General features: G+C 43.1%; 1 protein-coding gene across 2 annotated transcripts; it reads left to right on the top strand.

Moving 5' to 3' along the window:
* The first annotated feature begins 53,274 nt into the window (after positions 1-53,274).
* Positions 53,275-121,297, top strand: Cep120 (centrosomal protein 120). 2 transcript variants are annotated; one of them, XM_036204701.1, is made up of 21 exons: positions 53,275-53,433; positions 53,586-53,651; positions 57,862-58,018; positions 59,869-59,983; positions 63,605-63,746; positions 69,695-69,843; positions 73,819-74,016; positions 76,231-76,458; positions 77,367-77,583; positions 78,812-78,989; positions 81,563-81,712; positions 82,290-82,472; positions 85,301-85,397; positions 85,478-85,630; positions 86,391-86,480; positions 91,083-91,175; positions 92,525-92,686; positions 95,831-95,953; positions 103,680-103,778; positions 113,798-113,943; positions 119,531-121,297. In XM_036204701.1, the coding sequence occupies exons 2-21, from the start codon at positions 53,603-53,605 to the stop codon at positions 119,763-119,765; spliced, it is 2,964 nt and encodes a 987-aa protein (XP_036060594.1). In that variant the 5' UTR covers positions 53,275-53,433; positions 53,586-53,602; the 3' UTR covers positions 119,766-121,297. The 2 variants fall into 2 exon arrangements, with proteins under 2 accessions (XP_036060594.1, XP_036060595.1); XM_036204702.1 differs by lacking the exon at positions 53,275-53,433 and having other exon boundaries at positions 53,440-53,651.
* Positions 121,298-144,179: the final 22,882 nt, after the last annotated feature.

Raw genomic sequence — 144,179 nt, 5'->3', positions numbered from 1 at the left:
AAATGACCCCCTTATTCCCTTGTCTAGATTCCCTCCAAGAATGAGATGCCCTGCAAGATGTTCCTGTGGAATCCTGAGAAGTCCCATGACCCAAGGGTGAGCATCACTTATGATGGGAGAGGAATAGCAAAAGCTAAGAACAAGCCGTGAATGATGTCATATACTCAGAAAGTGGGGTTAAATAAGTAAGTGCAAGTTCTGGAGACAAGCTTTTTTAGCCTAGAATCTAGAAAGGATGCCAACGTGCAACAGTCTAGAAAATGATGTGTAGCACGAATCTCTAAAGGACCTTATTAATAAAATCAAACCTGGAGCCAGGTACTGGGGGGAATGCTGGAAGATCAGAGAAACAGAATAAGCCAGTTTCCTCACCTCGTCAATTCCTCAGCTGATCCTGTGTCCTCAGACTGGAAGCCTCTGAGTCCTCATCCAGAATGAATATCAGCTGAACTGCTGCTAGAAGCCTAAAAGCTTCACCAGCATCTAGTTCCTCATCCTCATGCCTAAATGCCTTTCTGCTTTCTGCCATCAGTTAGTTCCTGGGATTAAAGGCTCTTGTTGCCATGCCTGGCTGTTTCCAGTATAGCCTTGAACTCACAGAGATCCAGGCGGATCTCTGCCTCTGGAATGTTAGGATTAAAAGCGTGTGTGCCACCATTTTCTGGCCTCTATATCTAGTGACTGTATTGATGAAATTATTAAGGCCACTCCATGTAGTTAAAAGGGAGGTTTATTTTGTGGGGTAACTTACAAATGAAGGGATAGGTTGCAGGGTCTGGGAAAGGTATGGCACAGTCCGGCGGTGTTCTCTGGAGAACTCTGCTCGGTCTACCTCCAGCGTCCAGGGTCCCAGAACCAAGAGAGATCTCTCCTCTCGATCCTGGGTCTTCTGCTTCCTCCCTCAGCCCTGCCTTGTGGGCGTGACCATTACTGAAGCCTCAATGGGGGTTGGAACTTCCAGGTCAAAGCTGGGATGGCTACCCACTACATGGCTGTTCTGTTCTCTGACCCCAGATAAGTTTATTAGGGTGAACAATATTTTGGGGAACACAATTTCACCACAATGATGAGAGCATACAGGAGCAGAAAAAAAGTCAGAAGTCATCCTGATTGAAGAGGGAAGGCTGAGTTACAGTCATCAGCTCCAAGTGTTAAAAGCCTTTGTGTTAAAGGGTTAATAGCTTTGCAATGCCAAGTCTAATCATCTGTAAGTCAGTTCTGCTTTGCCTGTATCTATTTGCATGGTACTCTTCCTGGGAAGCAGAGCTCTGGCACTGGAGGAGGCCTCCCTTGCCCCTTTCTGGGTCACTGGGCTACTTTTGCCTGTGAGAGAGAAAGGTGATTCCCTCCGTCTCTTCAGGTTACCTGTGTACTCTCCACACCTCTTCAACTTTCATTTACAGGTAGAACTTGGCTCCTTTGGTTTAAAGTCCCCTGCACCTCAGCATACACCCCACCAGTCTGTTCTCTTACCTGTTTGGGAAATTGGAAGTCATTTAATGATACACAGGGGAACTGGTACCATTGGTTTACGTGGTGGAAAAGTCTTTCTCTTTGAGATTCTCAAAGGGAGAATGGATGGCATTCCTGTGAGGAATACTGTTTATATCAGTGCAAAATTCCAACATACCAAGAGAGAAGAAGAAGGGTCAAAGCAGACGGTAGGAAGATACACAGTATGAGATAAATGACTACTATTACCTGGATGCTTCAGAATTGTGGTAGCGGGAATGAGAATACCCCTCCCCCACCCAAAGCTCATATTCTTGACAATTGGTTCCCAGTTGGAGGACTGTCTAGGAAGGATTAGGAGGTGTGGTCTTGTTGGAGGAAGTATGTCACTAGGGGTGGCCTTTGTGGTTTCAAAAGCCCATGTTGGTCTTTGCCCTTTCTGCCTCTATCTTACAGATAAAATGCAAGGTCTCAGCGACTGCTCCAGCACCATCCCTGCCTGTCTACCACCATGCTTCCTGTCATGCTGACCATGAACTAACACTCTGAAACTGTAAGCCAGCCCCCAACTAAATGCCTTTTTCTATAAGCTGCCTTGGTCATGATGTCTCATCACAGTAATAGAACAACAACTAAGACATGGACATAATACTCTAAACAAAATTTAAGAATCACGTTATATAAATGCTGTCATAACAATGCCAAAGTTATTTCCAATGAGGTGATTTTAAAAAATTTATTATTGTGTGTATATGAGTGTGAGTGTGGATGCAACTGTATCACAGCACATGAGAGGAAGCCAGAGGACAACTTCATGGAGTAAATTCTGTCCTTCAAGCTTTTCATGGGTTCTGGGTATTGAACTTGCATCATTAGGCTTGAACAACAGGCACCTTTACCCTCTGATCCATCTCATCTACCCAGATCACATTTTTCTACCAATACATAAAGATATTTAATTCCCAATCAATTATTCCTGGTAGATTCCAAATCACTAGGTTTCACTCAATATTTCTATGATCTGATTTCACCTTAAAAACAAAAAAAAGAAAAAAACAAAAAAAAAAACACCTTATTTTATTATTGCTTTAAGAGAGTACTCTCATTTGAAAAAATCTAACCTTAAACTCATGAGCCCTTCCTAGCAGCCTTCCAGATGCTAGGAATACAGGCAAGTACCACTATACCAGGCTTTCATTATCATTTTCAAATTTATATATTCATTCATTTATTTCCAGATAGCTTATGTACATAATTGGGGGTGGTGAGGAAATATTAGAAAAGGCTTCAGTCAGAACTCCAGAATGGCCACTCCTACCAGAGTTCTGTGCATCTGGATACATATTCAATGCATGGGCATTTAATTGTGTTTTACATAAATGATAACATGCTATACACCATATTCTGCACCTTACTCTTCAGAGGATTTTTCTAACTCAGCTTCATTCATGTTAGTAGAAGTATGTTTAATGACTATGTGTCAACCAACAACTTACTTAACTATTTCACTATTATGCTATTAAGGATAGGCTAGATTATATCATGGAAACAACTCCACGAATCTTAGCTGTTTACTTCTTGGTTTGTATTTCTTGCAAAATATCAGTTGAAGTTCTGGGCATCTCTCCAGGGCAATGCCTTCCATGTGTCTGCTTGGTGACCATTTGTTAGCAGTTCAGTCATCCTCCAGATGTGCCGTCTAGAGCAAGGGGCCTCCTTAGTTGATGCGCAGAAGAAGAGAGAAATTTGACAGAGAAATAAACTAACATCACTTCAGCCTCAAAGAGGTGCACACATGCTTTTTCTTGCAATCCACTCATCAGAAATAGCCTCATAGACTCTCTAACTGCAGGGATCATAGAAAAGTAAAGTTCAGCCGGGCAGTTGGTGGCACATGCCTTTAATCCCAGCACTCAAGGTGGCAGAGGCAGGAGGATCTCTGTGAGTTCGAGGCCAGCCTGGGCTACAAAGCGAGTTCCAGGAAAGGCACAAAACTACACAGAGAAACCCTGTTCCAAATAACCAAAAAAAAAAAAAAAAAGAAAAAGAAAAAAGAAAAGTAAAGTTCTACTATGTGTGTGAAGGTGGGGAAGAGTTTAAATTTTTTTCAGAATTCATTATCTGAGGGGATGGTGAGATTCATTGGGTAAGGTATATGCTGTGCAAGCACGAAAACCTGAGTTCAGATCCCAAATCACAAGATCTATATCTATAATCTATATCTAGATGTATATATATACATATATGTATATACATACACACACACACACACACACACACATATATATATAGATAGATAGAGAGAGAGAGAGAGAGAGAGAGATAGAGAGAGAGAATCTAGTGCAGTTGTACATTTGTATTACTATATTACTAGCTCTGGAGAAACAGAAACAGGTAGATCTTGGAACTCACACCAGTGTTAGTGAGAGAGACTATCTCAAAAATAGGCCAGAGAGTGACTGAAGCAGATACTTATCCTGGCTAGTTTTATGTCAACAAGCCAAAATCATCTGAGAGGAGGGAACCTCAATTTTAAAAAAATGCCTGCATAAGTTTGAGCTGTAAACAAGCCAGCAAGGCATTCTCTTAATTAGTGATTGATGGATCAGGGTCCAGCTTATTACGGGTGGGACCGTCCCTGGACTGGTGGTCCTAGGTTCTATAAGAAAGCAGGTTGAGTAAGCCTCTGCCTCAGCTCTTGCTTCCTGGTTCCAGCCCTGTTTAAGTTTCTGTCTCGACTTTCTTTGATGATGAACAGTGATGTGGAAGTGTAAGCCAAATAAACTCTTTCCTCTCTAACTTGTTTTTGGTCATGATGTTTCAACATAGCAATAATAACCCTAACTAGGACAATGCTTAATGCCAACTTCTGGTCTCAACCTGTACACACATATACATGTACACACACACACACATGTACATGTACACACACACACACACACACACACACACACACACACACACATACACACAATATATTTGAAAACCATATTTAGTCTGAATCTTCTTTAGTCACTACATCACACATCTTTGGGAATTCAATGAAATCAGGCTAGCTAGCCAGCTATAATAGAATACTTATACCTATGGAAGTATACTCAATCAGCAAACATTATAAAATAACTTTGTTAAAAAGCACCTCTGGGGCTGGGGGTCTATTCCCTTGCTAGAGTGTATCTATCATGCACAAAAACTTGGGTTCAATTCCCAGAAGTACATTAAACTTGTAACAAGGAAGTAGAGACAGAAAAATCTGAAACTCAAGGTTATCTGCTGAGTCCTCAAAGGACTGCCTGGCATACATGAGACCCTGGATCAAAAAATAAAATAAAGGTAAATCAGTACATCTATGTTCATAGCAGTATTGTCCACAATAACCAAAAGGGAAAACACCCTGTGACAATTTGAAGGAGAATGGTTCCCATAGGCTCATATATGTGAAAACTTGATGCCCTGTTGGTGGAACTGTTTGGGAAGGATTAGGAGGTGTGGTCTTGTTGGAGGAGGTGTGTCACTAGGCCAGGCTTTAAGGTTTCAAAAGCCTCCCATTATTGCCAACACGATCCCTCTCTCCCTCTTACATGTGGATCAAGATGTGAGCTCTCAGCTGGTCCTGCTGCCACACTTAGCTCTGCCGTCATGGACTCTAACTGAAACTGTAAGATCAATTAAGTGCTTTCTTTTATAAGTTTCCCCGGCCATGGTGTTTTGTCACAGCAATAGAAAAGTAACTAAGACACATCCTAAATGTCCATCAAGAGTTCAGAAAATTGGGTTGGGGATTTAGCTCAGTGGTAGAGCGCTTGCCTAGCAAGCACAAGGCCCTGGGTTCGGTCCTCAGCTCTGGAAAAAAAAGAGTTCAGAAAATTATATGCAAAATATGACATCTACATGTAGAGGAATATCATCATTGAGGCACAAAGATCATGGAAATACTGACACACAGTACAACATGGATAAACCTTGAGGGCACTGTGTTAAATGAAATAAGTTAGTCACAAAAGGACAGATATGATGCGGTCCCATCCCACTTACATGAGGTACCAAAAGTATTAAAGTTCACAGAAACAGAAAGGAGAGTGTGGTTGCCACAGGGTGTGGAGAGGGAGGAAACTGAGGTAGTGTTTAATGGGTATGGCACTTAAGTTTGGGACATGAAGAAAGGTCTGGAGATAGGTGATTGCACATTGCAAATACACTCAATGCTACTGAAAATGGCACTTTATGTTTTGAAAAGGGGACTGGAGAGGTGGTTCAGTGATAAAGAGCATTTGTTGTTCTTGCTAAGGACCTCGGTCTGATTCCTAGCACCCACATCAGGTAGTTCACAAATGCCTGAAACTCTAATTCTGGGGAATCTGATGCCCTCTTCTGGCTTCCAAGGGTATTACATGCACATGATAGAGACAAGCAGGCACACACACACACACACACACACACACACACACACACACACACACACAAATAAGGTTTTTATTATGATATGAAAACAGCAAATATTGTGTTAGTACATTTTACCACCAAAAAAACCAATGAACAAATGAAAGTCTTTAGTAAAGAACATTTAAAATCACATAAAGGAACTCTGCATTGTTCTAAATCCTTAAACTTATGAGGTACTTGACAGGCAAGAAATGAGCTAGCTCCAGAAAGAGACAGGTCGTACTCATAAAAGGTAACCAAGCCAATGATTTGCCGGGCCAAGCAGTTTTAGATGGTACCAATATGCAAGATATGATTGCAGGAGCAGGTAACTGAGGTGAAGTGAAGAGAAAGCCAATACAATGTACACTTGTCAAAAAACCAAGAGTCTGAAATGCAGGGCGGGACAGACCCCTGCGTGTTTAAAGCACTGGTGGTCGGAGTTTGCAATGAGGAATACTGAGAAAGGAGTGAAATTCTGTGAATGAGTGAAAAAGAAAAGTCTACGCTCTTTGGTTAGCATCCCTAGACTAGATTTAGCTTCTGGATATCCAGCATATGCCAGACGAGCTCATAAAGAGATGGCTTATATAAATGGAAATGACAGATCGCTAGCTAAGAAAAGAAATGCAGTGATCCCGTGGACTGTCCAAGCTGCAAGTGCAGCACATTCTTTCCCTGTGGGAAATGTGCGTGGGAAAGCACATTACAATCAGAATCTGTTTAGTGAAGAATGTAGAACGAGAGAGAGGGTGGCGATGGCTTACAGGGGGAGGGAGAGGGGGAAATACAGTCTTTAAATACCTAATGACACCATCCTATAATAATTGGTTGTTTCGACCTCCAAAGTAAGGTCATGTGCTGCAGGGACACAAAGTGCAGTCTTGGGGCTCAAGCATCTTCTATTCATTTTCCTTTCTCTACCTCTCACATTCTCCCTCTCCCTCTCCCTCACTTCCTCCTTCCCTCCCTTCCTTCCCCTCCCTCCACTTCCCCCACTCCCTAGACAGGATGAACTCTCTTAGTAACTCAGGTAGGCCTTGACCTTGAAATGTTCCTGCCTCAGCCTCCCAAGCAGCTGGAATTACAGGTATGTGCTACCATGCCTGGCTGGTGTCTCTTTCTCAACACTCACGATTCCAACTCCCTTTTAGTTGTCCCATTTATTTCTTTATGAAAAGTGACATGACCTAGCTGTGGGCCTTTTGGCTTTGTAAACTATGCTGTCATTTGCTATGGAGTGAATGGGCCTTGGGTCCCTCCTCCCAAATTCCCACTGAGGCACTAGTTCCCAGAACAATGGCATTCTCAGACGAGGTCTTTGGGAAGCTGTTAGATTCAGATTAAGTCATGAAAACAGAGCCCCTGAGATGAGATGAATGTCCTCATGAAAAGAAGAAATACAAGAGCTCTCTGAAGACACACATCAAGAAAACCCTTTGAGGACATAATCAGGAAGATACATCCCTCTCCAGGAACCTAATTCTCTTGGTATCATGACTTTCAGACTTAGAAACTTGGAAGAGGCCTCCATTGATTCAGCTCCCCAGTCTGCAACATACATTATAGCAGCCCACATTAAGACAGTATTTTTAGCTTGCTTTTGTTAACACAGGGTCGCGGGTAACCCAGGACAGCTTCTAGGTTTCTGGTCTCTACCTCTGAAAATCCAGCCTTTTCTTTTTCCTGATACTATTCCTTATGTCAATTTTAGTAGCTCGTGAAGAGCTATGTATTTGGTTGGCTCTGGGACAACTATCCTTTTCTCTTCCCAACTATTTTTGCTATTGTAACTTCATCATATCCACCTTAACCTGTCTTCAGGAGTTGCCTGAGGAAAATAACTTAGAGAGGAAAGGTGGTGTTGGTTATTTTTCTACTCTCTCACTCTTTGGTCTTTGGTCTTTTGGGGGCCCGCCACCCAGCTCCCAAATAAATCACACGCAGAGGCTTATTCTTAATTATAAATGCTGAGCCTTAGCTTGGCTTGTTTCTAGCCAGCTTTTCTTAACGTTAAATTATCCCATCTACCTTTTGCCTCTTGGATTTTCTTTTTCTACTTCATTAATCTTACTTTCACTCTTACACTGTGGTTGGCTATGTGGCTGTGTGGCTGTGTGGCTGTGTGGCTGTGTGGTTGTGTGACTTTGTGGCTGTGTGGCTGGCCCCTAGCATCCTCCTCTCCTTGTTCTCTTGCTCTTTCTTCCTTCTTCTCAGATCTCTCCTTCTATTTATTCTCTCTGCCTGCCAGCCCTGCTTATCCTTTCTCCTGCCTCTCTAGTGGCCATTCAGCTCTTTATTAGACCATCAGGTGTTTTAGACAGGCAAAGTAATACAGCTTTGCAGAGATAAACAAATGCAACATAAAAGAATGCAATGCATCTTTGCATCATGAAACCAATATTCCACAGCACAAACAAATATAACACATCTTAAAGTAATATTCTACAACGGAAAGGTTTGATTTGAATCCTGGTTTCAGTTCAGGTCACTTAGCTCTGTTGGGGCTGTGGTGAGGCAGGTCATCATGGTGGGGAGCCTTTGGTTGAGCAAGCCTTTCACTTTGTGCTTACTTGGGAGCTGAATGTTGGAGGGGGCAGGGGGAAGAGAGAGATGCGTGTGTGTGTGTGTGTGTGTGTGTGTGTGTGTGTGTGTGTGTGTGGTTTTGTGAGGCAGGGTTTCTCTGTGTTGTTTTGGTGGTTTTAGTGCCTGTCCCAGATCTCGCTCTGTAGACCAGGCTGGCCTTGAACTCACAGAGATCCACCTGGCTCTGCCTCCTGAGTGCTGGGATTAAAGGCTACACCACTGCCACCAGGGTGAGAGATGCTTTTAAGGGATGTCTACAGTTACCTACTTCCTCCAAGTAGATCTTAAGTCCTAAAGTTTCTATCACTTCAAATGATGCCATCAAATTATGACTTCATGGATGTTAGAACCTTTGTGATCCAATTAACTTCCCAAAGCCAAACTTCTGAGCCCTGATGCATTATGGCGAAGCCCTTAACACATGAGCCTTGGTGGTGGGAGGTTGGGGGTGAGGGGTGAGGATTAGAGTGTAGTATTGTATTTCAGGTCCAAATCATAGCAATGTCTGCTGTTCAGACGTTCATCATCCATTATCTTGTAATGGAAAGGTGCTTTATTATGTGCTGACATCCCAGGAGCCCTAAACTAAGCTGAGTCCATTGTAGAATCCCTGCGGCTTCTTCAGCACTGAGTGTTACTACTCTCTTATCTTTCTGCAAACTCAGACAGACATGGGCAACTTTAGGTTTACACTTCAAAGTGCACGTCACGTATTTGATATTCTGAGAAACAAAGTAAGCCACAGAATGGAGGTGGCAGCTTGTGTATCCAGGCCTTGGTGAGCCTCCCCTTTGCAGCCTTCCATTGCCCTGTGTCTCCTCAGCTTTGTTTCCAGCTTCACTGAATAAGACAGAGTTCATGTCTGAGACTGAACCAGAGCCAGGGCACCAGCCCTTCCATTTCCAAATACAGTGGCATCGACTCACATACACCTAGATTTGAAACCAAGAAATAACCCCCAGTTTAGCTTCCCATATTGGCTTAATCACACAGTATAATAATTTTTTTTCCAAGACAAGGTCTTGTTATATAGCCCTGGTCCCTGGTATTGTGTAGCAATTTCCTCTGAGATGAAACAGCATGTTAGAAGAAAACTCTCGAAGAAACAGGATGTTCTAAAGCAATGGTAGTCAACCAGTGGGTCGTGACCCCCAACAGAGGTCGCATATCATATCCTACATACCAGATATTTACATTACTATTCACAACAGTAGTAAAATTGCAGTTATGAAGTAGCAATGAAATGATTTTTGGTTGGGGGTCACAACAACTTGAGGAACTGTATGAAAAGGTCACAGCACCTTCTTAGGAAGGTGAAGAACCACTACAGGTAAGTGAAACATTCCTTCCTTCATGGAAGTGCCTTAAGGTCAGGTTGGAAAGAACACAAAGTCCCAGATACCCAGCAGGTACTCTAAACCTCTCTCTCCCCAAGCATCCACATATAGTAAGGACCACTGGGAGACATTTTCAGACAAGCCGAGCTGCTTTGAAACAGTTCAAACTATCTTTGCCCCATGGGAAAGACAGTCTTCAACCATTTGGGCTACCTGCAGGCTGTGCAGTGAGCTCCAGGTTCCCAGCTTTTTCGGTCTATCACCCATGCTGGAGTGAACTTTGATGATGCTCCTGTCTTTGTGTCATCTCTGCTCCTGTAAGTAACCCCTCACTCAGGTTCCTGTAAACAACCCAATAAAACTCATGGGTTCACCAAGCCAGAATTTCCTTGATCTGTCTGTCCTTTGTTCTCTAGAGCGAACAGATGCTTGCTCACACATTTCCCCAAGAATAATGTTGGGTTGGTTTGGAATTTACCATGTAGACCAGGCTAGCCTCAAATTCACAGGCCACTGTTTCATCTGTATCCTGAATGCCAGGATTACAGGGATTCGCCATCACACTTGCCTTAAAATCTTCTTGTGAAGTGACTTGCATCTAGGCTTCTATCAACACAGGACATTGTCATTAACTCAGTTGCCTGGTTTGTATATACTACATCCTCCCGATCCCCCACTCAGCCTCTTCCTCAAGGTGAACCCTATGACTTTTGTGACACTCTTGTGACAGGTCTCAGACTGGTCTAGGGAGGGATCTTCCATCAGCTTTATAACACAACAAATGCGTTCCTCATGCTCTCTCTTTTGTAGTTCACTTATTTATTTTTCTTTTAGTATTTCCATATTGAAGCACCCGGGCCTATTATATTTATGAACTGATTTTAAATTTTCTTAGGATACACCTTCTTCTCTGGATAGACTGGCAATTTGTTTTGTCCTAGTTCCAAAACTCCTTTAAAAATGGAGAAGAGGACAGAGCATGAGAAAGGGGAGGAAGAGGAGGAGGAGGAGGAGGAGGAGGAGGAGGAGGAGGAGGAGGAGGAGTTGGTGGGAGGACAGGGAGGGGGAGGACAGGAAGGAGGAGGGTGAATGGGGGGAGGAGGAAAGGGAGGAAGGAAGGGGTATTCTCTGTTCTTGTAGAAGCATTGCAGTTCTACTGTGCTCCTTGTGAGAAACTATCACACATTAGAAAGATGTTTCACCCCCTAGGGAAACACATTTCTGCTCATTCATTTGATGTGGTTTTTCTTTTTCCAGATTCTGAAATGACTATTTCCAAACACAAAAATTCCATCTAAATGAGAAAAAGGTAAATGCCTAGGGGAGAATGAGAGCTTTGCACACAGGATAATCCATCCAGGAAAAGACGGATAACAATGAGCAGCTACCATAGAACTCTGAACAGTAACATAGCACAGGCGTTGCAATTTGAAAGGCTTAGCAATCATGGTTCTAAGGCTACAGGAACTAGAGCAATGGTTTTCAACCTATGGGTCATGACCCCCTAAGGGGTCAATGACCTTTTTACAGGGTTTGCTTATCAGATATCCTGCATGTCAGATATTTACATTATGATTCATACTAGTAGCAAAGTTACAGTTATGAAGTAGCAATGAAGATAACTTCTATGGTTTGGGTCACCACAACACAAGGAATTGTATTAAAGGGTCACAGCATTAGGAAGGTTGTGAACCATTGGACTAGGGTAATAGGAATAGAAGTTAGCAATATAGACTATTATTATTACAATCTTCAGGACTTTGTGGCTTCCTCGAGTTTATCATCAAGAATATCGTTTACCACAGATATTTGAAGTTGCCAGAGGATAAAATACTAGGTACTGTTCTTTTGCCACATATGGACTCTAAACATAAGGTACAAATTACAGAGTGGCCCTTCATTTTCTAAGGAACAGTCAGTTATGACTAAAGCCTAGAAAATCCTGTACTTTGCAAACTAGTTTATTTTTAAAACTTTGAAAGGAATGTCTAAAACTACATGCATGAAAATACACAATGTATTTGAAATTCCTTGAAGGCACACTTTAGGCTTTTCATATGCTGAGTCAAAGTGACACTGTGAATCTAGCGAGCCCTGCAGGTCATTTGCTCTTTAGAAGGCCAGGGATGAATGAAGGGTGGGCCAAATAGCTAGTGTCTAAGTGGAAAGCAGCCTGGCGGAGATTATGGCAAGGGTCCAGCACTGGCAATTAGCTAATGTCAATGATACACTTAAGAAACACTGTGCAAGACAGATAATAAATCACAGTCAGCCGTCATTAATAATCCATGACAGAAAGGCAAAGAAGGAGAAAGCAGTCAGTAACAGGATCCACAGTGAAGCAGAAGTGTCCTATAATTAGAATTACTTCTAATACCGTAGGACTTGGGCAAGGCTTTGTTGTGAACAGCACGATAAATGGCTGTGGGGTAAACAGGCACATTGTCAGGTTGTGAGTTTCTCGACTATTCTACTCCACTCTCATCATATACAGGGATGCTCTTAAAGGTATATGGTGCTGTATTGGGCAAGTATAATAAGGTTATATATTCCTAAGAACAAAGTGGTTCCAAATGAAAAATGTGTTGACAGTCTAGCCTCTGTTGGAAGTTTTTAACGAGACAATTTCCCCCATGGCAGCAGGTAATGCCGGCTACCATTTCCAGATTTCTCCACATACAGAGAACTGAACACCCTCCCAATATCCAGCTGATGTTTCTGTCCAGTGTTACTAACCTTATCTTATCAATGGTGCCAAAGTTCATCATAGTAAGTGCACTGTGCTAATTTTTAAGCATGGATTGGGTCATTAAACTGGCAGTATGATTTGGAGTAAAATATGTAAAACATTAGAGAAAGGAAGAGGCGGTGTTGCCAAGGTGACAAGACTTGGAAGACCAAAGAGAGCTTCCTGCAGGAAATGTCACGTAGGAGACCTACAGGATTTGTAAGAGATACCCAGGCAAAGAGACAGGAGGAGTGAGGGTGACTTAAAGGAGACACACAGAAACCCTGAAAGCAGGAAGCAGCACGGCAATGAAGAAAACAAGAAGCGATCGACTCTCTACTGCGCAGGTACAGAGGTCTGGGCTGTGATACAGGTCTAATCTAACCAGAGAGCCTGGAGCAAGAGCAGCAATCCAGGTGAGACCTGATACAGAGTCTAGGCAAGAGTCACAGTGGTGTTAAGTGACGATTACCAGTGGTTTTTGAAGGAACTCAGAAAGAAGATGGAGGTAGAATAATGGTATTTAGTGTTGATTACTGAATTATAAATTCCTAATTATTCTTTTATTACCACTTCATGGAACACAGGTTATTCAATGAATATCTGATGAATGAATAAAGATGCAAACCAAAATCAGCCAAATTCGCTTTTCTTTGCAACCTGACTTGGGTGGCGAGTTCTTGTCTCTGTTTTACTATATTGGATTTTAACAATGATGTTTCTAGGATTGTTTTTCATTGCGGTCTGTAACATGGGGAAAGAGAGACTATTTGCCCAAATTTTTATTTTAGGAATTCCCAAAAATAAAAAAAAGAGAATATCCATTCTTTTCAATAATCTCTCTCTCTCTCTCTTTCTCCCTCTCTCCCTCTCTCCCTGTCTCCCTCTCTCTCTCCCTCTCTCTCCCCATCTCTCTCTCTCTCACTTTCTCTCTGTGTCTGTCTGTCTGTCTGCCTGCCTGCCTGTTTGTCTGTCTGGGGCTGAACATGGTGGCTCACCTATACTCCCAGCACTGAAGAGGTAGGAAGATCATAATTTTTGTGGCCAGCCTGGGACTAAAAATGTGTTGGAGGCCTGAGCTATGTGGCCAGATCCTGTCTCACAAAACAAAACAAAAGCCTCTGCATTCATCATACTGTATTCACAGCTTCTAAGAATATTTACATTTAGGCTGTGTATCATGGTGCGTTCCTGTAATACCAGAACTCAGGAAGCTGAGGTGGGAGGACTGACAAGAGATCAAGGCCAGCCTTGGCTACATAGTGACACTCCACAAAATACCAAATAAAAATTTATATGTAACTATTTAATTGCATTATTGTCCCTAAAAGAATAACAGCCTAATATGGTTTTGAACTCTTCCAATTAACCCCCAAATATCTTCCCAAGGTTCACAATTACATTTGGTTGCTTACTCTGTAGAATTTGAGCTTTCTGAATAATGGATAAAAGTAATAGAATGATTTAATCTGGGACAAAGGTGCTGAGGATAATTTAATATTCAGCAGGCAATGTTGAGAAAGCCTGCTTGTCTTCTGATTGAACATGCCTACTTTCTCTTTGGCCCATTAGTTCAGGTGGCAGGGATATTGTAATTTATGAGTCTTAGGTCAAGGGCTCACTCTCCATATGGGTCCCCTCTCAGTCCTAGGAGGATAATCTCTGTTAGCGTGATCAGACAGTGTACTCCATGGCCTGGGTATTGATAGAAGATTGACCTTTGTTACTGGCAGGAACTGAATGAACATATATAAATGGTTATGTAAAATAATAACTATTCATCTGGAGCGATGTCTTCATAATCAAAGTGTCCGTACATATAAGCCCATGCTTACATCATGGTGTGCTTTTTTTTCTTTTTGAAATAGGGTCTCACTGTGTAGTCCTGGCTGCCCTTGAACTTGCTATGTAGGTCAGGCTGGCCTCAAACTCAGAGTACTAGGATTAAAGGTATGCATCATCATGAAAGACATGGTGTGATGTTTCCACAGGTTTCTTTTGGCTGGCAACAAAGAATAAGCTGAAATAAATACCAAAGGTAGGTGGACACCAATTACTCCCAATTTTCCTGTCAAGCCATCAAAGCACAGAAAATATTAAGTGAAAAGATCTGAGCTTTCATTCAGGGGCTAATATTTTGTTTTTTAAAATAGGTTTATTATTATTTTTAGGCAGGGTCTCATATAGTTTAATCTTGCCTCAAACTCAGTATGTAACTGAGGCTGGCCTCGAACTCCTGACTTCCCTGCCTCAGGCTCTCAAGTGTTGGGCTCCCAGGAGTGCAGCATACTGGCCTGGTGTCTGCTCTTCCCACTCCCTTTTCTCTCTGTCTTTGTGAATACACAAAGGGTGTGTTTGTTTAGGATTTGTTGCTGTAACAAAATACAAAAGGCTAGGTACTTATAAAGAAGAGGGTACTGGCAAGAGGCTGTGGGGATAATGGTACTTACTGCCAAGCTGCTTGTCCTCAGTTTGTTCTTTGGGTCCTACATGGTAGAAGGAAAGAACTGGCTCCTGAAAACTGTCATCTACCTTCATATGAGCACACACACACACACACACACACACACACACACACACACACACGTACATTCATCCCCCCCCCCATAGTAAATAAATAAATGAAATGTTAAAACAAACCCCAAGAGGTTTGGGAAGATCTCAGTCTCAGAGGCTGCACATCCCAACAATATGATATTAACTCTGGTGAGGATCCTTATAGCTACATCACCCTGTGACAGGAACTTGCTGGGGAAGGTGTGAGCACAGGGTGAGGCCAGAAGCCGGAGCAAGGAGGAGGTAGGTCATCTTGAAACTTTCCTCAAGGCCCTACCTACCCTTAAAAGGTCCCGGCATCTCCTATATTGTCATACTGGGAACCAACACTTAAATATTTGAGTGACAAAATGCAGCATCCAAACCATAACAACAGACAGTTTCTGCTTTTTTCCTCTTCCTTTCAAAATGTATGTATAATCTACCTTCCTCTACCACACAGTCTACTTTTATGTGAACACAAGTGTCCTGTTTTTTCCATCCAATTATTATTATTATTTTTTACATAAATGCTTGTATGGACCAGGATGATTGTGTGCTCACAGTGGTTGTGAGGTTCAGGTATGAACCATAGTCCTCTTGGCCTGTATGTGCCCTGTTGGGGTTCAGGAGCTGCTTCTATTATGCCATGGAGCCTGATTTTGATGATGAGGCATTTTCTCTCCCAAGGTCTCTACCTCGTTTTGAATCGCTGTATACCAGGCTTTGCCATCTCTCTTCTGACAGTACCTGGTCTTGAGGCTGCGGTTGTACAAATCTAGGGAAGCCCTATTTAAAGTCATCTATCCGTGCTCCCTGCTCATGCAGCAGAATAAATGTATGCATTGTTGAAATGCAGCGATCGAGCATTCCAGAACCAAGCTGTTGCTGATGCTTTCAAGCGTTTTCCTTGTCTATTAATGCCGACTCAGAGGTAAAACTCCCAATGGGGCGTAAGTGGAATCAGATTATGCTTTAGGAAATGTTAGTGATGCCAAACAGGAATAGTATAGCTGTCCCCTCATTGTGGAAAAGATTAGTGAACGAGGGATTCCCAGTCAGGTAAATTAACAGGAAATCTGAAGTAAGATTCACAGATGGCCTTCAGACCATCATGTACAGTCATAGCCAACTGCACTTCTGATGAAGCTGTGGTAATGCAGATAGGTAGTGATGGAGGCATGCTGGCCTGCGTGTATGCTCATCAAGAAAGCCCTGCAGAAAAACGCTTTGCCTGGCCCTTCACCCCAGTCTTTGAAAGGTTCTCCAAATAGCCTCATACATATTCATTTCCATTTCTACTTGTCATCATGTATCTCAAAGAAAATATTGCCTCCTAGGTAACATTAAATCAGTCCATGGCCCAAGCTGGTATAACTTTGAATTAAGCATTTGATTTTTTAAAGTTAATTTAAAATCTTGTTAATAAGGTGCTATCATGGGGGGAAAACATGATGGAAACCGGCTTTAAGGAAGTACACACACTTGATGCTATTTAACAGCACTGTACACACTTCAGACTTTTCCTGCGCTCCCTGAGTGGCATGCCAAAAATATCACAAAAGCATATGGAAGACTTACTTTGTTTAGGATGTATATACATGGAAAATAGTGCAGGAATGTTCCACAGCCCAAAATGGAACACGGCACAGACATTCACCCCCACTGCTTGCTCAAATGCGGTTTCAGCATTTCCTGACATCTCCATGCAGCCAAGAAGGAGGGCATCAGGGCCCGGGCCATCCAAGGTCTCCCATGAACTTCTTCTGTTCAGGATTTTCCTGAGCACATTTGCAAGGCATTTTCTCATTGAAGAGCAGGAAGGAGACAGAGAAGACAAGGAAATCTCTGCCTCACACACACACACCATTGTTCGGGAAGGTAGCGCCCTAAGCCTGGTGCTTAAAGACAAAGAGGCCGTAGTCATGGTGTTTAAAAGTGAACACTTTTAATACGCAATAGCCAGAAAAAGGGCAAAGGGTATTTCTCTCCTGTCTGCCTGGAAAGGTCTGTGGCTTTGGTGCAGTGAGATTCCTAGAGGTCCAATTTTGGAAGCGTCTGGATATTGTAGGGCCAGCAGCAGGAGAGTCAAAAGTACCCTGAGGTGGCATAGGCCCAAAGGGAGAAAAAAACCATAGTGGAATCCCAGAAACAAACGGCTGAAATTTTAAACAGAGCTAGAATCCCTGCAACAGTCATCGGGGAACCAGCCAATGTCATCCTGTGACTGTTAGCCCACGTGCAATAATATTAAACCGTAAACAGCTTGATGATCTTACTGTCCTGTGTCATCAGCCCACGACATTTATTTTTTTATGAGAAAACTGAGGCAGAGGGGAAGCAAATGATTTGCCTAAGGCCGTGGAGTAAATAAACGTAGACCCTCAAATCCCACTCACTGGGGGCGATTTGAATCCAGACCCTGGCTCCCAACACCTCTACTGCACTGTCCTGCAATGTGACATCAATAAAACTGGCTGAGATTTTCTATTTGACTGAAGTAACATCATCCAGCCCTTGTAAATCTTGGTGAAAGACTATAGTACCATAAATTAATTATCATTGAAAGATTTCTAGACATAGTTTGATTCAAAAGATATATAACTTTTTATGTGGTTATATATGTATTTATATTGTATGTTTTATGTGGTTACATGCTTCCCCTGGTAGCTGGGATTCCAGGCCTATGACCGCAAGTATTGCTGGACTTCTCATTATTCTTTTTTTCCTTTGTTTTTTGTTTTATTTTGTTGTTGTTGTTGTTTGTTTGTTTTTGTTTTTTGGTTTTTTTTGTTTTTGTTTTTTTTTTGAGACAGGGTTTATCTGTGTAGCTTTGGAGCCTGTCCTGGAACTCACTCAGTTGACCAAGCTGGCCTCGAACTCACAGAGATCTGCCTACCTCTGCCTCCCGAGTGCTGGGATTAAAGGTTGTACCACCACTGCCCGGCTAGGACTTGTGGTTGTTCATAAGCCCCTGCCAGTGGATAAAAATAAGGGACACAGAAGAATAAATATACAGTCAATCCACGATTCATTAATAGTCAACAAGGGGACTATATGAAGAAAATATGAATTTTCAACAAGTAAAAAAATGTAGATTCTTAAATAATTCTTCAATGGAAAACTAAATTGTGGATTTTTAATTACTCTACCATATGTTCTCAGTTCATTGTGTGTGTGTGTGTGTGTGTGTATGTGTGTATGTGTCTGTGTGTGTGTGTGTGTGTGTGTGTGTGTGTGTGTGTGTGTGTGTGTTTTTCAAACTCAGGTTGTCAGGCTTGGTGGCAAGCTTCTTTACCTGATGAATCATTTCACTGGATCCTCAGTCCTAGTCAACATGCTTAAAGATATATAAATTCCTTTGGGCTAGTAGAAGCCTTTTTAAGTTAAAATAAAAACTCAAAATGGTACTCTGGTGACCTTTAAACATTAATAAAAGTGGTCAGACATATTCCTGAGGCTAGCTCATTTTTCCAATGAAGTTCCACCCAGAACACAGACATAAATAGAAACAGGGTTTAGGTCATTCCAGGGGAAATGAGGCCTCTGCTCAGCCTGCCAGAGGAAGATGCTGAAGAATGTGGCTTAGTGAAAAGGTGTGCCCCAGAATCCTGTCTACGACCAGTTAGCTCGGTCATTTAGCCAATCCAGGTTGGAACTAGCAGTCACCCTCAACCACGGCTTACCAGATGCACCAGTCTAGCACAGATGGTGTGCTAGAGTCTTCTGAACAAATTCTAAGACCTCATTATGGAAGGAAGCCTAAACCTCAGAGAAAATGTTGTGTCTGAGACTTTAACACTGTTATTGTCTACTGGTTTTCCTGTTATGGGGACTCCAGGAACCTGGGGATCAGGACCACTTAAGAGATTTAAAAATCAATGGAATGGCTAGGGATGTGGCTCAGTGGGTGTGTTAGTTTTTGATACTGTGATAAACTACCAGGAGCAGGTATATTTTTCTTTCTGTGGTAGAAAGGTTTATTTGGCTTACAGTTCCAGGAGTGTCCATTGTGTTAGATGCAGCGTGGCAGTTGGTGGCGGTCCAAGAAACTGAGAGAAGTTATACCTTCAGCTGCAATCATGAGGCAGAGACAGAGAACTTCAAGTGGGACAAGGCTATAAGATCTCAGAGCCCCCCCCCTCTCCCGGTGGTGGCGCACACCTTTAATCCCAGTACTCGGGAGACAGAGGCAGGCGGATCTCTGTGAATTCGAGTCCAGCCTGGGTTACAGAGCGAGGTCCAGGGCAGGCTCCAAAGCTACAGAGAAACCCTGTCTTGAAAAAAAAAAAAAAAAAGAATCTCAGAGCCCACTACCCCAAGTGATGGAATTCCTCCAGCAAGGATCTACCTCCTAAGGGTTGTACACACAGCGCCACTAACTGGGGACCAAGTGTTCAGTTATATTCACCTATGGGAGACACAGGCTCGTTAGAAGCATCATAACTATAGTTGTAAAGTGTTTGCCTAGTGTCCGCGATGTTCTGGGTCTGACTCCCAGTACCACATACAGTGGGTGTTGTGATTCACACCTAGAATACTAGCATTCTGGAGGTAGAGGCAGGAGGATTGAGAGTTCAAGGTCGTTATCCAATACACAGTGAGTTTAATGCCAGGTTGAACTACAACCTTGAAGAGGGGGCAGGGAAGAAGAGAGGGAGAGAGAGAAATGGAGAGACAGAGACACAGAAACAGAGAGTGACAGCCAATGAAACTGAATGATTGCTAACACATCTTCCTTTCTTCCTTTCTTTCTTTCTTTCTTTCTTCCTTTCTTTCTTTCTTTCTTTCTTCCTTTCTTTCTTTCTTCCTTCCTTCCTTCCTTCCTTCCTTCCTTCCTTTCTTCCTTCCTTCTTCCTTTGTTTTTTTGGGGGGGCTTTTTGAGACAGGGTTTCTTTGTGTAGCCCTGGCTGTCCTGGAACTCACTCTGTGGACCAGGCTGGCCTCGGATTCAGAGATCCACCTGCCTCTGCCTCCCGAGTGCTGGGATTAAAGGCGTGAGCCACCACCGTGGGGCTTCACATCTGTCATACTGAAGCTTTGGGCCTCCTCTGTCACTAAACATTTGTGTGGAAGTAGACAAAGATGTCCAAGAGCCAGAATTTCTTCTAGCTATTGAGCCAAAACCAACCCCTCAAAATACTGAGCTTCTGAAGTTTTTATATCCACAGTGAGCAGTCTGCCTGGAATAAAATGATAGCTGACTCCAAGAAGCATGTTTCCAGTCTCTACAAATCTAATTTTCACATCAAATCAATCTTCCATAAATAATCACAGTTGCAAAAAATTAGAAATGAAGTTTATACTTTCTCCTTATAGTCTAACCAGATGAGACATAGATTTTTTTCAATATTTTTAAAAAGATAACCATTTTTCTCATTCTGTATAAAATGCCAATTCTTTTTTAAAAAGTAAACACAATACAATTATCATGTCTGCATCTCATTGACAAAGGGGAACAACACAGTATGTTCCAATTAGCATAAGCGGACAATAGAGATTCCCTTTCCCTACTGCTGTCTTAGATGCATAGGAGACATTGTGTCTGGTACACTTTATCAAGATAGGATCAGAAGTCTTTTGTAGCACGACATAAACAAAGTTACAGAAAACAGAAGGACACAGAAATTGTAACCACTGGAGAGCAAATGAAACAACAGCATTTTGTTAGTCTTTCAAAATACGCAAGATATAAGAATGAGTCGAGATTGGGAACTGGCTGTGTTGTGGAAATAAAACCAGACTCTAACAATCCCGAAGAGGAGAAAATAGAAAGCATTATGATCAAAAGATCATTATGAAATTTGACAATGGAAAAAATAGAACCATTGGGAAGGAGCAAGAGTCAGTGTTGGCAAGGGTGGGGTCCCGGCACTGTGCCCGAAGTGAGGAGACATGGGGCAGGGTCTGCACCTGGAGCTCCCACGGCCGGCCGCTGGCTGGTCACAGAAGTGACAGACACTGGAGAGGCCCCAGCTCGCAGTCACACAGCGTGGGCGGTGTGTGTACCAACATGACGAACAAGCACATGGTGGAGAGATGAGAAAGACAAGCAGAACGGTTTGTGCACTATGAACAGAGGTGGAACTGGGCATGCCAGGGCGGAGAGGAACAGCTCAATGTGAGGTAGCCTAAACAGCTACCCGAGGCGGTGGAAATGTCCCTGCCTTGCTGTTGAGGGCCCTGTCTGGGTCTGTGGCCCTACAACAGCAGGGGGGGTCAGGGTCGATATCGATGGCCCATGTCACCACCAAAGGCCATGCAATATCCCTAGTCTGGACTGCCACCTAGGGCCATGTTGATGTCCGACAATGTGCAGAATTGGACCTCCCCCTCACTGGCTCCAACACGTGGGAGAACAGGCCCCACACCTCTTCACCACAGCACACTAGAGCGGCTCTGAAGGCACTGTTGTGGGTGAGCTGGCCTGAGGGCGTGAGTACAGGACAGCTGGCCTCTGCAACACCCGAGGGAGTGGGCCCCTCGCCTGGGCAAAGCTGGAGAGCTAGCCCTGAAGGAGTGAGTGAGGGTGAGCTGCCCCCACACCGCCCACCTCCAGTCACCGGCAGCAGCACTTGAGAAAGTGGGCTTCACACCTTGCCTGGGCAGCATAGTAGAGCTGGCCCTGGTGGCATGGGTACAGGTGAGCCAGAGGGCGTGAGTTCTGGAGAGCTGGTCCTGCCCAATGACCGCTGCAACCCTTGGGAGAGTGGGCCCTGCACCTTACCTGGGCAAAGCAGGAGAGCTGGCCCTGGTGGCCCCGGCATATTAGATTGGGTGGACTGACCAACTCAGCTACCACCCAGGCCCAGATCCCACCCAGATCGAGGACTTTGAGTTGGACCACCCAACACTTAACCCATCTAAAAACTGCTGGAGTGCATGAAGGTACCAACCCTGCAGATCCAAAGCTGCAGGATCTCCATGACACAGGATGTCAACAGGATATCCCAGAGGAGTCCCAGTGAGGACCCAGTATTGATAGTGTAGCAGAAGCCTGGGGCCTCGAACCCAGACCAAAGACTCATTGCAAGGAATATTCACAAGCAAAGCTATTTGGGCAAAACGGTAGACTGGGTGACACACCATGACACACCAACGCTTCCACTTGGAGGTGTTTTTCTTTTTTTCTTTCAGGCCTGAGGACTGAATCCAGGGCCTTGCACTTGCTAGGCAAGCGCTCTACCACTGAGCCAAATCCCCAACTTTTTATTTTAATTCTTTACTTTTCATTTTAATTTTTTTATTTGTTATTGTTTTAATTTTTTTGTTTTCTTTTGGGGGAGGTTACAAGGGTGGAATGCAGATAAGGAGAGATTAGGAGATGAGGGGGATTGGGGTGCATGATATGAAATTCACAAAGGTTCAATTAAAAAAATATTTGCAAGGGCATGATTGAAACGGATGTGCATATGTACATCCATGATGTATATATATACACACATTCTTTTTTATGGACTGGACAACGTCTCATATAGAACAAGCTGGCTTTGATCTCCATATGTAGCTGAGAGGGTCCTTGAACTTCTGATCCTCCTGCCTCCAATTTGGGAGTGCTATGATTACTGGCTTTTGTTTTTGTTTTTGTTTTGTTGTTGTTGTTGTTTGTTTTTGAATTTTTTTTTTTTCGAGACAGGGTTTCTCTGTAGCTTTGTAGCCTGTCCTGGACTAGCTCTGTAGACCAGGCTGGCCTCGAACTCACAGAGATCCACCTGCCTCTGCCTCCCGAGTGCTAGGATTACTGTCTTGTACTACAGCCTCTGCTTTTGTTTTTGTTTTTTATTGTTGTTTTTGTGGCAGTAGAAATGGAACTGAGGGTTTACGATTGAGGCTGTAGCTTGGTGGTAGAGCACTTGCCTGGCATGCATGAGGCTCTAGGATCCCTCCCCAGAACTGTCAGGAATGCACAAAACAATAAACCACAGGCCCAGGGCTTCCTGCAGGCGAGGCAAGCTCTATACCCACTGAGCTACATCTTCAACTCCTAATTCACACACATGAACAAACCCGACTCTACCTCAAAGGACACAAGTCTGGGCAACGGGGCTTTTACGTAGCTCTAATTGATATGCACGAGACCATGAAGGAGCGTAATTTCTAGATGCAAGCTTCTAACCCAGTGCTGATTTTATGACTGAGAGCTGTTGCAATATGCACAAAGCAGAGACAACGCTTCCTCCTTGACCTTTCACAGTTCCACACTTGGCACCACTGCTCTTTGTCCTGCACCTTTGGAAGGACATTTGTGGAAACATATGTGGAACAAAGGACGGTTTCGTTGGTTGCTTTCGAAGCTACGATATTAGCTTCTGGAGCATCGAACAGGCACGCACGTGGAACAGCCAAGATAGAACCGTTCGTTCTCCAGTGCGGAGGACAGTCGTGCTCCCACTGTCCTTTATAAAATACTCTGGCTTGCCCACTGGTGATGGTGTACCAGAAACCAGAGGCCTTGAACCAGACCAATGACTCATTTTGTGGGTGGGGCAGATTGGACAAAAGGGGTGTTCTGGGGGGACACACGGCATCATCCTGATGCCGCTAGGATGAATGAAGAACTGGTGGGAAGACCGAGGAGCAAGGTGCGGGGGTTTTTTGGTTGTTTTGTTTTTCATTAACTTTGGGGGTGCATGCTGCAGGGACAAGGGGTGCATATGGAGGGACTGGGATGTGAGCAGTATTAGGGTGCAGGGTGTAAAATTTCCAAAGAATACATAAAGAATTATGTTTAAAATTTTAAAAATATTCTGGCTTGTTAAATTCTGGTTCTTTTCCAGTAACAGGTCATCAGCCTATTACAGCTATCTTCTGATGGTACTTGAGTTGTCCTGGGATGGTCAACACTGGGAAAGCCAAAGGTAATACTCCACGTCATGGCTCCGGCTATTGGTGGCGTTCACTCCAAGTCCCTGGTCTGCCTTTCCTTCCAGCATCCACTGTCATTGGGAAGCATAGTTTGTGAACTAGAAAAGTCTCAGAAGCTCAGAGTTCTTGAGACTAGCGGGAACAGCATGGTCTCTTCTCTGAAGTTCTGGGAAATGATGATAAACTCCATACTTCATCTGACGTATGAAGAGAAGAGACAGGGTCGATCTGTTTGAGCATGAGGATAAACCTGAAGTCCTACCTGCAGACCCATAGGTACTACATCTCTTGGGTCTCAGTGAGGACACAGCTCAGAGGACTAACCAAACTCATATGAAACGGGTTCAGAGTCCATATCTTCATTATGTTCATTTACATAAAAAATAACTTCCAAGCCGATGAGAAGTTTGCCTAGAAAGACAGGAGGCACCATGTCATCTATACAAAGCCACTAGAACAACTGAAGAGGTGATTATGTGATTAATATCATCAAGTCCGATGCCTGTGCAATAGTTTGAATGTAAAATGTCCCCCTTAGGTGTTTGAACACTTGGTCCCCAGCTGGTGGCGCTGTGTGGGGAAGGTTGTAGAATTTTTAGGAAGTTGAGCCTCACCACAGGAAGTGGGTCATTGGGTGTGGGCCTTGAGGTTTATAGACTGACCCCATTCCTGCTCACATGATGCTTCCTCAAAGCAGATCCAAGGTCCATCTAGTGCCTCCCTCTCCCGCCACCAGGCTTTCCCTGGGTGGACTGTTTCCTCAAACTGTGTTGTGAGACAGAATAAGACTTTCCGCCTCCGGTTGCTTTGTGTGTTTCATCACAGCAATAAGAAAGGTGACTCATCTGAGGCGCGTGGCAGACCCCTTTCTGGTATATTCCAGGCTGACTATTCACATCCATTGGTAAAGAAGTTCTTCTGGATAGTGAAGACTCACCACACATTTCACATTGGAGGGTTTCTTTTCCAGAATCTCTACAGACGTACACAGAATGCTCTTATTTTCAGACAGGGTGCCATTCACCTGATTATGTTTTGCTTTTCTTAGTCATGACTGCTTTCCAGTGATTTAACTTCATCCTAGACATAATCTGGTTTTACCTTGGATGGAGTGGGCTCAGCCCAGGTCTTTCCTGTCACATGTTCAGAGATAATAAAATGATTTAGTTTCACCAGCTGTGTTTCTGATTTCAAATGAGTTCAGAGTTATTTTTCCCTTGCATGCTAAATACATGAAAAGAGCCACAGGCCATGTGATTTTCATCTTTTGGTTCTTAAGGCATGTCTCCAGGCTCCATCATTAACATCACTCAGTCACTCCTAAGGCTCTAGCTAAGTCCATTAAGTCTAAAATTCAAGGTGTGAAATCTAGTAAGTGTTTTTGACGTGCTCTGCATCCTAAAGACATCACATTAGGTGAATCTCATTAGATGAATAAAACAAATTCCCAAGGACCATTAAATGATTAGAAAAGTAGACTTGCTTAACTGGGAATAAATCCAGCACTGGCTAATGCCTAAAGCTTGAATACTTTGCTTTATATAAAAATCTGTGTTGGTCTTTGTTGATATTGCTAGAAAGCTGAATGGAGCATACATGGTGCCTCTCTGTATTGTCTTTATAACTTCTTGTGAAGCTATAAATATTTCAAGATGTTTTCTTTAAAAACAAAAACAAAAATAAAAAAACCTCTGGGCATGCCAGTCAACACCTCTGATAAGCATGGAGGTGTGGGACAGCATCATGAGGATTATGATTTGGGGCCAGACTGAGAACACACAGGGAATTCCAGGCTATCCAGAGCTCCACAATGAGACCCTGTCTTAACACACACACACACACACACACACACACACACACACACACACACCCCTTACCCAAATCCTACCTTTTTAAAGGAGTTTGATTTTTCATAATTCAATGTATTGACTTTTGTATGGAGGGCTAATATGTTCTTACGGTACTTAAAAGAGAAACCAGAGAGGTTTCCTGGGAGCTGGTGTTACACTGAGACGTCTATAGGGTGTCTGTTCTTTATACCGCGGAGAGGGAAACTGAGCCGTCTCTCTTATAAAGAGCCAATGTCCATTTGGGAATGATAATGACAAGACACAAACAAGTAAGCCATTATTTCCAAAATGAAAATTTGCACAGGGTATGTGAATACTGTCACAGAAGAGTTTTGCGAATCATGAATATCAGGGTCTCATTCACAAAAGCACAGGTGTAACGCTGTAGGTATTCATTGGCACAATCACACCTCCATGGATAAAAATGACTATGCAATAGAAGGTGGGGAGTTGGAGGTGAAAATTTTCTACTGAGTCCCAAGGTAAAAGTAGGGCTACAACTTTCATGCATCTAATAGTTCATGAGTCTGCCACTCATGTTCTGATTATTTCAAGATGGGAAGGAAAGGGAAGGGAAGGGAAGGGAAGGGAAGGGAAGGGAAGGGAAGGGAAGGGAAGGCAAGGCAAGGCAAGGCAAGGCAAGGCAAGGCAAGGCAAGGCAAGGCCATGGGTCTTGCAGTGCTTTTAAAAAATGTTTTATTAGCATATATTAATTATATATAACAGTGGGTTCCCTTATGATATTTTCATACTTGTACATAGTGCATTTTGATGCTACTCACTGATCCTGGCTACCCTCTCATGTTCCCCTCACACTTCTCTTCCTCCTGACAACTAGCTGAGCCTCCACTCTCATGTCACCATCATCATTGTTATCTCCTCCTCCCCCTTCTCCTCCTCCTCCTCTTCCCTCCTTCTCTTCCTCTTCCTCCTCTTCTCTCCTTCTCTTCCTCCCCCTCCCCCCTCCTCCTCCCCATCCCTTTCTCCTCCTCCTTTTTCTTCTTCTTTTAACATGGCCCAATGAGTAGGGTTGTTTACAGGAGCATGGGTACATTTGCCAGTGGCTATACCACTGAAGAAAATGTCTCCTCCTCTTCCATTAACCCTTAACTATCTCTAAATCCTCAGGGAGGTGGGGTCCCACAAGCCCCACTCTTTCCTTTAGCAGGATGCTGATGGGCCCAGTCCTTTGCTGGTCTTGTATAGGAAATCACATCTGCTACATATAGCAGCTGCTAATGATTTTGTTTGTTTTTAACTGCTGGACTTGGGACTGGAGAGATAGCTCAAAGGTTGAGGGAAGATGACCTGGGTTAGATTCCCAGCATCCACATGATGGCCCACACTTGCTACAGGGGATCCAGCACCCACTTCTGGACACCAGGCATGCATGTAGGCAAAACACCCACTTACATAAAATAAAAATAATTTATCGGCTCAAAAGTATAGGATAGTTGGGGGTTTATAGAGAATATGAGCAAAAAATACCAAATTTTCATACACTCCCTTGCTCCTGCTCTCTCCTTTCACCTCCTGGAGTTTCTCCTATTTTAAATGTCTGGCTTAGCCTGGTGTGTTTGATGAGTCAGTTCCAACGCATTGTTAGCTAAAAATCAGAGTCTCTATTCAGAAGTATGAATTGTGTGGTACATTCTACAGGTTTTGACAACTTCCTAATAACATGTGCCCACCATTACAGTCTCACACAGAACAGTTTCAATGCCTGAAATATTCGGTGTGCCATTGTGCCCTTCCTCCCTCATCTACCTGGGTTGGTCTTTCTCTCATTGCCACGACAACATACCCAACAAAAACAGCTTACAGAGGGATGCTGTCCATCATGACAGGGAAGGCATGACGGCAGAAGTGGGAGGCAGATGGTCATGTTGGGTCCCCAGTCAAGACACAGAGGTAACATCTACTGCTCAGCTAGCTTTCTACTTTTGGGGGGTCGGGAGTCCCTGGCCCTGGGATGGTGCTGGTGACATGCAGAGTTTGTCTTTCCACCCTCTTAATCAACCCTTTCTAGAAATATAGACATCCCCAGAGATGTAGTTCCACTAGGATTCTCGATCCGGTGAAGCTGACAATGAAGATGGAACCCTGGTAGGCACTGGCTTTTGTGCTGTAGTTATTGTGGTCTGCAGAATATCATGCAGTTAATATCATCCAGTCTGGAGCCTTCCCAAATGTGCAGTGAAGATACAAATTTAAGTGATAAGATTTAAAGTTCCCTCAAGTGTTTTCAAACTTGAGATCTCATTTCTTGATCTCACTGGATGGCTATAACATAGTCGGTTTATGTATACACCTGTTGAGGGACCCTTTAGTGCCTCCAAGTTTTAACAATTCTGACTAAAGCTGCTATCACCATCATATGAAAGGTTTTGTCTGCATGTAAGTTTTCAATGCATCATTTTAAGACCAAGCAGTATGGTAGATTCCAGCATCATGAACTAACTGTATTCAGCTTTGTAAGACAGAGCCAAAGGTACCTTCAAAAGTGGATACACCACACAAATGACCTTCCTTCCTTTATCTCCTTCCTTCCTTCCTTCCTTCCTTCCTTCCTTCCTTCCTCCTCCTCCCTCCCTCCCTCCCTCCCTCCCTCCCTTCCTCCCTTCCTTCTCCCCTCCCTTCCTTCTCCCCTCCCTTCCTTTCTTTCTTTTGAGCTATTCTGACTTTAAAGAGCAAAAATAATGCCGGACGGTGGTGGCGCATGCCTTTAATCCCAGCACTTGGGAGGCAGAGGCAGGCAGATCTCTGTGAGTTTGAGGCCAGCCTGGTCAACTGAGTGAGTTCCAGGACAGGCTCCAAAGCTACACAGATAAACCCTGTCTCAAAAACAAAACAAAACAAAACAAACAAAAACAAACAAAAAAAAAAGGGGTGGGGGGAGAATAATGAGAAGTCCAGCAATACTTGCTGTCATAGGCCTGGAATCCCAGCTACCAGGGGAAGCCAAGGAAGGAGAATGGAAGTTCCAGGAAAGGTGCAAAGCTACATAGAGAAACCCTGTCTCTTCATGCAGAAGAGAATAATAAATCCTAGCACTCAGAAGGTAGACGCAGGAATTCAAGGTCAGCCTGGGCTACAGGAGACCGGCAGCAAATGGATAAAGTAGGACTCCAGACTCAAAAGAGCCCTAAAATTTTCTTCCACAAAACAAAGCTAGAATCAAAGTCAGAATTTCTGAACAGAATGCTTACAGCTGTTTCCACCTTAACCTCAGATACTAATTAACTTCCTCTGCAAAAGGACACTTTACACTTTGAAATTAGTCTGAGTCATGGCCTGGAATCCCAATGCTTTAGGCACAGTTGTTGGTAGTTTCTAAGGAGGCCACTGAAAATAACAACAGAAGGCGGAGCTAGATTGTAGGGCAGGTAGTAATTTTCTTCTGCTTTTCAGTCAGTGAGGAGAGGATTTTCAAATCCTTTTCCAGTCCCTTAAAAAACATCTCCAGAAAGAGAAACAGATGGTCCGCCCCACCCAGCACACCTGTTCATCTGGTGACTCTCCAGCCAAGCTTCAAACACAAACACTCATGCCAATTTGCTAAAAATACTGCGTAATTATAATACATATGTTTTCTTTAGACTGTCAAGGAGCTCAGGTGTTCCCCAGTCTTTAAAGAGTTCCATTGTCAAGAAGAAAAAGGAGATTTACTTTAACACTGAGGGCTGATCAACAGCCTTCAATCCTTACTGGAAGACATACTCATTATCACTCTAAATAAGGAAAAAGAATACTACAAATATTATCTTTAAACTACCCTCACATTTTACCACAAAGAGATAGTTTTATAAATAACTTGGTAACATACTTCCAGGCATCTCTTAATTCATATGTCTGGAGAATTATAACATTATGTGTGTTTTAGCATAAGCTGTATTTTAAAACCGGCATTATATTCTATACACACATCTACATCAAATACTAACTTTGAATATAACTTTCAATGGCAGAATAGGATTCTATTGCATGGCTCCATCCTACGCTATTTGTAAATCTTATAATGAGCAGCAATTAGATTATTCTAATTTCTTGGTTTGATGTACAAAGTCTCTATGCCTATAAAATATTATGGAGAATTTATTCTGCCAATTGTCCTCCAAATGTTTGTACGAATCTACATTTCCACTGGTGTTACAAACGAGATTGCACTTTGTCGATAAACACAATACCAAACATACTTAGCTGTGTGGGGCAGCTAAGTGTCATGCCTGAAACTCCAGCATGTGGGTAGCTGAGGAAGGAGGATCACCCTGAGTTCAAAGCCAGTCTAAGCCACATAGTCAGACCCCCCCACCCCCCATTTCAAACAAACAAACAAAACATTGGGTGAAAAATAGTATATGAGCTGTGTGTCTTTATAATTCTTCAAGTATTAAACATATTTTCATTGGCATATTAACCATTTTGTTCACCTTTCTATTAGACGACACTTTTCTTTCTCTTTTTGTTTGTTTTTGTTTTAAGATTTTTTTTAAGACAGGGTCTCACTATGCAGCCCTAGGTGATCTGAAATGAACTATGTAGACCTTGATTCCTAAATGTTCTAGAAAGTTACAAAAGTTCTGCTGAGGAAAACGATGCATATTTCTAGGAAAGAATGACTCAAAAGGCTTTGCCTTCTAGTCTCAAGACAAATTCGGGATGATTGTTATGAAAACAATTCATTGAGTTCTTATTTTATATTTTTAGATAGGCTCTCCCTATGCAGCCCTGACTAGCCTGGAACTCATCATGTTGACCAGGCTGGGCATGAACTCACAGAGACATCCTGCTCCCAATGCCTGGCCGGCTTCTGTCACCTGAGGGCACCAGGCCCTGTTTAGTGATCATTTCTAGTGGTCACTCTCTGATAGATGTAGTTATTACTGGTGGGGAGAATGAAGGCCGAGGACCATAGAACTGACTCATCTGTGCACACATGGCATGATGGTCCGTGTGAACTTTTCTTCCCACGGTCTTTTCTACTCTAGGATGGTAGAATACAGCTTCTTGTCTGTTCCCCTTACAGAAAAGACCTGAAACTCAGAAGTAAATCAGCACAGCTTTACAGGTCTTCATGGAAACCACAGAGCCACCTGTATCCCAGTTACACCTTAATTGGGTTCTCCTGGTCATGCTGGGGGAGCCGGCCTCCCTAAAGGAACACTTTCCCACTGTTTCCTGCAGAAATGAGTGGATTTAGATGCAGACTCTCATGTAGTTGGAGAGCTTCTCTCCAGGTGCCACCAAGCCCTGTTAGTCCAACAACCCATTTGTAAAATAAACACACAGACATTTATATTATTTAAACCGCTTGGCCATTAGCTCAGGCCTACCATTGTCTAACTCTTACTGTTATATTCAGCCCATTTCTATTAATCTATACTTTGCCACGTGTAGCTTACCAGTACCTTATCTCTTTCTTGTCATGGCGGCAGCTGGCGGTGTCCCCCACCCCACCCTTCCACCTCCCAGAATTCTCTTCTCTCTTGTCCCGCCTACACTTCCTGCCTGGCCACTGGCCAAACAGCATTTTATTTATACAGAGCGATATCCACAGCAGACTCACCTGGGTTTTCCTTTATCACCCCAGCTGGAAAGTATTTGGCAGATATGCAGAGGAAAGTTCTACCAATTGTCTCCGAACCTAGAAAATGAGTGAGTTCCTTTCTCCATATTTGGCTGAGAAGAATAAAAACATAGAAGATGAGACTCTGTGACAGATGTAGATTTCTCATACATATATATATTTTTTTTCTAGCTAACTTTTATGTCATTTATTTCCAATACACAGAACTTTTTTAATCCACCAAAGATGGACTAAATAAATGTGCATGACTTCCTTAAGGTGGGATTTGGGGTTGAACCTATGGTCTCAGTTGTAAACAGCAAGTGCTCTACTATGTAGCCACAGCCTCAGCCATAAATGTACAATTCTTGTTAGGAGAAGCAATCACTAGAAACTCAGGCTTCCATTCTGAATCACCAAAAGCAGACCTGAATCAGACCCTCTTGGCCTTTATGAACTGTAGGAAAGAAACAGGTGCCTTGTTATTTTGTCTGGCTCTCCTTCGACTTCCCTTTTGACTTGGTGTGTTTATTGGTGAGCTAGCATTGTGTTCCTTTGTTTATTTTGCAATACTGGGAACTGAACCCAGGGCCCTGCACAGGCTAGGCCAGTGCTCAGCCGCTGAGCTAGAGTCCCAGTAAGTCCTGAAAAGCATGGGGTCATTAACCCAGATCAAGCTATCAGGAAAGCATAATGAAAAAGAAAATTAAGAATGTCTTATTCTTTAAGCTCTTACAGAAAGATAGGAAGGTGCAAAACCTTTGCATAAGAACAGAATTATAATGTCATTTTTTTTTTTTAGTGTATAAAACACTCTTCTGCTTATACATTTACTACTTGTTTATAGAGATGTTTTATTTTCTAATTATAGTCAACTCCTTTGGGGCAGAGTCTTTGGTCATTTTCTTGTATTCCCTCAACGAAGACCTATTGCAAGGCTTCAGAAAAATAAGCTCACATTATCTACACGCATGTGACACATTTTGTTAATAAAACAGATAGTACCTTGAAGAAATTTTACAAACTCTCTTAAATTCTGAAAGACATCACTTAATTGAAAAGAAAGATCCATTTGCTCATTTTCACAGAACATGGGGAATCTGCAGTCATAGAGTCCCGTTTATATGCACTGGGTACACATACGTGTATGTGTGTATCCCCCTATATGACTGAATATAACTTTTTACCCTAAACCTGATAAGGAACCGAAACTAGAAGCCACTCATGGGGATGTATGCCTATAATTCTAGCAATCAGGAGGCTGAGGCAGGAGGGTGACAAGTTTAAGGTTAGTTGAGCACAGAGTTAGAGTTTGCCTCAAAAATTAAAATAAAATAAAAATTAAGAAAAATGGCTCCATTCCTAGGTAAGAGTGCATTACTAAAAATCCTTTGTTTATTTCTATAAAATAGCACTTGTCATAGAAACACGGTTATTATTACATGTGGACAGAGCTGAACTCATGCCTCAGGTTTCATCAGTCCTGGTTTTTTGTGTTTTGTTTGCTTTTTCCAGACAGGGTTTCTCTGTGTAGCTTTGCGCCTTTCCTGAAACTCACTTGGTAGCCCAGGCTGGCCTCGAACTCACAGAGATCCTCCTGCCTCTGCCTCCCGAGTGCTGGGATTACAGGCGTGCACCACCACTGCCCGGCTTCAGTCTGGTTTTTTATCACCTGGTTTTGCAGGTGATTAAAAGGCACCTAGGTTCCTCTGTACTTACACAGACACTTCCTTCCAGGTGACAGGTGACTGAAAGATTGACAACATGGCGGGTATAGTGGCGCACGCCTTTAATCCCAGAACCTGGAAGGCAAAGGCAAAGATGAAATACTGTGAGTTTGAGGCCAGCCTGGTCTAGACAGGGAGTTCCAGGTCAGCTAGGGCTATTTAGTGAGAGATCCTGTCTAAAACAACAACAAACAAGATTTATAGCATACACCTTCTTAATATTTTACTTTTATTATTTTAATGTGTGGAGATGTGTATATGAATAAAAGTGCCACAGCAACCCCAGGGGGTTGAATCTCTGGGTCAGAAGAGGGCATTGGATTCCCCGGATCTGGCCTTACAGGAAGTTGTGAGCCACCATATGGGTGCTGGAACCAAACCCCAGAGCTTCTTTAAAATTAAAAAAAAAAAAAAAAAGAAGAAGAAAACTATTTTGTATTTTATATCTATCAGTCTTTTGCCTGCATGTATGTCTATGTACCAAGTGCATGCCTGGTGTCCATGAAATCCAAAAGAGCACATTGGATCCCCCGGAATTGGAGTTTCAGGTGGTTGTGAGCTGCCGTGTGGTGCTGGGAGTTGAACGCAGCTCCTCTGGAAGAGCAGCCAGTGCTCTTAACCACTGAGCCATCTCTCCAGCCCTGCATCATTTTTGAATAAGTTCCAATTGTCTCTTGTGGCAAGGGCTCCCGCTCTGAGAACACTGTCTATGAGATCCATGGTTCCATTTTAATGGAGGGCACACATCACTACATCATTGATATTGAGGACAGACAGCTTGTACCACTGGACCTGAGCACCTGCCTTTAATGTATCCAGTACATATCTCTTCATATATAATTTCCACTAGGAACCTGACAAATGTCCATCACCATGGAAACACACATGAATTATGTCTGCATGGGTTCTGGATTTTAGTTTCTCTGTAATATTTCAAGAAGCAAGCTGAAGCAATTGGGGAAAAAACAAAAACACAAGTCTTCTGATTTTGTTCCATTCAGGAAATATCTTGGTTTGCCAGAGAGGCACTAACTGAGCGGTTTAAACAGAAATGTATTTCCTCACAGTTCTCGTGGCTGGAGACCAAGGTGAAACTGTGAGCGGGGCTGGCCTGGTTTCTGTCTATAGATTGCATTTGTCTTCCCACAGCTTCACAGGGACTTCCTTCTCTCTGTGTGTCTGTAGCCTAATTTCAGAACACCAGTCACACTGAGTTCCGGCTCACCCAAACACGCATGCCTGCCTCCTCTTCAAAGTCCCTTTCAATAGTTACCATCTCTGCTACTGGAGATCAGGACTGCAGGAGGAGCGATTTGTCTGGGCGTGGTGACTCATGTTTGAAATCCCATGGGAAGTGGAGACAGGAAGATCAGGAACTCAAGTTCATCCTCCGCCATGAAAAGACAAGCCTACACAAAGCTGTCTCAATGCCCTTTCATCACCTCCCCCCCCCCCCCCCCCCCCCCGAGAAAACAAAACAAAATGAAACAAAAACAGTTTTGAGCTACATGATCCAGCCCATAGCAGGAGAGTTCATAAACGTGGGAGCGTACCCTGACTTACATGGCGTGCCGTTACAGAATATAAGGTGATGCCTCCGCTCCCCGATACTCTTAAGGCTGGCTGAGGGCCACACCAGAGGTGACTCTCATCCCGAGCCAGCTTCCTCTAGTACAGTGTTTGCTGGAGAGGGAGGTGGGCCCCTGGGCAGGACATTAGGTGATATAAATAACATTGACTCACATAGAGAAAGTGATTGAATTTCCTTGCAGTTCTGAGGAAGTCTGTGAACTGACAGTCTGGGTTTGTCAGTAATGATTTTAACTCCTGTTAATTCCTCCCTACCCAGTTCAAGACCATTCTTTGTTTTTCTTAAACAAACAGAAATCTGTGTTCAGGCTCAGGAGTCACACAGCCTCTAGCTCTGGCTAAAACCTTTTAAAATTTATTTTCACTACTTTATATGTATAACTGTTTCATCCGTGTTTATGACTGTGCACCACATGCTCACAGAGGCCAGAAGAGGGCGTTGGGTCCCTAGAAACTGGAGTAACAGTGGCCTGTGAGCTGCCTTGTGGGTGCTGGGAGTTGAACCCAGTTCCTCTGCAAGAGCAGCTGGTGCTCTTAACTGCTCAGCTCTGAGTGTGTTTTCTGTTGTGCACTTACTGCCACTGAACTCACAAAGTCCCCTTGCATTTCCATTTGTGGCACGTGATAAACTGCTTTCCGGTTGAAATAGTGTAACAAAGCGATGATCTTTAAAAATAAAATCCGTAGGGCAATAAGGGCAAAATCATGAAGGTGAGGACCTGTGAGGATCTGCAGTCTTGCAAAGCTGCCCTCCTGTGTGGTATTAACAGGCAAACCCATCTCACTTAGATGAGCTTCTCTCTAAGGGACACTCCCTAAAGTGATGACACTTGAGTCCCATCCCGTCCCGCCCCGCCCCCCAATATTAAGCTCCTCACTCATCTCCAGGGGCCTCGGTCTCCATTATGCTATGATGAGCCGAGTGGGGAGGGGCTGCCTTCTGCTTGAATGCTTCTAAATACTGCCACATGCACTACCTAAGCAAGTAGTTCCCTGTGTACCTCCATTTCTGATTTCAGTATCAACCCTAACATTAGGAAGGCCCTTGTCTAGTAAAGGAGCATTGGACACAGTTTGATACAACCTCTACACACAAGCGACATTTTTGTACTTGTACCCCCCCCCCAAAAAAAAAACCCTAAATCTCCTATCTTATTCATTTTTACCATGCTTGTTTTCTTTTGTTTTACAAGTGGGTGTTTCCTTCCTTCCTTCTCTGGATTTCTGGTTTGAGGCTGTGTGTAGAGCCCAGGCAGTGCTGTCAGGATGTTAGGATTTATTTGTGTTGGAGAGTTGGGCTCATCCTTGAAATTGATGAAATGACCCATTTGTGTAGCTGTGAAGGTTCTAGCAGAATAATTAGTGTGTGGAAAAACTGCTCATGGTAATTTTTAAAAAGAAAACATCATTTCTGGAAAGAGCATTAAACTTTAAAAACGTATACCCAGAGCGGGTTCATGCATGATGTGAAAGCTTTGCTGCCTGTATTAAATATTAGTTACCAGAAGTTGTTCAGGGGAAGAATGGGGGATTTAATTTTATATTCTTTTAAAAAGAGTTTTTAAGTGTAACAAGCATTATTAGTATGTTTAGTATATGATTGCATTCTGTTAGATATTTAAATGAACATCACAGTAAACAACAACAACAAAAAATGTTATGTCTGTGTAGTGGGTAGCCATCCCAGCCTTGGCCTGGAAGTTCCAACCCCCACTGAGGCTTTGGTAATGGCCACACCCACAAGGCGGGGCTGAGGGAGGAAGCTGAAGACCCAGGATCAAGAGGAGAGGTCTCTCTTGGCTCTGGGCCCCTGGACGCTGGAGGTGGACTGAGCAGAGTTCTCCAGAGAACACCGCCGGACTGCGCCATACCTTTGCCAGACCCTGCAACCTATCCCTTCATTTGCAAGTTACCCCACAAAATAAACCTCCCTTTTAACTACGTGGAGTGGCCTTAATAATTTCACCAATATGTCTGTGGATGACCTTGAACTCCTGATCATCCTGCCTCCCCCCTCTCCAGTGCTTGGATTACAGGATTGCACCATCACACCTAATTTATGGGGTCTGGGGATTGAACCCATAGCCTCAATGATGCTAGGCAAGCACTCTACTAACCGAGCAGTGTTCCCAGTCACAAATGCAGAGTGCTACTCAGTCTATTCCTGCTCTTCCCTTCCTAATTATCCCCTAATTCTTCATTCTAGAAGTTTCCATTAAATACAGCACACTATGGTTGGGTCAAGGATGAGGCTTTTAACCATCACAAAATGCCTATGACCTTAGATCTCAGTGAGAGGATTTGTGCTTAGCTTCTGTTTTACCTGTAATGTCCTTGGCACTGATATCAGTGCTGATAAGAAGTGATTAAAATACATCTCTCGGTGAATAATTCATGTATTGCATCGTCAAGTTGAAGAATTACATTGAAGATAAACTGCAGGAGCTCCGTCTCAAATCATTTGTTCTCTTAAATGGATTGAGATAGTTAAACTGATGTTAATGCTATTTTTAAAAAACACACATACAAGCATGGGGATAAAGCTTTGAAATTAAAGATGGCACATTGGGCCGCACCCAGTTCTAATTCTCCCCCTACCAAAGAAAGGAAGAAAAACAAAAATAAGTTCCTGTCCTAGTCAGGGTTTCTATTGCTGTGAGGAGACACCATGATCATGTCCATTCTTAAAAAGGCAAACATTTAATTGGGGTGGCTCACTTGCAGTTTCAGAAGCTCAGTCCATTATTATCATGGCGGGGAGCATGGCAGTGTGCAGGCAGACATGGTGCGGGAGAAGCAGCTGAGAGCCCCACATCTTGCAGGCAACAGGAAGTTGACTGAAACACTAGGAGGTATCCTGAGCATAGGAAATGTTAAAGCCTACCCCCGTGGTGGTGCATTTTCGTCAACAAGACCATGTCTCCTGTTAGTGCCACTCCCTATGAGCTTATGGGGGGGGGGCAAATTCATTCAAACCACCACAGTTCCTTTTAAAGAAGGTGTGGAACTATCCCTTTCTGAGATGAAATTATTTCATTATCTGGTTTGTGTCTAGGAGATCAGTACTTTAAAGGAGGGGGAAGGATTGTTTTTTTAAGTTACCTCTAAATAGCTTAGTATCAAAGTAACCGTGGAAAAGCTTAGTGTCAAAAGAACCCTGAACACCTGAGCCATGGTTGTTAGAAAATCTTGTGACTTTCACACACTCTTATGTGGAATTTATATGTTTTGTTTTTGTTTTTTTCAAGACAGGGTTTCTCTGTGTAGCCCTGGCTGTCCAGGAACTGCCTCCATCTGCCTCCTGAGTGCATGGGTTTAAAGGTGTGCACCACCACCACCACCACCACCACCACCACCACAGCCACCACAGCCACCACCACCACCCAGTGTACTTGCTTTCCAAAAACAGGACGGTGTTTATTTTGTACCCGACAAAGCCTTATCCACTTGGCTCCCCCATCTTCCATCACTTGTATTTAATTTTCCAGGCTTATCCATTTATATATATATTATGATAGTGTGTAAAAGCATGGAAAAGGGCACATTTAGGCTAGCTGAGTGACAATTGGCAAGATTTAAATTGATTTCTATGTTGTTGACACAGAACACAGGAACAAGAAACAGCAGCACCAAAGGAGAAAGCTCTTGAGTTAAGGAAAACTTCATTACGTTAACTCCCTTCTTTTAAAGTAGGCGTTCACTGAGGAGGTTTCAGAATGGAAGGTAGCCATCTCAATAGGTCTACACAAACCATATGAGCCGATCCATTGAGAATGAAAATGTGCATTAAAATATCTTCATGAGTGAAATTTTGACTGAAATAAATAATGTATCTGGATGCTATTTTCTTTGAAAATAGCCACGGTTGACTTGTTTAGGAATGGGTGGGGAGAGAAACACTGTACCGAACTTCGTCACCTCATTGCCAGGTATCAAATTAAACTATGCTCTTCTCAAAAGGCTTTGAAGTTAATGAAAGAACAGACTCCTCAGCAGTTTTACCCTTTCATATCAAAACAGTAGCATTAGGGACCATCCTCCTGAGAAAAGGTTGGACGCGGGTAGAGTTAATTGATCTGCGCGGAAACACTTCAACAGAAAGGGCAAGGAAAGAAACCCGTGTGTAAAATGAGCGTCCCCCAAGCTCGACTCCCAGAAGCGGTAAATTATCGGGTGAGGCGATAACAGGGTCCACTGAGAGGCATTTGTTAAAGCATTTAATACTCTTAAATGGGAGCAGACTGGAGCCCTGAAAAATCTGCTCAGCTTTCCTAAAACTTAGAAGCTTACTTTAATTAAAAACAGAAATGACCAGCGAACACTCCTGGAAATAGATATACCACCGCAAGTTGATTCAATTCCGTTGCGTTGGCTCGGAGGCTGATTTATCAAGATAGACAACTATGTGGATCTTAGTATTTGAAATTTAAGACACTGTTGGGAACGTTACAGTGCCTGGTGCTTTAGTGAAGATGGAGAATGTTCGGGAAAATTTTCTCATTTCTAAATTGAAAACATTGAAATGAAAAAAAGCTAATAATAATAATAACAACAATAAACCTGCTACTCACCTGTAACAAACTGTCATGATCATCTAGCTTGAAGAAATGAATAGGCTAAGACGTGGTTTATGATTTTGATAACCGTGCACTGGAGGACAGCATTCAATATATTGTGTCAGGTTAGATTGGAATCTGTTTGTAGTCTCGAGTATATTATTTTTATTTGTTAAATAAATATACTAAACATCTACTGCATTCCAAGAACTTTTCTAGGTCTTGGGGATAGAGAGGAAAGCAAGATGACCCTATCACAGACTCTATTAACGTTACATTTCGTTTTTTCACCTGTGCTAGCGGTACAATGACTGGTTGGTTTTCAACAAAAATGCACACGCAAACAGTGTTAAAATGTCCACAGCAAAATAACAAGCCATAAAACAGCCTTTTAATTCTGGCCCATTGATAAGACCTCATTCTGTTGTGCTCACATGTGTAGTGGATAGCCATCCCAGCATTGGCCTGGAAGTTCCAACCCCCATTGAGGCTTCAGTAATGATCACGCCCACAAGGCGGAGCAGAGGAGGGAGCAGAAGACTGAGGATGAAGAGGAGGTCGCTCTCTTGGTTTGGGGACGCTGGACGCAGGAGGTAGATCGAGCAGAGTTCTCCAGAGAACACCGCCGGACTGTGCTATACCTTTGCCAGACCCTGCAACCTACCCCTTCATTTGTAAGTTACCCTACAAAATAAACCTCCCTTTTAACTACGTGGAGTGGCCTTAATAATTTCACCAATACACATGTCCTCATCAAGTTAGTAGAAAGCAGCCTCTTACAAAGCACTGTGTAGGTGATGGAGAAACCTCTCACACCCAAGATCTTTATTCAAAGCTACTGTTACATAGATGTCAGATAAGAATTCATAAGAATGGCCGACAGACATGTGCTTAAAAATGAATTTATAAAATTCCTTTTAGTATAGCCACAGGTATTGAAGTTTTATAGATGCCTAGATCAGTTTTTTTTTCCTGTCTCTCCTAATACTTTTCCTTTTCCTTTTCTTTTCTTTTCTTTTTTTTTTTTAAATGTAAAACAGTGCTAAGGATTGAATCTAGGACTTAATATATTCTAGGCACACGCTGTCCCACTGAGATCTGTATCTCCACTCCTCTTTACTGATACAACTTTCAAAATACTATTGATGTCTGCATTTGGTTTTTGAGAATTTCATGCAATGTATTTTGATCATATTCTTTCCTCTCCCCCAACTCCTCCCGGATCATCCCCTCTCCCTTCACTCAACTTTGTTATTTCTCTTAAAAAAAAAAAGAAAGAAAAAAAAAAAAAAGAAAAGGGGACACACACACACACACACACACACACACACCCCAAAACAAAAAACCTCATGGAGTCTGATTTGTATTGGCCAACTACTCCTGGGACTGGGGCCTGTTCTGGAGTGTTGTTGACATGTCCAGTGTTACTTCATTGAAAAACAACAAACCAACTGATTTCCCCTGTCCCACCAGGTATCATTTCCAAATAGCGTCTTGGTTAGAGGTAGGAGTTCCCATCAACTTAATGGTCCTGTTGTTTGAACCTGTGCACATCTTGTGCATGTTGTCACGGTCTCTGTTTATGTGTGCGGCAGTCCTCTTGTGTCTGGAAGATGCTGTTGCCTTGGAGTCTTCCATCCCTCTGGCTTTTCCAGCCTTTCCTCCCCCTCTTCCACACAGATCCCCGAGTCTTGACAGGAGGGGTTTGATGGTGGCCGCTCACTTAGGACTATGTGCTCCAAAGCCTCTGGCCTTGAACGTGCTGCATAGCCCAGGCAGGCTTTGAACCCCTGACCCTCTCGCTCTCACCCCTCAATTGTTAGAGTCACGCTGTGTCCCCACTATGTGTTGTTTCAGGGCAGGCCTGGGCTTGTTGCTTCTATTCTTGCAGCCTCTCTAGAAAGTCATCCTCTTTGGTGGTCAGGGTCACATGACACTAGCATTGATAGTAACGGAACTGAAGCTTGGCGGTATCTCTCCTCTTCAGTTTTGCCTTTCTCAACATACAACAGACATACAATATGGTTCAAAGTCCATCTGTGTGCTCTCATTTCTGACATCCCTGCAAAACCATCTCTCTCTCTCTCTCTCTTTTATTTTGATGTTTTTTTGAGACAGGGTTTCTCTGTGTAGCCCTGGCTGTCCTGGAACTCACTCTGTAGACCAGGATGGCCTTGAACTCACAGAGATCCCCCTGTCTCTGTCTCTTGAGTTTTGGGATTAAAGGCATTCACCACCACCACCCGGCTCCAAATCATCTCTTTGTAGTCAGCTTTTGTGGGTTTTTCTTTATTGCAATTTCATACACATAGATAGTGTACTTCGATCATATTCTCGTTATTCTTCCCCTCCCTCCAAGTTTCCTCTTCCCAAAAAGTGCCCCTCTGCCTTTCATGTCTCCTTTGTGCAAATGCTCTACTGCATTTAATTTGCTGCTTGGTGCGTGCTGCTTACTTGAGCATGGACAGCTGACCCCTACCTACACCCCTGAGACTCCCTTTATCCCAGGGAACGGGAGGTCCCTGTCAGTGATGGAGTACTGCTTGGCCCAGCCGTGTGCAGGTCTGCTGCAGGTGCCCATCACTGCTGCAAGTTCATGGGTGCAATAGCCGTGTCCAGAAGACAGCATTTTACAGTGCCCCTCCATCCGCTGCCTCTTCCATTCTTTCTCCCCCTTGTATGTTCTGAGTCCTGAAGGAGTTGATGTAGATGCCCCATTTAGGTCTGAACACTTGACCGTTATTTAGTCTCAGCATTTGACCCATTATGAGTCTCCCTGTTAAGGAGGGGAACATCCTCACTGCAAATAGAAGCTTCTCTGACCAAGGCTGTGAGTACCGCCAATCAAGAGATATAAGCATCAGTACTTAGGAGGTCGTGGGGCTGCATGTCCATGTAGCAAAACAGCAGTGCTAGGCTCCCCGCCCCCATGGCCTATGTCTCCACTAGCAATAAAGGTTTCACCAGGTTTTCAGTGACTCAACTTAACTATTCAGTGTTTTCTAGAGCATCGTTGCAGGCCATTCCCCTCCAGTCCAGAAAATGACTTCTTTTTACATTATTTAAAAACCGTTCCGAAATCAAATAGACTATAGTGGTTTTTTTTTTCCTTAATTGTATCAGAGATTTTCTCACATGTAGACAATTTTGCCTACAATGTTTCTTAGGCATGTGTTCCTTTATATATGTATGGATTATATAGCTTGCTGCATATGGCAGTGCCTATTTGTGATCCCAGTACTTGGGAGGCTGAGGCAGGAGGAATTCCTGGAGTCCCCAGACTGAGCTACATAGCAAAAATCCCTGTCTCACTAAAAACCAAGAAAAAAAAAATATGTTTACTACTGTCCATCACTGGTATAGATATAATTCTAGCATTGTGAGTTTAGCTTTTAAAAACCTTCTGAACAAGACTTTATTGGGTATTCCTTTTCTTCTTTAGTCTTTTGGGGTAGGGGTGGGGCAAGGACTCGCTGTGTGCCCAAGCTGGTCTCAAACAGTGACTCTCCTGGTTCAACTTCCCGAATATCCTAATTATAGGTTTTTAGAGTATTATACGTTTGGCTAATATTAGAATCAGCAAGTCAGGGTTGACAATAAGGATTCTCAGCCAAAATCTTTTTTAAAAACCACTCTTTTTGCTTTAGGTTTTATTCTTATCTGGAATATTATTTTATGATTAAAAAAGCAATTTTTTTTTTTTTTTTGGTTTTTCGAGACAGGGTTTCTCTGTGTAATTTTGGTGCCTGTCTTGGATCTAGCTCTGCAGACCAGGCTGGCCTCAGACTCACAGAGATCCACCTGTCTCTGCCTCCTGAGTGCTGGGATTAAAGGTGTGTGCTACCACCACCTGGCTAAAAAAGCAATTCTTAACTATAACAATTTAACAACATTCTATTACCACACTTAACAATTATAAGGGGAACTTTCAGGTTAATCCAAGTTGCTAAAATTCCTTCCCTTGGGGCTGGAGTGGCTCACTGGCTAAGAACACTGGCTGCTCTTGAAGAAGACCTGGGTTCAAGTCCCAGTGCTCCCATAGCAGCATACATTAACACCATTTTGTCCTGGGGAAAGATGTAAATACTGCCTACACCTGTTCCTTCAGACAAGTCAAGGTATCTCTCCAAGTTCACCCTGAGGAAGCAGTTGATTTTTGGCCTAACTTACGAAGCCGTCGGTGAGGGTTATAGGCAGGACTCTGAATGACCCTAAAGTAGCCACCTTGGAAGTCTTGACCCAGCATAAATAATGACTCCCTTGTGATTGTGTAGGTGGAGCCTCTTCCCCTAAGTCTTTCTGACCTACCTAGATCTTCTAGTTCTTCCCAGAGACCCTGGGGCCATGTGCAATTAGGGCAAGAACTGCATCCAACTGGTTGGGGGAGAGGCTGGATGCTCAGGGGAGGGTCCCATAAGCCTCCTTGTTTGTCCCTCCTTCCAAGAGGAAGGCAAACAGTCAACAAGCCTGTCTGTGATGATCTTTGGTGAGCAGGCCTGGCTAACTCCTGAAGATGGTGGCAGGTTCATTTAAATGATAATTTTATGCAACGGCATCCAACACCTGGAAAACTTATGATATCCAAGTGTACTCTCCTAAGAACTTCTTTTACATGATGCATAAAACAATGACTTCATTGTGTAATTAGAACAATAACTTTAATCTTAACCAACCTCATGAGCATTATGCAGAAGTAGGACATTACTTCCCCTTACGTATAATCTTTCTCCCTTTCTCTATTGCAAACAGCTTTTAGTGAGATCTTGGCTCTAGGGTGTAGGTGCTGAGCTTCCCAAAACTCCACCATGTGGTTAATGCGGACAGGGCTTGAGTAGAATAAAGACTGAAGATGAGGTCCAAACAAATTTTCTTAGCGAAGTTTATGTTGCCTTTAAAACCATGCAAATGTTTATTGTATCCTAATAGCTTTGTTTTTTTGGGGGGGGGGTTGTTTTTGTTTTGTTTTGTTGGTTTTTGGCTTTTTGAGACAGGGTTTCTCTGTGTAACTTTGGAGCCTTTCCTGGATCTCACTCTGTAGCCCAGGCTGGCCTCAAACTCATAATTTGGAATATCATCTCCTCCCATCCCCCATGCTGGCAAAGTTTCCACCTAAGGGCTCAGATCCGGGGAGGGAAATGGAACCCACTTTCTCTTCTCTTCTTTTTGGTAGCCTTTTCTTCCAGAGAACTGGGATCAGATATGGAGAAAGACTAAGAAGCATCCTCGACGTAGCAGCCTCCCTTGTTTGTTAATATTTCCCTGTTCAGGATCCATTAGTCCCTCATGCCTTCTGAGAGCCTAAATGTTGTCCCCCCAGGACTCCTGAGTCAGTTATTCAAGGGATGACTTTAGGGGAGGGGCTTCTAAAACTATAGATTCTGTCCTGGGAGACCCACCTCACTCACAGCAGACTCCTCCCACTAAACTGCTTCTGAAACTCTACCAGTTCCCATCTTGGGGTTCAGTCCTCAGCATCTTGCTTCTGCTGTCTCCCCACCCTTGGCCCATCCCCTTGGACACCAAGATGGCTCAGTCAAGGTGGCCAGCCACTATAATTCTTTCGCAGGACTCTCACATATTTTTTTGCCAAAGTAAAATGTAGAGACAAGTTGTGAATCAATCCACCAGTTTTCTTTCTCCTTTCCCTCCCTTCCCCCCTCCCTCTTCCTTCTCTCCCTCTACACACACACACACACACACACACACACACACACACACACACACACACTTCTTTTTCTCTCTCCTTTCTACTCAAGTATGTATGCAAGGTGATGGTCACCAAGTCCACTGATCTTGATGAGGCAGTCCCTTAAACCTACTCCTTTTTGTTTCGTTAAGAGTAAGAAGGGGAGATCCTTCCATCTTATTGATTTCTTTTCTTTAGAAGGTGGGGCATGGCATTCTTGGCATCCTTTGGGTCATATGTGGCAATACCAGCAAGGCCAACAGTCCTGTTTCTACTCAACATGCTGCAGGCTCTTAGCGCCTGCTGAAATCTATTTTGGAACTTTTGACAACGTTGTGGAGTGCAGCTCCTACCTGTCAAGGGTTCTTGGGGTGGGGGGAGGAGAGAGGCATAAGGAAGTATTAGATAGAAAAACAAAAGGAGACGATAAGAAAGACAGAGACACGGGATAGCTTCAGGAGGACCCTGGGTCAATACCAACATGAGTGGTATGTTGACAATAAGCCCATCCTTGATGGAGGACAGTGTTGTGGCTTATGGCTTCACCAAAGGGTAATAGTAACTAGATCCTTTATGAAATGATGCTGGCCAAGGCACTTCTGTCCTGGTGCTTAGGGGTGTGGGTGAGAAGCTGAGGAAGACTCCTCCCCACTCCCTCTTTTTTTACAGTAAAAAGAGGGACTGAACCCAGGGCCTCATGCACTCTCGGCAAGTGACGTACCACTGAACCAATCTGTAGCCCTTGAAGGAGGCGGCGTTCCTCCTCTCTGCTCCTGGTCGATATGTTTAGAGCCTTACCTGGAATGGAAAGGAGTGGCTTCCCTTTGTTATCTACTGTTAGTTATTTGGCGCTCTTACCCTGCGGAGGAACATGTCCCAAAACACGACAAATCCACAGAAGAGTTTTTATTAAGATAGGAGAGAAAGAGACAGATGTGAACAGGCCTGTGGGAAACACACGTGGTCAAGAGGAAAGTGAGAGACCGGTGCAAAAATGGCGCCGGCTTATAAAGGGTGGGCCGCGCATACGTACAGGAACTCATGTGGCTACTCCACGCATGCGTGTAGATCACATGGCTTCGTGCGCGCTTTAAGCAACCATGCAAAGCCACGGGAATCCTCGTCACACAAGATGTTTTGACCCAGAAATGGCTATTTTGAACTGGAAATAACTAGGCGGGAGTGTCTAGGTCTGCCGGGCATGCTCAACCGTGTGCGCATGTTGTGACTTCATATCATTTACTTGCTGTGGTCATTGTATCATGGAGAAGCAAGGGATCGCTTCAGACCTTTCGAGTGTATTTATAATACCTGCACTAAACAGAACTCCTGTACCAGATACTTACTATCTTGGTAGAACAGAAGATCTGTTGCCATTCAGTGGAGTCAATTATATCCTTAATTACATCACCAGCCTGCAACAGTGTCCCAGCCTAAAAAGTGGGTGTGCCCTCTCTTTCTGCACTCCCTCTCCTTCTGTATTCTCCCACCCTGGCCAAATCATCCCATTATGCAGCCCTGCTGGGTAAAGCATGTTCAGATTCTCTGATCCTAAGTAATTTGGGCCTCCACAATTGTATGTGTTTGAGTGTGTAAGAGCACTGTAGGTAGGAGGTGCAGGCACATTAGCTGTGGCATGCCTCTGGAGGTCAGAGGTCAACTTCCTGTGTTGATTCTCTGCATCCACCTTTATGTGGGTTCTGAGGATGGTGCTCAGGTCATCAGGCTTGTATTTGCCTTTGTGTAATGAGACATCCTAAAACAGAGGTTCTCAACCTGTGGGTCTTGACCCCCATGGAGGGTCATATATCAGATCTCCTGCATATCAGATATTTATATTATGATTCATAAAAGTGGCAAAATTATAGTTATGAAGCAGCAATGAAAATAATTTTATGGTTGGGGGGTCACCACAATATGAAGAACTGTATTAAAGGGTTGGAGCATTAGAAAGATTGAGAACCACTGGTATAAGGCAAAACTAAGTATTTTTTCCCACCTTCTTTCTTTCTTTCATTTTCTTTCCTTTTGTTCTCTCTCTCTCTTCTCTCCCTCTCCTTTTTCTCTCTCTCTTTTTCTTTCTTTCTATAAGAGTCTCATGCATTTCAGGCTGGCTCAAACTCACTCCATAACGAGGTTGGCCTTGAAACTTCTGGTCTTCCTGCCTCTGCCTGCTGAGTGTTATGATTACAGGTGTTAACCACGGTGCCCATTTATTTTTACATGGCTAAGGATAGAACCTAGAGCTTCTTGCACACTAGGCAAATGTCTTAATTAGGGTTTCTATGGCACAGCAACTCATATATAAGAAAACATTTAGTTGAGGTGACTTTCTTACAGTTCAGAGATTCAGTCCATTATCATCATGGTGGGACATGGTGACGTGGAAGCAGACATGGTGTTGGAGAAGTAACTGAGAGCCCTACATCTTGCAAGCAACAGGAAGTGGTCTGTCTCACTGGGAGTGGCTTGAGCATATGAGACCTCAAAGCCCGCCTCCATAGTGACACACTTCCTCCAACAGGCCACACCTACTCTAACAAAGTCACACCTTCCAATAGTGCCACTCCCTTTGGAGGGCCATTTTCTTTCAAACCACTACAGCAAGCATTCTACCAACTGAGCTGCATCCCTAACCCTGAAGGCTGCATTTTCTATCCCTTTGCCACAATTCCAGAAGTTTCCCTAGATTTCCCTAGTTTTCCTCTGCAGAGTAAGAGACCTTCTCTTACCCTCCACTCTGCACCTGCCCTTGAAAGAACCACTGTGACAAAGAGGAGTTTTCAGAGCCCATTCACGTCTAACATCACCCATAAAGCTGATACCACAAGGACAACATACAAAACAACAACAACAACAAAAAAAAAAAAACAAAACAACCGTTGCTTTGATTTATGCCCTGAGGCTCAACCTAAGCTCCACGTAAGCCAAAAGTTGGTCCCTGTCATGACTGGCTCTCTGCCCTGGAAACAGCATATACCACTGATGTGCTGTGTTCTCATGGAGAGCCAAATACTGGGGGAACTCTAGCCAGGTTTTGCCTTCATGATCACTAATGAGATGCAAAACATCTGAACCCACTTGGTTCCTAGAAGTCTAGGGAGTTTGTTGATTCTGTCTCACAGAGGCTTGGGAAAATGAGGCAAAGATAGTGAATCTGTGTCTGTCTCCTTTCCTGTTCTGCCCTCGGGGGAACCACCAGGAAGTTGAATGTTAATCTCCACCACATTCACTCAGCCCTTTCCTTCCCAGTTTTAGGCAAGGATGACACTTTTCTTTGCCCACTGGAGACACTAGTTATAATAAGCCCTTCAGCAAATTTGGGCTAGCGGTAACGAGCCTGTGTGTAGCACATGTTGTTGTTGTTGCTGCTGCTGCTGCTGCTTTACACTGAAGCTCATCCCTAGCATTTAAAAATTGGATGATTTCACAGCAGAATCTATAATTCCGGCTCCTCGTAAAAACTGGAAGATCTTGGTAAACAACTGTGTGCCAACACTCAGCTGGAGAAGAGCCACCTCCCACACAGCTGTGGTGTTTGCCTGCACTCAGGTCCTGCTGTCTCCCACAAAGCTGTGGGTGTCTTGCCTGAGCTCAGGCTCTGCCTGGCCACCACTTATTTCCAGCTTTGACCTGCCGAGATGTTCTGGCTTCATAAAAGCCAGAAAGATTGTTTGGGGGACATTACCCCGAGGATCTAGGTCTAAGCCATCGTGAGAAAATATAAAGAATTTGGTTATCTTTGCAGTAATAGAAAAAAGGGATCAATCTGACGATAACACTGTAACAAATGATCTTTTAATAGTAAAACAAAAGCCTGCCATATTCAGAGATTTTGATTATGCCTGGGCCCCTCCCAGAAGGGATGCTGTCATGTGAGGCTTAGGGAGATGATGCTGTGGATAAAGCACTTGCTTTGAAGGTAAGACTGATGTTCAGATCCCCAGAGCACACATAAAAACCAGGCAAGCTAGACTAGCCAGAATTGGTAAGCTCAGGTTCAGTGAGAGACCCTAGCTCAACAAATAAAGTGGCCAGCAATTGAGCAAGATGCCTTTTCCTGGAGCCCGATCACAGTCTAACATAAACCATGCACATATGCATTTGCACCTGTATACATGTACCCTCACAGGTGTGACTATGTATACACCAGGACACACCACCCACTCATACATAAGCCAAACAGTTAAGAACAGTAAACTTTGCTTTACTGGTAGAAGAGCTGAGCCTCAGAGCAAAATTCCTTGGTAGAGTCGCAAAGATAATAAGTCATGGAACTCAGAGCTCTCCAATGTTGAGCTGTACAGTCTCAGATGGGAATTAGTGACCCTTTCTCAAGGGACTAAAGACCTTCTAATCAATTGTGGCATTTAGTTATAGAGGCTCCTGCTTTAAAGGACCATTTGTCGTGGCACTAAATGAGATGTGCTTCGTCCTTCCTCTCCTCCTCCCCCTACTCTTCATCTTCTTGCCTGTCTCCTTTTCTTTTTTCTTTTGGTTTTTTGAGACAGAGTTTCTCTGCGTAGTTTTGATGCCTGTCCTGAATCTCTCTCTGTAGACCAGGCTGGCCTCGAACTCACAGAGATCCGCCCGAGTGCTGGGATTAAAGGTGTGTGCCATCGCTGCCTGGACTTCTTTTTTTTTTTTTTCTTGCATATCCATCATTTATTCTTGGACAATTTCATGCATGTAAATGATGTATTTGATTGCATGCCGAACTCTTTTCTCACCCTCCCCCCCAACATCCTCCAATGTTTGCCTCCCTCCCTTCATGCCCGTTGTCTGTCCATCTGTCTTTTACCTGTAACCACTGAGTCTAGTTAGTGTTGCCTGCCAGAATGCTGGCTAATCTTGTCTCCTTGACCCTGTGCGGGTCTACTGCAGGTAGCTATAACCGGGGTAAGATCATGGATGCAATGGCCGCCTCACACCGGAGCATTTCAACACTGTCCACCTGATTCTCCTGCTCTCATGTTCTCTCTCTCCTCTTCAGTGACATTCCCTGAGCCGTGGAGAGGCTGCCTTTCTGTTTCTGAGTCAGGGTCTCACTCTGTGGCCCAGATTAGCCTAGAATTTATAGAAATCCTCCCGCCTCAGCCTCTTGAGTACTAGGATTAAAAAGGTATATGCCTCCATACCCCCGTTCATTCCTTTCAAACAGAGGCTGCTTTTCTAAGCAGTTCTTTTTTTTGTTTTTAAGATTTATTTATTTATATTTAAATATTTATTTATTATGTATACAGTGTTCTGTGTGTATGCTTGCACACCAGAAGAGGGCACAAGATCCCATCATAGATGGTTGTGAGCCACCATGTGGTTGCTGGGATTTGAACTCAGGACCTCTGGAAGAGCAGTCAGTGCTCTTAACCTCTGAGCAACCTCTCCAGCCCCTCTAGGCAGTTCTTAAGGTCAGAATTTGGTACCATGTTTTTACAAATAGCATCTATTCAATAAGCATGCTGATTTTAATAGTCCTAGGAGCTTGTTTTAATTTTATTAAATATGTATCTGGGAGTGTCAATATACAGGGGAATAGGCTGATGAAGGGAAATATTAATAAAATTTACAATCTCTTCTTAGGTGTGCCATTGAAATTGTTGCAAATGAAACATAGAAATACTACAAAGTAGGGTTTCTCCAAAATGTGAAACAGATACAGAAAAAGAAAGGTTTGATATGAGCCATGATGCCCTTTTGTTTGCAGGAATTTATAGAAATCGAAAGCTACATAATAAGATTAGCAAACTAATGAATCCAGTACTTGTCAGTTGGTATTTGCTTACTTACATGCTCATAGTGTGATGAATCTTCCATTGTCTAATAGATACAATTTACATACGCTATAAACATTTTCTTATATATTTGGAGACAGTAATTGGTACTTCATAAACATATAATAAAATTTCCTCTCATGAGTTTAAGCCAACACGTGACGCTTTATGCTAGAACCGAAGCTGCTGTGGTCTAACAGAGCACAAGAAGGGAATTCGATTATGGAATTGTGGGTTTAGATGATGATTAAATTACAGTCCATTTTCTAGATGGCAACTTTCATAACATCAATTTTATACAGACCATGAAAATAAAGGCACCATACAAATGATACTGATGACTTTCCATCAACTCCAGTGGGGTGATTTTACAAATGATAGTGTTGTTCAGGGAAGAAACCAGATGCAGAGAACCAAAGCAGGGGCAGTGATGTCTCAGTGAGTAAAAGCACCTGCTTGCCTCACGACCCGGGCTTGGTCCCCAGGACCCACATAGTGGAAGGAGAGAACTGACTTTTGTCCTCTGACCTCTAAGTATGACCCCACAACTCATACACACAAATAAAATGCAATAAAATAGTTTTTGAAAACAGAGCTATATAAAAAATTTTACTATAAGTTTTAAGTATGTGTGTGTGTGTGTGTGTGTGTGTGTGTGTGTGTGTATTCCACATGTGTTCAGGTGCCTGAGGAGATCACTGGATCCCCATGCTGCTGGAATTACAGATAGCTGTGAGTTGCCAGCTTGGGTGCCAAGAACTGAACTCAGGTCCTCTGAAGAGCGACAAATACTGTTATAAACTGCTGAGCCATCTGTAGTTGGTTGTTTTTATTCTTTTACTCTTTTGGGTCTTTGCTCTTTTTTTTGGGGGGGGGGCACCACCCAGCTCCCAAATAAATAGACACAGAGATTTATTATTACTTATAAGTGCCTGGCCTTAGCTTGGCTTGTTTCTAGCCAGCTTTTCTTAACAAATCATCTCATTTACCATTTCCCTCTGGACTTTTACCTTTTTCTATTTCTGTACATCTTTCTTTCTCTCTTACTCCATTGCTGGCCAGCTACTTAGCTGGCCCTTGATGTCCTCCTCCATCCTCCAAGATTTCTCCTTCTATTTATTCTCTCTGCCTGCCAGCCCCACCTATCCTTTCTCCTGCCTTGCTGTTGTCTGTTCAGCTCTTTAGTAGACCAATCAGGTGTTTTAGACAGGCAAAGTAAATAATATTCTACAATGGCCATCTCTCCATCCCCTCATCTTAGTTCATTTGATTAATTTTACGGATTTTTTTAGATGAGATTATTCTGGCATGTAGTGATAACCTAATCTGGGTTTTCAGTTTTGTTGGATAGCCTAAAGGAACATAAGTGTATTTTTAAATAAGAACATATAAATTATAAAAGTTTTTATAGCTATTAAGTTATGAGATTATTTATGTAAAAAGATAACTATATAGTGTTTACATCACACCTTTAATAGAGAAAAACTATCAGATGGCCACCATATGATTCTGCCTATTTTTAATACTACTTTTTGAAATCCTCCTCAAAAGAATTCGGTGCTCAACACACGAAGTTTAGTTTTATAAGAATACCACATTTCAGGAAAAGCTCTCAAGAGTCCTAAAGGGGCTCTAGAGATAATCTAGTCTAGCCTCCCCAACCTTTTCTTTTGGGGACAAAGAAGAGAAAGACCACAGTGTAGAAGGGAGCAACAGGGCTTAGAGGTCCTAGCATACTTGTTCTCAAAGCGTCTTCTAGGTTTATGGCAGGAAAGCAGCAGGAGCCCGCACACTGAGACCCGCTGCTTGGGGACATCTCTCTTCAGCTGTTTTACTTTTGCCCTATCACCTGCTTCGTGTTTTACTTGTGACTTTTCCAAGAGAAAGTCTTACAGATTTTAACGCTGAAAGTGTCCGAGAAGGCTCCAACTGAATCCGTTTTCTAGGTTTTAAGCTAGATAATCTTCAAAATACATCTAATCTTTCCTAAGAAAAAAAAAGAAAAAAAGTTTGAAATTGGAAGGGAAAATGTGGGCTCACGACACTTCCATACCCTTAACTTTCAGCCTTGATTTTGCTATTTAGTAATTTACCTACACCTTTACATATCCTCGCCCCACGTGACTTTTTTTTTTTTAAGAGGTATTTCTAAGGTACAGCTATTCTGGGAGAGATTACGTCAGCGCCAGCAGTTACAGTAACTACCGTATTGACACTACTTGTTTTCATTGGACAAATATTTGAAGTGATGCGCAAGCACAGTTCACACCCAGGTCATTATTCTTCTGTGACTTAATACATTCCGTTCGGTCGATGCCAGGTGCCTGAGAACTAGCATTAGAAAACCAACAACAACAATCGTTTTATTTCTCAGATTAAAACAGAGCCCGACGCTTCAAATACGCGACCCTCCCACTCCTTAAAGAGACGCTGGACCAGGAAGCGTCTAGGGTAGTAGTGCGGCTGCGCAGCCTGCGGGGTTTCAAATCGCCTGCCTTTCCGCAGGCGACCAGCAGGCGGCGCTGCGGGCTGACGCAGTCGTGTCTCTCCCCCAGGGCTCTGGGAAAGAGCGTCCAAGGGCGGGAGGTGAAGCGGGCTGGTGGACGTTCTATCCTCGACTGTCCTGGTCTCTATCACCCTTTGTCCTCCAGCCTCCCCCGGGCTCTGGGCCTGCGGGCCTGGTTGCTAGGCGGAAGCGGGGCGCGGCGGCGTCCGCTGCGGCTGCCCGGGCGTTTGAAAAGCAGCTTAGCAGGCGGCAAAAGGTGCCGGGGCTGCGGGTTTTGTGGGGCGCGCTCGTCGAGCCGGGGTAGGGTTAGGGCCTGGTCGGCGGCTCGGGGAGCGGGGCCGGGCGCTGGGAAGCCTTCTAGGCCTGCGGGGTCCGGCCTGCGAGCTTCACGGGGTCTCTTCCCTGCAGACCCCGCCGCCGCGACCATGGTCTCCAAGTCCGACCAGCTGCTCATCGTCGTATCCATCCTAGAAGGTGAGCGGCCTCCGTTGTTTCTTTCTTTTCTTTGCAACTGCTGTTTCCCGAACCTCAGCCGAGTAATGTGTGACCGCGGCTTTGTTAACCTTACGAACCCTGTCATCTCTGCTTTTGTGGTCCCCGAAGACTTGTTGAGTTGCATGGAGCGAGGGCTGTTAGGCAATTGATTTAAACATCTCTCCGGGGAACGTGAGTGCTATTAGGGATAAGTGATATTTAGCGTGACTAGCCGTAGCCCCAGAGAATGTAGAAAAAACCGATTTCCATCAGAAGCAGCCTGTCGATGGCTTTTATATATGAGCTAAAAGTGCCTGCAGAGCACGTTCTTTGCAGCAATTCCCGCTAATGCCATTTGTAAGAACTTTGCCATCGACTTGAATACACGCTTCGTACCATTTCAGATGTCTTGCCGAGACTGTTCCCTTTATGTGTCTTGATGGCGTACCTGGGGGACTACCGTCGTTAAGGTGTATTAAGTGATCCTTATGTGTGTGTTGAGTGAGTGATACTTGTTTATCGGGGACTTCCTGAATGTCAGGTGCTGTGTTGGTAATGCAGGTGGCCCTCAAGCTAAGGGAGTAAAGTGAGGAGTGTGTCGAGCTGGCATGACCTCCTCTGGGGAACGTTTTCCTGAGTTGACATTTATTTGGTTCTGAAAGCTAGTGAGGAATGGGTCACATGACAAAAAGCTGGACCGATAGCTGGTCTGGCTGCAGAGAGCACTGAGGTGGTGGGGAAAGGCGGCATGCTTTGCTCTTAAACTCTTTCCACAAACGTTTCTTCTAGTCAGCGTAGGTAGCTGACTGCAGCAAAGTGGAGGACACAGGAGTCGTTTGGTAAGTGGGAACAGGTTATCAGTATGCAGAGTAATCTTGAGAGTTTATCCACCCGTGGTTTTGGTTAGACCCCTGTCCCCCCAGGAGAGAGGTCTGGTATGACTTGAGAAGAGGGAAGAAAAGCAGGGTAAAAGTAGCTTCTGAGTTTGGGAATAAGAAGTTGAACAGAAGCTATTAAATTGGAGGGACAGTATTAACTGTTGTTCCTTTACTGCTTAAAAATACAAGATTGGGCAGGCAGTGGTGGCACACGCCTTTAATCCCAGCACTCAGTAGCTGAGGCAGGCGGATCTCTGTGACATTGAGGCCAACCTGCTGAGTTCCTGTCACAAAACCAAACAACAACAACAACAACAAAAAACTCTCACAAATAAACCCCCCACAAGACTAAAATAATTTTCTAATTGGTTGAAAGAGGCTTTTAAATTTAGAATTGGGCCTTCTCTATGAAAAAAAAAAAGTAGTGATTTCCTACCTTCCATGATATAGGGGTCTTTTTATTTGGAATGGACAAATAAATTAGTGTGCAAGAGACCATATGTTGGACTGCACTACAATAAAACCTTAATGCAGAAACGTGGGTTTTGGCAGTAGAATAGGAGCAGTGATTGACGTGCCTGCCATCCCGAGCTTCAGACAGACAAGCGATAGATTAAAGTCATTTCTGGTGACTGGATAAGCCAGGGTAACAGGAATGAACATGATGGGTGGAACATGGCTGAAAGATGACCGTGGTAGAGAAAGGTGGATATTTAGGAATATTGTATTTGGTCAGAAAGAACTAGAATGAATCGGCTTTGGAGGACCTTGAAAGCCAAAGGAGTTTAGAGTTATTCTAAGAAAAGGGTTAGTGGCTGTAGTCCTAACTAGAAGAATGAACTTAACTCACTTTCAGCTTAGGAGTTGTATTCAGGAGAGCGAACCTGGAGTCAGGAATGTCGGTTAGGTTGCTACCACAAACATCCCTAAAACTGGCATGTGGTCCTCTCCCCAGCTCTGGTAATGTTTACATTCAAGCTGGGAACATGGGATTCATCATCCTCCTTGATTCCCTTTCCATCACCATCTTCCAGAGGATCCCCAAGAGTTGGTGACTTTATTATAGATGCCGCACGCGCTCAGATGAGTGTCCACTGTGTGCCGGGATCCATTCTTTCATTATCACCTCGCCTGCAGTGATGATCTCAGTCTGTTTTCCAGACATTTGCTTCCCTTCCACAATCAACTACTGTCCTGAGCAATAATCGTTCTGATCTGTAGATCTTTCAGAGTTCCCATAATGTCTGCACTCTTAGAGAAGCAAACACCGCCCTTGTGGTAAGACTTCTGCCCACCCTTTAGGTTTCATAGGTCCCCAGTTATATTGAGCTACTTATAATTTCTTAGCTACGTTTCTAGAAATGCCTCTTATTACAAGGAACTGAATTTCTCCATCAGGCCAAATCCTGGTGTGCTCGGTTCCAGGATAAAAAAACAATACTTCGGTTGTCTGCCTCTTACTGCCTGTCCCAAGGGCAGCTAGGAGGTAGGAAAGGCTTATCTCTTCCTTGTTCTAGTCCCAGTTCCTCATTGAGGGAATCAGAGCAGGAGCTCAAGCAGAATCCCTGGAGAAAGCTGCTTACTCCCCATGGCTTCCTCAGCCTGCTTTTGTACCATCCAGGACCACCTGCCTAGGGGTGGCACAGTCCCATGTCACCATCTGTCATTAGTCAAGAAAATGTCCCATGGATTTAGCTACCAGCCAATCTGATGGAGGCGATTTCTCAATTGAGGGTCTCTCTTCCCAGATGACTCCAGCTTCTGTCAAGTTGGCAGAAAACTAGTCAGCACAGAGTTTAAAATATGTGCCTTTGGCTGACCTTTTTAAAGGTCAGTTTCAGATTCTTTATTTACGTTTGTTTCTGTGTGAGAGTGTGTGCACATGTGCACACCCATTCATGCCTCTGGAGACTAGAAGCCAGCTTTGGGTCATCTCCTCAACTACTCTACGTGTTCCCTATGAAGCTGGGAGCCAGCGAGCCTCAATGATCCTGTCGTCTTGGAGCTGATGTTGTAGGAGCTAAGGTTACAGGATGCTTGGCTTACAACCCCAAACTCCAGGCCTCACGACTGAGCAGCAACTATGTTCTCTTTCTGTCCTTCAGCTGATATTCTTAAGACTGCAGTCAGGTCTTTTTTCTTTTTCTTTTTTTTTTTTTTTTTTTTAAACCAGAGCTTTTATTTTGTGGCTGACTGTTGAAATTCTCAAGATGAACTGGGTGTTGCAACAGTTTCCCCTCTTGGTTTGGGTGGTGTTCTTTTCAGAATCCGTCCTTGGGCGGTCTTGTAGGTGCCTCATTGGTGCAGTCCTGGTAATCTTTTGTCTCTTAGCCTGGACACTCCAGTTTTCCTTTCTGTTCTGTGGGTAGCCCATGTTTGTCACAGATGACTTCTGAAGGCCTTTGGGTCACAGAGTGGCAGAGCGTGTGTCTTGCTGAAGTGCTTTCCAAACAGTACAGTTCCTTTTCACCTGCTTCTGCTGTGGCCAGAGAGCCCCTGGTTTGGGTTTTGGGGTCTCATGTCATCCAGGCTTTTTGCAGCCACTTCCCAAGTGTTGGGGTTACCTATGTGTACCACCATCTCATCAAATCCAGGTCTTTCCTGCCCATTTAATGCCTAACCAAGTAGCTTTAATTGGGGTGAATAGCATGGAGAGGGGGCTGTTTCTTTAGTAGTGGTAAAAATTCCCCTCCCTATGATCCCCCTCATCAGACTAAAAAAACCAAAATAATTGCCTCAGGGCAAGATTGTTAGGGATGCTTATTTGCTGTTTACTTTCTTCCAGTTTTGAAATTTTTCTTTCCATTAGACCCTTGGTTTTCTTTTTAGGGCAAGTACCTATTTTATTCTTTTTGAAGCCATTTATTTTGCCATTTGTTTTTCTTTTTTCTTTTTTTTTTTTTAAATTTATTTTTTTTATTATGTATACAGCATGTATGACTGCAGGCCAGATCTCATTACAGATGGTTGTGAGCCACCATGTGGGTGCTGGGAATTGAACTCAGGACCTCTGGAAGGGCAGTCGGTGCTTTTAACCTCTGAGCCATCTCCCCAGCCCCTTGTTTTTCTTTTTTAAATGTACTTACTTGAGGCTTTCTGGCCCACCTAGACCTACCGAGCCTGATTGTATATTTTTGCAGGGTCCCCGTGACTCATCTGCACCTTACTGTTGGAGAAGCAATAACGGCTAAATTACAGCTTTCAGTTTATGAAAGTGGGTGCAGATGCATTTGTGAGATAGTTTGTGCAATGTGCAAACCAGCTACCTGGACACACACCAGTGTTTGAAACGCCCCTGTTTGATTTCCATATGTCCATGATTCTTTCTTCAGGTCGCCACTTCCCCAAACGTCCAAAGCATATGCTTGTGGTAGAAGCCAAGTTTGATGGAGAGCAGTTGGCTACTGACCCTGTCGACCACACTGAGCAGCCCGGATTTGCTACTGAGTTAGCCTGGGAAATCGACAGGAAAGTACTTCATCAGCACAGGTGAGGCCGCTCTCATTTTGTGTCACCATCTTTGTCCCTTTCTAACGTGCTGATTATGGTGATCATCACATCTGTTGAGTGGTTTGTGTGTGTGTGTTTGTGCTTTTGCTTTTGAGACAGGGTCTCTCTTTGTTTCCTTTCTGGATGCTGTGGTAAAGCACCCCGATGAAATCAACTTAGGGAGAAAGGTAATTAGCCGGCAGTCCCATCTACGTTACAGATGTCACTGTAGGGCAGTCAGGGGGGCAGGAACTCGAAGCAGCTAGTCACATTACCTCAGCAGTTAAGAGCAGACAGCAGTGCATCAATGCCTGCACGCTTGTGCTCAGCTCACCCTCTCCACTTGTAAATAGTTCGGGATACCCTGTCTGAGGAATGGTGCTACCCGCAGTGGATGAGTCTTCCCACCTCAAGTGGACTTACAGTATAACACTGGGGTTTCTTTTTTGAATTTTATGACTAGAAATAGCCAAGAACAGCAGTACTTTTATTTATTAAATGACTTAAATGTATTTCTTTCTTTTTTTTTTTTTTTTTTAAGGAATTGTTGTTTGTTTTTGGTTTGGTTTGGTGTGGTTTTTCAAGATGGTTTCTTTATGCAGCTCTAGCTGTCCTGGATCTTGCTCTGTAGACCAGGCTGACCTTGAACTCACAGAGATCCTGTCTCTGCTTCTTGAATGATGGAATTAAAGGAGTGTGCCACCACTGCCTGGCTTAAAAATATATTTCTAAAAGCTAGGCATACTATGGTTTGCCTCTAATCCCAAAACTTGGGAAGTGGGGGCAAAAAGAGTTCAAGGCTGGCCTGGGCTACATAGAATTCTGTCTCCAAGAGGAAAAAGGAAAGGAAAAAACCCCACCACTATCAAAACTCCCACATAATCACATCAGTACTAAAGTCAGAACAGAAAATTAACAAAATGCAAGAATTCTCACTGCTTCTTTTGCTGGATTATACCATGGATTTACTTGAAGGACTATTACATTCCTTTTTTTAAAGATTTATTTATTATATATATATCCTGCATGTGTCCCTGCAGGCCATAAGAGGGCATCACATCTCGTTATAGATGGCTGTGAGCTACCACATGGTTGCTGGGAATTGAACTCAGGACCTCTGGAAGAGCAGCCAATGCTCATAACCTCTGAGCCATCTCTACAGCCTCAACTGTTAAATTCTTAATGAATTAAAATTTTATCTTTGCACTGGCACTCAGAATATTTGGTTATGCTGAGTTCTTGTAATTGTCTTAGCCCCATGTGATGATATACTACTGTGATTATTTAGGCTAAGAATCCCTAGGTGAGTTTGTGCTGAGTGGAGTGATCCATTAGATGAGTGATGTCAGTGTCTTTTCAGCTCTGGGCATGAGCTCTGGGCATGACTTCCCAGACTCACACAGCCCACACTGTACCAGTCACAGTTATCCTATGGAACATTGTCAAGTGTTGTATTACTAAAGTTTAGTAGTTAGATTTTATGATAGTTCTTTCTTTTCTTTTTAAGTTTTATTTCAGCTATAAAGAAAGCTATAAACAAATACGTATTTTTATATGTGATGGTGCTGTATAAGAAAGATTTTTTTTTTTGTCAATCTTAAACATTCATGATAACTTCTGACTTGCAGAAGGCCATCACAGGTGTCTAGAAAAAACTGACCTAGTTGGTATACAGATAAGTAGATAAAAATAATGGTTCTGTCCGGTTAGAAAACCATTTAGAAAATACAGACTAGACAATAGTTGGCCCACAGACATGTAATCTGGACAATTAAGTTTTCTTAAGGCCGTTGGAAACTTAGCACAATATAAGAAGGACTCATTCATTGCTCACGTACACCCTTGTGCAGGTTACAGCGCACGCCTATCAAACTCCAGTGCTTCGCCTTGGATCCTCTGTCCTCTGCCAAGGAAACCATAGGCTACATTGTGTTGGACTTAAGAACTGCTCAGGAAACGAAGCAGGTACTGTCCTTTTGGCTCTGTTAATTATTATGGTAGATGATTGACTAAATAAATACCAGATGAAAGGGAAGAACGGAGTACTGGGCCAGTTGCAGATCATGGTCTCAGGGTGATACAGAGATGCAGATGCTTTAGTTTTCAAGTTGGGTTTGAAAAGTCCAGCCTTTCACCTCTTCCTGTGAAGTCTTTCTCAAAGCTTGTCTGAAAGTGAGTACCTGTGTGGGAGTGACTGCGCCTGAGGCAGCATGCCGAACTTCTCTTTTGAGACTATCCTCCCCCAGTGCCTCGGGTCAGTGAACATCATCTCTCTCTGTTCTTGCAAGTTCCAAATCCAGAAGTCTTCTGGACACTTCCTGCTCCCTCCTTCATTGCCATCCAGTCCAAAGGATTTTTTCCCCTTGGGATCTAGTCTGCATTTTCACAGCGGCTGCCCTAATTTAAGCTTCCATTGTCTCGTACCCTGGCTCTCAGAACTTCCTACTAGGTCTCCTTGATTCCTAGTTCTCTGCCCTTGGAGTCACATGACTCAGTGTGTCTAGTAAATCCCGGCTCAGGACACTCTGCTCTCCCTAACCTTCCTCAGGAAACTGGATGCTTTCCAGAACTTTCAAGACTCAGGCAGGAGAATTACAAGTTTGAGGTCAGCTGGACTACATACTAAGACCTCAGCTTCTCCAAAATAGTCCTAAAATCTGATGATTAAAAGTTTGGGTCAAGCCAAAGCAAGTGTTTTTTAGAGACAGTTTGAAGTAGTAGTACCTGACCACAGTGCTCTCACTGAGAGCACAGGGATGTGCACGGGCTGACACTCCTCGAGTGTTGAGATGTGCACGGGCTGACACTCCTCAAGTGCGAAGGTGTGCACGGGCTCACACTCCTCGAGTGCGAAGGTGTGCACGGGCTCACACTCCTCAAGTGCGAAGGTGTGCACGGGTTCACACTCCTCGAGTGCGAAGGTGTGCACGGGCTCACACTCCTCGAGTGTTGAGATGTGCACGGGCTCACACTCCTCGAGTGTTGAGATGTGCACGGGTTCACACTCCTCGAGTGTTGAGATGTGCACGGGCTCACACTCCTCGAGTGTTGAGATGTGCACGGGTTCACACTCCTCGAGTGTTGAGATGTGCACGGGCTCACACTCCTCGAGTGTTGAGATGTGCACGGGCTCACACTCCTCGAGTGTTGAGATGTGCACGGGTTCACACTCCTCGAGTGTTGAGATGTGCATGGGCTCACACTCCTCAAGTGTTGAGATGTGCATGGGCTCACACTCCTTGAGTGTTGAGATGTGCACGGGCTCACACTCCTCAAGTGTTGAGATGTGCACGGGCTCACACTCCTCAAGTGTTGAGATGTGCATGGGCTCACACTCCTCAAGTGTTGAGATGTGCATGGGCTCACACTCCTCAAGTGTTGAGATGTGCATGGGCTCACACTCCTCGAGTGTTGAGATGTGCACGGGCTCACACTCCTCGAGTGTTGAGATGTGCATGGGCTCACACTCCTCAAGTGATGAGATGTGCACGGGCTCACACTCCTCAAGTGTGAAGGTGTGCACGGGCTCACACTCCTCAAGTGCGAAGGTGTGCATGGGCTCACACTTAGGACTGCATCCTAATGCCTTAAAACAGCAACATCAGCCACCTGTAATCCCAGATCTGTGAGGCAGAGGCGGCCAGATGTCTGTGAATTTGAGGCCAGCCTGGGGTCTACAGAGTGAATTCCAGGACAACAGGGCCACACAGAGAAACACTGTCTTGAAAAACAAAAACAAAAACCCAGCAACAACAAAAATTGTACCAAAACAGACATTTTGTTGTTGTTGTTCTAATAAAAACATTTAATTATGTTTCAATTGACATTGCTTCCAGCTCTGCCCTAGGTCTCGGGATTGAACCTAGGGTCTCTTTCATGCTAGACATACATCCTCCCACTGAGCTGTATCCTCATTTTGAGACCAATCACATCGTTACCCTCTGCTGGCCTCAGACTCCTCCTGTGGCTTGCAGGTCTCACCTCCCAAGTAGCTGGGACTGCAGGCTGTGCCGCCAGGCTTGGCTTGCTCTCCTTTTCTATGACTGTATCTCTTTCAGGCTTGCATGCGTCTTCTGTCTCTTCTGTTATTACAATAGTCCTCACAGTGCTTTTCAACAGTAACTCATTTAAAGATAGGCATGTGGGCCAAGGCTGGCCTTGGCCTCCTAGTAGTCCTGCCTCTGCTTCTGGGAGTACTGCAATTATACGGATGCTCCACAATGCCCAGCTAATTAGAAACACTTTTTAAACTTTAAAACTACTACTTTTTTTCAGTCTCCTTCATCATTTTTTGATTTTCCTTTTCCATTGTGTTTTTGAATTATTTGTTTGTGTCTGAGTGTGTGCTTACATGTTTGCACGTGTGTGAATGGCGCCCCTGCTGACTGTAGTTCCTGCACCTTGGGTGCACTTGGTCGTGGCTTGAGCCATGTCTTCCGGCTGGTCTGGTCACTGGGATTTCCGAGGACGCTGTCTTGCGGTGGTCAGGTAGTTGAACCTACCGCATCCTCTGAGAAGGTCTTTGTTGTTGGTATCTGCCAAGTAAATGGCTCATGATGCAGACCTCATTGAGCCTTTTCCTTAGCATGTTATGCTGTTTCTTCGTAGTGTCTTAGTCACCAATCTGTTGCTGTGAAGAGACACTGTGACAACTCTTATAAAGGAAGGTGTCTAATTTGAGGGTGTGCTGTCACTTTCAGAGGCTCAGTCTGTTGTTGCCGTGGTGGGGAGCATGGCACCATCATGGCACCAGCATGGCACCAGCATGGCACCAGCATGGCAGGCATGGTGCTGGAGAAGTAATTGAGAGCTACTTCCTGATCCAGAGGCTGATAGAAAGACTGGGCCTGGTGTAAGCCTTTCAGACCTCAAAGGCCACTCCCAGAGACACGATTCCTCCAAGGCCACACCTCCTCCAACAATATCATCTCCTAAGCCTCCTAAACCTCTCTAACAGCTCAGCTCCGTGGTGACGAAGCATTCAAATAGATGAGCCTATGGGGGCCATTCTTGTTCAAACCACCAGTAGTGACATTTTCTTTTTTTAAATTGATATGAAGGAGAAGAAGACATCTAATAGCAGCGCTGAGCAGTGGAGTCAAGGGAACAGATGATTAGTTAGGCTTTTGTTACTGAAGGATGTCGTGGGATTGGAGACAGAATGCTGAAGATAGACGTGTGTTGTGTTCTCCCCTGTGAAAGCGTTGGAATGGAGGCAAAGAAGACATCTGAGTGCTTTGGTATATTTCTCAGAGGGAAATTTAGTCGCTGGCTTCCTAATTAGGATTAATTTCTTTTGAAGACAGCGTGGAAAGGAATTTTGTTGTGTTCTGACACAGAGTGTCACTGTGCAGCCTTGGCTGGCCTGGGACTCACTGTGTAGTCCAGGTTGACATGGAACTCAGAGATCAGCTTGCTTCAGTCCCCTGAGTGCTGGCATTAAAGGCTGTACCACCATATGCCTGGCCTATATTTTTTAAGAGGTGAAAGCTACTGAAAAGGCTGTAGGGAAAGAGTGAAAACCATAAGGAACATTCTGACCCGTGTCCCTGTAAATTTCACCCTGCTTTCTGTTTTGTTATCTAGGCACCTAAGTGGTACCAGTTGCTGAGTAACAAATACACCAAGTTCAAGTCTGAGATACAGATCAGTATCACTTTGGAAACAGATGCAAAGGCACAGGTGGATAGTTTTAAAGCCAAAGGAGCCCCTCCTCGGGATGGAAAAGGTTTGTCATCCTCTGTCTCTCGTGGGCTTTGGTTGGTTGGTTTTTGTTTATTTTGAGATGGGGTCTCAAGTAGACCAGGCATGTCTGGACCACATGTATGCCTCTCAGTTGTTTGGGTTATGGGTGTGTGTGCCCTGGCACATGTCATTTTGTGCATCTTCTCTTAATGACCTTGCTCAAGTCCTCTGCACTGGCACTTTAGGAAGGGTGATGTCTCGGAGCTGTGCACAGTAATAGAAGCTGATTTACACTGTGCATCAGCAAACATGATCTTGTGTGCAGACTTGTTTACAGAGCTCTTGTTTACAAATCTTAAAATCTGGAAAAGCTTTTGTTTCTTAAGTTGATAAATACTTGAACTGAGAATTTTGTATTTTAAAAAATATTATGGGCTGGAGAGATGGCTCAGAGGTTAAGAGCACTGGCTGTTCTTACAGAGGTCCTGAGTTCAATTCCCAGCAACCACATGGTGGCTCACAACCATCAATAATGAGATCTGGTGCCCTCTTCTGGCATGCAGGCATACACGCAGGCAGAACATTGTATACATAATAAATAAATCTTAAAAAAATATTTATTAAAAAAATATTACTAAGAACAATTTTCTTTCCAGGATGAGCATAGAAAAAGCTCTGAAATGTAATGTTTATTATTTGACTGTAGTTTAACAAAGTACATTTTCTAAGTTAAATTTTATTTGTCTATGTATTGTGTGTGTGTGTATGTATGTATGTCTGTCTGTCTGTCTGTCTGTCTGTCTGTCTGTCTATCATCAGAATCTCACTGTGTAGCCCTGGCTGGATGGAACTTGCTATGTAGACTATGCTGGCCTCAAACTCACTGAGATCTCCCTGTCTTTGCCTCTGCCCTTGCCTCCTGAGGGCTGATATTAGAGACATGCACCAGCACACTGGCCACACTTACAGAGCATTTTTAACATCTTAGTGAAATTGGAGAGTGCAGAATGTTCCCTATACCCTCTATATGTACTAATGGGGTATCTTGTCTACTACAGCTCAGCACCCTAATGTGGGTGTAGCTGATGAAACGTCATTGATATGTTCTCACCAGAAGTCCATTTGATTAGATTCTGTGTGTGTGTATGTGTGTGAGAGAGAGAGAGAGAGAGAGAGTGTAAGTGTGTGTGTGTGTGTGTGTGTGTGAGAGAGAGAGAGAGAGAGTGTAAGTGTGTGAGTGTGTGTGTGTGTGTGTGTGTGTGTGTGTGTGTGTATGTTTGCATATTCCATGTGTGCCTAGTGCTAGTGGAGGTTAGAAGGTATTGGATCCCTTGTAACTGGAGTTACAGACAGTCATGAGCTGCCATACTTTCAAACGTGAGTGGACATTTTAGTTTTTTGATTTAGAAATATGCAAGCAGCTAGAAATATACATCTTTTTGGAATCTGACTGAACTCAAGCAAGGGGGTCCTTGGCAAGGAAGCGATCTGATGATAGTATGGTGGGGTTTTCTGGGGGCTTAGTACTGCCCTGTGCTAACTAAATCTCAGATTGTTCTCATTTTCAATTCTAAACTCCCTGGATAGCAGATCATATTCCCATTTTACAGATGAAGAAATGAGAGTTAGTGTTGTCATGGATGCTCACAGAGACACCACATGGTAAAACTAAGACTGAAGTCCAGGCTCTTTCCTGTTACAGTTTCAGTGTATAGATGACAAGCGTTTCCCACAAAAGCGCTGGAGCAGAAGTGATGAGTTGGCACATCTGGTTGAAGAAGAAGCAGTTAGGCTTCAGAAAGTCATGGTGCCGTTACTCACTTAGAAGTGCATTTAAGCCGGGCGGCAGTGGCACACGCCTTTAATCCCAGCATTCGGGGAGGCAGAGGCAGGCGGATCTCTGTGAGTTCAAGGCCAGCCTGGTCTACAGAGCAAGTTCCTGGACAGGAACCAAAACTACACAGAGAAACCCTGTCTCAAATGAAAGGGCTCCTCATGGCTTCCCGGCCATGAGAACTGTAAGAAATTTTCTTTTTGACTTAACTAGTCTCAACTGTTGTGATAGAGTAACAGAAGATGTGTGAAGACAGCTACTGATCTTTCTTGCTGTCTGTGTGGCTCTGCCTCTCACGTCATGCCATTAGAATCATATTTCTGGCACAGGAAGATACTCTGGTTTCATCTTGTATTGTCTGTTTCAGCTCTCAGTTCAGCCATTCTCTAAGGATCTCCACTTCCTTTTACTAAAAATCATTCAGAGGTAAAAGCTCTGATTCATATTTTGTTGTTATTTTGTGGACCAAGTTATGTAATGTGTGTACATATATTTATCTACACATACATGCATGCATATATTTGAATACATAAATAATCTGTGCTGCTGTCTGTGCTGCTGTAACAGTATGGACTGGGTAATTTCTCACAGTTCTGGAGGTTTGGAAGGCTGAGGACACCAGCATCTTATGGGGGTCTTATTGATGTTCTTCCTGTGACAGAAAGCCACAGGCAAGAAATGCGCTTCCTCTGTCAAGCCCTTTATGAGCACAGCTAGTCCCATTCTTGAAGGAGCTGTCTTGACCTCTCCATCTCATCTGGTTTTTTTCCTGTGTGTGAATGTTCACCTGCATGCGTGTGTCTGAGTGTTTGCCTGCATGTATGTGTGTGTGTTTGCCTGCGTGCATGTGTGTATTTGCCTGCATGTATGTGTGTGAACGTTTGCCTGCATGTATGTGTGTGAGTGTTTGCATGCATGCATGTGTGTATTTGCCTACATGTGTGTGTGTGTGAACGTTTGCCTGCATGTATGTGTGTGATCATTTGCCTGCATGTGTGTGTGAGTGTTTGCCTGCATGTATGTGTGTGAGTGTTCGCCTGCATGCGTGTGTGTGTGTGTTTGCATGCGTATATGTGTGTGTTTGCCTGCATGCATGTATGTGAGTGTTTGCATGCATGTGTGTGAGCGTTTGCCTGCATGCATGTGTGTGAGTGTTTGCCTGCATGCATGTGTGTGTGTGTTTGCCTGCATGCATGTGGGTGTTTGCCTGCATGCATGCGTGTGGGTGAGTGTTTGCCTGCATGCATGTGTGTTTGCCTGCATGCATGCGTGTGGGTGAGTGTTTGCCTGCATGCATGTGGGTGAGTGTTTGCATGCGTGTGTGTGTTTGCCTGCATGTATGTGTGTGAGTGTGTGTTTGCCTTCATGTATGTTTGTGAGCATGCATGTGTGTATTTGCCTGCATGCATGAGTGTGTGTTGCCTGCATGCATGTATGTCAGTGTTTGCCTGTTTGTGTGTGTAGTGTCCTCAGTTTTCAGAAGAGGGCATCGGATCCCCAGAAGTAGAGTTACAGACAGTCATGATGTGCCTGCTAGGAACTGAACCCAGGTCTTCTGCAAGAACAGCCAGTGTTTTGTTTTTGTTTTTTTGAGACAGGGTTTTTCTGTGTAGCTTTGCACCTTTTCCTGGAACTCACTTGGTAGCCCAGGCTGGCCTCGAACTCACAGAGATCCGCCTTGCTCTGCCTCTCAAGTGCTGGGATTAAAGGCGTGCTCCACCACTGCCCAGCTCAGCCAGTGTTCTTAACCAATGGGCTGTTTCTCCAGCCTGATACTCTGATCTTAATACCATCATTACAGTCGCCATTAAGTTTCAGCTCCTGAATTTTGGAAGAGACATGAACTATAGCATATATACACCTACTTGTATATATATATTTTTTATTTTTTTAAATTTATTTTATTTTTTTAAAGATTTATTTATTTATTTTGTATACAGAAGAGGGCACCAGATCTCATTACAGATGGTTGTGAGCCACCATGTGGTTGCTGGGAATTGAACTCAGAACCTCTGGAAGAGCAGTCGGTGCTCTTAACCTCTGAGCCATCTCTCCAGCCCCTACTTGTATATATTTATCCATGTTGTTAATATTGCACAGTATGTATTCATATTGACACTTTTAATTCCTTTCTGTTTCACAGGATTTATCCTTATTTTTCTTTATTTCCAAACTTAGAGCTTGTCTCCTTGGTCATAAGAAACCTCGTGTCTTCTGCTTATTTTTCTTTTGTTGTTTTAAGATAGTCTTGCAATGTAGTGCTCACCATGTAGCCCAGGTTGGCTACAAATTCATAGCAATTCTTCTGCTTCAACATCCGAGTGTTGGGGTTATAGCATCAGCCACTGTGCCCAGCTGGAGGAGCCTGTTATAGATACTATTTTTAACCCCTGAGCTCTGTTGGCCTTACCTCACAATGGCTACCTGGTTAAAATGGGTAACATGTCCAATATCGTGCTAAGTGCTCTGCTTCCTGAGTTCCATTTGGTCTTCAACAACCACATAGAAGCTCTGTGGAAGGAAAACCAGAGACTGAGGAACATACAGTTTCCTGATGCAACTATCAGACCCTGGGACTGGGGTTTCAGCCTTTGGTTACATGTCCATGCTCTTCACCGAAGACTGTTCTCAGCCAGTGCTGCTGTAGACGTTCCTTTGGGGTGGACCCCTAGAGGAGAGGGGCTGCTTGCTGATGGCCTGGGTCCTTGGACTTTCAGAAGCCCTGAGACATCCCCTGAGTTTGTTAGTGAGCCACTAAGAGTGCCCACTTCCTGCAGTCCTCCAGCACTGTTATCTAATTTTACTTGTGTGTGTCCTGTTCTTTTCCTTTGTTAACCAGTTTGAAAACGTTCAGCCTATCTGATCTTTCACACTGACGATCATTTGACTGTGTGGTCTCTGCTCAAAAGTGTTTGATGGTTTTCCCGTACTCTTAGAAAACAAAACCATTAAAACCATCAGAGAAACTCAGTGTGCTGAGGTCTGTCCTTGTATCTCCAGCTACAGCTCTTCCTGTAGTCCTCACTCATGATCTTTCATTCATCTCTGTTCTCTGTCCGTGTATTTACTAGTGGGCACTGAACACGGTGTCCGTGTATTTACTAGTGGGCACTGAACACGGTGTCCGTGTATTTACTAGTGGGCACTGAACACGGTGTCCGTGTATTTACTAGTGGGCACTGAACACGGTGTCCGTGTATTTACTAGTGGGCACTGAACACGGTGTCCGTGTATTTACTAGTGGGCACTGAACACGGTGTCCGTGTATTTACTAGTGGGCACTGAACACGGTGTCCGTGTATTTACTAGTGGGCACTGAACATGGTGTCCTTGTATTTACTAGTGGGCACTGAACATGGTGTCCTTGTATTTACTAGTGGGCACTGAACATGGGCTTCAGACATGCTAGGCAGGTGTCTCGGTGAGCTGGTTCGTCAGCCCTCGTTTTGTAGATTTGGTTTTGAGACAGTGTCTTAGTTTAAACCCAGGCTGGCTTTACACTAGCTCTGGCTCAGGCAGGAGGACCTTTTACTCCCCTGTATCTGGGATTATATGGCCGCTTCATGAGGCTTCCTGAGCCTTCGTTTCTCTAGCTCTGTTAGCTGGCCCTTGCTCCTGGCTCTGTTACATACTACCCTCTGTCTGGAACATGCTTACAGCCCCCTGGTCTCTGTTCGTCTACCTCTCTCTCAGCCAAGTCTAGCATATTCTTTACTCCAGAGTGCATAGGTTCATAAAGAAACGTGTGTTATATTCCTTTTCTGTGTGGCCCGTTAAGTGATTTAAAAAATACTTTACTTCAGAATATTGTTTTTATGTACAGAAAAATAAAGTTAAAGCTACCCAGAAGAAATTAAAAGAAGCCTTTTGAGATACAGTGTCCATGAAAATGGCAAATTTCTTAGTTGAATAAATATAACAAGCCTTTAAATGTTTATGATGGGCCTGGCATTGTGAGGTGAGCCTGTAATCCTAGCACACAAGAGGTTGAGACAGAATGATTGTGAATTCAAGACCACCATGATAAGTTCCAGGCCGGATTGGGTAACATAGTAAATTTTCAACCTAACTGGGCTCTATAACAAGTTCCTATCTAAAAATAGTAAAATCATGTATGGGAAATTACAGTCTAATGTGATTGTGTTGTGTCTGTAAAGTTCCTGCCAGCCTGCCTGGAGTTGACCCAAAGGACATGGTTGCGGTGCTGAATGAGGAGGGGGGCTACCATCAGATTGGTCCGGCAGAGTGCTGTACTGACTCCTTTATTCTGTCAGTCACCATAGCATTTGCCACCCAGTTGGAACAGGTAAGGTGTTCCCTCAGGTAAAGGATTTTATCAAGAGCAGTTGTATTCACATGCACATACCTACACAGACTCACACTTCCCCTACACGTTTAAAAATAAGTACAAAGGCTTTTAAAATGTTTTCATGCTAGTAAACATTTTTTACTATAATTTCAATATCTTGGCAGCAAGAGAATAAATTAATTTCAGGATTACAGAGATAGACCATCAGTAAACAGTGTTTGTGTTTGTGATATTGTAAGGATGAATGAAAGGGACTACATTTGCTTTTTTGAACAATAACTTTTTGAAGAAATTAGCAATGTCAAGAACATTTGGGGCGAGGACTATATTTGACTTGTTTATATGTTTACATACATTAGCAGAAGATAGAATGTTCTGTGTCAGAGTCAGAGGACTTTGTTATCCTCAGCATAGTGAACAACAAAAACATTGGTAGATTTTCTTCAGTCTCACTTACCCTATCCTTACTTTTCTGTGATAAAACCATGAGCAAGGCACCTTACAGAAGAGAAGGTTTGTTTGGGATTAAGAGTTCCAGAGGGGTAAGAGGCCATCATGGCAGGGAGCCATGAGAGCAGATGGCTTGTATGGTGGTAGGAAGCAGATTGGTGGTTTTTCTGTACCTGGGCCGGGACAGCTTCCTGGTTACATTTTGCATCTAGACAAACAACCGTCCCTTTGCAGAGGCCAGACAGTACTGAGCAGGGTTCCTGCAAGAGTACACGGGGCAGAGAGGGTGGCTCCTTCAGTGCTGGATGGCTAATCTTACTTCCTTTTTAAAGTCTTGAAAGCTTTGAGTAAACCGCAGTGTCTCTAAATTCTAGGATGCTAAAGAATTTCTAAAAAATTCTCTACCCATAGTAGGAACCACTTGGAAATTAAATGTGCTATGAAATGTATAAAAGCCGCCATAATACATTTTTATCATCCTTTTTCATCATGAAAGAAAGTAAATACTTTAGCTAACTAAACTCCTTTGAGGTGGTCATTGTTAAGAGTAGTCCTTACTGTCCATTCCCTCTGGTAGGCACTGTCATGGCATGTTAGCCTTTCCACATTACTAGTCATTTTCTCAAGGTGTCAGAGCTAGACTGAGGAGTGGGCGTTGGAGTCTGCCTCCAGAATTGGTGTTCTTTACAGTTACATGTCTCAGTTCATGTGACTAAAATCTTCTCAATTAAACATAAATTATAAGGCATACATGTAGGCATAACACTGTGTACCTAAAAAAATAAAATACCTAAACATAAATTATATTAAAATGTAGGCTAAAATAATCAGTGTACATTTATAGAATGTTCTATGTCCAATGCTATGCTGTTATTGTAAGTGATTGTCATTTTTAGATTTTTTTTTAAAGTATGAACTATATTATAACCTTGACAAATTTTTATTAGGTTTATTTGTTTTATACAAAAGGGTGTTTTTCCTGCATGCACATCTGTGTACCATTTGTGTGCTTGCTACTTACGAGGCCAGAATAGGGCTTCAGATTCCCTGGAATTGGAGTTATGGATAATGGTGAGCCATCATGTGGGTGCTGGGACTTGAACCCAGGTCCTCTGAAAAGCAACAAGTACTCTAAACTACTGAGCCATCTCTCTGGCCCTATATTATAACTTTTTTAGCCTAATACATTTTACTTAAATTTCATTTCATGGTAGTGTGTAATTATCCTCTATGATCCGTATCTGACTGTATTTAAGGCATTTCCTGTTGAGACTTGAAATGTTCATAGCTTAATGCTTAGCAGTGTTTTAGGGAACTTCAGAATCTGTTAGAAAATGTTTCATAGCTTGCTCAGTGTGCTGCTGGCTCATGCCTGTGATCCCAGCACTTGAGAGGCTGAGGCAGAAGAATCCGTTTGAGGCCAGCCTTGGCTATAGCAAAGTTGAGGCCAGCCTGGGCTACATGAGAACCTCAAAGGGACTCTAGCCAACCAAAGCATGGCAAACATGACCCCAGCAGGCCTTGCTCTTCTCCCCCATTCCCTCTGCCTTGCTAAAAACCATTAGATTACATTCCTAAAGCTAGTCTCCAAGGTCCATTACGTATTTGGCCACTTCCTCCTCCTGAGGCTGATAGCCAAGGTCCAGCTATCAAAGTATTGAAGTCCAGCAATCAAAAGCTAATTAACATGCCCACCGAATTAACATGCCCAGTTAAAATTAAATACCTCATCCTAACATGGAGTTTCCCCCTTTACTTTTATAAACCGCCATTTGCCTGTGTGCTGTCTGACTCCTCTCTATCCAGAGGCAGCCCTTTGTCCTCTGGGACAAATACCCTGCCACCTCCCTTGTCCCTTCCCCTTCTCCCCCACCCTCTCTCTCCTGTCTTTGTCTCTTCTTCCCTGCCCTTTGTCTCTCTGGGGCAAATAAATCTCCTTTGTGCTGAGAACTTGGTTTTGGATGTCTGGAGCTGATACTGAGCCCTTCACCCTTGACTCAGAAAACTAAAATAAAACACAAAAAAGATGATGTTTGCACTTATAAACAAAAATACCATCTTTTAGTCATATTCTCACAAAGCCAGCAGCTGAGAAGTGACATTCCTAGTATATTGTGCAGCCACTAATGCTGTGGTTTTAAAGCTGGCTTTTGTTTGTTAGCTTGTTTTGTTTTTAGATAAAAGGTATGAGCTAAGATGCTGATCTATTAAATAGCTTGGATTAAGACTTTTAACATTTTCTCATTTATAAAGTGGAGACTTTTGGTAGAATAAGGATCATATATATAGTATATAAGAGAAGCTTAATTTAAAATACTTGGTTCCTTCCAAAAAGAACTTTCACACATTCCTGTTGAATGAAGTGAGAGCCCAAACAACGAAGTCTTTGGTCGCTTTGGACTTTTCTTTTGTTAAATTAGTTCACCGATTGTTTAGTGTCTCTTGTAGCCCAGGATGGCCTCAAACTCAGTGTACAGTTGAGCGTGTCCTTGAACTCTCAATCCTCCTGCCTTCACCACCTAAGGACAGGAATTACAGGCTTGCATCACAACATCTTTGTGCATTTAAAAAATTTATTTATTTATTTATTTATTTATTTATTTATTATGTATACAGTGTTCTGTCTGCATGTGTCCCTGCAGGCCAGAAGAGGGCACCAGATCTCATTACAGATGGTTGTGAGCCACCATGTCGGTGCTGGGAATTGAATTCAGGACCTCTGGAAGAGCAGTTGGTGCTCTTAACCACTGAGCCATCTCTCCAGCCCCACATTTAAAAAAAATTAATTAAGTTAGGTAACTAGGTGTGGTGGCACATGTCTTTAATCCTACTATTAGGGAGGCAGGGCATGCACATCTCTAGAGTTTAAGGCCAGCCTGGTCTACATAGCAAGTTTCAGACCAGCCAGCACTGCATGGTGAGACTCTGCCTGCCCCATCCTCCCAAAATATTAGGGGCTGAAGAAGTAGGTCAGTTGTTAACGAGGCTCACACCTGCCTATAATTCCAGTCCAGGGAATCCATTGCCTCCCTGGGCATTGACTACAAATGGTGCATTTACATACATGCAGGTAAAACACTCACAAAAAGTGAAAATAAAGAAATCATTTAAAAATTAATGAAATTAGTTGTTTGGGAGCAAGTAGAGAAGTAAGCAGTATGGATATATGTCTAAATCCCACCACTCAGGGAGCTAAGGCAGGAGGATTGTGAGTTTCAGACCAGCTTGCACTACATAATGAGACCGTATCTCACTAAGTACCAAACCTGGGGATGTAGCTCAACGGTAAAGCGTTTGCCTAGCATTTGTAAGACTTTCAGTTTGGCTCGTCATAGCACCACCAAAAGAAACCATTAACTAGCTGGAAAGAAGGAAAAAGGTAACTTGGCAGATTTAAAAATTCTTCGGTGTAATTAATTTTAAGACTTGAAAGTAATGAATGCTCTAGGAAGATTTTGGCTTGTAGCAGACACATGTGGAGTGCCTTAGATTCTAATATTCTTTTTGTCCTTACATGTTTAGTTAATTCCCTGTACCATGAAGCTTCCAGAAAGGCAGCCCGAGTTTTTCTTTTACTATTCTTTACTGGGAAATGATGTTACAAATGAGCCTTTCAGTGATTTGATCAACCCAAACTTTGAGCCCGAGAGAGCATCTGTTCGCATCCGTAGCAGTGTGGAGGTTCTGCGTGTGTACCTGGCTTTCCATTCTAAACTGCAGGTAAGTGAGTACCCAGCAAATTGTTCTCCACTGGAGACATAAAGTGGAGCTTACCCCTAACCTGTATTGTTTCAGTAGTAGAGATGGTTCTTCTGCCTTTTTAATTTTTTAGGTATTTAAGTCATGAAGTCATTGGAATCACAGTTGCTTCAGAATTTTGGAGTTAACACATTACCACCCAGTTACTAAGAAAAGAGATTGGTTATTGGCGTTACATAGTAAGAGGTAGTCCTTAAGGCTAGTTGACCTGTGTCTATAGGCAGGGTGTTATTTACTGGTATAGGTGGTAGCTGCCAGTATCCACAGATTGATTCTTGATGGCAAAATTTACATTTTATAAAACCTGCCCACAAGTGTTTTTTTGTAAATACATTTCAGTTGGATTATGTTTAAATACAGATCTTGAGACTAGTAGAAGTTACTCTGCTATATTTTATGGTAGTTGGCTTTTGATCAAACAGGTAAGTAGGGTAATGAGACACATGCATAGTTATGCAGCCATTCATAAAAGCAATCTCAGTTGTTAGACTGATGTCAGGTGGCTCACAACTAACTCCAACTCCAGGAGATCCCTTGTCTTACAGATGCTGGCCTCACATGTGTACATACCCACACACAGACACACTCATATACACATAATTTAGAATATAAAATTAAATTTAAAAGTGAATATTTTGTTCTGGCATGAAAACGTTGTGCACAAGAGATTGCTTGGTGGGAAAGGCATTGCCTCTAAAACCTGGCAACCAGTTAAACCTCTAGAACCTACATAAAGGGGAGTGACTCCTCAGAACTGTCCTCTGACTTCAACACTCAGTCCCACATATGTATTACACATGTGTATGCGGACACATATACAATAATAAAAGTTTAAAAAATATTTCACTCAGTAACATTAAGGCTCCATAATAGTTCAGTAGTGACTTTATTTCTAGTCTTCTGAAGATGCTAGCCTAGGGCTGAGGAGATGGCTTGTGGTGAGAAGCATTTGCTTTGCCACACAACCATGAAGACCCACATTTGGGTCCCAGCTCCCATGTAGTACGTTGGTTAGTGGTTTCACACTCTGTAATCTTGTACCTTGGGGGCGGAGACAGGATGATCACCAGGGCCTGCTGGCTGTCAGCCTCACCAAAAACATGAGCTCCAGGTCAAGGAGAGACCTTGTTTCAAAAGAATGTGGAGGGAAATGATGAAGGTGGATACTTGATGCTCTCCTCTGCCTGTTGCACTTCTGTACCCACACAAAGGTGTGCTTCTGCCCCGTTGTGTACACACACACACACACACACACACACACACACACTCACACACTCACACTAAAAACTAGGAAAAAAAGTTTCACAAAAGAAGTTACACCCACTAGCATTAAGCCTGAGCTATAGACCAGTTCTGGTTGCACGCATCTGTAGTACCTGCACTCAGGAGCCAGAAACAAGAGGCTTATACGTAGTTCAAGATTTGTATATGCAGTGAGACACTGCCTCAAAAGTTATCGTATGTCTCTCCATTCTGTTACTACTAATAGAGAAGGAAAATGAGGTAGTGATTGCTCTCTAGTGTGCAGTCTCCAAGGCTGGAACATAGTAAAGGAAAAAACAGTTATAGATGTGAGTGTGGTGTCTTTAAGGGGTGGGGACGGTGGCCTCTCGCTTGGTTGTCATTGGCTAACATAGTCTTCCTTCCCAGTAGTTTTATGTCACCATTCACTGTTTAACATTCTGTTTTATAAACAAATTCTGAAAGCAAGATGAAAAGAAAAGGGAACATTCAATATGTTTGATGAGTAATAATACAAAATTAATTGTGGTTTTAAAATGCCCAAACTTGTTGAATCACTGACACTTTTTAAAGAACTCTGCTTAATTAAGGTGAGGATGGAAGAAAATGCCTGAGGATTTGACTCCTATTCAATTTATACTCACTTACTACACAATTTGCATATTCAAAGTATATAGTAAAATTAGAGTAAGCACAGCTCACTAATGAGTGTAAACATAACATCTGACTGTTCGTTGGTGATTGAAGAAGTGAAAAGGCTAATGAGTGACTGAGTCACTAGTACCCAGTGTTAACGGTCACTTGAGAAGGCATTTTGTGAAGGTCAGTGAGTTAGCCCACTTCGTCCTTGCATTCTGTGGCCTGTTTTCAAGTTGATGGTATTCAGGGAAAAGGGGGATGTAAAACCCGGTTTTGATTTTTCCTTCACATTAGATCCATCTCTGTTGTGGAGACCAGTCACTTGGCAGCACAGAAGTACCTTTAAATGGATTACTGAAGAAGGGCAGCACAGAAATTAACCAGCATCCGGTCACAGTCGAGGGTGCTTTCACCCTTGACCCTCCCAACCGAGCCAAGCAGAAGCTGGCCCCTGTCCCTCTGGAGCTGGCCCCCACTGTGGGAGTGTCAGTGGCTCTGCAGAGAGAAGGCATCGATTCCCAGGCAGGTGGTGACTGCGTTCATTATCGTCTTCCCCAGTGTCACTCAGGGTTACAGAAGTTGAACCTTTGTAGAATTCCTTGACATACACCTATTTTATCCTTCTTCACTGGGGCCCTGCATTTTACGTACCTTATTTCTGAATAAACTTTTCAGTTAGTGAATGTACCCAGGGCCTTGGCCTTTGGGACAGACTTCTGTAGTGGAAACCATGTCTTCCTGTTCCCAGCTTATAGCTATTTACTGTGCCAAAAGGCAGCTGGTGAGGGAGGGGGGTGTGGGCTGGAGTCTGCAGCAGTGCTTTTTTGTTGGACACCGCCTCAGCTAAAGCATGATCCTTGATGCATTACTTCTGTTCTTTCCTTGGCCATTCCTTTCTTCCTTTCTTTTTTAAATTTACCTGAATGCACTTTACTGTGTCTATCTGTATAAACAACTTAACTATCTTGTTCTTTCAGATAAATGATATGTAGGTTACAAACTAAAGCTAAGAAAATTGAAATGCGAGTTTAAAAAGTGTGCACCTGTAAAGAGAAGGGCAGAGGGGGAGGGGCAAAGGAGTGGAAGATGTCACACCCCATGCCTGGTTTCTACCATTGCACTGTCTTGGTAGGAATAACTGTCCCCAGGGTCACGTGGCAGGCCTCTTTTCTCAAGTACCCCTTCTTAGCCATTAGAATGCATTTTGGTACTCAGCTCTGGATATTATATTTCCTTCCTGTTCATCTTCCTTTTTCTGGTCCTAGATGCTTTAAGGAAATTTGCAAATTATGAAGAAAAGTAGACTAGGAATGTCCAGACTGGGAAAGGAAGCGTGTACTTTCTAAAAAGCAACGCCAAGTTTTTTTTTTGCTTAATTATGAAGGAAAGTATTTTGCAAATTACACTTTATTTTTAAAAATTGTTTTTAGTCTTTAATTGAATTAAAGACCCAGAATGGACATGAGCCTGAGCATTCAAAGAAGAGAGTTTTAACCCCCATAAAGGAGAAGACACTCACTGGAGCAAAGTCACCAAGTATGTCCCCTGTCCCACCTCAAAACCAGACACCTCCAACCAAAGATGATGCAACAGAAAGTGAAGTGGAGAGCCTGCAATACGACAAGGATCCAAAACAAACTGTGAAGGGTGAGATGTTCTTTTCACACATGCTGATGCTATTGGGACTGCAGCCATTTCATAGACATCTGAGAACATTCAGGGACAGCTTAATGAAAACTGCAGAACTTTATTTGGGAGTCGAAAATGTGTGGGGTTATAAAATTTCCAATTTAATGTCACTTCAGCCTACTAAACTTTTAAATAAGGGTTTTCTAAATCTCTACTTTTATATTGTTAATAATCTGTTCAAAAGAAATGAAACAATGTGTATCTTTCAAATAGACTTTTTATACTGAAGTTTTAGAGAATAGAGCCATTAATGGCTTCTTATAGTAGGTTTTCTAGTAAGAGTTTGAGAATGTATCTAGTTTTCTTTGTGTAGATTTATTTTATTTCTAATCTTGTGTAGTTGTTTTGAGTATGTGTCTGTACGTGAGTGCAGGTGCCCATAGAGGTCAGAGGCATCACATCCTCCAAGAGTTACAGGCACTTATCAGTGGGTACTGGGAATCGAACTTTGATCTGCAAAAGCACTATGTGCTCTTAATCCCTGAGCTGTCTCTCCAGCCTCATCACAAAGATGTTCCCCCCACTGCTAAGGCTCTATAGCCGTTACCAGTGGTGTATGTAGGCAGTGTGGACTAGGACTAGTTAAATGGCTGGAGAGCAAGTTTACCTCTATCACTGAGTGATTATATGACTGGGTCACTCATTAAGCATCTCTGGTCCACAATAGGATTGGCCTACATACCTCTTGTCTTTCTAAGATGTAACTTTTGTTGACCTATTCTGTATATGCAAATATCCAATTAGTTTATAAAAGTGTTAAAATTATATAGACAGTAAATCTTAAGTCTAGCTCTTCAAGTGATCGTCCATGCATGGGTACCTCTTAGAATCAAGTTACTGCCTGACAGGTTTTGGTCAGACATTGTTGCCTCAGGTCCATTGGTTTTGAGGTTTTGCAGTGTGTGGTGAGAGTAACTTTGCTCCCACCGTGTAACCCAAGTTAACCTTAAACTTGTGATCCTCCTGCCTCAGCCCTTAAGGCTGGAATTCCTTAGGTAGGAGTGTCCTACCATGCCTCACCAAATTTTTCATGTAGTTCTAGAATAGGAATTAGGCAATGTAGAACAAACCACCTTTCAAAATGCTCATGATAGACTCATTTCATATGTTCACTAAGCAGACCTGTCAAATTCTTGATTGAAGGTATATAAGATGACAGCTTTATTTTTTTCAATGTTTACTTTAGGTATTAGTTCCATACCTGCTTCACTGGCCCAGCCAGTGGCCCCCTCCAATGCATCAGAAGTGGTGACCTCAGGACAGAAGATCGCTGTTCCAGCAACATCACATCACTTTTGCTTTTCAATAGACTTAAGAAGCATCCATGGCTTGGAAATTAGTTTTCCAGTCAATTGCATATTGAGGTGTGGTTTGATTTTGTTCTGGGAAAAAATGCCTTTTGTCTCTAAGGTGGTGCAGAGAAATGTTACCAAAGAAAATTTAGCTGTTGTGAAACCATTGGCCTAAAAGGCAGTAAAGTATCCTAATGACTAGATTTGAACCAGAATGGCTCTGGGAATGGGGGAGTAACAGGCTTACCTATTCTGGTAATAGTTATAGGCATTTGTAATCATGTATTGATGCTGCCATTTAAGATGTAATTTTGGTTGCTTGTTTTCTGGAAAGAGAGGTACTATAGGTTAAAATCGTGGTTTTGTATCTGATTTTTTGTAAGACTGTATTACAATGGTTGCTGTAATCCTAACACCTACATTGTGCAGCTGTGAGTATAAAAGCCATACTTATGAACTTGAAATAAAATGTGCCCCATTTAATAGAAAGAATTACTGCATATAATCAGTTAATTGGCTGTATACAACAGTCTATTGTAAGGCTGCATGTTTGTAGACATTGCAGATTGTGATATAGGTTAAATGCGTACAGGAGGCATACCTGAGTTCAGCTGCAGAAATCAAGTTACACTTGAGTGTGATTTTTCATTTGACTCTTAAGTTATTTCTGCATCTCCCACACTTGGGTATGAATGATGCACAGAAGCAGAGGCCTAGGCCTGGGGTATGGTCATGAGCTCATTGAATGAAAGTCTTCCCACCTCTGCTCAGTTCATAGTTGACATACAGAATGTTTGGGATTATTACTGAGATCCGCCTGTTGAGACACAGAAGACTGGCAAAAGATTGTCTCATGAACACAGCTTTTCTCAAAGGGGTTGGTTCCTCTGTTTGAGAAATAGAATTACTCCTTGCAGGTTTTCTTTACTGTTTGTTTTTGTCTTTTGATCCCTTTGCCGCCGCAGGATCCTTGCTGCTGCAGCAGAGTATGTCTTAGTACCCCCAGAGAGGGTGCTGACTAGGGGTGTGGAGATATAGGTACAGCCTCAGCTGAGATGCTATGAGAGGGAGTTTTACACAGTCCCATTTAGAAAGCACTAACACTAATTTTTCTGTTTTGCATTTTGCTATCAGGACCATTTGCTCAATGGCTAACTGCCTGTATTAATATCAATGATGTATCTGGTATTAGGGTACATAACAGAAATTAATCAATTTAGAAGGATGAAAGATTTAGAAATGAGCCAATACATGAAGGAGAACAGTAATTCATTTGGCAAAGAAAGAGAGAAATAATATTCTAAATAGGAAACACTTGGTCATGACCTATTTGGTACTTGACATGGAGTTACCGGATGCTAGATTGGTGTTTGATTCATTGAAAGCACTTTTTAGAGTCGTGACCATTTAATTTGTTCAGTTTGACAAGTTTATGCTCCACATACGCAGCTGTGTAATAGAATTTGTGAAGTAATACTCGCATTTGAAAATAAGTGGGACCTGCAGGTCTGTTTGGATATTTTTCTTTTAATTGCTAAATACTGTAGTGTGGTGGTAAGAGTTGAAATCATAGGCCATGAACTTTGAGATAACTTGCTTCAGTGGATCAGTAATTATATAGGATTGGAGTGATAATACAGGATATAGTTTTTGTAGGAAAAGCAGTTTTTTACTAGCTGAGTTTAAATTTGATTATAGTTTCATATATGAATAACAAGATGAAATAAAGAATACCAGGATGAAATTTAAGCATTACAATATCTGTAAATTTTTGTTTGTTTGTTTGTTTTTGAGACAGGGTTTCTCTGTGTAGTTTTGGTGCCTGTCCTGGATCCTGCTCTGTAGACCAGGCTGGCCTCGAACTCACAGAGATCTACCTGGCTCTGCCTCCCAAGTGCTGAGATTACAGGCATGTGCCACCGCCGCCTGGCTGATACCTATAAATTTGTGTTTAAGTTCAGAGTAAGCTTTGAAGCAGTTGGGCTTCTTATATTTAATCTCATGTGGTTTCTGTGATGAAAAGAAGAGATTGTATGTTTTGTTCAATTGGTGTATACATTGTAGATTAGATCTCTTGATTCTCTGTTCAAAGACAGAGTACCATGAATGTGTCTTTTTGGCATTGCCTAAGGACAGCAGTTTTCAACCTGTGGGTCACAACCCCGTTGTGGGTTGAACGACCCTTTCATGGGAGTCATATATCAGATATCCTACATAACAGATATTTGCATTACAATTCATAACAGTAGCAAAATTACAGTTATGAAGCAGCAATGGAAATAATTTTATGGTTGAGGGGTCACCACAACATGACGAACTGTATTAAAAGGGTCACAGCATTAGGAAGGTTGAGAACCAATGGCCTAAGGGCTTTTTAGCTCATAAATAACAGGACATTGTTATATAAAGGAAAGTAGGCCTGTCGTTCAGTATATCAGGCATTTCTTGAGTGCTTACTGTATGGTAGAACTTGCGTGTTCCTGTGAATGCCAAGATACCAAGGATGTGCCTTAAACAAGTCACAGTCCAGTGTTCCTGTTTCATCTTAAAGCTGGTATTTGCTCATAGTGTGTACTGTTAGAAAGACCTGGCCTTCTAGGTCCTCTATAGGCTCTAGCATGAGACTTGTGTTCCCTGCCTTGTAGGTACTCCTACCCATTCTTTGGCAGTGCGGCTCCTATTATGACTAACCCTCCAGTAGAAGTTCGGAAAAACATGGAAGTGTTTCTTCCCCAGTCTTACTGTGCGTTTGATTTTGCAACTATGCCTCACCAGCTGCAAGACACCTTCCTAAGGTAATGTACAGACCCTTGCAAATGAGAGGCCTTCAGGGTGTGAATTTATACAGACTAAAACCTACAGTAGCGCCTGCACTTGAGGATCACGAAATTAGTTTACTGATGTCTGCAACATCTGTCCTGTTGCAGGGCTTAGCCTGGTTTAGTGTAAGTCCCAGCCTAGGTGTTGGGAGCAAGAGCACCTCGACGGGAGTAAGAATGTTAAGTTTGCTCATGAGCCACCAGACATAGTACCTTTTCTTGATTTTCATTTTAGTTATGGGAAATTGATTTTTCAAGGAAAATTAGGCCTATGAAATCTGCTTTCCTCAGAGTATCATAGCCCAGGTTTACATTTCTTAAAGGAAGAATGAAGGTTCCCTCCAGATTCTGTAATGACTTAGGAGACTTAACAATGTTCGAAGGGTTTTCTTTATTGCTTAGAGGTACAAAGACAAATATTTGTTCTCTGGGGAGCTGAGTGTGTTAGTAACTTCCCGGTTGTATATGTCTAACTGTGTGAAGGCATTCAGAGACTGTCGTTTGGAAAGCAGTGCTTCAGACTGGTAACTGTGGACGCGGCTTCTCTCCTTAGGATCCCACTGCTGGTTGAATTATGGCACAAGGATAAAATGAGTAAAGACTTACTCCTTGGGATTGCAAGAATCCAGCTTTCTAACATCTTGTCTGCAGAAAAGACCCGGTTTTTGGGCGCTAATGGTGAGCAGTGTTGGCGACAGACCTACAGTGAGAGCGTGCCTGTCACGGCGGCCCAGGGGTGAGTCTTATAGCAGTGGCTGCTTTATCCCGCCTTCCTGGAGGAGGCCCTCAGGCCCTCGCGTCCTCTTTCGGCTGTTCTTCTCTGACCTGAGGGTGCCTTTATTGTGGTTTGCGTGCTAGCTTTTGATGCCCCTTTACTTAGACGAGTATAAGAATTTGTGTGGTTATACCATGATTCGTATTCAGACTGCTAAGCGTTTATCCGTTCCGCCCTTAGCCTGATCATTGCAAATTTTATGTATTTATTTCTATTTTTGTGAGAGAAAGGGAGTACGAGTGTGTGTGTGTCTCTCTCTCTCTCACACACACACACACACACACACACACACACACACACACACACACACGGGGAGGTGGGTGGGGTCCTGTTCTCTCCTGCCACCTGAGAGATACGGGGATTGAACTCAGGTAGTCAGGCCTGTGTATAGAGCCTCTCTGAACTATCTCATTGCCCCTAGCCTGACAGCTTTTTTTCCTGTGTGTGTGTGTGGGCCTAATTATACAGGTATGTGTACCACATGTGGAGACCAGACAGGGCATCAGATTCCTTGGCTCTGGAGTTAAAGGTCCTAGGAGCTACCTGATCTGGGTGCTGGGAACCAAACTTGGGCCTTGCAAGAGTAGCAAGTTCTCCTGACAGCTGGGCCGTCTCTCCAACCTCTTAATTGGATAATTTCAGAGGAGCTGTTCTTTGCTATTGGTTTTCCTTGTAGTTGTGATGCTGGGTCTTGTCCAGGGCCTTGTGCACACTGCTGCTGGTCTCAGTTATGAAGCTCTGCTGTTTGGTTTTAGTAACTTAAGTGTATATTTTGTGTTCTTTTCATTAGGAATGCTGGGATCTTTTTGTTGTTGTTGTTATATAACCCTGTTTATTGCACTTTGAGGAAATTAACTGTAAAACAACAAGGTCCAAATTCGGTCACCTAAGTTTTTAATATCCTCTAAATAAAAACAATGTAGCAAGTCTACTTCTCAGCTGTGATTTTTTTTTTCCATTTGAAAAATATTTTGAATTCACCTGAAATTTAAAGACCGAGAATGATACAAATGCTAGCGTTCAGTGACAGTTTTTAATTATATTATCATTAAGGGCTTGGGATAGAGCAGTGATAAAACCCTTGTCTGGCACGTGCAAATCCCCGGGTTCAGTCACCAGCACCTACAAAAGAGCAACAGTAATGCTCTGGTGAACTTTTGTCAGCATAACAAGAGCCATCTTGGAAGAAGGACTCTGAAGTGAGAACTGTCTTGACCAGACAGGTCTGGGGGCATATCTGTGTGGTGTTGTCATAATTGCCAACTAATATGAGAGCCCAGCCCACTGTGGGCAGCGCCATCTCTAAGATGACGGCCTAGAGTGTGTAAGAAAGCTAGCTGAGGCCCAGGGGTCAGCAGCCTTCCACCCTGGCATTTTCTTCCGTCACGATGGACTGTGATCTGCCAGCCAATAAACCTGTCCCTCCTCAGGATCTCCGGGTTACTGTTTTATCACAGAAGCAGAGAGCAAATGAGAATAATGTTGCTTTTACTTGAACTTTATTGCCACAGTGAGAACATGTTTTCATATTTTCATTATTGGAATTTGTCAAATTACCTTTTTTGAATTAACAATAAAAATTGAGGTTCAAATTAATACTATCTACCATATTTCCTTTGAATGAAAACCTAGTGAGAATGTAAAGAGAAAAAATAAGATTCAGCAAAAGTTTGAGATCTAAAAGAACCACTGAAAATTTCCCCTTCACTCTTACCTCCCGGAGTCACATCCAGAGCCTGGAAGGTTTGTGTGATGCCTTCTCCCTCTGTGGATATGGACCAGTGCCTGGAGAATCAGTTCTCGGGTCAACAACGATCATCTTGTTACAGAAAAACTCTCTCTGAAAACTCAGCACTCTCCTCTGTTGTCCCAAGAAGAATGCTAACAAGTCGTCAGTAGCTGGGCTGTTGTAATGCTGCTGGAGCTGTTTTTTTACTGCTCTGCCTTGGACGCAGAGTCTTAGACTCACCTGAGAACTAGTTGTGTTCAGGCTTTTTCCTCCGACACAGTAGGGCTTCACGTAAACGTTTTTCTTTTACTTTGTGTATGCCATGGCATACACGTGGAGGTCAGAAGACCTCTTTGTGGAGTTGCTTTTCTTCTGAAGTCCAGGGATTCAGTTTAGGTCATCAGACTGGGTCATCTTGCTGGCCCAAGTACTTCATTTTACTTCATTCATTTAAAAAGAATTGTGAAACTGGGAAAAAAAAAAATGTGGATTTGGTTAACTAAAGAGCCATTCATTATATGAGATCTGTTTATTAAAGTTGTGTTTTTAGACAATATTACATTTTTTTAGTTGCTAAAATTTCCTTTCCTTGAATGTTTTTTGTTGTTTAATAAGTCATACAGTTCTGTGATACAGAAGATGCTAATTATGACTAAAATACTATATAATTGGCTTACTCTCATGGATTATCTCAAAGCACTGCTTATATCCAGGGAAAGAGTAATGTGTGTGTGTTCATTCCAGAAAGGAGACAAAGTTTGAATAACTTCCATAACCAAGAGTAGGGGGGCTGCTAAGTGTATTTCCTGTGTAAATTCATTAAGTGTGTTTTAGAGGTAGTAAAAAGCACATTATTGTGCTGGGTGTAGCTCAGTGGAAGAAGTGTCGCTAGCATGCACAAAGTCCTAGCTTCCCCACTGGGAGGTCAAAGGCCGTGGAGGCTGCCCAGTTTGAGCGACAAGGGTGGGTGCAAGGAATGTTTCTCCTGCGTAGTGCAGGCTAGGGGAGTGGGAAGACAGATGTTTCTGTGACCTTGCAGATAACCCTGTTTCATCTGTAGGTCGAATAACCGGGTAGTGGATCTTTCTTACACGATGACTCTGGAGGACTATGGACTAGTGAAAATGCGGGAGATCTTCGTGTCCGACTCGTCTCAGGTAAACCCGGTGCTTCCGACTCCCTAACCAGGATCTGAGGTGTAGATGACGTGTCACTGTGCTTTTCTTTCCCGCTGTAGGGCCTGTCTGCTGTGCAGCAGAAGCCATCTTCCCCTCCTCCGGCTCCTTGTCCTTCTGAGGTGCAGATGGAGCCTCGAGCGACCTTAGAGTACAAGGCTGCGCTTGAGCTGGAGATGTGGAAAGAGATGCAGGAAGACATATTTGAAAGTCAGGTGGATTGAAATCATACAGATCTCTATTTCATCTACTTTCTTATTTGTTCCTTCTCTACAACTGGGTTTTCTCTCCATGTTCTTGTCTAGCTTTCTTTGACTATCAACAGAATCTCTTTAAGATTTATTTTTATCTTTTAGCCACATGTTTGCATGTGTGTTGGTGTGAGTATGTGCACATGGGTACAGTTGCTGACAGATGAGAAGAGGGCATCGGGTCCCCTGGAGCTGCAGTTGTGGGTGGTTGTGAGCTGCTGTGTGGCTGCTGGGAACCAGAGTTGGGTCCATTATAAGAGCAGCCTAAACTCTTAATGGCAGGCCCTCTCCAGCCCCACAGAGAGATGCTGCCTACTGGCTTGCTCCACATGGCTTGCTTTTTTTATAGAACCCTAGACTACCAGCCCAGGGATGACATCTTCCACATCATTCACTAATTAAGAAAATGTTCTACAGGTTCATGTAGAGCCCAATCTTCTGGAGGCATTTTCTTAACTGCGGTCCCCTCCTCTCAGATGACTTCAGCTTATGTCAAGTTGACATGAAACTCTCCAGCCCAGAGGCCCTGATGCCCTCTTCTGGCCTCGTTGGGTACCAGGCATGCATGTGGTGCACAGGCAGACATGCAAACACAGAAAATAATAAAAAATAAAACAGCAGGTTAAGTGACATTGGTGATCAGTATTAGTTCTTAAACTGAAAGCTTTTTTTGCTCATTTGAAATATTTGTCGTTTTCAAGTGACCGCTGTCTTCCTTTTGCAGCTGAAGCAGAAAGAGCTGGCTCACATGCAAGCCCTTGCAGAAGAGTGGAGAAAGAGGGACCGGGAAAGGGAGTCACTAGTGAAGAAAAAGGTAAAGCAAAGCACGTGTGAGACAGAGGAAAGGAAGGGGGCGGGCAGTCGCTTCTAGATGCTTTGGAAGGAATAAACGTTAGTTCCCAGCACGAGACAGACAGACAGACAGTAACTAATGAGCCCTGAGCAAAGCCAAAGGCTACTTTAAAGTCTCTGTTCCTAAGACATGCTCGTTTAACTGGGCCTGCGCGTGTCTTAGATATTGTTCTTGTTTACTCTTGAGCTGTATACAAAAAGAATTGTGGATAGAGCTCGTGTGTTACGTATTCTTGAATTCAAGAGAGCTGGACGGTAGGTTAGTGTTTTGAAGTTTTTACTTTAGGACAAGCTAAGTTACTCCTTGGACCATTTCCTTTTATGCTAATGAGTTTTTAAATATTAAAGTTTGCAGAATTCAAAAGATGAACTAATTTGAGAAGTTAATAACTACTATAATACTTTTGTGTACAGAATGTCTGAGCCCTTTCTGTCCATTTGTTGTTTTTTTATGTGGAACTTTTTTTAACAATATGTAACTTCTTTTATACTTTTATAGTTTACCTGAATGAATGATGTACACCCAGTTGCTGTTCTACATTCCAGAATAGCTGATAAAATTTTAATTTGCCTTACACATGATTGTCTATCATGTAGCCATCTTGTCTCCCTAAAGTAGGCTGAATCAACCACACACAGGGAGTTTGAGGAAGTTCTTCACACGTCAGGTCATGTCTGCATTTCTGGAATTTAGTAGACACTGTCCAATGTGTCCCGAAGGCATTCCAAGCAAAGAAAGCTTGGAGACCCTCGAAATAGGCTCCATAATAAGATATGGATGAGATGAAGGAGACATCTCAGCACATTCTAGTTTACAACGTCCTTTGAACAATAGGGCACTTGAAGACAAAATACTTAGTTAACAAATGTACTTAGGATGGAAGGAAAAGTACCTCCGAACTGAAGTGACAGGCGGATGGGGGTGGTCTAAAAGAGCTGGGAGATTTAGGAGGTCACCGTGGAGTGGGGACTCTTCAGTCTGTGTAACTTAAGAGCATGGCGTCCTCGTGGCCAGAGCTGCCGCTGTTAACTTCCGTCTGCACATCCAGACTGTAACACACCATTTTAAGAGAAGACAGTAACTACGTTTTCTGTGTTCTCACATTTGGGTAATGACTTTGATTGAGAAAAGGGGGTTTTAGAGGACCTGTTTTTGTTTTGTTTTTTTGAGACAGGGTTTCCTGTGTAGTTTTGGTGCCTGTCCTAGATCTCGCTCTGTAGACCAGGCTGGCCTCGAACTCACAGAGATCTGCCTGGCTCTGCCTCCCCAGTGCTAGGATTAAAGGTGTGCACCACCACCGCCCAGCAGGTTTTAGAAGACCTTGAAGTGAAGATTTTTTTTTTTTTAAATATGTATAAGGATATAGGTGATCCAATTTTTTATATAAGGGAATAGTCATCCCGATAGATGTCTAGTGGAGGGAACAAAGGAATGTAAAAGTCAGGAGACCAGGAAAGCTGTATTTACTCATGAAGATGAATGTGGTATACCACATCCTTCCTGGCTGGGTCCCAGAAACATGACTGGGACAACGTGGGAATGAGGAAATGACAGAGACAGATGTCCAAACAAACACTGGGATTGGGTGGGCTGTGCTTGTTCTGATGAAGGACACCGGCTACTTGGTGCTTTTGTGTGCAGCACAGGGGGAAGAGTGAGCTGGTCTGGGTGAGAGGTCTCTGTAGGGAGCAGTCTCAGGCTGTAGTCATCCAGCAGGAGGAGGCTGGGGTTGCTAGTTTTTGTATACACTGGCCAATCATTAGTAACCATGTCAACAATACACAGCCTAGGGCTTCCTCCATTCCTTACACGGTCACCCAGGGCGTCCTCTGCCCCCCAGAGCAGTAAATGAAGAGGGTTATGGAGAAGGGAAGAGGGAATGGGATTTTTAGGAGCTGCTGGGGTCCTCAGTGCCGCCCTCCAGGCCCAGTGCTTCCTCCATTCAGTTTACTCTCTGACTCCCACCATAGCTGCGGTCACAGCTCTTCTCTGACCAGACGATGCCTGTCCGTCCTTTCCTTTCTGTGGAGACACCCGGCCTCCTTCTCTGTATGCCTCTCACGCTCTCCTCTTGTCTTGTTCCTGGTTTTTGTGCTAGATCCAACGTCCCAGTACTGAGTTGATTGGCTTGTTTCTGGCCCTGTCTTGTGTGTGTCCTTTGTTCTGTCCACCCTCACCTGTTAGGTGAGCTCATCCACTTTCTTGGCATTGGATGTATCAGAATGCATACATTATACACACATGTGTGAGCTCTACCTTCTCTGCTCCTATTCCTGACCCCTGCCCTGGACTCTGCTTGGCCACTCAGCCGCCTGTGCTGCACTGCAGGCTGAGTGTCTAAGGTGCATCTCAGGTCCAGCATACCTAAAGCCACAGTTCCCATCAGCCTTCTCTGTGGCGTTCTCCACTTGACTCCCGTGTAAGTAAAGTCATTATATTTTCCTTAGTTGTTGAGACCTCAAGCAAATCCTCTTTAGTTCTCTTTTGAACCTAGTCCATTAGCATGTCCTTTGGCTTTACATTCAGAAAATGTTTTAGAAAGCAACCACTTTGCATCACATCCAATACCCATCACTATATCTTTGGGTAAAGCTTTTTTTGTTTTTGTTTTTGTTTGTTTGTTTGTTTGTTTGTTTGTTTTTGTTTGTTTTTTTGAGACAGGGTTTCTCTGTGTAGTCCTGGCTGTCCTGAAACTCACTCTGTAGACCAGGCTGGCCTCGAACTCACAGAGATCTGCCTGGCTCTGCCTCTGGAGTTCTGGGATTAAAGACTTGCAGCACAACCTCCTAGCTGCAGTTTATCATTTACTTAGTGTCTGTCTTTCCTTCCTAACCTCTTTACTCTGTTCTAGCCTTGTCCACCCAGGACCACACCTTTATAATGTGGGACAGAAGTAAGTATTCTCCCCTGGTGAACACTTAGCATGGGATGAAGTGGAGTTCTTAGCAGAACATAGAGGGTGTTATATGATCTGTGTTCTGGCTTCCTCTTCTACCCCGTGCCCTTTCTGTCTGTGCCCACCACACCGGCTTCCTATAGCTCCACACGTGCTGAGCCTCCCCCTTTTCTAGGGATGTGTGGGACACTTTCCCTGGAGATGCTCAGAATCACCTCAACGATGCTTCTCTGACTGCCATATCCCAAGTAGTGCCCCTTCCTGCCCTGGTACCAAGTCTCTGACTGACGTTAGATCTGCACTTGTTTATTGTATTCTGTCTCCCCAGAATACAGCTTCTACTTGCCCAGAATATGCTAGGTATATAATAAATATTCATTAAAATAAAGGATTGTGATTTGAAGTTTTTATACAGTTTTGGAGTTTGATATGTTTAAGGTAGATCTGAATGTCTGAAACTACAGGGAAGTTTAACCTCATGATACAGTTGGGGAGTCCCTGGTGTACGGGTCGGTAGAGGCGAAGTTCCCTTGAGGGGTTATCTCCTGAGAGGGACAAGCATCGTGAGATGCTGCTGGTGCGAACAGAGATGTTTGGGTATTTTTACATTGTGGTCTGGTTAAGTTGTGCTTGCCATAGTTTACATAGATCAAAGCTAAATGTTGAGTTGGGAGGTTGGTTGGTGTGCTGAGACTGAGAAATGAAAATGGGGGTGTCAGATTTTGCAACCAAATTAATTAACATGGATGTTTGGCATAGTCACCCATCCTTTACAAACAGGCTTCTGGGAATTGTTTTTGCCACCAGTGTGGTGACTAGCATTTTTAAGTAGCAAAGGGGATTATAAACGCTTGCTTGTCCTAGGCTTTGGCAGTACGGTTACTGGTGTCTGAACCAGTAAGGCTGCTCTGGATATCATAGTTTTGAACTTAGATATCTGGCTCCATTAAATTTAAGGCATTAGAGAACGTAGAAATCCCAGTATGTGAAGTAGTTGTAGTGTGTGTTGATCTTGGAGAAGAGCAGCCAAGAAGGGATGGGAAGGCTGTCACAGCATCAGATGGGTGGAGACACAGTGTTCTTTTCTCTGTCCAAGTGTGGAGTCCTTCTGACTTCTCGAAGCCCCACAGAAGGCACTCACCACCTTAGGGAAGAAAAGGTCTGGGGTAGGTAGGGCTGGGTCCTAGACACTGGGTGATGAGAAAGGTAAAAACTGGCTTTGGGAAGTCCCAGGGACAGATGCTCACCTGAGGGAATGCTGAGTCCTCCACCCTGAGCACGATGAGCTGGTGGCTTCTTCTGCTGAATAGAACTCCATTCTTAAAAACAGACATTGGCATGGCTGTGGTGGTGTGTGCCTTTAATCCCAGCATCTGGGGACTGGAACTCAGAGTTCGTGGCCAGCCTGGTGTACATGAGTTCCAAGACAGTCGGAGAGAGCTGTCTCAACAAAACAAATGGGTCTTGGGCCTAAAGAACTTGGGCCCTAGTGACTTCTCAGTGCCCGGTGCGAATGTCCACGCAGAAGATTGCTTCTTCGGAAGATGAAAGAATTTCCGTTTTGAATTGGTCCATATCAGATGTCTCTTTCTCATTCTCAGATACCATTTTACCGGAGGGACCTGTTGTCTTGAACATCATTTTTCTTTTTTGTGTGTGTGTTTTAGGTAGCCGAATACAGTATTTTAGAAGGCAAACTTCAAAAAGCCCTAACAGAGCTAGAGACCCGAGAGCAGCAGCTTGCGAGTGCGGAAGTGGAGGTATCCATCTCTCTGACCTTGGTTCCCTGGGTGGTGGAGTCCCTGTCTTCTCTCACTTGTTCTCTGTATAATGTGACAGACACTGCATGGATATTGTGTTTCAGACATGGAGACAACCGCTATTGAGCTGGGTAAAGCATGTTAGGATGCCAGGATTCAGCAGAAGAGCCACCACTGACTGACTCTTTTGCTCACCCCTGCAGTAGTGGTTCTATGTTAACATTCCCATTCAGTGTAGGAATTAGTATTTCACTCCTTGGAGAAGAGCAAGTTGGACATGCTCAGGGGTATATAAACCTGAATGGGTCTCAGAGAGAAAAAACTATCCCTCTTACTCATTCAATATTTGATCCCATGTTTTCAAGAGGTAGAGGCAGAAGTACAGCCTGGGCTGCACATTAACAAAAATTGGACCCCAAGACACATGGAAATTTGTTGTAGCATTATACATAGTCAACAGTACATTAGGTCTTAACTAAATTATACCCTAGGACTTTTCTATAAAATATAAATGTGTAGTACACATAATTTATATTAAATTTATAAGCATATAAAACATGAAAGTAGCTACAATTTTCCCATATTGTATATATGTCCCTTCTCTAACTAATGTTTAAGGTTTCATCAGTAAATACTCTTGACTTTATTGTTTACATTTCTGGAGTTTTTAAATGAATTTTTAGGTGTATTGGCCTAACTAAATCCATCTTCTAAATGGTTAGGCAGAAATTAGAAACTTTTAGTTGAAGAAAGAAGCTCAGTCACACTTTTATATAATAAAAATTAGAGTTTTAAGTGGTTAGGACCTTTTCAACTGAATTTATATAAGTTGTGTGTGGCTTGTATATTATTAGTATTGAGTGATTGAAAATTAGTATATCTAAACATTTAAGTCCAATAACTATAACTAAAGAAGACATGAAGTAAGTATTCTTTGTTATGTATGCATCTGCGCATGCATTTTAGCATGCACATGCTCTTGTGTGTGCATGCACATTTGTGTGTGCATGCTGGCGGAGGCCAGAGGCCAGCCTTGAGTTGTTCTTAGGGTTGAATTCCACAGACTATTTGAGACCTGGAGCTCACTAGGCAGGCTGGGCTTGCTGGAGAGCTCCAGGATGTGCAGTCTCCTCCCCAGCTGGGACACAGTATTCACCACTGTGCTTTCACATGTGGGTTCTGGGGGTCATGCTCAGGTCATTGTGCTCATGAGGCAACTGCTTGTGGACTGAACCATCTCCCCAGCTTAGTTTGTAAGTATTTTGAACGTTGACTAACCTAGGCCAGGAGCCAAAGAGCGTCATGCAGGTGGTGATGAGCTAGCCTCCTAAGGACGCTTTTCTTCTCAGCTTCAAAGAGAGAGGAAGGAGCTGCAGTCAGAACGGGAGCGGAACCTTCAGGAACTTCAGGACTCTGTCCGCAGGGCCAAGGACGACTGTGTTCACCACGTGGAGCTGGAGCGGCTGAAGCTGAAGCAGCTGGAAGAGGACAAGCTCCGGCTCCAGCAGCAGGTGCTCAGTTAGATGCTTCTAGAGACGCTGCGCCCGCCCGCCCCCCCCGAGGGCCGAGACCCTCTGTGATGTGGGCTGGCGTATTCGCTGCAGAGACGCCGATTGAAGTGGGGGTTTTTCTTTCTAAGTTAAAGCTAAGGACTGTAGTAGTATAATTTTCATGCTCTTAGAACCATTTGTGTGAAACTGTAGGATTCCAGGTAACTTACAGTGTAAAAGCTTTCTGTAAATCTCCTTTTCAACAACATAGATATTCATTAGGACGGACCTTAATGCTAGAAGTATACAAAGTAATCCAGTGCTTTCCAGAACCTACATTTTGTAAGACAAGTGTCTTACCTTCTTGCTGCCTCAGTTTACAGTCCCTTCATGTGCCCACCCCTGCAGACAATTGTTGGTGTGCCCCCGCCCCCCCATCTCCGCTAGTCAGGTCACTTAGGTGGAATGAGTATCCTCATGTCTACATTTGCTGAACTGTACACACGTCAATACTGTTGTTGTTAGCTCTGAAGATCTTCTCAACTGTTCTTCCCACACATACACACACACACACACACACACACACACACACACCACACATGCACACATTCGCGTGCGCGCACACACACACAACACACACACAGGCACACACGCACACATGCACACACACATATACATGCACACACACGTGCACACACATACATGCACACACACACCACACATGCACGCACGCACCTTCCTCCACCCAGCCTCCTCCTGTGCTGTCTGCTCTCTTTTCCCTTGTCCAGCCATTCAGCTTCCAGCTTACTCCACGCTCAGGGCTTCCTTCTCCTCCTCCACATTTACAGTCAAGACCTTTTCTCTGCACTTAGGCCACTTCAGGCTGCTTTTTTGATACCCTTAACATGGACATTTTAACCAGCGTCTTCCCGTTACACTCCCCTTGCTCCCCGAGTGTCGAGTGTGTCATGATGCTTGTGTTGCAGCCCGGTGGTTCTGAGCATTGGGAAGCATGGCACTCTAGAACCTCCCGCTGCCTCCTCACCATTCATAGGGTGAGGATCAGGCTTGTCCACAGCCTGCAGTTTCTCCCCATCCTGTCTGGTGTCACCCCACTCTTCACCTCTGCTGTGGACTCTGTAGCCACACTGGTCTCCTGTGAGCATCCTGCTTGCCTCCCCCGCAAGACCTCGGGGCTCTGTTTTCCACACCCTTTCTTTGCTTTCAGCAAAATGTCACTTACCCCAAATAGTTCCAAATCCACGTCAAGCTTTTGTTAAATGTACTTCTGTAATATTGCTTTCTTTTTCTTTATAATGTACCAGTTTTTATTTTCATTTAATGATCATTTAATCAGTTTCAGATTGTTGCTCCATAAAAACTGTTTGGTTTATAGCTCTGTCCTGGAGCCCAGCCCGGTGTCGGCAGTGATAGGGACTCAATAAATATTTGTAGAAAAGGGAGGGGAAGATCAGGCTGTTAAAAATCCAGCTTATCTTTCCTGAAAAATGTCAGTGTAGATTAGATGTGGATGATGAATGCTTCAGGGCCTTCTCTCATGAATAGTTTCCATAGTGGCTCAGGGTTCTCTCAGGCACATTGTTTACATGGTTGTAAATGGGAATTTGGTTGTTACTGTGGGTCTCACTTAATCCAAAAGCAGGTGTTTGTCATGGGTTCACCGGTAGTAGTGCTTTCCTTCCAGCTCGGGAAGGTTTAGTCATCTAGAGCAAAGGCATCACAGAGTCAGGGAGTGCTTGGGACACACATCTCCATCACCTCCATCCCCATCACAGCCACACCATCCCAACTCACAGTTCTGTAGCGAGAGCCTTGGTGAGAACTGGTATTTTGGAAAAATTATCCAAGGCACATCTTTATTCTTGATGCACAGTTTTTATCATGAGAGAGACAGGTGAATTTTCCAATTTGTTCAAGGAGCAAAGTCCTTGACACGTGCATGTCACATTTTATGCATAAGAGAAATTTGAGGCCATTACACTGACATTGTATCGTATATTAAATATGCCACTCTAATTAGACTGGTAGAAGAGACAGTTAAACACAAAGAGAGCTAATGAAGAAAAAAGTGTCTATATTCAAATAGGTAAAAGCAGGTACCCGAACTCATAGCGATAGATGACATCCCAAGGACAGAGTCCACCATGCCCTACAGCTTTTACCTTCACAACTGGATTGTAACAGCAATAATTATTTATGACAATGTTCCTGAATGGTGAGGAACCAAATACACTATTAGAATATTTCTTGCTTAAAATATAAAAGTGGGGGCTAGGAAGATGGCTTGGTCGGACAAGGTGCCTGCTGAGCAAACATCTGGACATGAGTTGGGATCCCAAGCACTGGTGTTGAAGCTGGGAATGGTGATATGCACCTATAATCCCAGCACTGGGAGGAGGCAGAGACAGGAGGCTTCCTGGGGCTTGCTGCCCAGCCATCTAGTCAGTCTGAGAGTTCCAGGTTCAGTGAGACACAGAGACTTCCTTTCAGACTCTAAGGTGGAGACTGGTTGTGAGAGATACTGATGTTGACTTCTGGCATCCACACATGTGTGCATGGACACATACATCCAGAACACAAAGCACAAGAAATTTTAAAAGTGTGATGCTTCAGAATGGTTTCTGCTGATTTTGGAAAACTGAATTATGTGGAAACTTGTCATGTAGAGAGTAGCAGCTTCTTCTAAAGATTACAACGGTTCCATGGCTCACGGAGCCACCATGCTCAGCCAAACGAACGTCTTTCCGCCCTTAGTTAAGTATTAACTAAGCTACCCACTCCTTCCCCCCACCCCCAACTTACCAAGTACGGGTAGCGTTCATAGGTGCCAGTTCTGCAGGATGAGGAGTCTCTGCTGGAGCCCCGTGGGTCTCTGCATTCCTTCAGGTGTTTAGCCCTTTGATCCTTAATTTTTTTTACCTAGTTGAAAAAAGAAAAAGCTTTTCTGTTAGTTAATTTGTTGAATTCTTACGTACCGACCATTTTCTTTTTCCTGCTTTCATGTGTTTTCCAAATGTTTTACTGTAACATGTTTTAGAATATTAATGACACTGTTAATCAGGTTGTACAGTGTCAAGATTTGCTTATGATTGCTTTCAGACAGCTACATAGAACAGCTCTAATATACTTTCTTTTCACATACAGCTTAATGATGCTGAAAACAAGTATAAGGCTTTGGAGAAAGAGTTCCACCAGTTCAAGGATCAACAGAGCAACAAACCGGAAATAAGGCTGCAGTCGGAAATAAATCTCCTCACGTTGGAAAAGGTACCTAGGGCAACACCTGTCAGTGTAACTAGCTCCGGTGACCAACTTAAAAAGTCACTAATAATACATGTGTACACATTGCTGTGCTGCACTGGTCTAGTACTAGCAACATATCAGAGAGGGCCAGGTGTGACGGCAGCTGGCTCGCTTGCATGAATAGAATGTTGAGTTGTGAACAGAACTGACTACTATAGGAATAAAGGAATTAAACAAAAACAAAACTGTCAGGGCTGGGCAGTAGTGGTACACGCCTTTAATCCCAGCCCTTGGGAGGCAGAGACAAGTGATCTCTGTGAGTTTGAGGCCAGCCTGGTCTACAGAGTAAGTTGCAGGACAGCCAGAGCTACACAGAGAAACCCTCAAAAAACCAAACAAACAAAAGGTTAAAGAACTGGATTTAAAATGGGAGTAGGTGTGTTTAGAAGCAAGGTACAGCCAGTGTCCTGTCCCAGTTCACTCAAGTGCCCCTGCGGCTGCCATATCTGAGACCTCAAGTCCTCTGGTGCTGAACTTTCAGTGTGGTGGTGCTCTCTGTGACAGTTCTGGTTCTCTGCATTCTGGATTCGATGCCCTGCCCAGGAGCACTCACTGAGAGCAGAGATTCCCATCCCCTAGCCCTTAGCTTAGAAGAAGGAATATTCATTCTGCTTTGTTTTCTGGGTTCAGATGCAGTCATGCCTGCCATCTGTGTTGGAATTCTCCCATGAACAGAATGTTTAGTGGTCAGGCTTTACAAAGTATGAATTCAGGACCCCAGGAGGAGCAGTGGGAGAAGGTGTCTGTTACCCAGCTTGATGACCATAGCGCACGTTCTAGGGAGGACAGGAATGACTACTGCAAGCTTTCCTCTGGCTTCCACATGTGGGTTCTGGTACTCACATGCTTGTGCGTGCTCATACACACACACACACACACACACACACACACACACACACACACTCACACACGAGTGAATGCCATGAATGCCCAGGTACTCACAGAAGTCAGAGAGGACATCTGAACCCTTAGAGCTGGAGTCACAGGTGCTAGGAACTGAATTCAGGTCCTCTGGAAGAGCTGCAAGTGCTCTTAACTACTGAGCCCTCGCTCCAGCCCCATAAAATAATTTTTTAAAATGTGTGAATATCCAACAGCCATCCAAAGGTGGGCATAGGCATTGAGATCCAAGAAGAGGAGGAAGCAGCAGTGCAGAGCTGTGAGAAGTTGTCCAGGGGGCTCCTTCAGAGGCCCTGAGACGAGAGCTAGAACTCAGAAAGATGGCCAGCCTAGAGTAGAGCATGTACCGGGTGGGTTTAAAACACTGGCTTCTAAAGCCATGCCAAGGGAGTTAGGTTTTGTTCTGAGCCATGCATAATGGTAGTTACCATCTTGGACACATAACCACGTGACTGTCTCCCGTTCTGACTCAGCCACTTATGTCACAGTAGATAGCTTCTTCTATTTCATATTTTTTAAAAGATTTATTTATTTATTATGTATACAGTGTTCTGTCTGCATGTGTCCTGGCAGGCCAGACGAGGCACCAGATCTCACTGCAGGTGGTTATGAGCCACCATGTGGGTGCTGGGATTTGAACTCAGGACCTCTGGAAGAGCAGCCAGTGCTCTTAACCACTGAGCCAGCCTCTATTTCATATTTTTCAAACAGGGTTAATAAAATGAACAAAATGCTTATCGAGAACCTGGGGCATTTTCTACTTTTATTCAAAATTTGTCTTTTAACATTGTTGTTACTTTTTATGTTATAGTTTATGTTTATAAGTAAAATTGACAAGTTCAACTTTGATGAGGGATGGAATGTAAGCAGAAGGATGCACGGGCGGTGAAATGGGTATAAAGCTAGTTTTTTCTTCTAGTTTGCATGTCATCATAGTTTTTTTTCCTTTCTTTGTGACTGATAAGTGACTAAAACTCTAATTGAAGGAAGAGTAACCCCCAGTGACGCTCCATTACTTTAGAACAGCCGCTTAACTGCAGAGCAGCTCACTGAGAATTTGTGACCAGGCACGTGTTTGTTTGAGTGGCTTCCTGAAACTAGCTTTGTGGTTTTGTGAGTTAAGTAGAATAAATGATTTTATTTAAAATGAAAACATTTAAATAATTTTTTAAAACAACAAACATAAAAGTAAATGATAGGATACTATTCAAGGGTTTTAAATAGAAGAGTAACGGATCTTCACATTTTGAAAAGAAACCCAACTAGTGTTTAAGAGGATATGAACAGGCCTGACGTGGTCGCACATGCCTTTAATCCTAGTCTCAGGAGGCAGAGGCAGGGGGATCTCTCGAGAGTTCAAAGCCAGTCTGGTCTACAGAGTGAGTTCCAGGACAGCCAGAGTTACATAGTTGAGCCAGAGTTACATTTTCTTTATTTTTAAAAAAGGAAAGATATGACCTGCCTCTTTAGAGAAAGACCCAAGTATAATGACCTACTAAAAGTTTTGTGCTGATTGCCTTTGAGTAGTGGTTCTAAACTGTTTACTCTCACAGCCCTTCCTACATCCCAGGAAAAAGATATATTTCTTATCTATAGATAAAGTGTCATTAATTAGATAACTGTAGGCTTAAAAAATAAACTGGAAGTGTTTTAAAATATAAACCTGAGGTAGGCAAGATGGCTCAGTAGGTAAGAGTGCATGCTACCAAGCTCTACAGCCTGAGCTGTGTCCTTGGACATGTACAAGGAGAGAACCAAGTCCCCAAGTACCTTCTGACCTTCATGTGTACACCCCCTCCTCTCCCATCCCCTCCCCAAAACACACTCATCAAGGAGTGAAGCAAAGACTGTGATGTCTTAGCAGAATTGTGAAAGTAATTTTGACCTCCTGAAACCTGAGTCCAAACTCTCATTTTGAAGATTCTCATACCTCAGTTATCTCAAAAAACAAAACTCAGCTACTTTCATACAGTGTTTCTCTTTTCCTCTTTAAAAAGAATTTTGTACTTATTTATTTTTATGTGTATGGATGTTACAAGATCCACCATAGAAATAAAACTCAAGTCACTTTTAAACTTCATTTTGCCAATTATGCTTAATGAAAAGAATGAGACTCATTAACCATTAAGTATTAGGTATTAAGAATACCAGGATGAATGTGTTGAGAGAAATGGCCCCGTGAACTGTCTCTATTAGAACAAAGGCATGCTTCCTGCGTGTTTTAAGTATACGGTAGAACAACTTTTTAGCCTTTCTGGAAATTCCTTGTAAGTCTTTTGGGAACCAGAAGAGGGCACAGTCTTATTCTGAAATCGTAATGGATAAAAGCATAGAAATGCCAGCCTGTGACACCAGTGTCTGAACTGGCTCAGCAGTCCTCACCAGTGTCTGAGGAAGAGCTTCAATTCTTTTCTTTCTTTTCTTTTCTTTTTTCTTTTCTTTTCTTTTCTTTTCTTTTCTTTTCTTTTCTTTTCTTCTTCTTCTTCTTCTTCTTCTTCTTCTTCTTCTTCTTCTTCTTCTTTTCTCTCTCTCTCTCTCTCTCTCTCTTTCTTTCTTTCTTCTTTTTTTTTTTTAAGCCAGAGTCACTGTTGTAGCTGTGGCTGGCCTTTAACTCAGAGATCTGCCTGCCTTTGCCCTGTTAGTGCTGGGTTTAAAGGTGTGTGACACCATGCCTGCCTACCTGTTCTTAATATAACATATCCATTTTCATCGAAAGAGTCCAAAATTAACACAAGGATAGAGTCTTACCAAATAACTCATGGTTTCTTCTATTATTACAAAGTAAATAGTTTGTGTGGCTTTTTCAACTTAATTTTCCATTGTATGTGTGCCTGTGTGAGGGCAGGCCACTTGAATGCCACGGGGCATGTGTGGACGTCAGAGGACAACTTTGGGAGTCGGTTCTCTCCACCCACTGTGGGTTCCAAGGTGTTGGTCTCAACTTTATCAGGTTTGTGCTACAAGCACTTCTCCCACCGAGCCCTCTCACTGCACCCCACCCCATCCACCCTTTTCATTGTTTTGAAACTGGGCCTTACACTTTATCTCAAGATGGCCCCAAACTTGGTGTGATCATCCTGGTTGCTGAAATTACAGATATGAACCATTGCACCTGGGTTTGTGTAGCTGGAGACCTTCTCTCCAGCCCCTGCCAAGCTGTTAGTCAGCCCACTTACAAAATAAACACACAGACGCTTATATTATTTAAACTGTTTGGCCATTAGCTCAGGGCTGCCATTGTCTAGCTCTTACTCATATTTAGCGGATTTCTATTAATCTATACTTTGCCACGTGGCTTACCAGTACCTTACATCTTGTCATGGTGGCGGCTGGCAGTGTCTCTCCCCCAGCCTTTACTTCCCAGAATTCTCCTTCTCCTTGCCCCACCTACCCTATCCTTCCTGCCTGGCTACTGGCCAATCAGCACTTCATTTATTTTAACCAATCAGAGCAACACATTCGACATACAGAACATCCCACGGCAAGTTTGTGAGTTTTCTTTCACCTGGAGAGAAAATACTCTATATAGTTTGTAAATTATTGGGACTTTAAAAACTGAAATATAGGAAGCATATATTTTAGTAGGGCATATAGAGTTCGAAAAATGAACATATTTAGAGAATATCAGCATTTTTAATCATGCTAAAATTTGGGTAGTATTTAAGAACATTGTGGTGTCTAGTGTGTCACCACACTGAGACCAAATAGGAAAGATGCAGGAGAGTGGAAGCATATTATCCTTTGGGGACTAACACCTTTAAACCCTGTTGCCTGCTTGCAGAGATGACTGAGAGTAGCAAGTGACCGTGACTAATGTAATCCACAGGAAACCGTTGGGTGTCTCCTGTGTAACAGAGGTAAAGTCTGAGGTGACCTTTAAGATTTAGGCAAACAGAAGAAACAGAAGAGAAGAAAAGAATTGGCAGGCCAGGCAGCTGGGGGCGGGGGTTGCAGGGCACAGGGACACAAACACGGCTGGACAGTGGGGTTTCCTGTTGAATCCTGAAGAAGTCGGTTGAGCACAAAGCACAGGGATTCTCACTGGACGCTAGGCAAGTAGTAGATGTCTCAGCAGAGTGAACTGATAACCGCAGTTTGCAGGCCTTGTAGACGCATTTAAAACTGGGTGAGACAAGACACTCCCATGGTCCAAGTGAGGCTAGAAGAGCCTGGGCTGCTCGAGCGGCGTCAGAAATGGAAGGGAAGTCTGGAAGTGTCTCAGGGGACAAACGAGCTCCTGTGGAGGTTAGACCTGGGAATGACTAGAGACAGAAAAGAATGCTGTGCCTTTGGTAGGGGACTCAGGAAACTTGTCTTCTGCAGTCTGGGTTGACTTGGGTCCTGAGCTGTCTCCTTTCAGGGGTATTTAACTTAGCTTATGGTGTGTTACTTCAGTCCTGAAACCATGAAACCCTGAGTAAAATTACAAGTACAAGCCAGGGATGGTGGTGCACTCCTGTAGTGCCAACACTGTTAGTGCAAGAGGTCAGGAATTCAAGGTCAGTTGATGCCACATGGCAAAATCCTGCCTCCAAAAAAAAAAGCCTTCCAGAAATCACTAACACTAAGGGCTTTTAAGTTGGCTTTTGAATACCCTGATATTATGTGAACAATTTGGAAATTGTCTTAGAATGTATTCTAGAAATGAGATAGATGCTCCCCCAACCACACACACATACACACACACACACATACACACACATACATACACACACATACACACACACACACACACACACACACACACACACACACACACACACACACCTCAACACTATGGCTGCCTAATGAAGACCTGAACAAAGGCGGCATAAATAGACATGTTAACTTGGAAGGAGGACTCTCACTGGGTCCCCCCCCCCCAAACAAAGAACTGTCGGCACAAAGACCGATGAGAAATGGAGAGATGGCTTTTCCCATGGATGATCCCCCAAACTGACGTCCAGTACAAAGTAGTCAGCCATAGAACATATACACACAAGCAACGTTAAATGAATTCAGCTGATTGTTTATATATTTATGCATATATTCCTACATATATATGTACATATATATAAACAATAATAGAAAAAGAGGTCCTGAATTTGAGAGCGAGTAGAGGGGACATGGGAACAGTTAGAGGGAAGAGAGAAGTATTGTGATTATATTTTAGTTTTAGTAAATAATAAAATAAAACCCACAAATTTTTGGCTATATATACTATTCTAGGAATCAGGTCCATATAATTCATTAGAATCACAAGCACCATATCCTTAAAAAAAAAAAAAAAAAAAAAAGTTAAGGATTTTTGATAGGAATGAATTTTTGCCTCAGATTTGCCAGTAAGTTTTTAGGAATAAAAATATTATGTGCAGAATGACACATATGTTTTAAATTAGTATATATAACTATAAAAGTATGAATTATTTTTATATTTATGCAAAACTGATAGAACTGCCTAGTTTTTACTGTTGGAGCAGGTCCATTAGGCCTCATCCTTGGTCTGGTCCAGGATGCAGACCTTGTCCAGGACCCATATGCATGCTCTCAAAGACTGTCTACTCCTCTGAGGTACGGCTTGTTGTTAAATTACCAAGTGAAGTATATGAATCACTGGGCATAAGTGGAGGGATTATCTTCAGTAATCTCAGCAATATCATTCAGCTCAAGATGCTTGAGTCTAGTTGGGAAATGTCAACACATCTGAATCCAAGCACTAGGGATTTGTAAAGCAGAGAGACCTCCACTCCAAGGAGTCATATATAACTGCAGAGAATGTTCTGGTCTTTTGTGACAGGGACTTGGCAGTCTGCTTTTCCTGTCATTTTACTTTGCTCTGAATTTTCTAACATTAGAATTTTTATAGTGTCTTCATTTTTGTTTTTCTCCTAAAACATTAGGAGTTATATGTATGGGAAAGACTGAACTTGAGTTTTAAAAAAATGAGCTAGTTCAGAGTAACAGTGTTTTCCTGTAATTCAAGGAGATTATTACATTATCACTTAATAGTAAAACTGCCTGCTGGCTGCACGAATTTGTTTGGTACATGGTTTTAAGCACTGAGTGAGTACATTCCAGAACATAGCCAAGTTGGCTTTAGTTCATGCACAACAGATTGCCTGCTGCAAGCATAAATAACCAGATTTTTTAATTGAATCACTTTAGTGTTTTTCTTTATATATTTCAGGAAAGATAGAAAATAAAAGTGAGATGTGTGTTATTAAGGAACATTATTTTTCTTCCTCTTGGGTTTATTTTAACATTCTTAAAATATTTTTACATTTTTGACTTTGCATCTCTTAGTAATTTGCTTTCTGATAAAACACTGCACTGTTTCCAGTGTTCTGTGGTTTTGCCAAAAGTTAAGAAAGTATCTCTCCAGCTCTCCTTATTACAAGACAGAATCCCACCTAATCATAGGCCTTCATAAGGAAAATCAGCCTACTGAGATTAGAGTGCCAGCTGAAGCGGAATGTTAACAGTTAGAGCTGTCTTTTGTTAAAAAATGAATGTATTTTTCACTCTGTTTAATATACACATTTAACTGTATTATAGTAACTGTCTGGAGGTTAAGACTAATTCAGTTCTTTTTAGTCTAGCCTGCAAGGCAATAAAAATAATACTATATTTTAAACAAGAAAATGTTCATGTGCCATAATATTTATAGTAAATTATATAACAGCTTTAGACTATGTCATATGTCACGCTGTATAAACTCTTTTCTTAAGCCCGACTCTTTGTATATATTATCTTTCAGTGATTGCACACAGTGGTATAGTGTTTCACTTGATATGATTTTAATCACTGTTAGGTTGAACTTGAAAGAAAGTTGGAATCTGCAACCAAGTCTAAACTGCATTACAAGCAGCAGTGGGGACGAGCTTTGAAAGAACTTGCCAGACTCAAGCAGGTATGTGGTTGGGAGCAGACTCCGTCTCCCCTCGCTGCTTTGTAAGTTTCCTTTTGACATTGCCTATGTTAGAAGTCTGCAGTGGGATCGCTGGTGCTGTGGTCTAAGAGCAAGGCTGTTCGGGTTTGTTTTTTAATGTGTTATATGCAGAATCCTCTTTTCATAATCAGAAGCTGAAACTTTTATATTTTTTATTTTTAGTTGTCAGCCATCTTGTTGGAAATAATCAACTTAATTTCACTTTTAAACAGCTGCTTCTTCCCTTAGAACTCATTTTTTATTAGGACCTCACTGAAGGGGACACTTTTGGGATAAACTGAATTTACCATTTAACATTTCAGAGCATATTTTAAAATGATTTTTGTAGGAAGACACAATTACTCAACCATGAAAGTTGTCCTAGGGAGTTTTCCATCATTTTAGGTGTAAAAGACGTGATACTTTTCTGAAAATCCTGGTTGACATTTTCCCTTCCTAGACAAGAAAGTTATTTTCATGAGAAATTTATCTTAAAGTGGGCCATAGTTTTTTCAAATTATTAAGATCCAAGAGAATATGAATGAGACTTATTTTGAATATAATTTATTGGGCCTATTAAAAGATCATGAATGTTTAATTTACTCTTAAGAAAATCAGCTTTATTTCTGAATGAAATTGTTATATAATGTCTTTCAGATTTATATATTTTTAGTACATTTCCATAACAGTATATCAAGTACTATTCAATATCTTTGTGGTATTATGCTAATGCTTAGGATCTTTTTAGAGTACTACCAGACTGAATGGGAATTAAAAGTAGTAGACCATGTATGCAGTGTAGCTTATAGCTGTGTTGAGATTGTGTGCATTATAGTAGATATCAAAGTATTAGATAGTACACAGAGTGGATATACTCAAGTTGTGTATCCTTTATTTGAAATTGTTTGGACTAGAAATATTTTGGATTTCAGTATTTTTTCATATTTTATAATATTTGCATATGTGTAATGAGATATCTTGAATGTTATACCCAAACATAAACACAAAAGTCTACTTGTGTTTAAGTTGTACATTAATTATATAGCCAGAAGGTAATTTTTTTCTTTTTACAGTGTTTTTAAGTATGCCTGTCTCCTGACAATGGAAGTCCCATCATGCATGCTAGAGCTTAAAAAGTTTTAGATTTTAGAGCCTTTTACATTTTGCATTTTCAGATTAGCAATGTATTATTTTAATGCTGGTGGGACTGGCATGGGCATGTTGCTCAGTAATAAGATCCTCCTAAACTCAGTGTATATACATAGGTAAGACATGGGCCTTGCACTCAGGGAGCTGAGAATTCGGTAACAAGGAAGAAACAGTTGTAACTGTTGCCTGAGCACCACATAGAAGAAAAAATTAGCTGTTATGACTTAGGGATGGTGTCTGGTGTCAGAAGGGCAGGGTTTCCGATGGACCTCTGGAGAAGAGTCATTAGGATATTAATAGTAAAACTGGTTGTGACATAGCAAAGTAGTGGTTGTTATAGTGACTACAGTGGTTATTGCAAAGAAGTGAGAGAGCCTTTTAAAAAGTAGAGGAGGGCCCATTTTAAAGGGCATTTCCAATAACAAAGCTTGGAACTTCAATTGTAGTGATAGAGATGTAACAAGAAGATTCTGTGGAAGATGATGCTCAGCATGGATTCTGGAAAGGTTTTCCAATTTGGGAAATACAATTCAAGAAGCTAATTCGAGCCAAGTGTGCAGTGCATACCTGTAATCCTAGCATTCTGGGGCTTGAGGCTGGAGGATTGCTGAATGGAAGGCTGGTCTGGATTACACAGTGAGTTCCAGGCCAGCCAGGGTTCACAACACGACTCTTAATTTCAGCAGAGGAAGGACGTAAGATTTTCAAACATGAGTGGGCAGTTTAGTTTTTCGATTTAGAAGTATGAAAGCAGCCAGAAATATACATCTTTTTGGAATCTGACTGAACTCAAGCGAGGGGGTCCTTGGCAAGGGAGTGATCTGATGATGGTATGGTGGGGTTTTTGAGGGCTTAGTACTGCCCTGTGCTAACTAAATCTCAGATTGTTCTCATTTTCAATTCTAAACTCCCTGGATAGCAGATCATATTCCCATTTTACAGATGAAGAACTGAGAGTTGGTGTTGTCATGGATGCTCACAGAGACCCTACGTGGTAAAACTAAGACTGAAGTCCAGGCTCTTTCCTGTTACAGTTTCAGTGTGTAGATGACAAGCGTTTCCCACAAAAGCGCTGGAGCAGAAGTGATGAGTTGGCACATCTGGTTGAGGAAGAAGCGGTTAGGCTTCAGAAAGTCATGATGCTGGTACTCACTTGGAAGTGCATTAGAAGTGTGGGGAGGAGACCTTGTGGGACGGGACAAGGAGAGTGACAGAGTAGTTAAAGTAACTCGCTGCTTCTGAAAGGGCCTCTCCCTATATTGCCCTAGGCTGGCCTTGAATTTACAGTGCTCCTGCTTCAGCCTCCCAAGTAGTTGGAATTATGGGCATAAGCCAGCAAGCACATCAGGCTGAAGTAGTTTTTTTGTTTCTTTTGTTTTCATTTTGTAACCTTGGCTGTCCTGGAACTCCCTCTGTAGACCAGGCTGGCCTCAAACTCCCAAGATCCACCTGCCTCCCAAGTGCTGGGATTAAAGGTGTGCACCACCACCACCCAGCTAACTGAAGTAGTTTTTAAAAATATAAGTTATGCTTTAACATCTAAATTCCTGGTTCTTCGTTCCTTTTACACTGGGATGTTGAGGTAGCTCTGTTTAAAAGGATATTGAGTATGTGAGCAGTGTGGCAGTGGTGCATGCCTACCTTCCTAGCACTAGAGAGGTAAAGGCAAGAATTCAGGGTTTTTCCTTGACTCTATAGTGAGTACAAGATCAGCCCAGACTGAGAAACCCTGTCTCAAAAGGAAAAGGTGGGAGTGGAGGACATGAGGAGCTGAGCCTGAACCCCAGCACCCATCTGAAAAGGGCCAGGTGCTGCAAGCGCCTGTTACCCCGGCACTGAAGAAGCTCATATGAGGGTCACAGTGCTCTGGCCCGCTACTCTAGCCATATTGGCAAGCTCCAGGTTCATTTTGAGAGACTCTGTCCCAGAGAAGTAAGATAGAGAATGATCGAGAAAGACACTGGTGTCCACCTCTGGCCTCCACAGAATGCATGCATGGAAACACACTCTAAAACAAGAACAAGAACAAAGCCGAGGATTATGAAATTTTCCTACTCCCCAGATTCCTCCTTGCTAATCCTACATCCTCACATTGGTATCTTCTAGATCTTCCCATTTACTCTGTTTTCTAGTTATTCTTTCTCCCTGGCCATTTTCACTCTCCTGCTTAAAAAAAAAAAAAATTGGCAAAATAATTTTTAATATTTGTTCCTAATAAGAGAAGATATCACATTCAGTTTCTTTCTCTTGCGTTGCTGTAAATTTATTAAGGAAAGAAAACTGTTGAGTTAATATTTCTCCAAAACTTAGTCCATTAAACTGAAAGCAGCTGTCTTAGGGCTGGGGAGAGGACACACTGGGTAAGCACACTTGCTCTGCATGTGAGGACCTGAGTTTACATCCTCAGCACCATATAAAAAGCTGGGCGTGGCCATGTGCACCAGGAACCCCAGCTTTGGTGGGAGCAGACAAGCCCATCCTGGGACTTAACCAAAATAGTGAATTCTGCTGGTTGAGCGAGATACCCTGTCTCATCGCATGAGGCAAAGAGCACCAGGGGAAGACAGCCAGTGCCCTGCTCTGCCTTCCTCATACTCCCATGTATGCATCTCACACACACGGCAAATACGTACATAATAAATACTAATTTAAAAATAGCAGTCTCTGAGTGAGTGCGATGTGTTTAGTACTTTCTCATTTTAGACTAATTTTAGCCCTTATCCTGTAAACTTTCTGCTTTAGAAACAATATTATAAACAACTTTTGAGGTCACTAGGAACCTTTGATGTTTTGCAGACCATCCTGAGTTGCAATAATTTAAGAAAAGCGACAGTCCTTGGGGTCTTCATAGTGAATTATGCTGTGCTGCTAACTGTTTTTGGAAGATTAAAATTAATAACTTCATTAAATTGGCACATTTCACATGTGTGAAAATTCTAATTTTTCCCTAAAACTCTTTATTAGAAACATATTTATTTTGTGTTTGAATATAAATTGGAAGTGTCTCTCTGCTTTTGTTCAGAGAATTGTTTGTGCAACTTTTTTGTTGAAATTGGATTAGTACCATGTTAATTTTACATTGCCTCTGGTGAATAGCCACGAGGCTATAATCTCTGCCAGTAATTTGTCATATCAAATCCCTCTGGAGGGCCATAGAAAACATTCGTGTAGTGCGGATTAGACGGTGAAAGCCATATCTTAGATTGTTAATAAATGTTAATGACAAAACCCAGCTGGTAAGTCTTGGAAATAAGATCTAATGCTTGGTGCCCATTGCCAGAACAATGTTTAAAGAGAGCTTTCCATTACTCAGAGGTGATCTAGTATAGTCGGTTTGTGAATTAAAAATTGTAACCTTCTAATTGTTCAGAAGAGAACCTTTTCCTTCTCATTCTCAGCCTCAATCCAAGTTGGAAGTTTGCTAATGTTTTTTTTTTCATAATTTATGGCAACAAAAATAAATTTGACATGAAGTGAGTCCCCATTTAAAAATAAGGAAACACTACTCTTTTATTCTGGGTTTGGTATCTGGGGACATTAGGAGTACTTGTTTGACATGCAGGGGCGATTTTGTTTCTTTTTTTTCTCTTTGTGAAAATCTGCTGCAGAACTATTTTTAAACTGGTATCTAAGTAAATGCTCGAATACTTCCACAGTGTCGATCTGTAAGCAGACTAAAAAAACTACCATTGTTTAAAAATTAGTGAATCATTGTTATGAAATATGAATTAGTCATAAAAATTTAACATTTTCACTCTGTTACATATTTAAAACTCCTGGATGTTTGTTCCCAGGACAGGAAACAGAGCTAAGACTTTATTTAGTAGCACGTGGGTCCCTTACCATATTTGTGCACAGTAGATGTGTTTAAAACTAAGCCAATATATTTAGTTAAAGCAGCGCAGACTTCATCGGCTGACATCAGCACTATCTTGTCCAGCCTCCTGCGTATCCACTCGGAGTAATTAATTTGATTAATTTATAAGTAATTTAGCCAAGGATGGGATGTAAATCTTTGTTTAAGAAAACAGTTGGAGGTCCAAGTCTTGGTTAAAAACTGTGTCTTGAAACCATCCAGGCCCTCCTACTGACTTGTCAGCTCTGGGTTATTTTCAGAAAACTTGACTTGAGCTCCTTAGCTTAGTTCTGCGTTTTTCCCACAGACTTGGATGGTATGTGTGAGTGGGAGAGTAAGTAGTGGCCACTTTGTAGCCGCTGTTTAGTCTAGTGTATGCATGTTTACATCTCCTTTCTGGATTTATAGGCAGCCAGGGCAAAATAAAGATTATACTCACTTGATTGAGGAGCCTTTAGCCCAGAGCACCTGGCAGCAGAAAGCACTGGCCAAAGCCCTTGTTTCTGCAGATTTTGCATGCATGTGTAATTATTAACAATGTGGCATGCGTGCTGTAAAAGGCAGGGCGTTTGAAAGATGTTTTGGTGTCTTGGGGTGTTGTTGAGTTCATTTTCTGAACAACTTCAGCAGCCTGATGTTAAATAGTCAACTTCTGTTCCTTTTTTCTCCCTGTAGTCATATTTTTTCTCAGTATTTAAAGACAGTGCAAATTTTGCCAGTTGAGTTGTTACATGTTTGTAATCCCAGCATTCAGGAGGCAGAGGCAAGAGGATTAGTCACCACAAGTGCCAGGCTGGACAGGACTTACACACAGTTGAAAACACACCACAGTGAGAACATGCACACCACAGTGAGAACATGCACACCACAGTGAGAACATACACACCACAGTGAGAACATACACACACAGTGAGAGCACACACACACACACACAGAACACACACACACAGTGAGAGCACACACACACATACACAGAACACACACACACAGTGAGAGCACACACACACACACACACACACACAGAGCACCGGCTCAAACAACTGGAGATAGAGCACCCTGTAACGTAGAAGTGAAATCAACAATAATCTTATCTCCTCCCCATCTAGAGATTATCATTTACTGTGTTTGCCCACGTATTTTTCCTTTCTTAAAATAATTTCTCTAAGGAATGTATTTATCGGCAGGCTTGCACATATGAAGCCCATACAAAGGTCACATATCATCTTCGATTGTTCCCCACTTCTGTTGAGACAGTGTCTCTCAGTGAACGTGGAGCTCACCAACTGGCTAGTCCGGCTGTCGGTGAACTCCTGGGATCTTTCTGTCTCCAACTTCCCAGCACCGTGGCACACAGCCGTGCTTAGCTTTTAATGAAGAGAATGGGAGTGCCATGCACATCCTTAGACGTGTGCCTCGAGCACTGTACACACCAGGCTTCTCTGTACACACTGAGCCTTTCCCCACCCTCTTATTTTTTAAACTGCGCCTTTCTCAGCTCTGCCTTCCTGCTTTCTCGTGAGTACTGTTAACCTAAATTTTAACAATTATGATTGATTTGCTTTTCTTTTCTTTTCTTTTTTGGTTTTGGTTTTTGGTTTTTGGTTTTTGAGACAGGGTTTCTCTGTAGCTTTGGAGCCTGTCCTGGACTAGCTGTTTTTTGATTTGTTTTGTTTTGTTTTGTTTTGTTTTTTAAACAGGGAGAATAAATAGTGATTATAGCCAAGGAAGAGCATCAAGTATGGGCTAAGGGCTGGGGAGATGTCGTCACGTGTAAGCATATCTATCTGAATGTACATGCATATCTCAAAAACCAAAGAGATCTTTAAGTGCCAGAGAGAATGAATGCATAGGGAGCCATACCTATAAGTGGTTAAGAGTACTTGGCTGCTCTTCCAGAGGTTCCGAGTTCAATCCCCAGCAACCACATGCCAGCTCCCAGCCCTCTATAATGAGATCAGATTCTTCCTTCTGGTGTGCATGGAGACAGAGCACTCATATATATAAAATACATGAATAAGAGAAAAAGAGCTAGATCTATTGAGGGGATAGTGCGTGCCTTCCCTAGTGTGTACCGAGGAGAGAGAGGAAGGAGATCTACTAACTGGAAAGGGAAAATAAGCTTGCTGGTATTGATAGGGGACATTGATGTACAAATGCCCTCAATGGACAGGCTCATGACATGCAGAAAACACTGTAGGTCAGTGTGTTGTGCACCTTACCTGCTAACATCACAGCTGTGCAACAATGGAGTGTTGGTCATTTACCCTCCTGATCCTAGACTGAGGGGAGTAGCCGTCCCCAGGTCACAAGTACTGTAAGTGTCTCCTGTAGCCTTGAAAAGTCAGACTACTTCAGAAGTCACTTGTACTTAGGGTCTCTGAACATACTCTTTGGTTTTCTATCAGAAGTAGCCAAGTTTACCAAGTGTTCTGGGGCTGTCTGTATGAAAAAACAGTTTCTCTACTAGAGAACATTAGTCAGCGAAAGAAGTATAAAACCTCTGGCTTCAGAAGCATTTATAGTCAAATAGGAGTGCTGTTTAAAAGTTATTATCCTTAGCATACAGAGAACTAGAGAAAATCAGAATCACCAAACAGAAGTAAAAACACCCACGCTTAGTTGTAAACCACCGTCATGCTGTCAGTGATGTGAAGACACACAGGGAGAGGAAAGTTGATCTTAGCTTCACTGTAACCATAAATCCAGCAGGCTTTTGTTCTTGATTTTTCTTTCTAGAAATAGATATTTGTGTAAAAATTTGGAAACAGGAAGAGCCAAATTTTGAAGACCACCAAAGGTAGATTCCTTAGCCTGGTGGGTGCCAAGACGAACTTCTGTCAGACCCTGTAGTCAAGCAGTGTAGTGTGAGTGCACGGAGAGGAAGCGGGTCAGTTCAGCGCATCCGCCAGCACTGTCCTTAGAAGCAAGTCTCGATCGCCCACTGTCCCCAAAGCCGGTTATGTACATACTGATCTAAATGATGCTTCCAGAAGGTACTATAAAAGAATAGCTCCAGGACGGGGAGATGGCTCAGTGGGTAGGAGCACTTGCTGCTCTTCCAGAGACCCAAGTTTGGTTCCTAGCACCCATATCAGGTGCCTCACAATAGCCTGTAATTCTAACTTCCAGAGATCCAACACCTTAGCCTGGCCTCCTTGGACACCTGCCCTCATGTGCATGTTCTCTCTCTCTCTCTCTCTGTCTCTCTCTGTCTCTCTCTGTCTCTCTCTGTCTCTGTCTCTGTCTCTCTCTCTCTCACACACACACACACACACACACACACACATAAATGTAAAAGTAATGACTTCAAGACTGATACAAAAACAAAGACAGGACCTGCTAGAAAGGAGTCGGTGGAACCATGTGGGCTATGTTGAGATGAAGGACTTCAGTTCATCCCAAAACCCTGTAGATGGTGAAAAGGCAAAGTAGAGTCATGGGAAATCTTTGAAATGTAACACCAATAATATAAACAGCTATAGAGAGGGAAATCCCAGAGGTTTTAGTAAGAACTTTATAGATAAGCATAATCAAATGCCATTAAAATGTGTTGAAACTTGTCTGAAAAAAATGCAAAATAAAATCAGGACAAACCACTATGTGATCGCTCAGAACTGTTAAAACGAAGAGAAAAAAAAAAATCACTAAATGTTGGCTCAAAATCCAGGACCTGGGGCTCTCACAGTGGCTCTTCAGTGATGGACTACCTTGCCCTCAGTTAGGCAATATTTCCTAGTCCTGCAATTGTTGTGCTTTCTGACCCAGGTATAGGGCCAGGTGAAATGCATTGTCATCTTAACATTGGCATCATTTATAGCATAAAATTGGAAGCTTCCCAAATGGCTCTCAGCAGTGCATAAACTGAGTGATGAACTGCATAGGGCAGTACAAATGACTCTGAGTCAGTGCTAAGTGAAAGAAGCCCAAGATAGAGTAATCTGGACTTGATGATTCTACGCAGAACTCAGAACAGTCAGCACCCACTTGTGCTGTTAGAGTCAGGGTAGTGATTGCCTTTGGAAAGTGTTAGTGCCTGGGGTTGGGGGGTGGGGGCAGTACATGTGGGGGGGGGCAGACTCAGGAGTTATGGTAACCTTTTATATGTGTGATCTACAGTGCAACAACTTAGCAAAATACCCCTTGCATTTAGCCAATTTTCCATTTGCTATAATTAGAAAATAATTTAGTTAGGAAAAAAATGAACTGGGCATGGCAGCACACACCTTTAATCCCAGCACTCGGAAGGCAGAGGCAGGCAGATCTCTGAGTTCCAGGCCAGCCAGGACCACAGAGTGGTATCACACACACACAGGACGCCACCTGTTGACTCTGCTGTCTCTTTGAAGTTCTGCCCTAAGGAAAGAATAGACTCGTCTATAGAGAAATACACGGGTGGACTTAGAAGCTCTATATTACATTGTTCTAGGCCTCACTGAAGCACTCTTATGATAGAGGCTTCCTTATAAATCATGGAATAGCTTCATCCTGTCGAGTGCCACGTTCATTTTAAAATCTTTCATCTAGAATTGTTAAAATTTTAAATGAAAGTTAAGGTGTGTCATTTGATCTCATTTTGTTTTAAAAAAGAAAAAGAATATGTGTTTAGTTTCTGTATGAACCTGGAGAAAAGAAAACTGTTAACTAAACTGGTTGGGCTTAGTGATCAGAGACCATTGCTAGAGTTCTGTACACACACCAGTGCATTCACCCGGCTCCTAGACGCTCACAGATGCAGGTCCTTCTGCAGTCCGTTATGCTGACAAGCAGCTGCTCTTGCCTCAGCCTTACACACTAACTGTTCAGCAAACCCCATCCTTGTTGGCCATGAGTTATGACGTCAAAAAGAGAGGGATGAAAAGATCTTCAGGAGGAAAGTGGGATATTATAAGTACCATGTGGTCCAGAATTGGCAGCATAGTTCTGTCCCAAGTAGGGTCCAAGTCATAGAAACGGGCGCATTCTGGTGATAAACATGTCAACTTTTGTTTCTTTGAAGAGGGAGCAAGAAAGTCAAATGGCTCGCCTTAAAAAACAGCAAGAGGAATTGGAGCAGATGCGGCTGCGTTACCTGGCTGCCGAGGAGAAGGAGACAGTGAAAACTGAACAGCAGGAACTGCTGGACATACGGAACGAACTGAACAGGTACCGTTGTCACAAGATAACTCCTTTCCCACTAACATGGTCTGATTGGACAGCCTTTCAGTTTGGTCTTCCCTGAACTAAGGAGGGTACTGTGTCAGATCGATCTAAGAGAAGGTAAAACAAATAACTATATGCACATGTTTGTGTGGATATGATATAAAGCATGTTCAAAGAGTAAGATTCATTTTTGTATTATCCACAAATTTGATAGGCAAAAAAAAAAAAATCCCATTTACCAATACAGTATTTAACACATAGCATAGTGCTTTTAAAATTGTTTTAAAGATTTGTTTTTATTACATTTATTTATTGTATATGTGTGTGTCTGTGCATGTTTCTGCCACCTATGTGTGGGTGCCTATGGAAGCCAGAAATGGATGTTGGTTTCCCCGCAGCTGGAGTTATAGGCAGTTGTGAGCCACTCAACATGGGTGCTGGGAAATGAACCCAGGTCCTCTGGAAGAGCAGCAAGTACATTCAACCAATGAGCCTTCTCTCCAGCTACTTTAAGATGTTTTGTATGACAGCACATTTTGGAAGGTATGGATCATGTTATTTCATAAATGGACAGCAACATCCAAGCTTACAGCACAAGTTGCCAAATTATGTTTGTTGAAGAAAATAATAGTGCATATTTAGCCCTTAAGCATGGCCTAGAGATGACTTTTACAGTTGACATTATTCAGTGAACTTCTAAGTTCTCTTAACTTAGTCTAATTGAGCTGTGGGCCCACATTATTTTGTTACTGCCTATTTTCACACATGGAGCTACCATGGAATATCAGGTAGATACAGATGTGCATACCTTGCTCCCCTGGAAGCCACCTATTGAATCTCAAACCTTCAATATGATAGTATTTGGAGACGGGGCCTTTAGCAGACACTTAGGTGTAGATAAGGTGATGAATGCGGAGCCCTCATGGGGATTAGTGCTCATCTGAGAGACACCAGGGAACAGGCTCACTTTCTTCCCCTTCTTGTGTGAGGATAGACACAGCAAAAAGGTGGAGTGTGCTAGAACCCTGATCTTGGACATGCTACAAGCATGAATACATTATTTTTTGAGCCACTCAGTCTGTCCTGTTTTGTTCTGGCAGCCCAAGCCTACTAAGTGTGCTATGCACTTAATAGACATGTGCTTGTCCTTTGAATAAATGAAGTCAGAAGTGTTTGCCCTCCAAAATCACTATCTTAAAAACACAATAGACATTCAAATAGCAGGGCCTTAAACACTTCATTTACTGTTTTCCCATGTTTGCATCCATATGATGGGGCTTACAAATGAGACACAGTAAGAGATGAATAATAATAACCAATAAGACTGAACAATTATAATACTATACTGTAGTAAAAGGTATGTGGACATTAGGCGTCTATCAGAATACCTTGTGCTCACCCTTCTAATGATGTGGTAGCTAATAGACGGTGGGGATACCATGACCAGTTATTTGAACACGTGCCCTCCGATGCCATGCTAGTCCATCAGACAACTGAGACTAGCAGGCAGGTAGCAGATACAGCAGAACAGAAGGATGACTGATGACCTGGGCAGATCTGCTGGCTAGCCTGAGATTCCAGCACACTGCTCAGAGGGCCATGCACTTTAAAACTTAGGAATTACTCATTGGGGGCATTTGCCATCTAAGGCTTTTGGATCATAACACACTGTGGGTTAGTTGAAAGCACAGAAAGGAGAGCCATGCACAGGGCAGGCTGTAGCTGCTCTGTTCATAGATGCTGCTTCGTGATTCCTGACATGAAGTGCTGGATATCAGGGTTAAGGTAAAAACACCACAGGTAAGCCAGGGGGACACACAAGTTACAGATAGTCTCTAGAAACAGAGTCGAGCTCAGGGTCCATTGATACTAGCTGTGTGGCTTTCCAAAGGTGTTGAAGTCCTTCTTGTTAATCTTGTCCTCATCTCTGCTCTCATTTCCAACCTTACTCAGTGAGTTCCTTTGAAATTTTTGAAAAGGTAAGCTAGGCATATAAACCATTTAAAAAGATCCCTGCTACGGGAGGGCTCAATCAGAGCTATTGTGTTACTAATACGAATAACTAAGTTTGAAACTTCTTATACATTAATTCTAAGTTCCCTTTATCAGTATTAACAGTTATCCTGAAACAGTCACACAGAAATAAACTGTCAAGTATTAAGCACTGTCCGTGGAAGCACAGTCCCGCTACAGTGGTGTGAAAAACAAAACGTGAGGATCTTTGACAGAGTCTTCAACAAACATTTGGTGTCTGCAACACTGGTGACTTGGCAACCAGGAACCACTGAGTTAGGACACGATCCTTTTCCTCTGAAACGTTGCTGTCCCATGTAGCACAGAAACCAAGGGTGTGCTGTGTATTCAAGTCTCTTTTGCTTGCTTAAAAGGAGACCGAAGGGCCTGTGATCCTAGTGAGTCTTGCTAATGCTCTTCAGTCCATCATGACTCGGAGCTGAAACATTAGACAGATGCAGTGTTCTCTGTAAGTAGAAGACAGTGTATGCCAGGAGTGGCGTGCACAGCAGTTCACACGGAGAAGCCATGGCCACTCTTACTGTGTGACTCCACTGCCGAGGAGTTTGTGCAGCTAAGGACAGTCACAGGCACCGTGTTCTTATTCACTGCAGAAAGTGTCATTGGGGTTCCTACCAGGGTTCTTCTTCCTTTAAGAGAAATCAGAAGCCAGGCAGCAGTGGTGCACGCCTTTCATCCCAGCACTGGAGGCAGAGCCAGGCGGATCTCTGTGAGTTCCAGGCCAGGCTGGACTACAGAGCTAGATCCAGGACAGGTACCAAAACTACACAGAGAAACCCTGTCTCAAAAAAACAAGAAAAGAAAAGAAAAGAAAAGAAAAAAAACAAGGGGCGAGGAGGGGGAAGGAGGGATGGAGAGAGATCAGATACCTAGATATCTTCAGTGCAGCGGGACCATGCCAGCACGATGCAATCTATCATGGCATTAAATGGGTAGGAGAGAGTTGGGAATATTGAACTTGGAGAAGAGAGCCCTTGGGAGAAGGGATAACTAGCTGTCTGAAAATATCTGGAGGACTGCCATATTAGAAGGAAATAGGCTTCTCCTCTTGGAAAAACAAAAAGCACTAAGAGGATTTAAGAGGTATACTGAGCTCACATGATGAGGAACTTTTTAAGAGCGGCCTATAGGTTCCGAGGCAGGAAGCGAGTGAGTGGGACAGACACAGCATTTGTCAGGCATGTTATCAAAGTTTACTGTTGGAATTCTAAGGGCTTTCTTAGCAAGTTTAAATATTCTATTGTGATCGTGACAATTTCAGTAAATAATTGGTAGGGGTAATTACTTACACAAAAATTACATTTTCCCTTATATAACCAGGTAATTTTAAAGGGGATGTTATTGGACCTGTTGGTATATAGTTTACCAACTTGGATCATGAGTTTGTCTAAGGCCCCTTCCTCCTACAGGACTGTAATAATTAGCACAGAGATAAAGATGGCTCAGTACATAAAAAGTGCTTGCCTTGCAAGCATGAGGACCTGAGTTTGAATCCCAAGAACACCAGAAAAGGATGCACAGTCGTGCATATCACTAATCCTACTGCTCCTGCAGGGAAATGGGAGGAGGAGACAAGATCTCCCAGAAGCCTCCTAGGTTAGCTAGCCTGGCATACAGCACAGAAAACAACAAAGAGGTTCTGTATCAAAGTGGAAGGGAGGACCAGTGCCTGAGGTTGGCTCTGTCTTCTGCCCATGTGCTGTGACAGGCATGAATGCCCCCCCCACCTCTCTCGGTGTATATGTGTGTGTGTGTGTGTGTGTGTGTCACACACACACACATGAATTAGAGTAAAGGAAACAACTTATCAGGTTCTCACTCGTCTGCATGCATTATTCAAATTCAGTGGGAAATTAGAAATGTCACTACAGTTCTTTGGCACAGCACTCCTCAGTATTGATATCTTTTTCTGAGAACAGATGGAGGCACTTGACACCCTCCTTAAGCTATGTACTTTAGTGTCCATTTCTTTTATAAGGAATTATAGTTTTGTGTTTCAGAACCATCTGAACAAATGAAGCTGTTTACTGCCTGTAACATGCTCTGTCTGGAGCCAGGCCTCCTGATTCTGCTGTTTCCTCTCTCTCCCTGATCTGTTCAAAATTAGATGCAGAATTATAACCAGCTCTTAAAGAACTGAAGTTAATCCTAAAGTGTCCCATCACAAGATGTCATATTCTTACTGCTAGGAACTCCATTATCACCTCTGTCATCTTCAAGGCAGTATTCCATCTGAAATATTGGAATACCCAAACAGCATCTGCTCCTACCTCCCTCTCCAGATGAGGACATCAGAACTGAGACCAGGAAATACACAGACCAGAACTTTTTGCACATCATGCCCTCTGGCCCAGGCTTTCATGTTCATGAAAGTTGTACTTGTATAAGTAATCAGAGACGCCGGCTCTTTCACAGGCTGCTCTCTCCTGTTTGCCTCACTACACGTGCCCCAAGATGGTTTGGTATAAGTAGCTATTTAATGAGTACATTAAAGAAAATTCTGTGTTGAAATAGCAAAGGTTGATTTACAACTAAAGATAGACAATAAAGGATGATTAGAAATGCTTTAGAAGACGTGACTCGCAAAAATCATTGTGATAAAAGTGAAAAGATAAAGCTCTGCATATAGAGTATCACTAAAAAAGCTTGGGGCTGGAGAGATGGCTCCGTGGTTTGTAGTGTGTACTGCTCTTTCAGAGGACCCACGTTTGGTTCCCACAGCTACCTGTAACTCAGCTCCAGGGTGTCTGACACCTGATGGCAGCTGAATTCATGTGTACATCCTGCACTTAGACACATGTTACATATGATTAAAAATAAATATTTTTTAATTAAGTAGATGGATCCATCTTAATTGAAAACAAAATATTTATTTTTGATATGGATAATTGAAGATTATTATCATTTTCTTCTTTATACAGGTCTATAATTTCTATGGTGTCTACAATTTGGGTTTTGTTTTAAGTGGCAGGAACTGGGGGCGGTGGTGGCGCAAGTCTTTAACCCCAGCACTAGGGAGGCAGAAGCGGGATCTCGGTGAGTTCGAGGCCAGCCTGGTCTACAGAGAGAGTTCCAGGACAGTCATGGTTACACGAGAAACCCTGGTTGATTTTTTTGGGGGGAGTGGGGGTTAAGTGTCAGGAACTGAACCAAGGGACTTGAAGCGGCAGACAAGTGCTGTCTCACTGATGGTGAGCTCTGTCCCAGTCCCTTGCTTTTGTGTTTGAAACCATCTTGCTGTACAGTCCAGGCTGGCCTGGAATTTGTGGTCTTCCTGCCTCTCCCTCTGCTCTGCTGCTGGACCTAGGGCATGTTGCACTGTGCTGTGCCGTTTTTGTGCATTCTGTAAGGACAAACACAACTTGTGTTTTTGTAAATGTGTATGTACAAATGTCTTTATAAATGTACTTCTGACTAGTCAGTTGGTAATTATTAGTTTCTGTTTTCTTCCTAAAACACTAGTCAGACTTGTGACTTATCTTGTTTTTAAACAGTGCTGTTAGGAAAACTAAAAGCGTTTTGTCTGCTAGAGTGGCATTTGTTCTTGACTTCTCAGGTTAAGGCAGCAAGAACAGAAGCAGTACCAGGACTGCAGAGAGATAGCAGGCGGGAAGCTGGGCAGCCCACAGGCCTCTGCGCTTGAGGAAGGCCTGGATGACTATTTGACCCGGCTGATCGAGGAGAGGGACACTCTGATGAAAACCGGCGTGTATAACCACGAAGACCGAATAATCAGTGAGCTGGACCGGCAGATCAGAGAGGTTTTGGCAAAAAACATTGCCAGTAATTAATAACGTTTGGGAGCTCTCTGCAGGTATTCTACATCTGGATTTTAACTTTTTTGTAAAATCCTCAAAAGCAAGAGAAATGACTATTTTGGAATGCTCTTTTTAATTTTTTATAAGCTGAATTTTATATGTTACTGTATATAGTATTTATTTGATTTTACTTATGCTACCTCTCCTGTGCTGGTTTCATTTGTAATTGTATTTTATATGCTCATTTAAAATGACATTTCAGTGTTCTTCGGCTTAAAATCTGTTGTCTGACTATAAAAACAGCTTTTCACACCGTGTTCCGGAGGAACTGGCTGCCATCATTTCCAGCTACATAATTCCTCCTTGTTGAGCCCAAGAGTACGTGTGCACTTTAAAGATGCTGCCTGTCCTTTGACCGTGGATGTCTTCGGTTGAGGCCAGTTCTAAGCGCAGCCATTTTTAAAACCCATTTCATAGGGCCAGTCTTTTTCCCTTAACCTGTGGTGTTTGCAGTCTCAAACAGAGAAGCAGTGTGGCGTATTGGATGACAAATTAGTCATTTAAGTACAGTTCATGCAGATTTGGAACAACTGAATACCAAATTGCATCCTGCTCCACTTTAAGAATATAGGATAATCACTTGATCCGGTCTTCTCCAGGGCCTCCTGCTCAAGACCGTAGGAGGTCTGGTGGTGGTGGTAACATAAAATTAGAGGTTGCCTTTATTTCTCAGTGATGGCAATAGAAAGCTCTTACAGCTTCCGAAATAGAATATGGGAACACACACCTAAGGCATTAGCTGAACAAAACAATGAAAACTAACCCATTTTTTGACTCACTCGACATTCCATCTTTTTCAAAGGCACCTGAGAGTGAGTGTGTGCCGTACCATGTCCGGGGAACGTTCAGAGTTCCTCTGTGTCGCCTTCTCCAGAGCCGGCTCTCTGCTCGTGGCAGCACTTACCACTGTCCCCAGTGACACGGAGCAGGTTCATCAGCAAACTCCCGGTTCAGGTCGGGTCTCAAAATACGTGAAGTTTAAAAATTCTGATTCCCAAATATAACGAATGTAAGTGTGTACTTCAGGGAGTATGTACTAATTACCAGTAACTTCAACAAAGGCAGAGTAGGTTATATGGTAATTAATTGTTCATTAAGTATATTTCTTGTTTGTGAAATTGAAACCCCTATAGGCATCATATGCTTCTTTTCTTTAATTAACGAAGTCTTAGTCTTCTAAGAGTAACCCAGTAAATAACAGAAGGGTTACTGGATGCGAGGGTGATGAGACATAATCATAGCAGGGATTTGAAATATGAATTATGGTTACATGTTCCTGATTTTTTGGGTGACACATGAATGGAGCAAAAGTATTTTTGTTTTGGAAGGTCCTGGCCCAACGCTGGTTCCTCCACCAGCATCCTGTGAAGCCTGGAGCTTTCCAAACACTAGAGGGGGCCTTAGGGTAAACAGAAAGGACTTTGTGAAGTGTATGTGATCTTTGCCTTCCAGAAAGCCATCTCTGAGCTACTGTAATTTGACAAATAAAATCCTAACTGTGTGCATCCTTGACGTCTACGGTCTCTCTTTGTTTCTGAGCAGAGTGTAGGTGTTGGCCTCTTCCTGTGTTGTTTTTTTTTTTCCATGTGCTTCTGCTGCACATTTGACGTGTCTTAAAGTGGGGAGAAGCCGAAATGTTAACTTTTCACTCCATCAGCCACAGCCATCACATTTGTTGTTGGTGCCTCACACATTCACACCGATCATTTGCTCAAGTCGTGGTCAGTGTGTGGGTGCCGCACAGCAGCTCATGAGCATGTCTCTGTAAGGCCTGTAGTGTTCTAAAGATGATACCCAAGAGAGGCGCATGGTGTTGCAAGGTAGAGCTAGACTGTGGCTGTATACGCTTTGAGAATTCCTCTACCAGGCTATCCCAGTGTGGCAGATACGGGTGTATACGGGTGATCTGAAGATGTCCTGGGGCTCTGTACAAACGGAGGAGGTGACAGTCACCTGACCATATGACTTTCTGTACTGACTGGCCAGAGGAGTTCACAGGCTCTTCCAGTATTTATTGTGTGTGTGAAGACACCCCAGATGTTGAACTGAGACTAGACTGACCTGGTTATTACAGCTTACAGGAAGGACTTTCTCTCTGATAGCTATGTGTGGACTTTTAAAGTGAGTTCTCACTACTATTGCATCTGGCTTACTTCACATGATTTTTCAAAAACTTTTCAAATTTAATAGTGTGTATATGTGCATGATGTGTGTGGGGTGCGGTACTCTGTGTGTGCCCCACATGTGGGGACAACTATATATGGTCGGTTCTTTCCCTGTGCCTTTACATGGGTTCTGGGGGTTGAACTCAGGTTGCCAGGCTTGTGCAGAAAGCACCTTAGTCCTCTGAGCCATCTTGCCAGTCCCCCAACATGATATTTACTTGATAAAATTCATATTCCACATAAGATAGTACTTATTAAAGTGTATAATTTCAGGGCTTTGTGTGTTTTCAAGGTTATGTTAGCATCATCACTATTTTGTTACCCCCAAAGAAAACCCCTATACAATGTAATCGTTCTTTATTTTCCTCAGTGCTGAACCCCAGGTAACCACTAATCTGCTTTCTGCCTCCTGTAGACATTTCACTTACAGGAACCCCAAACTTATATCTAAAAGATATTAACAATCCTAAAGTGTAAATTTAAAACACTATCAGATGTTGAACTGATAGCCACATCCAGAAGGCTGGCATATGAGTAGACTCAACTATTCTTTTATCCATCATCTAAATATTGGCAATAACTAGTACAAAGTAAACAGTGTAGTTGAGCACCCTGCTGCTGGAACAAGGCATGTGTCAGGCACTGCTTTGGACCAGAACTGCATACATGCCATGTTCTATAGAGTCTGTGGGTTATGTGATGAGCAGTCAGCCAGAATGTAAGTCATCATCCATGGGAAATTGGTTCCAGGAGCCACGGGTAAGTAGCAGAGTCTATGAAGATTCGCGTTTCATGTATTAAATGGTATAGTGTTCACATACAGCTGTCACACAGCCTTCCTTCCATGTCCTTTAACTCACCTGTAGAAGATATGGGCCCCTAATACAATTAAACACTGTGTAATTAGTTGGTATGCTGTATCATGAAGTGAACAATGAAAGAAAAATCCACACATGTTCAGTCCAGATGCAGTGTTTCTCTGTTTTTGATGCACAATGGGATCCATGGAGGCAGCCCTTAGAGACAGAAGTTGACTGCATTTGCCAAGTCCATGTGGGGGTGAATAAAGATCAATTGTGTGTGTTTTGCCTGTTAAGATTCAGGCTCCCCTGGCCTGACTGGCAGGCTTATGAATTTGTGGCATGACTGGCTGCCATTTTGTTGAAGTTAAGGAATTCTGTTTACCAGATTGGTAAACACCAAAGTTTCAGAGTGATACATATAGGATATAGAAAGGGCTTTCCAGAGGGTTGGGAGTTGCTGCTAAACAGTGGTAGAGTTGTTGTTCTTGGTACGGAAATAGGTGTACTGTCAACATAGTACACATTAGCCGCAGGACAACACAATGAAATGCTGGAAATGCCAAGCTCATGTTGTATGGTTTATACCAGTTGAAAAATACCTGCTTCGAATTTTGCCTACGTTGGCATATCCTGCTCCCAGGCTGAATGGTCTCTACCCAAGAGTCACCTGTCCAGCCAGCCCTTCACATGTGTTTATAGTACTTCTGGGGACAAAATCCTTGACACTGAGAATTCTATCCTTTCTGTTGTATAGCATTAAAGAAACTGCTGCTTTTTAAAGTTAGCAGGCAGTTCTGACCTTAGGTGTAAATTTGAAAGAGAATTTTCCTATACATTACTAGTAGCCAGCCTCAGATGTAGTATTCTGGATATATATCTTAGATGTAGAACTCTTGTTGGTTGGTGGTCTTATCTGACAGGGTGATTGGGGTGGGAATGCGGAATAAAATCTGCAATTACTTTTATTTAGGATTTAAACACTTAAACTCTGATGTCTGCCCCTTGGAAACTATAGCCTGGAAGCGTAAACTTTCCAGTGTATACTTTGTCTGCCACCCTGTCTAGAACAGTTGTGTCTTAACTGATAGGCCATCTGCATCCACGACTCGGGAGACAAAGATGCAAGTCATCCATCTTGAGGCAAGTGGGAAAGAGACATGCTTGAGGACCTGATTTTTACTGGAAACCAAAGAGTGAGCAGCTGTCACACTCTCCACACAGCAGTTCTCAACCTGTGGGGTGTGTGTGTGGGTGTGTGTGTGTGTGTGTGTGAGAGAGAGAGAGAGAGAGAGAGAGAGAGAGAGAGAGAGAGAGAGAGAGATTGATTCAGAACAGTAGCAAAATTACAGTTATGGAGTAGCAACTAAATAATTTTATCCATGAGGGGCGCAGCCTTAGGAAGGTTGAGAACGCCCCGCTCTTACGCAACCCTTGGCTTGGGGGTGGAACCCACGAGTGTCAGGAATGTAGCGGTGAGAAGGCCACCCTAGACTTGACACCTTTCTGTTTGCTTCTCTGGGGGTTGCCTTGGTGTTTTCATTAGAAATGTTTGTACAGATGTAGGCCCTTCAGATACAATGTTGCTGAAGTGGAGACTTGGAAGTGGAGCTTTCAGACTGAGAGGGCTGGAGATCTGTTTAGAGAGATTAATGTATAGATAAATAACTTAGGGACTCATTCCTAAATGTACAATCGTCCCTAGAGGCTTTTAAAGATGTGGTCATTATATTCTCAAGACTGTAAGAATGTTGTTGAACCTGTCGTTCGTAATAGGGACCTAAAACGAGACCCATTTGTCATCTCTTCTTGGAAGCCCTTCACCCACAGATTCAAATAACTTATAAAAATTGGGCAGCCTGGCTCTTTTCCCAAGTAACTTGGGAGCTAGTCCGAAGCAGATTAACAGTCAGCTAGAACAAAGAAAATACTCGGGCAAAATCCATGCTTTGCCATGGGTATGCCAGTGTGGTAGTGAGTGCTGACCCAGTAGAGGCAGGCTGTGCAGCCCGCTCTCCATCGGGCGCTTCCCCAGTCCCCATCCCAGCAGATACGTGGGATTGAAAGCATTTCCAAAGCAATCTAGGGAGATGAGAAAGGGTTGGTTTATAAAATTTCTATTTTTTTTTTTTGAGAGAAATTCTCACCCTCTCACACAGTAGTTCTCAACCTGTGGGTGGCAACCCCCTTTGGTGGGGGTGGAGGTGGTGTTGAACAACCCTTTCATAGGGGTCACCTAAGATCATCAGAAAACACAGATATGTACGTTATGATTCAAAGCAGTAGCACAATGATAGTTATGAAGTAGCAACGGCAATAATGGTAATGGTTGCGGGTCACCAGCACATGAGGACCTGTATGAAGGGGTCGCAGTATTAGGAGGGTTGAGACCCACTGCTTTAGCAAGATTATTCTTACATAACTTTAGGTCAGGTTGCACAAGATGCAGTGCCCCGGATGTGGTATGTCAAACCAGGACCTTGAGGCATTAGTATTCAGCACCCTAGCTGGCCCCTCCCGGTTGAGATTGGAGGAGATAGTTGAGTAGACCGCTTGCTATAGCCACCTGATTGTTGCTTTGAGGAAGGACATTTCAATTCCTAATTTAGAGTCCTTGTTGGCAGATGAGATTAATGGTCCTTTCTTGGCTTCTGGCAGAAGTTTGTTTAGGTAACTAACTGAAATTTATAAAATTTGCACAAAGAAAATAAAGTGCCAGAGAAGAAATAGGTGTGTAGAATAGTTTTTAGAAGCGTTTCAGTCCAGGGACTTTTTTCTTTTCACCAATAAAAGTTGCATTTGCTTCCCCAATCAGATCTAATACCTGGTGTGTTAGCTTTAAAAAAAAAAAAAATTTAAAAATTAAAAATGCAACGGAAGGCAATTGAACTTGCAAGCCTGCATTGAGTTCATCATCGTTCCCTCTGCCGTCAAGCTCCCCTTCTTTCTCTGTGTCCTTGTGACTGTGTGATGATCTAACCAGAAAAAAAAAAAAAAATGCCTTTGAGGGGCCTGAGGAGATGGCTCAGCCGGTAAGGCACCTATTTCATGAGTATCGGGAGCTCCAGGACCCCCATACGGCCTGGCATAGCAGCACAGATCTGTAACCCAAATGCTGGGGGACAGGGACAGGCAGATCCCTGACATCCATTGGCTGGCCTGGCCGAGTAGATGAGTTGCAGGTTCAGGAAGGGATATTGTCAGAAAAATAAACAAATAAAGGTGACTTGGGACATGGTGGCATACATCTTTCATCGTAGCACTCAAATGGCAGAGGATCTCTGAGTTCCAGGCCAGGCAGAGCTACATAGTGAGACCCTATCTCTAAGTAAATAAAGTTGGAGGGAGGGCCAGCGTGATGACTCGGCTGATCGTGCCGCTTGCTATACAAACATGGTTCCCATGCAAAGGTAGGAGGAGAGAACTGGCCTCTACACGTGTGACAGGCCACATGTTCCCCCCTCAACAGCATACACAGATATACACATTTTAAAATGGGTTATATTTGAAAAATGAGGTTGGAAAAGATAATGGAGATGGGCCTAGTGGAGGCTGAGGCAGGAGGATCAGGGCAGCCTAAGTAACTTAGTGAAGCCTTGTCTCAAAAGTTACAAGAGAGCTGGCAGGGGTCTAGTTCTGTGGTAAGGTATGTGTCAAGTATATGTACTCCCCAGATTATTCCCCAGTACCAAAATCAAAGAGTAAAAAGAAATGAACACAATAGCAGGTCCACATCTTCCTCCTCAGCTGCGCACTTGCCAGGCGTGGCTGCAGGGCTATGATGGAAGGTGGACAAAAGTTTCTGATTACAGCATTGTTCTTAAAAGCTCTAATTATGTACATGCTGTGGGATGTTCTGTATGTAAAATGTGTTGCTCTGATTGGCTAAAATAAATAAAGTGCTGATTGGCCAGTAGCCAGGCAGGAAGCATAGGGTAGGCGGGACAAGGAAGAGGAGAAGGTGGGGAAGTGAAGGCTGAGAGGAGACACTGGCAGCTGCTGCCATGAGAAGCAACATGTAAAGACACTGGTAAGCCACAAGCCATGTGGCAAAGTATAGATTAACAGAAATGGGCTAAATATAAGACAATGGTAGGCCTGAGCTAATGGCCAAGCAGTTTAAATAATATAAATGTCTGTATGGTTATTTTATACGTGGGGTGTGGGACCTCGGGGGCTTGGTGGAACCTGGAGAGAAGTTCTCCAACTACATGTATGTTATAGTGTGAAAAGGGACCTGTGCAAATTTAGTACAAGCATTTGGATACTGACTTTAATAGTTACAGGGTTATCAAAGCTATTTGAGCCAGAGAAGCAATTTATGTCATAAACATCAGGTGGTCTTCCTAGTCATGGGAAATCTCAGAGGGAGCCTGTGAGATTTGTTTATTAGCCTGCGCTTTATGAATAGGGCTCAGTGGGGGAGGGTACAGGCAAACCTTGCTGTAATCTGAGGCGCCCTTACAAACTATAGGACCCAGTGTGATTCACAGGTGACATTCGCCATTTGGAAATCCAAGTACTGCCGTAGTCTGAATGGATGGTCAGGATTCCTACCTTGAAACCTGATCACCAGACATGAGATCAGAAGACAGCCTTTGGAAGAGGAATGGACACATCTGGAGGTGGAGCCCTTGGGATTGGGACTCATGGCCTACTGGAGACTCAGCACACTCCTCTGCCACCACATGAGGTCCTGGCCACAAGGTACCATGTATGAGCAGAGGAACTGAATCTACTTGGCGTCCAGTATTTTATCATAGCAGTCCAAATAGATTAAGACAAGTGATACTGTTGTTCAGGTGAATAAATGCTTTGGAGAGAAAAAAAAATCTAACATCTGTTTTTTGTAAGAATTCCCCTGCAAAACAGATAGAAGAGAATTTCTTCCTAGCCTAAGCTGTTTATGTGAAACCTACAACTGCCGTGACAATTATTGGTGACCTGGAGCTTTCCTCAGAGTTCAGGAAGAAAAACAGGCCGTCTGCTCCGCCTCCATTCAATATTTTATTGAAGTTCAGAACCACTGAAATAAGACACAAAGGGAGACTAATACATTTAGATTGGAAAAGTAAAAATAAAATGCTTTTTGCAGAGGATATGCCCAAGTGTCTAAATCAGATATCCAATGCAGTCTACAAAGTTACCAGAACCAGTAAGGAAATTCGGCAAGGTTGCAGAAGAAAGATCAATATGAGAAACAATTGGTCCCATCTCCACACACTGGCATCAACGCTCCCAGCACAAAAGTGTGCAAGGCTTTAAAATAAGTGAGACATAAAGGTGAAATACACACTTGAAATGCTGTCCTGGGGGGAAGGGAAGGACAGCTGAGTAACTCGAGGCCTGCCACATTTGTCTGTCAGAAGAATGGGTGTTTGGCTGGGATTAAAGCCTGTACAGGAAAATAAATAAATAAATAAATAAACAAATGAATCAATGAATGAATCAATGAATGAAAGAAATAAAAAAGCCTGTACAGGAAGAGGAAATGACTTTCTGTACTGGAATAGGAAGAAAAAAAAACCTATAAAATCCACATGGAACCATGAAAGATGCCCCCCCCCCCAATAACCAAAGCAATCCTGAGTAAAATGAACAAACCTTGAGGGCATCAAAATACCTGATTTCAAACTATACCACAAATCTATAGTAAACAAAACAACATGGTACTGGCATAAGAACTAACTTGTGGACCAGTGAAATAGAGAATCCACAAATAAATATATAAACGGGTACCACATTGCATCAACGTGATGGCCAAGTTGATGGAATGTAGATGTAGAATCATCATGGAAACAAATCCCTGGGTGTGTCTGAGGGAGTTTTCAGACTGCCTTAACTGAGGTGAGGAGACCCACCAAAGTTGTGGGATATCCGTCTGATAGGCTGGAGTCCCAGACTGAATAAAAGAACGCAAGCTGACGCCCTCCTCTGTGTCCGCTCCCTGATGGCAGTTACACTCCTACAGTCCTGCTTTCCCCATGCTCGACTGCACCCTTGTCTTCCTTAACTTTTCCATCACTCCGAGAAAACACTATGACCAAAGCAACTTAGAAGAGAAATGACTTCATTTGGGGCTCACAGTTCTGGAGAGTTACAATCCATGATCGTTGTAGTGGGTGGAAGCCGGCAGGGGCGCATGGCTCTGGGAATAGAGCTGAAGCAGAAAGAGCTGACAGCCAGCACAATGTGGGCTTTTTGAGACCTCCAAGCCTTACCCCCAGCGACACACCTCCTCCTTCAAAACCACCCTTCTTCATCTTTCCAAAATAGTGCCATCCACTGGGGACTGTCAGCTTCCAGAGAAATCTGGGACCAGCCTCACTCAGTACCTGTGGCTCTTCCCAGCATTTCTCACCCCGCCCGCTCCCCAGGGGCTGGGCTTCCCTCCCCCAGCTTCCATCCCTGGGCTAGGGCCCTCTTGGTTCCCATGTGCTCCTGGTTCCTCTCTTGGTCTCTAGGTCTGCTTGTCCTCTCTCCTCTTCCTCTCCTGCTCTCTCTGCCCCCTCCTCTCATGGCCTGGTTCAGTCTGGACCCTTCCAGATGACTCTGGCTGTCCTCGCCCTCGTATCTGCAATAAAACCAGTCTCTTCAACCATACCTAGGGTGGTCGTGTTTTCATTTTCATTCAGGGACGACCGAGTATTCAAACATGATCCTGTGGGGGTCCTTCTCATCACACCATCACAACCCTCACCCTGGGAGCCCAAGTGAAAACCTCCCTCCCTGAGTGGCTTTTGTCGGCTTAAAGACGCTGATACAAGCAGCAAAATGTGCATCGGATAAAAAGTCTCTGCGATAAACGGCGGCGCTGGGAAAACGGGGCGTCTGAGCGCCGGGGACTAACACTGGATTGCTATCCCACCACAGGCAAAAGCCAGCTCAAACGACCTCCACTTAAGGCAGAGAGGCTTTCTGAACAGGACTCCAACAGCATAGGCAGCAAACTGAGACGCTTCTCCATGGCAAACATAGCATTATAGAAATTACTTGATAGTCCTTATAGGTTTATACTCTGCTTCCTTTTGCAAGGAAATTGAAGCGGTTTGTGAAACCACACTTCATTCAGAAGGACATTAAGATGTTTTTTGAAGGAAAAAGAGAAAATACTGGCAAACACTTAAATTCAGGGGAAACACTCATGAGCAGGATTAGTGTCCTAACAGATACTTAGTGGGACAGCTTGAAGTTGCTGGAATGTCACATTAAGCTAGAGGATAGTGCAATGGTAGGTGGTTGGTCTAGCATGTGTGAGGATCTGGGCTCCATTCACAGCACAGCCAAAATATGTAACAAGTCAAACACCGATGGCAGGGATAAAAGACTAGATGAAGTGGCCTGAGATTACCGAGCTAGCAGTAACTGCTGTTACTTTATACAGGCTTTCTATACCCAGATAGCAACCTTCAAAGTCTACCTAAGAATTCAGAAAACTTAAGCATATATTAGGCCAGTGTTAAAATACTCAAAACAAAAAAAGCACTGACTGTCAAATAAGAATCCCAAAAGGCAAAGGGTGCTTCAACATAGAATTTATGTAAATGAGCCAGGTTGGCTAGCTTATCTGGTAAAGGTGCTTGCCACTAAGCATGACAATCTGAGTTCAATCCCACATGGTGGAAGAAGAGACCAACCCAGCCTCCATGCTGTCCTCTGACATCCACAGGTGTTCCATGGCACACAGGTATGCACACGAGTACATGTACACCTAAATAAGTAATTCAATTAATTAATGCAATAATAGTAACTTTTCAAAATGTACATTTCCTAAAAGGTCTCACCACATGCAGAGAAAAAATCAAATTATGAATCTCTACGAAATAAAGTATTTTTTCAAACAGCATTTGTCACACTTTGTTACAGTGCCATTGGCAAGAACCAGGAAGTTCAAGACCCTCAGATTCCCATGGAAACATCGAGTAAACAGACAACTGATGTGATTCCCGTGGTTGCTCTGGCAACCAGTCAAGAGTCTGCAGCAACCAAGTGACCAGGCAATCAGGAAAATTGCAATCCGAAATGTTCAGAAATTCCATGACAGTTTGTCCATGTGTGCCCCGCCCCACCCCACCTGGTACAGAGCGGTGTGGGCAGGAAAGGATGATTCCATCTCTTTTGCCTCGGGATGGAAGGCAGAGAGTTTGTTTGAGAAACTGGGCGGGGCTGATAACTGTCTGACTTGGCTCAGATCTGGTCATCTGATAGCAGGGTGGAGGCTGCCGAGGTGACGAGCCTGTGTCATCAGGTGACTGGGAGATGAGATTATGGGCATGAGGATACCAGGGAACATGAGGTTCCCCAAAGGAAGCAGGGCAAGGACTCTGTGAAATGTTCACCCACTTGAACACAGCCATACATACTGTAATTAGGAAGGGTTTTTAAATGTCACTGAAGGGCCCTTGTAAGTCTGTATGCCAGGTTAATTACCAAAGGGTTTCAATCTCTGTGATGGAGCCACATTGCAAATAAGGAGAAATGGTTCTCAAGCTAGTGGGAACTCATAAACTTTAGACCAACAGCTGCGGAGCTGGACTAGGCCCTCTGCATAGCAAGACAGTTGTGTGGCTTGATCTGCTTAAGGGGCCTCCTGCCAGTAGAAACAGGATCTATCCTTGGTGCATGAGCTGGCTTTTTGGAGCCCAGTGCCTATGGTGGGACACTTTGCTCAGCCTTGATGCAGGGGGAGGGGCTTGGAGCTGCCTCAACTGAATGTACCAGGTTTTGCTGACTCCCCATGGGAGGCCTTACCTTTTCAGAGGAGGGAAAGGAGGGGGTGGATTGGAGTAGGGAGAAGGCTTGGGGGGGGGGGGAGGAGGAAAGAGAGGGGGATCTGTGATTGGTATGTAAAATGAATAAAAATTTCTTAATTAAAAAAATGTAAGACCTCAAAATTCATTAGAAGGAACACCTCCACACTGTTGTCTGTTTAAGTAGACATCTGAGGACATCATTTGTGATTTCCTAGTCAAATAACTATGGACAACTGGTGAATGCTGAGAGTGGGAAAATGGTCTTCTCCAGGGAAGAGGCTCCAACACCAAGAAACAGAGCGGGGTGGTGATGGTGCACACCTTTAATCCCGGCTCTAGGGAGATGGAGACAGGAATATAAGGTGGGAGGAGACAGAAGCTCACCCTTTTTTCAGTCTGAGGATTCCTAGAGGTAAGAAGTCTTTGTAGTGACTGCTCTGCTTCTCTCTCCAGTAACACACACACACACACACACACACACACACACACACACACACACACTACACACACACACACACACACACACACACACACACACACACACACACACACACACGCATGCACACACAGATGCACAAAACAAAACAATGCCCCCAAACACCAAGAACAAATTTATAAACATATGCACCAAACACTAAGGGCCCTAAATACATGAAGAAACTTTGACAGAATTCAAGGAAGAAGTGAAAGGCAATAATAATGAGAGCAGACTTCAGTAGCCCCACTTTTGATAATGAATGGATGAACAAGTAGATAATCAATAAGAAAATAACTGATCTGAAAGGCATTGTAGACAAATAGACTTAGCAGATAAATCAAAAATGTTCCATTTAGGGATGGAAATAAAAATGCCTGTTACGAGCCTGGAGACCTGCGTTTGATCCTGGTACCCACATGGTGGAGGGAGAAAACTGACAGGTTGTGCTCTGACTTCCGCAACTGCACTGCCGAACACACATACACACACACACACACACACACACACACACACACACACACACATACACTATGGTTTTCTTTAATCCTTTTTCAATCCAACAAAAGCAGGTGACAGATTTTTCAAGGGCACAAGGAGCAATATGTAAGATAGAGTACATACTAGACCACAAAATACATCTAAATAATTTTCATGTTTACATTTTTACTTATGTGAATACACATGTGCATATGTACATGCACCCATGTGAGTACAGTGCCCTCAGAGGCCAGAAGAGTGTGTTACATCCCCTGGAGCTGGAGTTACTGGTCAGTGTGAGCGGCTCAGCATGGGTCCTGGGAACTGAACCCTGGAGAGCAGTATCTTAACCACTGAGCATCTCTCTAGCCTTTTCCATTTTTTTCTCAATAAATTTAAAAGATTGAAATCATATAAAATAACGTTGTTTTCTTTATGTGTGTGTGGTCTCAATGAGAACGGCACCCCACAGGCTCTTATGTTTGAATGCTTGGTCCCCAGTTGGTGGGACTGTTAGGGAGAGATTGGGAGGGGTGTCAGTGGGGTGCAGATGCAACTTTGAGGTTTCAAAAGCTCACCCCATTCCCAGTTAGCTCTCTCTTCCTCTCTGCTCATGCTTGTGGATCAGATGTAAAGCTCTCAGCTACTGCTCCAGTGCCATGTCTGCCTGCCTACTGCCAAGCTCCCCACACCATGATGGTCATGGACTCTACTGCCCCTGGAAACATGAGCCCCAAATTAAATGCTTTCTTTTATGAATTTCCTTGGTCACAGAGTTTTTTGTCATGGCTATTGAAAAGTAGCTAAGGCAATATGTATGGGTGTTTTGTCTGCATGTATGTTTGTGTACCACATGTGTGCCTGGTGCCCACCAAGGCCAAAAGGTGTGGGATCCCCTGGAATTGGAGTTACAGATGGTTGTTAGTCACCATGGTGATAGTGGGAGTTGACTGGAAGAGCAGTCAGGGCTTTTAATCACTGAGACATTTCTCAGGCCTGAAAGTGTCTTTTTCAATAACAGAACAAAATGAAAAATAGAAGTTGCATACCATGTGAAAATTGGTCAAAGACTCACAGGAGATAGTAACCACTATTTTGAGAGAAAGGAGGGCGGAGACCGTATGCACCAACTCTTAGTGATAGAAGTGTCGAGAGGAAGATGCACAGCAGTGAGTACTCACATTGAGAAAAGAATGAACACTTTAGGCTGGGGAGACAGCTCAGTGGGCAAGCTTCTGCGAGGCCTGTGTGAGGCCCTGGGCTCGAGCCCAGGGCAAAAGGATAAATGGATGAAGATCTCAACCTGACAAACGTACACCTATGGAGTTAGAAAAGGAGAGCATGAGTTCAAATCCAGCAGGAGGAAGGAAGTGATGGAAATGGGAGCTTTGAGTTGAGTTTGCTGAGTTGTCTGATGTACTGTGACCAAATACTAAGCAACTTAAAGGGAGTGAGTATTTGGGTTCTCAGGTTCAGGATTTCAGCTCGTACATAGCTCTTGGTGCCATTAGGCCTGTGATGAGGCAAAGACACCATAGTGTTGAGAGTGTGTAGTCAAAGGTTCTTTACTCATGGGACCAAAGAGCAAAGAGGAGCAGTGACAGGAAGTGGTCAGGGCAAGATGTAGCCTCTGAGTACATGCCTGTCACTGGCCTACTTCCCCAACATAGGCGCTGGTGTGCACAGTTCCACAACCTCCCACTATCTATTCCAATTGTGAATCCCACAAACTTTAAAAACCCTCCATTATGGGGGCTGGAGAGGTGGCTTGGTGGCTAAGAGCACTGGCTGCTCTTCCAGAGGTCCTGAGTTCAATTCCCAGCAACCACATGATGGCTCACAACCATCTGTAATGCTATCTGGCGCCCTCTTCTGGCCTGCAGTCATACATGCAGCCAGAGCAATGTATACGTAATCAATCAATCAATCAAAAAACAAACAAACAAACAAACAAACAAAACAACCCTCTATTAAGTCAGAGCCCTCATGATCTAATCATTCCTGGAAATGACAGAGAGACCTAGACACATGAGTTACTAATCTAGGTGCTTCTAAAGCTGTCATATGGAATGCAGTAAAGAATAGGAAAATATCCGGTGTGGTGGTGCTTATCATTAATCCCAGCACTTGGAAAGCAGGGGCAGGTGGATCTCTTGAGTTCAAGGCTAGCTTGATCGACATAGAGAATTTCATGCCATCTAGGGTAACATAATAAGACCCTGTCTGGGAGGAAGTGGGAGGAAATAAATATTTTTTTTTAAAGTTAGACAAAACTCAGGTCTTTAGCTAGTTTGATTAGCAAAAGAGAAACATTTTGCAAAAGTGAGGAGAATTATAAGAGAATACTGTGCACAATTATATGCCCAGAAAGTTGGTTAACGTAGATGGAATGAGCGGAGTCCTAGAAACACACAACCTGCAAAAACTGAATCATGAAGAAACAGAAAACCTGGAAAGAGCAGATAAGAGTGAGGTTAGGTCAGCAGTGGAAAACAAGCCAACGAGGAAAACGCAGGGCCGGAAGACAGCTTCTCTTGTGAGCTACACCAGCTGTCTTTCAAAGTGACACAATCTCCTTCAGACTCCTTGAAATCATTGAAGAAGAGAGAAAACTTCCAAAGTCACTCTACATCACATTAACCTGACTCCAAAGCCAAACAAAAGGGCCACTATAAGAAACGTAGGGTTGGGGATTTAGCTCAGTGGTAAATAAAGCAAAGCTCTGGGTTTCCTCAGTTCTGAAAAAAGAAAGAAAGAGAGAGAGAGAGAAAGAAAGAAAGAAAGAAAAAAGAAAGAAAGAAGGAAGGAAGGAAAGAAAGAAGGAAGGAAGGAAGGAAAGAAAAAAAGAAAGAGAGAAAGAAAGAAAAGTACACATTTGGGGCTGGAGAAATGCCTCAGTCATTAAGGGCACGTGCTGCTCTTGAAGAGGACACAGGATCAGTTCCCAGCACCCACAGCAGGCAGCTCACAACCACCTGGAACTCCAGTTCAAGTGGACCTGACACCCTGTCCTTACCCCTGTAGGCACCTGCATGAAGGTGGTACACATACATGTACTCAGGCTCACATACACGTAGAATAAAATAAATATGTAAGCTTCTTTTGGAAGGAAAGGAAAGGAAGAAGGGGCAGGCTGGAGAGAAGGTTCAGTAGTTGAGAATGCTTGTTGTTCTCACAGAGGACCCGGGTTAATTTCCTAGCACCTACATGGTAGCTCCAGTTCCTGAGGTTCTAACACCATCTTCTGACCTCTGAGGTCACCAGTCCTGCATATGGCGCATGTACATACATGCAGGCAAAATGCTCATACACATAGAGTGAAATAAATTATAAATCTAAATAAAATAAAATAATGAAGATAGAGGGGAACTACCCCAACATAAATTCTCTCCTGGCTAAGTCAGGAGAATTGTCAAGTTGGAGGGCCAACATTGTCTACATAATTAATTCCATACCAGACTGGGCCATAGAGTGAGGCCCTGTCTCAAGAAAGCAAAGCAAATAAACAAAAATCATTTCAATACTCTAGGATATGATCTGAAAAAGAAATTTAAAAAATTCTCTTACAGTAGCTTCAGAAGCATATGAGAGGCATAAAATTAACCAAGAAGACTGTGATGGTTAAAATTTATTGCCAATTGAATAGACTTGGAATCACCTAGGAGACACAGCCCTGGGGATATCTGGGAGGGTAGTTCCTGGATGGACTTGGAATCACCTAGGAGACACAGCCCTGGGGATGTCTGGGAGGGTAGTTCCTAGATGGACTTGGAGTCTGGGAGGGTAGTTCCTAGATGGACTTGGAATCACCTAGGAGATACAGCCCTGGGGATATCTGGGAGGGTAGTTCCTGGATGGACTTGGAATCACCTAGGAGACACAGCCCTGGGGATGTCAGGGAGAGTGGTTCCAGGGTGTTTTAACTGAGAAGGGAAGACCAACCCATCCTGAATGTAGGTAGCACTATTTAATGGGCTGGGTCCCTAACTTTCCTAAAGGAGAAAGAATGTCAGCACATCCTGTTCTCTGCTTCCTGGTCTTCCTAGGCACGAGGAACCCATCTACATGCTCCTTTGGCTGTGGAGTCTGCCATGTTCTTCCTCTCTTAAACCATAAGCCAAAATCAATCCTTTTCCCCTTAAGTTGTTTTTTAACAGGCATTTTGTTACAGCAATGAAAAAAGAGCCGGGCGGTGGTGGCGCACGCCTTTAATCCCAGCACCTGGGAGGCAGAGCCAGGCGGATCTCTGTGAGTTCGAGGCCAGCCTGGGTCTACAGACCGAGATCCAGAACAGGCACCAAAACTACACAGAGAAACCCTGTCTCGAAAGACCAAAACAAAACAAAAAAGTAACTAATGCAGAAATAAAGATGTGTACACTGAAAATACGAGGTGCTGAAAGAAACTGAAGAAGCCAATAAACAGAGAACTGAAAAATTCCATGGTTATGGATTGAGACACTTGGAATTATTTAGAATCTAATGCTGCCCAAAGAGATCTACAAATTTAACGCAATATCTGTCAAAACCTATTTTGTTTTCTGAGAAAAGATGTTTAAAGTTCATGTGGGATTTCAAAGAGCCCTTAGCATTCATGCTGCCTGCCGCAACAAAAAAATCAGAAATAGAAACCTATCTCTCATAGATCTAGAGCATAGGAAATTCAAAGTCAAGGCACTAGTAGATTTTGGTGTCCAATGAAGGCAGCGTTCTCTCTGCTCTCAAGATGGTGCCTTGATGATGGTCCTTCAGAGCGGGTCCTTGCTGTGTCTTCAGATGATGGAATGGGAAAATGCTGTTTTTGAGTGATTTCATAAGGGGCTTCTCCCATCACTTCAGGCTTTGCCCTCTTGTGTAGTTGCCTCCCAAAGACCACACCTCTCAGGACTACCACAGTGGATATCAAGTTCCAACCTCAACCTTCAAGAGACAATAAAGAATAAAAATAATCCTCCAAAGAGAACCAACTGGAGTTCTATATGTCTGATTCCAAAAGGTACCTCGAAGCAAATGTGTGCAGCATATGAAGTAGAGTGTGGGGTATAGAATCCAGAAATAAAGCCTAATACATATGGCTCAGCACAGCATATGGAGTAGGTCTGGGAAACAGAAATAGGTGATTGGTGTCTTTGTAGGGGAAGGAGGCTTTGCCGTACACAGTGCAGGGTAAGCTGAGCAACACCAAGCCTAAGAAGGAAGCTGGACTCTCACTTTCAATATACTCAAAAAATTAACTCAAACTGCACCAATGACCAAATGTAACACCTAAAATTATAAAACTCCTAAAAGACGACATATAAGAAATATTTACAACATTGGGCTTGGCAACAATTTCTTGAATATGATTTGAAAACAAAGGCAACAAAGAAAATAATAGATTCTAAGTTAGACTCAACACAGAGAAACTCCTTTGTATGGGATATGATTCAGATAAAATACAGGATGGGAAAAATGTTTGTAAGTCATAGATCAGAATATCCAGAATACATACAAATTCCCACAGCTTAGCAACAATCATATAACCACCCAATTTTCAAATGGGCGAGGGGCTTAAGGAGGTCTCGCTCCACAGTGATTAGGTAAATGGCTGAAAAAACAAGACAGGTCATTGAGGAAATGCAACGCAAACCCACAGTGAGCTGGCCACCCCTGTTAAGACGACAGGAGCAGAGAAGGTCTTAGTCTTGTCTCCCTTTACTGGCACACAGTTCCTGAAACCCGAGGGGTCTTCAGAATGGTATCATGGATGGTAACGAGAGACCAGGGGCACCATGGAGTTTCAAGGGAAAGATTGTGTCTGGAAAACTAAGACTTGAGGCCTTGAAAAGCTCCCACCTGAGCCCAGATCGGTATTTACTAGACTGGTTTGAAAAAGGAAATTGCCTTGTAGGATTACTTTCTCTTAGTTCATGTGCTCCTTTGTGTGACACTGAGAATATTCTTTCCCAGCACCTGGGGTTTCCTTAATCTAAGTTTACATTTTAGAAACTACCCAGAGGCCTGCTATGTATAAATAGAAGTACTGGACCAGAGGCCATGCCATACCAGTTACCCTAAAATCCCAAACCATAACTGGTTCCATCACACAGGAATTAATACTTATGATCAGGGCTGCCCAACAGCACCTAACTCAGGCATTCTGTGTAAGAATATTGGAAAGATAAGAAGGAAGACTAGCGAGCACAGAGCAATTAACCTGGGGAAAAGTCTAGACCAGTGCAACCCTTTAGTACAGTTCCTCATGTTGTGGTGACACCCCAACCATAAAACTATTTTCATTGCTACTTCAAAACTGTGATTTTGCTGCTGTTATGAATCATAATGCAAATTTCTGATATTTCCAATGATCTTAAAGGGGTCATGACCCACAGGTTAAGAACCACTGGCTAGGGCTTTTATTTTCTCTCTCTTCCCTCTATGATTGGGAATCTTGAAGTGAAGGTATTTGAGGAGATTTCGCAGAAAGTTGAGATGCTGTGAGGATACTTAAACATTTATCTCGTTACCCTGAACATCCCGGAAGGCTTTAGACATCTTGCAGCCTACTGAGAAGCGCAAGAGAGATGTGGTAAGAGGTGGCAGGGTTAGTTAGAGCAGTGAGCAGCATGCAGCTGTGGAACCCAGTGTCTAGGGAAGCCATGGAGGACTGTAAACTGCAGTCAGCTGCCTGGAAACCACCAAGTCCATGATGACACAGGGAAGAGGATTGAGGAAGTCAAGTTAGGGGTGGGTACTGCACATCAGAGATCGAGACTGAGTGGGACTCCACAGATTCCTTACTCTCTGTCCCTCACCAAACCCCACATAGTCCAGGAAAGAGTTGCCTGGGACCCGAGACAGACAACACATCAATGAGCAGCCATGTTGAAGAAATCACAACAGCCTCCCCAACACCCCCATACACACACACAAACACAATCCCAGGGCAGGAGAACACAGTCTACTTCTCACACCCATGTCCCACTTAAATACGGGTTCTGCAATCTTTAAAGGAAAATGAGTATGTTTTGATTCTAGAGCATCCCTCTAGAGCTCTTCTGAGCAGGTGGAAGCAACTCTCAGCATGAGCCATTTACTGTTTTCTCTGTTCACTAAAAAGGACCCAATGGTTGAAAGGTTACGTAGCTATCCATCTGCAGTGAGTGATATGATGACTGATTCTTGGCGTGTTGACGTGAACGTGGCGCTAAAGTCCACACGTGCTGCTGCTGGGAAGGAGTGGACACTGGAGAACACTTTCCAGGAGTGCTTAGCAGTTTCTAGCAAAGGAAAAGATACATTATCCTATGGCTCTTCAGCTTCACCTTCTCCATACAATTGGATGCAGATGTTCACGGGAAGATGTGCCAGAGATCATGGAAGCTCGATTCGCAACTGCTAGAAAAGAAATATCAACCCACTGCCTGCAGGAGAGTGGACAGATTGTGACCGCTCCAGGCTGAACGTCTGATAGATGAAAGTCTATCACTCAACAGTAATAAGAAGGGTGAACTACTGATATGTGAAACACCATAGATGAATTTCAACAACATGGTGGCCTGCGCAATGAGCCAAATATTAATACAGAACACATCATACCCCTGTTTACATGAAATTCAAGAACAGGCAAAGGCAATCCCTGACAGAAACGAGAACAGTGTTTTCATTCTGAGAGAGCAGGCCATGAATACTGGAGAGGGACACAGGGGACTTCTGCTTTGATTGACAGGTCTGCCTATGTACAAATGAATTGAGTTCTCATCCTAATATTTGTGGATCTTACTGTGTGAAAATTACATTCTTTTTTTTAAGTCTCAGAATCTTTACCTTGCTTTCATTTATTTATTTTTTTAGATTTATTTACATATGTATTTTACATCTATGAGTGCTCTGTCTGCATAGCAGAAGAGAGCATCAGATCCCATTACAGATGATTGTGAGCCACCATGTGGGTGTTGGGAATTGAACTCAGGACCTCCAGAAGAGGAGCCAGTGCTCTTAACCTCTGAGCCATCTCTCCAGCCCTGTAAATTATGTTCTAAAGGATCACAAAGTATAAAAGCTAAGGTTTAAACTGGATGGAATTGAAATTTTCAATAATCAGAAGTGACTAGTCAGTTCTGACACCTGGCCAGGTTGTAGAGAGTACAAGATTTCACAGAGCACAGTGCAAGAAGTGATAGGGGAAAAAAAATGAAAATGGGCCCAGGGAGTGGATTTACAAAGAGTGAGGCTACTCAGCATCTCAGATGGAAGAACAGAAGAAGGGTCCTCCTGAACAGGGAGAACCTGTTGTCACGGAGCTGCATAAGGAAGCAGAGTGAGGAAGGGCGTGGCTGCCTCGGCAGTTGAGAGGGAACTGGTTGTGGAGATTGATGAGTAATGTTACATCCCAATGCCCTTTACACTCAGAAGAACAAAGTGGACTGGTGCTGATCTCTGTGTAGAGACAGCCTCATAAACCACCTACAGTCTCATTAGGGAACCCAGTATACCTACAGCAATGATGCAGGTTCCTGGCGCGCACACATATATTTTTTAAATATGTTTTTTTATTAAAATTTTTTTTCATTTTACATATCAACCCCAGTTCCCCCTCCTTCCCCTTCTCCCACCTCCTCACCTTCCTCCGGCTCTACCCCCATCCACTCCTCAGAGTGGGTAAGGCCTCCCATGGTAGTCAACAAAGTCTGGCATACCAAATTGAAGGAGAGCCCAGCCCCTCCCCATTGTATCAAGGCTGAGCAAGGTATCCCACCACAGGGAATGGGCTCCAAAAAGCCAGTTCATGCACCTGGGATAAGTCCTGGTCCTGCTGCCAGGGACCCCACTAACAGATCAAGCCACACAACTGTCACCCACATTCAGCGTGCCTAGTTCGGTCCCATGCAGGTTCCCGAGCTGTCAATCCAGGGTCAGTGAGCTCCAAATGAAACCAGTCAGCTGTCTCTGTGGCTTTCCCCATCATGATCTTGACCCCTTCTTCTTCTTCTTCTTCTTCTTCTTCTTCTTCTTCTTCTTCTTCTTCTTCTTCTTCTCCTCCTCCTCCTCCTCCTCCTCCTCCTCCTCCTCCTCCTTCTTCTTCTTCTGAATGCCTAATGCCTGTATTTTTTTTTTTAAAGAGGAATATAAACAGACATGGAGAATGGACAGAAAGGAAAAGGAAGAGGGTGGAAGGTTAAAGAGTGCCACCAAAGAGTCTCCAACTTTATTTTTAGTGATTAAAAGTGAAAACAAAACAAAAGGAGTCCAGTGTTACCTTTCATAGATCTGGGTGACAAAGATTGGTTATTATTAACCATTAATCAAATGCCACATCTGGATAGCAATAGGTCTAGATATCATTATAAAATAACTTCCAAGGTTTCCTGGAAACCACTATAGTTTCCTGGCTTGTCTGCTTGGGTATTGCCAAATAGGATAAATGTGCATTCACATATAGACAGCTTCTGAAGAACACTCGAAAATTGACATTTCCTGCAGGATGGGAAAGAATCTTAACCACACTGTATGGCTGTACTTTTATATTTTCCTGTGATGCCATTTGTAGATAGATAATGACATTTTGTAGTTTGAATGCCATAATCATTTAGGTATTTTTCAGATTCTAAAATGCTGTGATAAAACACACATTTCAGAAAGGACTTCATTCTGGAATCTAAAGGCATAAATCTGAGATCACACATACTTTGAGTTGTGGTATTTTACTGAGGTTATCAAATGGGAAAATCCATGGAAATTATGTAAATGGCTTTGTTCTTTTAATCAGATTTATGTGTGCATTACCAATCAATCATACAACCAAATACACATGTAGATTACCCTGCCACTCACTGAATTCTTTGCTATTGACCTTGGAATTAGAAAATCTTGAAATAATATTATTAGGAGAAAAACATGTGAGGTAAAATTTAATAACATTTGATTTATTTAGTGGGGATGTAACACATGTATGCCACAGCATGTAGATGCAATTCTAAACAGTCTTATTAAATAAGAAATACAGAGCCAAATGAAGAGTTAAAAGCCCAGAGAACAGAGCAGTAGCCAAGAGCTAAGACCACTTTATCTTACCACAAGCTGCCGTCCTTCCCCTGAGAGAGAGACCTTCTTCCTGCATCCTATCTTTTCATTGCCTTTCTGTTCTGCCTTCTCATTGGTTCTAAACCCAACCACATGACTTCTTCATCACTGCCTGTTTATACAGACCTCCAGGTATCTATGGTTGGTACTGGGATTAAAGGCATGTGTCTCCATGCTGGCTGTGTCCTTGAACACACAGAGATTTTTGCCTGCCATGTGATCAGATTAAGGGTGTGTGCTACTACTACCAGACTTCTGCTAAATGGCTTGCTCTTAGCTCTGACCCCCAGGCAACTTTATTAACATACAAATAAAAGCATATTTCAGCACAAATAAAATATCACCATGACAGCACACACGTAGAAGTCAAAGGACATGTAGAAGTTGACTTTCTCTACCACATGGGTACCAGGGTTCATCAAGTCATCAAGCATGTGAGCCACCTTGTCAGCCTGATAGTCATACTTTTTGAGAGAGGGTTCTCATATAGCCGGTGCTCAACTTAAATTGACGATACAGCCAAGGATGCCCTGAGACTCCTGATCCTCCTACCTCCACTGTCAAGTGCTGAAATTGCAGGTGTGACTCACCAGGCCTGGATTTAACCATTTTTTCCCCCAGAAACTTCTTATGTTATAACACATATCCTGCTTCTGTCAGAACATATTTAATATTCTGCTTTCAGTGATATTAAAAAATCACTTACATCATTTTATATTTAGCATCAAGGTAGATTTGCATTCTGGCCTGGCATATATATATATATATATATATATATATATATATATATATACATATATATATATATAATGTAAACCACTAATGCCCTTTGAAATATCCAGTTACAGCCTTTGCTGATGATCTCTTATTAAGTTTTGGGCCAGGCAATCAGCTAGATACAGTGAGAGGAATAAGAAACAAATCTTACTCTGAAGGAGATTGCAACCTACATAGAAGTGTGAGCAATTAGCTACCTCCTGAGCACACTGTGGGAGCCAGGCTACAGTGGAGCCTGAAACTGTGACAGGGTTGCTCAGGGGAGAGAAGCACCCACAGGAAGCCCAGAAGAGGCAGCAACTGGGCAGTTTAAGAGTGACAGAGAAACTTTCCCCTCCAGCAGAGTCCCAGACACTGTCTTTACGGTACTAATGAAATTTTTATATTTCCCTAAACCAAATGAAAATACTTTTAAGATTTATTTATTTATATATTTTAAAAAAGATTTATTTATTTATTTGTTTGTTTATTATGTACACCAGAAGAGGGCACCAGATCTCATTACAGATGGTTGTGAGCCATCATGTGGGTGCTGGGAATTGAACTCAGGACCTTTGGAAGAGCAGCCGGCTCTCTTAACCTCTGAGCCATCTCTCCAGTCCCAGATTTATTTTTATTTATGTGCATATGAGTATGTCTGTATGAATGTATGAATGCCATGTGTGCAGGTACCTGAGGAGGCCGGGAGAGGGGATCAGATCTTCTGGAACTGCAGTGTGAGTGTGAGGAACCTAAATTGGACCTTCTGCAAGATCACTACACCCTCATAACCACTGGGCCATCTCCCAGCCTCAAGTAAAGCCAATTTTTTTTATATATAAATGTGTGCAATTCCAAAACTGATTTTGCAGTTCTGATGATGTATTCAGATATGGC

The sequence above is a fragment of the Onychomys torridus genome, chromosome 13, assembly GCF_903995425.1.
Source record: "Onychomys torridus chromosome 13, mOncTor1.1, whole genome shotgun sequence".
Classification (NCBI taxonomy): Eukaryota; Metazoa; Chordata; class Mammalia; order Rodentia; family Cricetidae; genus Onychomys; species Onychomys torridus.
This window is presented reverse-complemented; position numbering and strand designations above follow the sequence as displayed.

What these genes read in the sequence shown, in the direction of transcription:
- Cep120 (XM_036204701.1), top strand. Translation starts at nt 53,603, where the DNA reads ATGGTCTCCAAGTCCGACCAGCTGCTCATCGTCGTATCCATCCTAGAA. An exon ending in AAAGTACTTCATCAGCACAG is followed by an intron (nt 58,019 to 59,868) that starts GTGAGGCCGCTC and finishes ACCCTTGTGCAG; the next exon opens with GTTACAGCGCACGCCTATCA. An exon ending in CTGCTCAGGAAACGAAGCAG is followed by an intron (nt 59,984 to 63,604) that starts GTACTGTCCTTT and finishes TTTGTTATCTAG; the next exon opens with GCACCTAAGTGGTACCAGTT.